Raw genomic sequence first — 144,179 nt, 5'->3', positions numbered from 1 at the left:
TAATTTAGATGGAATACATCTTTGAACTCTTTTGAGTAGATTAAAATTTGAATTTTGAATTTTAAACTTGAAGTTTCTTTTAATTTCTTCCATAGGATGAGCCTACATTCCTCTTATGAGCACAATACTGAAATGTACCTACTTACATCCAAAGTTATTACAAACAAAATCTAACACGAGTCAGTCCTGTGTGCATCATACAAGTTACAGCAAACATGCATGCATTTGTGTGGGGGGTCTGTGTTTTGGTTTCACCCCAGTCATCAACCAAGCCCCACGCAGCTGCTTGCCCACTCCCCCACCAGCAGGACTGGGGAGAGAATTGGAAGGGTGAAAGATAGAAGACTTGTGGGTCGAGATAAAGACAGTTTAATAGGGAAAGCTAAAGCCACTCATGCAAACTGAGCAAAACAAGGAATTAATTCAGTGCTTCCCATGGGCAGGCAGGTGTTCAGTCATCTCCAGGAGAGCAGAGACCCATCACACATAATGGCGATTTGGGAAGACAAACACCATCACTTCAAATGTCACCCTCTGTCTTCCTTCTTCCCCCAGATTTATAGACTGTGCATTATTTTATATGGTATGGGAATATTCCTTAGTTCACCTGCCCTGTCTGAGCTGCCTCCCAGCTTCCATGCATCCCCCATCTCCTCGCCAGCATTGCAATATGAAAAGCAGAAAAGACCTTGGCTCTGTGCAAGCATTGCTCAGTAGTAACAAAAACACTTCTATTATCAACCCTGTGTTCAGCACAAACACAAGTCACAACCTCATAACAGCCACTGTGAAGAAAATTAACTTTAGCCCAGAAAAAACCAGCACAGTCTGTAAAATCTTGTATTTCTATTTTGCACTGGGATTCTGTTGTGAATCAATGCATATTAAAGATTTTTCTTTTGATTGATGTATTTAACAAGTGTTGAATTCAACTCATCTAATAGACCAAAGTTCAAGATATCGTTCTGTACACAAAGAAGGAAATCCACCATGTATTCCTCTTTATTATGTAGTAGGGATGTGCAAACTTCTTGGACCTAAAACATGTATAGAATAATTTTAACAGATTTAAGTATCACCGTTACTTGTATAACCTAAAGTACATTTTAGGGAAAGTACAAACTAAAGTACATTTCAGGGAAAGTACACTATAACCAAAAAAATGGAAAGAAAGTAAGCCCCTCCCATATTATTCGTCATGAGCAAGTGATCATCTGGGTGAGTTGTTGCTCATCTTCCCTACTGCTCCAATAAAGCTTCATTTTATAAAGTGTTGTCAGATTCCATCACTGTTTGGACGACACACCAGTGAAAACAGTGATTGAAAATATACTTACATATTAAGGCCTTTCTTTTTTAAGGCTGTACTTACATTTTAAATGGAATCAAATGCTGGTAGAGTGCAATTTTCAAACCTAAACTCCCACATTCTCTTTGTAAAGAATGTTACTTTACCTTGCTATGGTAAAACATGCATTTATGGGTAATCAGCTGGCAGTGTATATCTAGCTTCATATCTTTGCATTCATGTTTAGACCACTGATACAGTTACAGCTCTAAGATGATTATAATGGAAGGATAGTTTAGACATATCTGTGATAGTTTTTGTGGCTGAACCCTAGTCAGCAACTAAGTGCCATGCATCTGCTTGCTCACTCCCCCCACTCCCTGGTGGGATGGAGAGAAGAATCAGAAAAAAATAACACCCATGGGTTGGGATAAGAATGGCTGAATACTCGAAATAAATCAAAATAAACTAGAAATATTAAATACTAATGTTAATAATACTAATTGCAGTGAACAGGAGAGAGAGAAATGGAAATTCAAGACGGACAAGTTATGCCCAATACAATTGCTCACCACGCACTGACCAATGCCCAGCCCATCCTGTAGCATCTATTGGCCCTTTCTGTCTCAATCTCCCCAGTTTATATACTGAGCATGAAGTTCCATCGTATGGAATACCCCTTTGGCCAGTTCAAATGCTTCCTCTCATCTTCTTCTGCAGATCTGCACTGGGAGAGCATGAGACACTGAAAAGTCCTTGACTTAGGATAGGTATTGTGCAGAAACAACTAAAACATCAGTGTGTTATCAACATTATTCTCATACTAAATCTAAAACACCGCACTTTACCAGCTACTCAGAAGAAAATTAACTCTATTTCAGCCAAAACCAGGGCAATAACTTTGCACTAAAAGCTCACTAAACACTCAAGTAACAAATGTGTGGTCACTTTGAAATCACTGAAACTAGAATAGATAGTTTAACATTAGCTTGAGTGCATCGACACAATGCTTCAGACACGGTGATGTAGGAATGTGCTTTACACATAGTTTATGGTCATGACGACTCCTATTGATCTGATGAACATGAGGTGAAAGCCTTGGGAAGAAGAATCTAAATGTTTCCAAATGAAATTTTACCCCATTAAAAAGATATGGATCAAAAGTGTTACTTTTAAAGGGCCTTTGCATATTTCTTTCTGGAGAAAGTGCATACAGAAACAGTACAAAAAATCAGAGAAATTAGTAATGTGACCTAGGTTATTAAAAAGGTGCTATCAAGAGTCATAGAATATAAAAATATTCTGCCCATCTTACCAATACACTGAAATAACCTATAAAAAATGACTATAGCTATTCTTGTTCCTCTCCTCTTTTGATAACAAATACAGATTGATGCATTCTATTTCTTGTGATAAAAGTAACAATATTGGCTGTAATGGTCAATCGTTAGAGGTACCATTCATCAGGTTTGAATTCTAAAGGCAAGCTGCCTTTGCATCTGACAGAGCAATTCTGCAGCGTTGTGAGAGAAGTGAGGCTGCGGTCAGCAGGAGGAGCCACAGCATCAGAGGGGAGATGGTACCCATGGAAATAAAACACACTTGCAGGCTGTCTAGAAAGAGCAGTTGCTGTTATACTGGAGGCAGGTGAGAGGGAGAAATAAGCTGTAGTGGCTACAAAAAGCCTGAGCTGTGGAGGCTCTGGCATTCAAGTTCATTCTTTTTCAAGAGAAAGAGAGAAAAAGGGGCTAAAAGTGACATGAAATTTAAAGTGTCTCTCTTCCAGGAAATTTGGACTTCATAATATTAGTTTTCCTCACATTTGAGTATTACCGGAGGTAAAGAAAATTACAGAAGAAAAAGTACAGAGAACCGAGAATTACTGGCGTCACCCTTTCCTTTATGGTGGACGTGTATCAATGAAGAAATGTAGTTCTTTCTGTGGAGCAGAGAAATTTCACTGTGATTATAGACCAGGAAAAATGTAGTTAATAACTATGCCAGATGGAGCTTCATCTGCTGGGGATTTACTTCAGAAATGGAGAAATTAGTGGTAAATATGGGCTCTGTCTTTTTAAATTTAAGACCTTGGGAAATACTGACATCCAGTTCTGATGTTTAGCCCGAAGAAACAGTTATCTTGAGGGATAAGGTGATAGGAATGTTAATTTGAGCAGAGACATCAAAAGCTATTTGCATGCTAATCAAGTCAGCATTAGCAAAGCCTCCAAATTCAGTGTACATCAGCTGAAGTTCTCACATAAACAGGTTTCTGCCTCATGAATGCTTGAATACGAAGCCGTACAAAACTGAATAATTTGAGACATAATCTTGCACTTTGGCTTTGAAGAACAAGAGGGAGATGAGTTATTGAGTAAAAGATACATCCTATCCTTAGATATGATAGTGTTTCTGGGAGCAGGAATATTTTCAAAAAAACATCAGTGCAAAGTAAACTATGGATAAATTACTGAAATCAGCTTTTCTTGACAATACAGTTTAGCATTAGATATTTGTGTGTTGACAGATAAAGGCACCTGAAGAAGGGAAAAAAACACAAAATCGTTAAATGCCGATAGGGTTGGATTGTTTTCTAGTATCAGACTCAGTCCCAAGAGTCATAAATCTACAACTGGCTTTCATTCAAAAGGCCCAGGAGGAGCAAGGGAGGTTAGATTGAGTATTAGGAAAAATTTCTTCACCGAGAGGGTTGTAGAGCATTGGAACAGGTTGCCTAGGACAATAGCTGAGTCACCATCCCTGAAGCTATTTAAATGACATGTAGATGTGACACCTGGGACATGGTTAGTGCTGAACTTGGCAGTGCTGGGTAATGGTTGGACTCAATGATTTTTAAGGTCTTTTCCAGTCTAAAGGATCCTAACTGTATTGGTGTAATAGAACTGGTGAGTACTGCAGATACTGTCATAAGAGTAGGCCTACAGCATTAGACCGGCTGGAACCCTTGTATCCTTGCTGTTGTCAACACTGCACGATCGTCCCTCTGTTCCCAGGCTCTGGAAACACAACTCAGTGCAGCTCTGGAGATGGCGCCTTCCCATGGTGCCACAGGCAATTGCTGCGACCACCTCGTGCATTGACATATGACCTGAAATTTGCTTGACATGACAGGTACATTGGGTAGGTAGTGAGTACTGTTCTAAAACCCACAAATGTACGCCCAAATCAGAGTCCAGACACACCAGTTCAAACTGCAACAAGGTGGACCCAGGGCACTCCTGCAACTTACAGACATGTCATATCTGCAGACAGCTTGGCCATTACATGCAGTGTCTGGTTCTCGGGCAGTAGCTTTTACAAAGCACTCAAAATTACATTTGGTATCTGTTAAACCCTGAGCTCACTTGGCACATGTTTTAAAGATGCTTAGGTACTTCAGTTCCCTTGGCAGTGAATGGGAGAAAACAACAAACTTCTCAGGATGTTGAAATTTTACTTGCAAACTTTAGCGAATAAGGTACTTGGCAAATTTTAAAGCATCATCCAGTCACAGTAAGGCACTTTACAAAGCACTGACTTCGCAAACTCTAACAGATCCAACTTTAAGTTACCCAGATTTCAAGAAGAGGAAGTTAGGAGAAGAGAGAGAAAGGAGAGAGAAAGATCAACAGTCACAGCCCTGGATCCAGTATGGTCTCAGCTGCTATGAGGTCTGAGGCAATGGGGTACGTCATACCAATGTCATAACCTTTATCTGCTCTGGTATCTCCCCTGCTGGGATTGTCTTTGTGCCACTGGCTTGGTAGCAACTTTGGATATGGACCAGAGGCTCCAGTGGGTGGGATGTGAAGCAGTGGTCTGCCCCACCTATGCAGAACTTGTCCTGGCCTCACCCCCACATATTAGCTGTTTTGAGCCAACAATCATTTCTCCTGGCTTCTACAGTATCCTTACTGGAGGGGTTATTATTTCAACTCTTCACTGTTTTCTTTATTAATTTTTCAGAACAAGTCACATGTATTCATTAATCACAAAGCCTCAAGTCAGTCAGCTTTACTATGGTTTTCATTATCTTCTGTCAAAAATGCTCCAAATTAGAAAGTATTATTTTTGCTATTCCGTTTATTCTAGATTAGTCTGAGCAGCCTGAGATGCACAGATGTGGTCAGGTAGCACTTGGCTGGGTGCTGCCCAAAGGCAGGCTATGGCCACTGACAAATGACCACTAAGACTAATTAGCAGCAAGTACTGCTTTCCCATCTAGTCACCTCTCTGTCTCTCAGCAGGCCTCCAAATAGCCACAGGCATCTTCATCCTACATCCCAGAGCATGCAAAGTAGACTCTGATTTTGTGTCATATGCAATGTGTTAGTAGTGGTCTTCAGCTAAGCTTCACATTACTTCAGAACAGTGTCAGTAAAGTGCGTGCAAAAGCAGTAATTTTGTCATAAAGTCACTGGGGTTATCACATGGGGTAATGATGCAGTGTGGATACACTAACATGAAACACAAATCCATTTCTACTTCTAGACCTAGACTCTCTCCATGTGGTAGATAAGGGATGTAGCCATGATTTGCCACTTGAAAACATCAACATCAAATAAAAAAAGTTATTTTTCCATGCAGAATAATCCCACTAATTTTCTATCATTTGCTTTATCAGATTGCCATTTTCTTTTTATTGAACTCCGCAAAAAGGGAGATCACTTGGTGGTGCCTAAACTTTGAAATACTTAGCAATTTAGCAGTTTAGCTAAAAACTGAAATTCCTGTAGGTGTAGTTCTAGATGTAAACATGAAGAGATAGTCTTTCTTCATGGTCATAATGAAATAGCTGTTTTTGTTGCAAATGAAAGCTGAAAGGACAGATTAATGTAGAGAAAATAAAGTAAAATAGGAGAACAGCTAGTGAACAGACAAAAAACATTAAAAAAATGAGGAAAGTACTATATACCTAGGTAATGTTTAAGGAGAGCTGCTGTTTGTAGTGCAAGAGCAAATTGTTCATCCATGATTTGTTTTTTTTCTGATGTACGTATTGGAACTTGGAATCTTTGAGAAAAGGAAGAATAAAATTTTCTTGGTGTGACAGGGGTAGTCAGTGGATAGAAATTCATTTTCTATAAAACACTATCTGTAAGTGATGTCCTGAGCAGACATTGTATTTTCTGATTTGAAATGAGTCATATTATTAGAATTTTTTAATCATCATTTTACTCCATATTTATTCAATTGCTCCTCTTTCCACATGAATATGTATCCGTATCTATATCTATAGCTGTACATAAAAAGAAATATCTGGAAGGAGAGTGTTTTCAAGATAAAAACAATAACTAAAACCAGGCCTGTAATGTCATTTTTTATACATTTTTAAAATACTGTTATTTTCCTATGAATGATCTTGGGAATTACAGTTGAAAGATACTGTAGTACAAGACTTCTACATGGCTTCACTGGCTGCAAAAACTGAGGAAGATATTAACACTCTTCCTTTTACTAAGACAAGTAACTAATTTTTTCATAAATAGAAAAAAAAAAGCAAGAGAAATGAGAATTTTTGCAAGTTGGTTTGTTAGTTATTAACTAATTAAGGCTTCAATACTTTGCACAGTCAATATACAGAGCGTAATAAGATTTTTTTGCATAGTTCAAGGGAGTTTTGATTAGTTACTGATGTATATTGGTGGGAGTCTAAAAGGAATATAGAATGCATCAAACCATGCCTACTCTGTCTCACTATTATAAAGTTTAGTCCTTTAGAGAATATATGAATATAATTTGACTAAAGCGTATTCAAGTACAACTGTTCCCATATGTGAAGAAGAGATAATGATAACTATAAGTCAGTATTCAGAAAACAAAATTCTTTTTGAGACAAATACATGTAATAGTAAATAAAAATCAGATCTTATTGACTATATAAATGATTAATGTTCCTATACCTTTCTTCATTTCTTTTTAATAGTTTCTGTATCTTTTTTAAATACCCCAAGCTTGTTGAAGAGGGAGCCAAGAGAATTGGTGATGCATATATCTGCAGGGAAGCATAATAAGGGTCTATTCTGGGGTACTGAGAGAAGTAGAAAAAGATGCCTTAGGGAAAAATGTATCAAGTAGTTACAAATCTGAATGCTGCTAGTTTGCAGATTTAGGATCTTTTTTAGTAAAAAACCCTATAAACTAATTTTCCCTTAAAGAAAAAAGGATTCTAGATACCACTGAGGTTTTGGTCAGAGTGGGACATAAACTGAGGTGCCAAGTATATTACCAAGTCTAAGCCATATGCCAAATTTAACTTTTTTTACTTATTGACAAAAAAGTAGAAAGTGCAATTCTTAGGCATTTCTTAATTCTCAATGCTCCATCTAAAATGGCTTGTCAATATCTCCCACTGTCTCCCACAGTGTACCTTGGGTCATAGGTATGAGTCACTGAGATCTCTGGGTTTTGTATGTTCCCAGCCTCTCTCCAGTGCTGTCAAAAGGGACATCTGCATATAAAACAGAAATGTCTTCAATTCATTGTCTTCTTTCATTGCCCACTCACAATACATATTTTAATTTTTTGTTTTATGTCTCTTGAAATAACACAGAATATAAACAAGAAGCTTGAAAGGCTAAGTGGGAAACTAGGAACGATGAAATGCATGTGAGGCACTTTTTTGTGAACAGATGGATTAGTGCATAGTGACATAGATGGCAGCTGATGTAAGGCTGTGGTGTGATGTTTTGCATCCTCACCCCAGGTATTTCCCAACTGACCACAGAAACATACCACTTAATTCACTACCTGTCTTATCAGAGTTAGACAAACGGTACTAAAAGCAACTTTCTCGGCTTTTTGAGGGTTTGCGGGGGGTAAGACCCCTCCATTGTGTATTTTATGAGCGGTGAATTCACCAAAGTGCATTAAGCTATTACATTTCAAGAAGCATGTGTATCATATGTGTCCACTCCCTCACATCACAGAAAGAAAATGTAAAGAAAGGGCTTATATGCAATGATACAGAAAATAAAAAAGTGCTTATTCACACCTTTAAAATTTCTACCTGTAATAAGATACAAAGATAAGGTCTATAAAAGCGTTATACATATTTTATGTGAATTAGGCTAGAACAAAGATATATTGGAAGAGATAAAAGGTTCATGGGTGTGAGATGATTTTCTCCTTTTCTCATTCTAATTTCTAATTTCTGATCCTAATTTTTTAACTCTTTTTTTTATGGGCTGGCTTTTATATCTGCATGTCATGAAAACTTCTAAGAGCTAATTTACATTTTCAGCATGTGAAAAGCCTTGAAAAAGGGAAAATATTTTAGCTGGTATTTCTGAGCATATAGTACTGCTGATCCCTTCTTCAGATCAGGCACTCACATAAACAAGTCTTGTATCTTTTTCCCAAAGTAATATGTACTGTGTTCTTAAAATATAATGCCTAATTGCTGATCTCATAGCAGTAGCATTCCGTTCATTGGTTAAAAGGAATGGAAGTATTTGACGGAGAAAACAGTAGAAAAAATAAATGAGAAACTACATTTTATGAATAATGACTTTTATAAAACACCAAATTTTCTCCTTTTTTCTGCATTCCCAGACTCTGGAATTTGGTACTTATAAATAACCTTGGAATCTTTGTTTAAAAATGGAGAGATAATCCCAAACTACTTGGGCATTCAACCTTGTTAATATGTGTTAACCTTACATGTGCAATAGTGCAAGTCTGGAGCCTAACTGTATTGCAGAAATTCGGTATTTCCCAAAAATATAGGTACACCGAAGAAGGCACCAAAGTAAAAATCTGATAAATGGCAAGTTATTTTCCTGGTGTATATAAACCTTTTCAGAACATGCAAAGAAATTCTGAGTGAAATCTCATATGCATGGATATAATGACAGAAAAGAAATTGTGAAACCTTTACAAACTAAAGTGGAAAATTGGGGTGCACTCTGTTTATTTTTTATTGTACTATGCTATTTTGTGGTGGTTTATTGAGAATAAAATAAAAAGATATATACTTCAAGCCAAGCCTAAATAGTCCATTGCATTCTGTAGAGTCAGATTGATTGTTGGTGAACCCTTTAGGTGGGTAAGTCATCACAGCCAGCCTTCAGGAGTCAGGGAGGGAGGACCTAGGTTTCTCTTCTTTTTAGTATGACCATTTTTGGATGAAAAAGAGACCAATGGCTGATAATTTTATCTGTTTGTGTGTTTCACATGTCGGTGTTAGCCATGCCTTCTGAATGTGAATTGCCATAGGCAAGAAAACATCTTTCGAGTCTGCACTGAGAGCAGCAGTGTGCCACTGCACTCGGGAGCCTGCTGCCCCAGCACAGGCTCCCCTGCTGGAGAGCCAGATGCTGGCAGTAAGACACAGCCCATCTAGCTCAGCCTTTCACCACTTCATAAGTCCTTTTGAACCTTATGAGCATTAAAGTAGGTCTCATACTGATAACAAAGGTTAAGGCAATAATCTCTTTCCCTTTGCAGATAAGGAGTTGCAAACTGCCTTTGCAGTCTCTCTCTTCTGTGCTGCACAGGGACATTTCTGCAGCCTTCGATTTCTCTTGGTTTAAGCAGTATTTATCAAATGGAAACATATGTATGTAGTAGGGAAGTAAATATTTGCCACACTTTGAAGAGGAGCTTGCTTCCCTTTTGTTTTGTTGCTGTTTTTCCTGAGCAGAAGTATTCTTGAAGTATACATATAAACAGAAACATAAAGGAGCTTAATCATTTCAACTCCCCTTGAACCATAAAACAAATGAATTCTTAATCATATTGCTGTGTGCTTACTTGTAGTCCCTACTGAGAGAAGGATGGAATATCCTGAATTTAGACTATGCTGTATTGTTCCTAACTGCTGTTTTATATATACCGAGATTGTAAAACATCTTTGGGAATAACTTTAAAAAAATTATGGAAGTCTGGCAAATTTCCAAGCAGAGTGAACTAGATCCCCAACTAACCCGGGAGTATTTAACTTACACTTTGCAAATAGCCTGTGCTTGTAAAAACTTTTTGGGGTGGTTCTTTGTGTGTGTTTTTTTGGTTTTTGGTTGGTTGGTTGGTTTGGTTTGGCTTGTTTTTTGCTTGTTTTGTTGGTTTGATTTGTTAGGGTGATTTTTTAATGTGTGTATAACTATTCAAGAGCTTTTCCCACAATTTGTGGTAACACTTGTGAGGCTATGCTTTTATTCTTCTCTGACTTCCCCTCCAACATACTGGTCTTTTTTATTTCCACTCTTGAACCATGGGTTATTTTCAGAACTTCATCACAATTACCAAGCGCTAAGTAAAATATAAGGAGTACAACATTCAAATGTCAAACATAAATAATTTCACCTATATTAACCATAAATATGAAGGACAAGATCCTCAGATCCCAGTTTTTTCAACAGAATAAGTTCCACTGAAATGAACTATAGTGGATCAAAAGAATATCATATGTATGACTTAACAAGTGCAATCACTGTTCCATTATTCACCTCAAATAATGGTCCAATGCTACTTTTTAAATCTTGCAAATTTATCAGCAGCTATTGCTTTTTTGACACTTCATCTCTAATCCATCCTACTCAAAATTTTATTCTTCTCTGAAAGCTTTGGGAAATCCTACCCTGTTCAGTTAGATAGAAAATCAAGAGTAATTTGAAGGTACAGGCAAAGAGTCAGACTAATTTATTTAAGATGATGTAGGTTTTTTCCCAGCATACCCATTTTAGTACATATCTATGTACTAAAATCAAAGAAGCCTTAACTAATATTCTGCTTAAGATGGACTGCAGGAAATTAGTATTCCTTTTGTGGAATTTATTTATGCATTGTGTTAAGGTGGAAAGAAGCATGTAACTTTCTCTGGTACATATTATAAAGCAGGTAATAGTCACATCTACTTAGTACCATTTTTGAGCTTGTCAGTCAGTTTTAATTTAGTCAAAGGTATAATTGGGTTAGCATTTACTTAAGACTCCAGGTAGGGGTATGTACCTGAATACAGGGAAGTTGCACAAAGTTTTACAGCTTTCTCCACATGTGTCAAACTATATAGCTAGTGACAAGTCTCCTCTTACATTACTCTGATTCTGAATTATGATAAAAACAGAGACTGAACCTGAATAAAACCTATACAGTGAATGGAATTCTCTTCTATAAATCTAACCACACTCAGAAAAAAAAAGGAAAAAAACAAAGAGAAGACAATTTAACAATTTTTGAATTTTAATTGGGATTCAGAAAATTGATTTAAACTGTATCAGTGAAATAACTCTTTCCCATTATATTCTCAGACTCCATGATAAAGAGGTGCTATTGCTATACTGATAAAGGTTCTTAAATGGAGAAAAGCTTATGTGAAAACCAATGAAGTACCTTGACATTTTCATTACTTTATATGCACATGCGTGCAAAATTTGCAAATCATTCTTAATTTGTTTGCCAAGATGATTTTGGTAACAGCAGAATGAGTCAGGCAGGAAATAAACTTTAGGAATGTATTTTTTAAAGGAAAGTCTAAGAGACAAAGGCATATTGTTCTAGGTATATATTGTCATATTTCTGAAACAGACATTGGAATAAAAGCACAAATTATTTCAGAATCTCACCATGTACATTTGAGACGTAACTTTCTGTTTCAGATTTCATTTCTATTCCAAGGTCTTTTTGACTGTTTCTGTTTCTTGATTTTTTGTCTGTAGTTTCCACTGAGTTGTCTTTAGTCAGAGGATTCTTCAAGCCAGTATTCTGTACTGCCTGAAAAATTAAGACAAATGTTATTTAGGTTCTGAAATAGCCATTCATTCCTTCCTGATTCTACCAGCCTTTTCAATGGCAATGCTTTCCAATTTTGCCATAGAGCTCCTTCTACTTTTCCATTGTTTTTTCAGGAATTCCATGTCACAGTTCTTGCAATAAACAAAAAAAACACCTGAACTCCAGCTCTAGCCAAAATAATGGGAATGTTAAATGATTCAAGAAAGTCTTAAAAGATGAGCTTGTAATTGGTGCAAGTGTAGCTTTCCGTCAGCAAACAAGTGGCAGAAACATAGAATATATTTTAACTTAAAGGCATGAGACCCTACCCATGGACTGAGAAAATTAAACAAAAATTTCTCGTGGTAAGTTAACTAAACTTTTATGCCTCCCAATTATTATTTGAAAGGTTACTTACCAAAGAATATTTTCAATAAAGCAGCAGAAGAACACTCTAGGTAGGTATAAGTCTAGGTGATCTCTGACTCTCAGAGTATAACCTCATCTATAACAATGTACAGTGTCTTCCACTGGAATGAAATGTTGAAGCTGACTAGCTGTTTCCCCCCCTCCCACAGAGACCTCCGTTCACTATTGCCAAAGTGTTTGTTATTAAGCAGGGAGGCATGCTATCTACTGAACTGGCCTGCTGTCCTGACTTGTTGGCAGATTCCCAGATTCTCATTTCCTTAACTTACCTCAGGGCACCAGCAGTTATGTCTCGCTCTGCTCCTTAGGTTGTTAACCCATCCTATTCCCATCCCTTGGATTGTGTCATCTTACAGTACATTTTTACTTTAGTTTATGAAAAGTAGCATAGAGAACTAATGTGAACCCTTCAGTCACAGGAAACTTAACTGAATTCCTTTCTCACTCAAATTATGTAAGACAGAATGATTAAGGTGCCTGTCCTGATGTGTGTACAGTTTTCCCCTTAAGTAAGCAGAAATTTGATGTTAATTTGGATTCCCCTGAAAGATTTCAAAGCTAACCTTCTTTTCCTCCTGCTCATTATACCATCAGTGCCATCTGGTTTTAAGATAAACCTGCAGCCTAGAAACCCCAAAGGAACAGCAATACCCACAGTTCTGTGCAAACCAGAAATTAATAGGTCTATTGGATATATACATCAATAGTCCCAGCTAATAACAAACTGGATTCTCATAGGTAGAGTGGGCAAGTCTTACATATTTAGAGGAGTGACAAATAAATGAGTGCCACAAAGCAATTCAGTGCTGGAGTCTGCCCCTAGTTTATCTTGTGGTAGTTTCATGCAGATGTTACCACTCCGAGATTTAAGACTCAGAGACTGACACTGCCCTTCAAAATGGCACTTTTGTCCCCAGCGTGCTTCTTGCTGAGAATGCTTAAAATTGAACCCAACAGTCCTGCTGTACACACTTCCAGCACTATCCAGGTTTTTGCATTCTCAGCCTCAATAGGAGTCTCAATATGTCCTGTACAATGCCCGTCAACGTCTCCTCCACCCCAATTTTTAGCAAACTGCCTATATTTCCTAATATTCCTGACACATGAGTTTACTGTGTATTTTAATTTGATAAGCAATAGTTTTTATTTGCTTCTTTCCCATTTGTTCAGCATTGATTTACATTTCTACATGGAAGCACAAGAAGGATGGAAATAGAGAATTAGGGCATTACCCCATTTGAGAAAAAAACCTGCAATGAAAAGTGCTAAAAATGGTTCAAATTCTTGCTTCTGGCTTGTCTTCACAAAATTAAAAAAAAAAAAACCGCAATTCCTGAAGCGGAGATCCTATAGGAAGAATTGACCGTGTAAAAGAAGGCACCTTATCAGTGGAGACTAGACTTGTATGTATGCTCCAGAAAGAAATAAAGAATACAGAACGACACATTTGTAAAGTTTTAGATACATAACAGTGGAAAATAATTACGGAAAATAATGGAAAAGATTTGAAGGTAAGATAGTTTAACAACTCTAACACTGTCAGGATTATAAAAGTCTCACAAACCCAATGTATTTTGAGTTACGAAATCCATCTACTTGCTGGTATTAAAATAAACCAAAAAACAACAAAACAACAAAAAACTAAACAAAATAAAACAAAACCAACAGAATAAAATAAAACCAACCAAACAAAAAAGGAGCAGAGAGCTGCATACAATTTCTACTAGCTAAGTGTCTGTGCTCATACTTTTTTCTTGGGCATATAATTTATTGTTTTGCTGTCCGGGACAGTGAATAAGCTTGTAAATGCACTCTTTTCAGACAGATATACTGTTGTATCCACTTCTGTTCTCTGAACATTACTTCTACTTCAGTGAAGTGAGTTATTGAAAGCAGTATGCTATGACTGTTTGATAAGGAAAGCTGAATAAACAGAGAATAGGAGTAAAGTGTCCATTTTAAATAGCTTCTCAGCGTCATGGGTGATGTAAGAGTAATCCAATGATTCTGTCTTCACACAGCATACCACAGATAAAATGTCCTAATGTGGGAGCTTCCTAGGGCAAAAGACTACTATTATTATCATCATCATTATCATTACTACTTACTGTGTTAATTTTTTAACTTCTCTCTGGTTTTAACATATGTTTGGAAAATCTTATTCCCTAACCATGGTATTAAATTAGTCTTTATAGTATGAAATTGCATAAACTTTCTTAAAAATACAAAAGTTTATTAACTTTCTTAAGATACATATAATTTACATTGTGGACATCATAGACATAATTAAGCAAATATGCCTAAAGGACCCCAGCTCATTGCAAGGAGGGAGAAGGATATCCCCTATCCTTAAGATAAGGACTCTTGTTTCTTAATATCTTAAAGCCAACCATGAAAACTAAAGGGTGCTCCTAGGCTACTGAGATATATCAGCATCCTAATCTCTCCAACATATCTATGAAACCCTCTGTGGACATCTTATTCGACAACATGGACAGTGGGATTGAATGCACGTTTTGCAAATTTGTCAGCGACATCAAGCTGTCTGGAGGCAGCAACATGCTGGAGGAAAGGATGTCATCCAGAAGGGTTTACCCAAAAAAAGCCCCATTTTGTATGGTTACTTTAAAACCCAGATTGAATCAAGATAAAACCAAACAACTAACAGCACAAAACAAACCAAACAAACAAATAAGAAAAAAAAGAGAAAACCGTGCAGGCTTCAAATGCTATTTCAAAGCATTAACACCTTGCTGAATGAAATTTCCATGCATAAGCAGCATGTTCATTTTTCATATCTCTATTTAATTACACTGTGATAATAGTGCAGACAATGGGAGATGATAGTACTTTCTGCAAGACAAAGACACCATTTTTCATTAAAAACAAAGTGCCCGTTCTGCACAGGAAAATGCTTTTTGTTTAACATACAGATTTAATTGAAACACCACTAGTAATTTTTAACACTGATCATAAATGGTCTAAAGTTGGTTTATGGAATCACTCATCAAAGTGAGCAAGGTGCACCATGCACCTGCAAATCTCTTAATTTAAGTTTTTTGACATATCTCCCTTTTCCTGTTGCTTTAATTTTTAGCAGAACTGATCATGACATTTTATTGGAGTTGCAAGTGGCACTCAGAGTAGGAGTGGAATCCAAACATCCTCATCTTCCTATTTCTGCATCAAATGCACGTCTTTACCTTACATAAGATCTTCAATAACAATATTATTACATCTATTTTATGTTCAGTTCTTGCCAGCTAACCTTTTCTTCAGTTGAAAGGTTTTTTTTAATTTTGCATCTTTAATTTTCTATCCCATCATTTTCATGTCTGCAAATATTTTTTTCTTTAGCATTTTTCACTGATCAGTACTATGGTGTTTTGTGTTTTACTTCTTTTTATCATTTGAATTGCATGCTTTGGAACCTCTGAACTTATCTCTATGGTAATGGCAACCTACTGTGTTTGCAGCCTTGGCTATGTAAAATACACTGACTGTTGCCTGGTATTTATCTCAAGAATTTCCCTATTTTGGAGCAGATTGTAAGATCAACTTTACAGCAACAATAAAATCTTTTTATTTTTCTTTTAATTACAATATATTTTCTTCTCTCTGAACAGAATTGTTGAATATAATTAAAGGGCAAACTCAAATCCACCTGAAAGTTCTTTTCTACTTTAGTGCTATTGGCTGTTTCTTTGAAGGAAGTGGCAGAAGAAAAAAAGAAGCAGGGCAGTTAGAAGAGGGAGTGAGAGGAATAACTGACTAAGATATAAAAAACAATGAAGGCATGTTATTAAAGACAAATCACCCACTTATCACCCTACTTGGTCTATTTCTCCAGTACTTTCTACTTAAAAAGAAAAAAAAACAAAACAAACCAACCAACCAACCAGAAAACCACAACAGACTGATTCTATCAGACCTGGGTACAAAAATAACAAAAGCTGCTTGCATTAGACAATTTGTATTAAAATATAAGCCATAAAATGTTTAAATCAGAGGTCTTATGTTTTTGACAAGATCAGAAGACATTTGCAGTGTTGACCTCAGAAAATGAGAAGGCTGTGGACTGGCAGCTCCTCCCAGGGAAGAACTGAAAAGGCTGCAGGGACAAGATTTCTCTTAAGGCATGTAGTAATTTGTGGTTGAGCAAATGGATTTCTCCAGCCAGGTTGAATGAACTGTCAACTGTTCAAAACACTCTGCTCAGGTAACCTTTCTTTATGCAACTTACCTTTTCTGGCAATTGACAGAAACAGCTACTTTAGTGAAGCTCTTCATTCAGCATAAGGAGACTAGGACTGCTTGATGACCCTTATCAGTACATAATTGAAATCTGAAATTTTTAGATAACATTGGGGGGAAAAGCAACTATATTACTTCGTTAACTTGGCAGGGATTTGTCCCTGGACTGCAAAGAATACAGCTTTTTTGCCAAACCTCTGAAGGAGTTTGAAGAAGGGTATATGGTAAGGCACTTTTTCATCAACTGTGACAAGTGTTTGTAAAAGTGCAGTTTATTTTCTGTTTAAAACACAATGGTTCACAGGCCTCTGGGACATCTTTAATGACATATACATTTGCTATAAGGGATTACTGCAATCAAAGAATAAAATTTATTTAAAAACATATTGCTCCCCTCATTTTAAGGCTTTCACCATAATACAAAATGTTAGACTTCCATAATTAATCCAACTTAAACTAGGACTTCTCTTTTATATTTTAAAAAATAAAATATATTCATCCTCCATTTGAAGGGAGAAAAACCATTGAGTAAAACTGCCATAATATTTTGTATTTAATTCCAGTGGTTACTTACTGTGATCATAAAAATTTGCTAATAAATTTTAAATGTAGTCAAACTTTGTCTGACAGTAAACCCTAGTACATTACATTATATGTTTAACTATTAAAATAAATAACCTCCATTGTCCATATTTTATTTTCTGCACAAGTACGTCTGGATAAGGATCAGGTTACCCCTTGTCTTTCTCCTGGGTAATGTTACCTGTATATATTGGTGTTTCTGCCTGATATTAATAGGAAAGTAAAAGTTTAAACTGTAGAGAAATTGTAAAGCCCCAAGAAAAGAGGACTCAACTTTATGGAGAAAAAGTCCTTTAAATGTAGGATTGGATAAGAAACCTTAGCAAATTTCAGGTCTTGAATGTGATTGACACCAGACACCATCCTGAGTGGGCAGAATAACTTGTTACTTCTCGCATGCATTGTTTTATAAAGAACTTACTTATATGAAATAAAAATAGATAAATTCAACCAGAATTATTGAAGAAAAGCTACTTAATGAGAAAGAGCTCACGAAGACTTACTAGGGAAATTAGAGTAAGAAATATAATACCCAGAATTCATTCAGCAGCTCATACCCTGCATTCATTGGGCAATTCAGCCCCACCCAGTTGCTTGCTCACTTCCTCTCCCCATGGGGGAGAGAATAAAAAGGGTAAAAATTATAAAACTCTTGGATTGGGATAAAGACAGTTTGATAAGTGAAGCAAAAACCATGCACATAAGCAAAGCAAAACCAAGGAATTAATTCACCACTTCTCATTGTCAGGCAGTTGTTCAGACATCTCCAGTAAATTTGGGCTTCATAACATGTAACAGAAGGTTGGGAGGCCAAATGGCATCACTCTGAACCTGCCCCACTTCTTCCTTCTTCCCCCAGCTCTTCATGCTGATCCTGTTGCTGTATGGTGTGGAATATCCTTCTGGTCAGTTTGGGTCAGCCATCCCAGCTGTATCCCCTCCCAACTCCTTGTGCAACCACAGCCCTCTTACTTGTTAAAAATCTCACAAGGGGCAAGGAGACAGGCAGAAAATTCCTTGCAGCTGTGCAAGTGTTGCGTAGCAGTAATTCTAGTCTCAGTCACCATGGGGCTCCCATTGAGCTTGTTTGCCTGTGTGTATCCTTACTGTGTTGGGGTGCCCAAAGCTGTAGGCAGTATCTAGACTTGCTGAGTGAGGAATGCTGCATTTCATTTGATGCATCCTGGGATATTTTTGGTCACCTTCCCTGACAAAGCTCACAGATGGCTCATGTTCAGCCTGACATATGCTAGGAACCCCATACACTTTTCAGCAAATCTGTGTCCCAGCTTGTCCATAATGCATATATATCATATATAGTTATAATTTATGAGTCTATAAATTGGTTATTGTGAGATAAAAGGATGTTAAAGAATAACTTTTTTTGATTGCTTCCCAAGGTGACATTGCATCTTGCTAGCTTTTTTCTGCTTTGCAATGTAGCTATTTTGAACGTGGAACTTGTCCTTGTGAGAACTAATCTGCAGTGCTTTTAATAGAGATCTATAATTCATCATTTGTTCAGTTATATTCAAAAGAAGTCTGCATAATAGACTTTTTTTAATCAAAAAAAATCAAAATTAAATGCAAACCGAATTCCACTAAACATAGAAAATAATGAGTTAGACAGAAGTGTGTTTTGATCTAAGCCAAAATCCTTACAACATTGTCTTTCCCAGAAAATATTTTCCTTCTGACTTACTGGTTTCTTTAAGTGAATTTGAGAATTTAGAATTGTGAGTAGGAATGTTTTAATATACATTTGTTATATTTACTGAGATGTTTTTTTTAGTTACTTAGCAGTTGAATTCCATGACCAAATGCATTTGCTTTTGGATTATGAGTTTTAGCCAGTTTCCTCTTGTACTGTGTTTCCACTATTAATGATCTGCTTCTCTTGTTTTGCTGCTTTCTGAGATTTGAGTTCTTTTCTTATGCTAAATAATGAAATAAGATTTTACCCTCACATCATTTCTGAGATAGTCTTCTACATCTGCAGTAAAACACAGTTGTGGTTTTGGCAGGGGTTTTCCTCATATTACTGAATATAAATTTCCCTATTCTCTCCTCTAACTTCCTCTATTGTGTCTTCCCAGAATATACAATTCATTTGTTAGTGTTTTTTATTTTTGAAGACTTCGCAGTGAAAGCATTTGTCCCTTTGTTGATTGCCATATCACTGCCAAGAACTGCAACAACCCAGGCTTTAAGCCACTGAAATAAAGGGAAATGTATTTGCCATGTACTGGAAACACAGCAGTACAACACAAAGCCTTTGGAAAGTGCAGACGTTGCAAATGAATGCATGTTAATTGACTGCATTTCTTTGAATCACAAACTGCATCACAAATTATTGCAAACTCATAGTGACCAGAAACAGTTGGCTGAACTATGGGAGAAGGACTGCATATTTTAAGCTTACCTCCAAAGCTATTGCATTTTCATCAAATGAAGATGTTGATTTTTTTTTAACATGATTTGTCTAACCTATGTGAAAGTTAAAAAATGTTATGCCACTCTGCAGAGGACAGCAGGGTGCCTGAGGTTACCTCACTGAAACAAGCCCTCCTCTCATTCCAAAAATTTACCAATGCCAAAAGTTCACCCACAGGGAAGTAATCTGATTTGCCATCTCCAATACAGCATGTTGAAACTGAGATAAGTTGTTACGTGGGATGCTTCTTTCCCACAGTTACTCACCCAGTGTTTGCAATAGACCAAGCTCAATAGTGAGAGGCATTGCATTCTGCTGCAGATGCCGATATTTTAGAGATACTTGGCACATTTCAACCTACTTTAGCATTCACAACCAATCACTGCTATAATGTGATCTTTACATGATGCTTGTAGCACTCATATAGCTTGTTAAGGTGCTATTTACAATCTAGGCACTCTTGTCAGATGACACCAGCATTTCCTAGATGATCGACAAAGACCCATCACATCTGTAGGCTTAACATCCTTCCTTTTTCTCATTCCTTTAATCTTAAAAGACATTTCCTCATCATAGAATAATTTGTCTGATTGCAGTACTTAGAGGATGAGTCCTATTCATCAGCTTCACTCCTCTTTAACAGAATTGTTAAGCCTCCAGTTGCATTTATAACTGGTATCCAGATTTAAGATGTTCAAACTAAAGTGCAGACTCTATGAAGAAAAATTATCTGATAGCTATACAAGTGGTACTTGTTAAAAACCTTGTCCCAGTTTTCATGTTGTTGTTGATACTGATGCTTTGATTGATTTGCTTCATTTGACAGTTCATCAGCATTTGCTGAGCTCTTACCCTGCTGTTTTACACTAAGGCCTTTAAAAGATATTGAAAAGATACTGAAAAAAAAAAGTAACACCCAAGTATCAGCCATTGATAATATATGTGGAATTTCAAGTAAGGTTTTTTCTGGGCCCCCTGGAAATTCTGGGTATATTAGCTCGTTTGTTAACAACTCTACTCACAAAAAGGAAAAGGAAGAACTACTCCTGAGTGTCTTGATGAAGTACTTAACTTCCTTTTCCACACTGAAGAGTCATTGGCATAATAAAATTTATGGTTCTCTTCCCCTTAAGAATCAGAAATTAAGAGCCCTTGCTGCAGAAGTACTATCAACATGAGAAAGGAAGTTTACTACTCTCTTAGCTCTTTGATCCCAACAGTTGCTCAAATAATCTGAGCCCGACCACAAGTATTACTGCAGAGAATAAGGGAGATCTAGAGAATAATTGTGCACAGTGATGCCATCAATGAAATAAGCTTTGCAATGTTCCACAGAAGCTTACATTCCCAAAGCACTAGTGGTCTCCTAGAGAACTGTACCAATCTAGCACACCTACATATCTGCAAGGGCAGTGTTGAATTTTCTCTCTCACAGTCACTTTGAATTTATGTCCCTGCTACTGAGATTCTACAGCAGCTCCAAAACCACACCATATAAAATTCTGAACAGAAGAAATGTCGCTGGCTTCAGGTACTTAGCATGTGTCCAGGGTTCATGCAGGCTTCAGGAGAGGAGTATGAAAGGCAGAGACATGAGTGTGAGTTGTGCTGGGGCAAACAGTGAAATGACAGAAAGAAGCAAGTGGTGTCACGGTGCTGCTGTGTACAAAAGACCAGTGGTGTTTGTAAGAAACGGGGGCACCCTGTGTCATTGTGGGTGTTCAGGGTAAGAAAGCAAGAAAGGGAGATATCAAGACAATTTGAAGAGCCAGAAGTGCAACAGAGCAGCATAGAAAAAGAGGATGAAAGGGGCTGTTGGGGTGTGAGATGGGGCCTGTCAGCCCATATGTCAGCAGTGTCTGCAGCAGACAACACTGCATCTCCTGCTGCATCATTAAGCTTAATTTTCAATGTTTTTCCTACACAAGGGTTCCCTGAGGAGTGGGAGGGCTGAGCGCTTGCCCAGTCATGGGGCTAGGGCTGTGGGGCAAGGGGCAGCACCAGAGAGACCCAGAGTGTGCAGGGTGTGGGTGCCTGTGTGGGGGTGTACTTTTGTGAGTGCATGTAGAGGTGGGCTGTTCCAGCAGATGGATCGGGACTGCGGCTAAAGGAGTTTGAAGATATAGGTACAATGGATTACCAGGGCTGGCTACAGTGTAGATGGTCTTAAGTACAGTTCCTTGAGAGACCTATATTGTGTATGTTTATACATGCATTTATTTTCTACTAACCTTCATCCTGATCAGTCAGGGGAACAGGAAGACAGCTTTGGTGTGTTCATGTCTGCATGAGCATCCCTGCACACGCTTCTCTGTGTGGTTTGCCAGCAGTGAGACCCTGGCTGCTGGCAATACACTTGCAGCCCCACTGAAGTAGGACCCATGACCAGGGAGCTGTGCAGCCTCTGTCCTGCTACTTGATCTGGCTACTTGTAACAAACATTGTTTAAGAATCTTTTTTAGGCACTAATTTCACACTTAAACTAAAAGGAAAAACAGGCAGTTCACAATGATTACTGAAAATTGAACTAAGTCCCATCCATGTGTGTTCCAGCCATGGTTAAGATGCTTAATCTAAATATGGGGGTTTACCCTATAGTTAAGTGATTTTCACTCCTTCATGCAAGGAATGATATATTTTCTTTATTCAACTGGATGAAAGTGCTAGCACAAGTATACCTCTGCATTCCTGGATACTGAGTACATATTTTAGTTGTTTGCCCAGGGAATTTCTGAATATTTCTTTTATTTCCATTGTCAGATGAATCAAACGCAAATGAAATTGCCAAAATGCACAAGCCTTAGCCACAGAAGTAAAGGAGGACAAGCTAGAGAGAATGAAAAATTTGCAAGGGTCACCACAATAAATAGGATTCAAGTATAATTCAGCAAAAATGCAGCTAATAGTGAAGGGTTTTTTCCGGTATGCCACTCGGTAAATGTTGGGCAGTAAAGCTGGTGAAGGGTCTAGAGAGTAAGTCCTGTGAGGAGCAGCTGAGGGGGCAATGGTTGTTGAGCCTGGAGAAAAGGAGGCTCGGGAGAAAACTTATCACTCTCTACAGTTATCTGGAAGGAGGCTGTGGCTGGGTGGGGGTCAGCCAGTGACAGGACAAGAGAACACAGCCTCAACCTGTGCCAGAGTAGGTTCAGGTTGGACATTAGGAGGAATTTCTTCACTGAAAGGGTGGTCAGGCATTAGAGTGATCTGTCCAAGGAAGTGGTTGAAGTCACCATCCCTGAAGGTATTCAAGAAATGATTGGACATGCTACTTACTGCTATGGTTTAGTTCACGTGATGGTGTTTGGTCAAAGGTAGGACTCAATGATCTTGAAGATCTTTGCCAACCTCAAATGATTCTATGATTCTATGGCTCTAAATGTGGCCAGAACATCAAACCTGTAAAATAGAAGTGTACAGGTGGTCAAATATAAAAAATAATGTAATTGTGGTAGAATAAGAGTTGTGTCACTATGAAAGCATGGTGGAACAACTCTCGTTCAAACACCAGTACTTTATTTTTGGATGTTAAATGGTGCTATTGAGAATTAAATCCCAATGTCATTGTCTCAGTAGAACCTCTGCACTGGTTACCAGAAAAGCAGTTTAAATGGCATGGGAAGGAGAGCCACACAAATACTCTAAATTACTGGTTTAGCCCACTTAAGGAACCCCTGACAAAGGTATTGGCAAAAGCAGGTTTAATACAAAAATGAAAGTATGACAAAATTTGTTGGCAATGTTCATTTTACTACTTACTAGATGGTTAAAGCACACAGACAAAAAAACCCTAAAATCATAATCAATCTAAAGCTAAAATCAACACAAAAATTATCTACATGGAGGCTGGGGTGAGTGGTGACCAGGAAAAGGGTAAGGATAGGAAAGGGTAAGGATATAAAGAAATAAGGGAGACCTTCCCATTGATGCATAAGGTTCACTGTTAGGCCTAAGATTTTAACAGTACTTAATCAATAACTTACATTAAAAAATGTAACAAAAAATTCTTAAAGCATTTACTATATGATAACAGTAGCTCACTGATAGGTTTAACTTACTTACAGATTTAACATACATAAGAATCTAAGAGCATAGTTTGTACTACGTTTGCTATAGCTTATCCACACTCACATGCACACAGACCTAAATGAGTATGGAAAAATTATACCTGTGAAAAATTTCCCCCAAATTCAGTGAAGTACTCCTGTTGGATATCTTTGCATCTTCTCAATGGGTGAAGGGTTGAACCTCTAGGAGTGGGGGTACCAGCACAGCCTCTCTGTTAGCATTCAGCATTGGTCCTCCAAGTATAGCAAACTTGAGAGTTTGCTGGCTCTGAGAAACATCCCACTCAGAGGGAGATTGCTGGTTGCATCCTGCTGCATTCCAGGAGAGCTCAAAGGACCTCACTTAGGATCACATTTATAGAGTCATTAAATAGGTCACTAAAGTTGACTTTAGTCATAATAATTTTTGATCCTGGATGCAATTCTGGTCAGTAATTTTCTTTTAAAGTTCAATAGCAAATTATTCCACTTGGGTTGTTATTCAGGCAAGAAAAATAAGTTTCCAAGGCTGTTCATTAAAAAATAGGAGCTCATTAGACAGCATAAGTTCCTAGGAGCATACAGGGTTTCTGATAAGCTCAAGAGGAGCTTAGTCTGGGTGTCATTGATCAAGGCTGAGGCCTAATGAGCATTTCTGAGATCAAAGAGCATCCCAAGGAGAAAAGGAGGGAATGTACCACCACCAGGAGGAACACTTTCTAATGATCCTCAAATATTTTGCATTTCTGACTGGTCCAAACCACACTATGTAGCATAACACCCACCGAGACATGCAGTTTTTGATATGAAATAAAAAATGGAGAAGAGTGAACTGGTACTTTCAGTCGTTACATTCACAATCAGATGGGCCTGAAAACTAATGTTTTATAGTGATTCCAGTTATTGCATTCAAGAAAAGGTATACTGGATTTGACAACTACAAAATTTCACCCAAACATCTGGAAGCACTTGAAGCATGTGATATTCAGCTGTCCCATGCTCAGCTCACTGTAGAATTGCTTTCCATCACCTGCACTTGAATATTTTCATTGCAATTGAATGCTTACTTTGTTTTCAGATTGTACTCAGAAATGCAGTTCACTTATACAATTCTTATCAACACAGGATGGTCATGAACATATTGCTTGTGAGTCAAGTCTATACATTTATTCTTTTGTTGCAGTGTATTTGTGGCATTACTAAATGGAAGAAACATGTCATGGTGAAAAATTTTAAATCTTCTGGGACTGTACTCAAATCCTAGATCAGCTGGTAAAACAAGGAATTGTGTAAACTTTAAACAGAAATTAAAAATCCATAGAGGTAGGTACATTGCTAGAAACTCTCATGAAAGAACCACATGAAAATGAAGCACTTAATTTAAAGACTGGGAAAAAGACAAAATAATTTAAACATTTCCTCATATCTTTGAAGGTAATAGCTGAGGAATGTAAAAAAACCTGATAAAAATGCTCCTTAGGTAAAATAAAAATAATATTTGGGTGTATTGGTTTTGCTCGGCCTGGTTTTTGGTAGCACGGGGGCCACAGAGGTGGCTCCTGTGAGAACCTTCTGGAAGTTTCCACCATATCCACCAGAGCCAGTCTCTGATGGCTCTGAAGGATAGGCATGCTGCTGGCCAAAACGGGGCCAATGAGAGAGGTTGGTAATGCCTCTGTGATGACATATTTAAGAAGAAAATCAAAACAAAGTCACAAGGTTTTGGGATTCTATTCAGAGAAGAGGAGGAATTGAGAACGTGTGAGGGAAAACAACATGGCAACACCAAGATGACTGAAGAAGGAGGGGGAGGAGGTGCTCCAGGCGCCAGAGCCAAGATTCCTCTGCAGGCCGTGGTGCAGGCCACGGTGAAGCAGGTTGTCCCCCTGCAGCCCATGAGGATCCACATGGGATGCAGAGATCCACCCGCAGCCTGTGGGGGAGGTGCCCATGCCAGAGTGGGTGGATGCCTGGAGGAGGCTGTGATCCAGTGGAAGACCCGGTGGAGAGAGAGGGCCTCTGCTTCCAGGCTGGAGCAGCCTGTCCTTGGGGGACTGCACCCCGTGGAAAGAGAGAGCCATGGTGCAGCAGTTTTGGGGGGACTGTGTGCCCATGGGAGGGACTCATGTTGCAGCAGGTGCAGTGTGGCTGCTGCTCGTGAGAGCAGACTCATGTTGGAGAGGTTTGCAGAGAACTGTCTCCCGTGGGAGGGAGCCCACAGCCTCACACAGGAAGGCTCCTCTCCTGGAGCAGCGGAAGGAAATCATGGTGATGGACTGACCATGCCCTGTCTCCCTGCACTATTGGTGGGAAGGAGGGAGGGGCTGGGGGGGAAAGGTGTTCTAAGGGCTTATTTTATTTCTCATTATCCTCCTCTGATTCTGTTAGCAATACATTCACTTTGTAACTTTCAGCTGAGCCTGTTTTGCCCTTGAAGTGTTTTCTCCTAGTCCTCATATCAACTAATGAAGCTTTGTTAATTTTTTTCCCCTCTCTCCTCTGCCCAGCTGTGGCAGGGATGGTGAGCAAGCGACTGTCATGAGTGCCTGGCATCAGGAAAGGAAGTAAGGTTCATATATAGATAACATCATCTGAGTTTAGAAAGGAAATGTGATATTATGCTGATGCTATAGATCTTCAGTGGAGGGAATCTAGGAAAAAACTTTCCAAAAACTTGCTGTCTTGGGCTTCTGGCTTGAAAAGTAAATGTTCAAAGGTATACCTGAATTGTTCTCCAAGTAAACTATCAAATTTAAAGAAAAATTCCTCTTGGGCTCTCAGAGATAGGAAGAATGACAGAATGCTGTCAAAATTATTTTGTGGATCCACTGATGGAAATCCCTAAAGGAATAATTTCTGCTTGTAAGTGTAGGTTCCCTCCCTCAGTATTCTGAAGTAAGGTGATAACATTTCTTTTGCAGTGGACTGTTGAGCAAGCTACAACTGCAGACACGGTGGAAAAGGCTTTTTTCTCTCTAGATAGTCCCAGTGAAGATTGAATCTGACAGCTGTTCTGAGGATATTCAAAGATGTGAAGAGTTAAACAGCAACAAAAAAAAATACATTTCTTATGAACTCAGCCACCTGGAATAGTAGAACAAATGCAACAGATGATTAAACCAACGCTAGAACAACACTGATAAAATAACCAGATGAAAAAGGAAAATTGGGATTTGATAATTCCCTTAGTTCCAACAGCTCCTCAAACCTCCCTTGCTACTAATAGAAACTCCCTTTGAGAAGTTTGAGGCTGAAGTATACTCAAGATGGAGCATCTGATGTGGTACAAGTGCTCTCAGATACAAGGGTGAAATCATTATGTAAACATTTTGTTAATTTCGGAATCAGGTACATTTGTAAGTAGCTACTAAATTACAGAAATCCAGGACTAGAGCAAAAGCTTGTTTTTACAAATTTCAGAGAGAGAATACCTGGGAGGGTAGAGATCTGGGGATGCAATTAGCCTATGCAAATCGTGAACATAGGCTGTGTCACAAATGCAATGGGCTGTAACCACGCTACAGGCAAGGTCAACCCTTTTGCAAATTAAAGTTGCTGGAGAGAAGAAAGCAATAGATAAATTTTGCCATTCAAGTCAGCTGAAATCGTGCAAGCAAGGAAATTTTTCATGACTGTGGAGACCCATCTCTGGTGTATTCATGCAAAGATGGGATTTGGAAGAAAGGTTAATTTTTACTTCTTTCTTTCTGAGTGGTTTTCAGAGAGCTGATTTTTGTGTCCATAGCAGTTCTTGTAAAAATGGAGAGTAAAACTTAGAATTACTGAAATGATCACCATAAGAATAAAATCAGAAGTTTTTAAGCCATTATGATACTATTTTAGGAGTGTATTCTTTAATTAAATTTATAGTTGTAGTGGTTTGGTTCGAAATATCCATTACTTGTTTTCCTTCTGTGAGATAAGAATTAGGAGAAAGCAAAGCTGGCACAAAACTTGAAAGAATACAAAGAAGTTTATTAACAGACCTAAAATGAAGAAAAAAAGTCAGACTAAACCTTTAGAACACTTCTCTTCCCCCCACCTTTCTCCCCTCTCCCACTGACAGTGTAAAAAGACAACCCTTGAGATTTTTTCAGTCAGTTTACCACCTCTATAATAATCTTTTTCAGTTCACTTAGGGAGAGGAGTCTCTCTTGCTCATGCTGTGGAGACATCTCCACAAGAACCAGCTCTCTCATGGCTTCAATGTCACAGCGAGACAGCTGCCCAGGTTGTTTCTCTGCTCACATGCGAAAGTCCCTTTGCTTGTCTTGCAGCTTTCTCCACAACTGTTTTTGAGGGTTCATTCTTGAGCTAATGGGGTACCATTTTAAGGATGATCTGTTCAGAAACAAAGGTTCTCTTCACCTATCTCTGGGAGCATCTTCGTCTCTAGGAATAGAGGTCTTCTTCTTCCCTGGGAGCAAGGGTCTTCATCACTTTCATCTCTCTCAAGCTTCGCATCAAATCACAGCTACTTCAACATTTGCTTATTTCAGCACAGGTATTTTTGCTCACAATTGCAGTTTGAACGCTCCACCCCCCATGCTTTCATGAAATTACAATGGGTACTCTGATGTATCACAGTCCATCACCATAGCTTTACAGCAGATTTTCAGCTTCTAGGTTTGAAGCATCTTCTCTTTTTCCTTTCTCAGGGTTTCAGCTCTTCCTTCTTCACTGACTTTGGTGTCTTTATGGTGTTTTCTTCACGTGCCTTCACTTTTCCTCTTCCTCTGACTCGGGAGAGGATTGATGTCATCTGTTCTGGAGAATCTTACAGCACTAAGAGAGTTAATCTCACCCGGGCCTTGCAGCTGGAATTCGCCTTTTGCTGTTGGTCACCGATTTCTGCCGGGTGGCAGCCGGAGCTCGTTTCGGTGTAGCATTTTATTTCAGCGTTTATTTCGGTGTAGCATTTTATTTCAGCGTTTATTTCGGTGTAGCATTTTATTTCAGCGGCTGCACTGGGAGGGGCTGGCCGAGCCGCAGGGAGCAGGGCTGCGGATGGAGCAGGGCTGCAGATGGAGCAGGGCTGCACGGCTCCGGGGTGGCTGTGTCCCGGCCCGCACTGAGGGGCTGTGCCGGGTGTCCAGCGAGCAGAAGTGGCTGAGATCTCAGCTGGGCCGCGCTGAGCAGGGCCTGGCCTGGCCCCCAGTTACCTGTCCAAAAGCCGGCAGCAAGAGAGCTTTCTTGGGCGTTTGTTCGGTCTTAAATGTGGATCACAGCGGCGTGTCAAGCTTCTTAAGTGGCTTTAAAAAGTTGCCAATATTTAAACTAGCCAGTTGATTGGTTCTGTCGGGTCTAGAGGAAGCTGGAAGCACCTCTTTGCAAAGAATCACTTCTGTGGCTGATGATGCCCCTTCTTAACTAAAAATCCAAACTATGCTAAACCATGACAATAGTTTTAAAAGCCTAATTCCCGTTAGAAAAGTGGTTTAAAGTAAGAAACCGATGTTGACCCCAAGATATGAGCTGAGAACAAAACAAGGCCAAATCCTTGATTCAATGAAATCAAAGTATTAGCAGAGAATTGATTTTAAAATTGCTCTACTGAAAATGGTAGTAATAGAATTCTAGGAATTGTTCAGAGTGATGTAACTGAAAAAATTATAGAAGTAGTATAGCCTTGTAAGCATAATAGAAACAAGAGCCTGAAGAATTATACTCTCTTAAGTTTTCAGATGCTAAGAAATATTTATAAGTGGCTGACCTCTTAGGTCCTCAAGGTTCAGCTCTGTGCCAGAACATTTTTCCAGGGAAATAGCTCATCTCTTACTCTGTAATTGTTAGCAAAACCTTTAATTAATAGCCGTACTTAAGTTATCACATGTTTTTGGACAGCCCAGGCTTAACCCTTATACTAAGTTTAAGTTTTTGTGGTTACCTAAGACACTCTGATATTCTGTGGTCAGTTCTCACTATAATTTTTTCTCCTGTTTTCTTGCCTACAACCTGACCCGTGGGTGATCACAATTTTCCTAAAAGTCTTGAAATGAGATAAGGGCTTAGACTTTCTATTCACGGGACAATAGCACAAAGTCAGCAATAAGTAACCTTAATTTATCCTCAGTAGTGTCTCTTCTGTTTACATGAGCGGGGTTATCCATCTCAGACCCCAAAGCCCTGTTCACAGACACTGCTTCCCTGATGATTGTCTCCAAGTTCTAAGCACATTTGAGTCTTTGGCTGAAGATATAGCACTTCTTTTTCCTATATTAGATCAAATAGTATTTGCTTGTAACCAACTTACCAAGGGAGCCGTGTCCTTCCTTGAGAGTAGTTTGACCTGCTACACTCATTTGAAACCTTCTTTCTGCAAAATGAGTTGCATTTAATCATGATGCCAACAAGTGATAAGAAACTGATAACACGCTTCTTTTCCTAGGCTCTTTTGCATCTGGATATAAATTCAATGCAAATCAACAAGCCTTGGATAAACAGGATGAGAAAGTCTTCATTTAAAGGAACCCTGCTTCATATTTACTTGTCTTTTGGTCTTTGTGAACTCCTGAGCCTGAAGAATAATTCTGTAAGCCTGTGTGCACTTAGTGCTTTTACCACTTGAGAACTATAGGCATGTTCTTCACGTACTTCCCTTAACTTTCCCACAATTACAAAAATGATTGTCAGTCAGCTCCTGATTAAAGCTGTTTGAAGAAGGAAAAAAACTGCCTAAGAGTTAAAATGTTTAATTTCAAAGATAAATGAACATTTTTTTTCAGAGAAGAGAGAAGCCTTTGACTGCAATCTAATTTGTTTATTCAGTTAATCCAGCATTGTTATGTGAGCACATTTGATGAAATATAATTACAGCAGTTCCCTGTCTCAAGTCTGTATATTTTAGCAGTCCATGCACCTCTCCTTCTTCCTGACAGACTTGCAGTGTCTGCCTAGATGAAGTGGGTGCTCATTGTTCCTTGTTCCTCTCTTTTTGGCAGAGAGCTCCTTCTTGAAGCCTCTATGTTCTTGTGAGTCCTGGAAACATTTTGTCAATTCACAATAAAACTAAATAAATGGGTTTCTTCTTCTAATGTGGTAAGAAAGGACTAACCCAAGTTCGATATATTGGAGTGATGTCTTTGCTCTTGGATAGCATAGGAGCACAGTCTATTTCTTTGTCACAGAAGCAACCAGCTAGATAAGGTGAATTTCACACAATACTGTTCCCCATTCCATCTTGGCCTGAGAAAATTCCTGCTATTCCTCTTATTGTAGTGGTCAAAGGGAGCCTTATGTATATGTAACATAAAATAATCCAGTAGGAAATCAAACCCCATTATCTTTAACAAAAGCAAAAAAAGGAAGCTCAAAAATATGAGATACCAGAAAACAGCTTGTCTGTGCAGTGACCACTCATCTCTATTTCATGTCTCTTTTATTAGCATGGTCACATTTACATGGGATCTGCCCCATGTGGTGCCTGGAAAGGGTAGGTCTCACTACTCAGCAGCTGTTCAAATTTCATTTTCTTTCTGGCTGTTCCACGTGTTTTCTCAATTCTTACTGATTGCCATTGGGAAAAAAAAAATAGCCCTTGGCCCTTTGCTTAAGGCCTCTTTCTTGCAGTGCCCAGAACTAGTATCTTACATTGTTTCACAGAATCAGTTTTTATTCTATAAAATGATAAAACGATATGTAATGTGTTCTGTATTCAAATCATTAATTGTTTTAATTACCTTTATTTGAACGCTCACTTTTTGCCTTAGTAAAGCTAGGTATTCAAGCTGAGATAGGGCACGTGTCAAAGACTTGTGATAGGTTCCATTTAACACATTCCAGAGTACTTTTGCCTGGTCTTCAGCTGCTCTTTCAGAGTCAGAGCAAGCCTCAAATAGGTCCTATGTCCTGTCTGTTGGACCATGTGTATTTCTTGTATACCTAATGGCACCTCAGATGCCATAGACACCAATATTTAAGCAAGTTATGTCAATCACCTTATCAATGTATTCACTTCAGTCTCAAAACTATTCAGTGTACCACATCTTGACACTGGCACAAATATCTTCCTCTCAGAAAAAAACCATAATTTTATACCTGTATATTACACAAGAGAATCTCTATCAATTACTTAAATTCAGTGCTGGACTCAACCAGACGTTATGTCATCAAGTGATACAGTGGATGGAAAAATCCATATACCTTTTAGCCCCATAGGTGATTTCTTCTATTCCTTCCAGTCTATGTAGGTTCAACTTCAGCATCTCCTCTTTTAAAGCTTGTTACCTCATTATCATGATACAATTAGTTTTGTGTTCCTTTTCTTGCAATCTTTTTTACCTCACTTGTTGGCTCTTTGCCCCTCCTGTGCTAGTGTTCTATAACTGACCAATCTCTGGTGTCATTCCCATTTTCTAAGTTCTTATCCCATTCAAATCCATTATTTCCCTCCTGGTATCCACCTGACCTTACCTCCAAATTTTTTTTTTTTTCACTACCTTCTATTCTTAGTCTAATATTTAGATTCGTCTTTAATCTCTTCATCTTTCCTTAGATTTTCAAGTCCTTTTATTTTTTTTAAATCCTCTCCTCAGTTATTGCCAGTTGTGCTGTCATCTTTTCTTTTTATGCATCATCATCATCTCTAACTCTATTTGCTTTTATCTTCCCCAATTCTCAATGTTTTCAGTGTTTCTGAATTTATTCCCAGTATCTATCTTCTTTCCTCAAGAAACTTATTATCAACTTGCCTCCATTCAGCTTTATGTTCTTTGTCCAGCTGTTCTCAGCATTTAAGAATCATATTTTATATTTTCATGCCGAGTACCCTGTCCACTTTTGTATTTGGTTGCTTTCTGACCTGCATCTTTTCATGTTATTATTCAAGTCAATAGCCTCTTCTTCCTCCTATTCTGATGAAAGAATGATGGCTGCTCTCAAAACATGGTAGGAACATTGGTTTTAGTTAGTTTGTCTGCCATTGGATTCCAGATCTTGAAGACCAGATCACAAAATGTTGTGCTTAGACAAACAGTGAAACCCACAAATGTGAATGACCTTTTTCAAATGTATGAATGAGTTTAACCAAACATTCATTAAGCAAAGGAAATTTTGATTTTCAAGACTTTGTAAATTTGCTAGGTTTGTGTAAATTTCCACAGATTTTCAGTATCATAAATTGTCTGCCAAAAGTCAAGCTCTTTTTCTAAAGACAAGGAATATGAGGACAGCAGTTTTCTGCAAAATATGATTTCTATGTAGCATAATTTGAGAAATTAAAGGACTCCAGATTCATGTAAAAGAAATTTTATCAGAAAAGCTCAGACAGTTGTGTACAAACCTGAAAATTTTCTACACCTGAGATTTTGCACAATACAGTAAGTCTGATTCAGGATGCAGATAACTAATACCATTCAGAATACAGAAGAATCTTTCAGACTATCATTAAACACTATGGCCCAACACCATTTCTATTGCAACCTATTTTCTATGCTACAGGCACAATGGAAAATTTAAATGTGGTCACAGTTCAGATGGTAGAACATCAAGGAGACTCAATTGGAAGAGTTGTAGTGACTAGACTGATCAAAATTTTATTTGTGTTCTCTTATCCAAAGTTCACTGACTTTTCAAGAGTCTATTGACTTCTGTGCCCTTTAAAAAGGGTTTAAGTGCCTCTTTCTGAGAGATTACTGCAGGATATATTTCTCCTCCATGGTAAACTGTTTGATTTTTCATTGAACAGACTATTGGAACTGGAAGTAAAAATCTCAAGCACCTAAAATATAGCAGCATTATTTTAAAGCAAAAGCATTATTCAGAATAACTCATTAATGCAAAAGCTAAATTTTAAATTGTGCATGGGCATTTGGAAAGAACTCAGTCAATATCTGTCAATTTCAGGTAAAGAAATAATTTCTGAATTTCAGATTTTCACCTGGGAGCTTTTTAATGATTTTATGATTACACATGAGAGATCATTTCAAGATGAACCGGTTAAATTTCTATTCATCTATTATATTCAAGACTGTATAGACATGGCTCAGCTAGTTGAAATAAATTTGTATGCATAAGGCTATATAAAAATTCTAGATAAACATTCTGCGTAAATGGATTTGTATATTGGCAAGCAGAAGATAAATACGGTTGAGCTAATGTGATCACTTGCCACAGCTGTCATTGGCCTGTGGACATTAAGATACAGGTGAGTTCAGGGGCCATGGCTACTACCACTCCTCTTCATCTATAGCCCTTACATCAGCCAAATAAATACATACAGTAAAAGTGCTGCTGAACCCCTGACTGGATATGAGGTATTCTCTTTGTGGTTCTGTGTGATAGATTAAAACCTCATTCATCATGAAAAAAGGGTTTAAACACACACACAGAAGGCCACAATCTATAAATATAGTTTTTTAATAACCATATAAAAACATTTTTGTAAATAAAATTTAAACCACCTATTTCCTGTGACTTTATCTTTGTACTTTTGCTAGGCAAGTCAGTGAAGAGCTAATCCTAATGACAGGGTAACGTGCACTAAAATAAACAATTTTTCAGGATGATCAGATACCTGAGAGATAATACTAAGATATTGAATAATAAAAAGTCTCATTTTTCTTATTTAATGATTAAAAATTATTATAGGAGGATATAGGATAGATTGATAACATTTTAAAGTACAGTGGTTCCCAAAAATTATTTTAAAATAAAACCACCTAAATTCTTCACCCTTGTTTAAAAATCATCCTTCAGCCCAGAAATAGAAAAATCTTGGACGTAAATATACACACCTCAATGCTTTCTTTATGTTGTGTAAGAAATAGACAAAACCGGTATTTACATAATTGTGATCTTATTTTGGCATGAATGGATGGAGTACTGGACATTGCACTGTCTGGAAGATTTTTCTGAGGTGATGTTGTCATCCTCGTGATGTTGAAAGACTGAAATTTTTATAGCCTTTCAAAGAGAACGTGTCAGGGGACATGTGGGAGGCACATGAATAGAAGGCAATATGTGAGTTCGAGAGGCTGAAGTTGGAGAGGCACAACGTTCAGCAGTATCTAGGAAAATTAGCTTACAATTCCAAGCTAATCAGTCTTAAATGTGAACTTTCTGCATGTGGACACTGAATTAAGTTTTCAGTGTTAACCTTGCATGGATTTTCTGTTTTAATATAGATAAAAGGCTGCTTTGTGACATTGTTGTATAGCCTTGATAACATTTTTAACTTTTTCTCCAGAGTCTTAATATATTCCAGCTATCTCAACCCTATAATACTAGAATTTGAAAAGCAGCATGTTAGTAAATAAGTAGTACAGAAATTAAAAATTGCTACTTAGAGAGTGCTCATCTACCTAAGCAAAAGTGCAAAAAACTAGGAGCCTGAAAATTTATGTATGTATTCAGAAATGTCCCCGTCTAAAGCAGAAATGAAAATATTTTGCTAGCTCATTTTTAAACTCATTTTTCACATCTAGCATCAGCTTTCCTTCTATGCCCATATGGAAGAATACGAGCACTGAGCCTGGTTGTGTTAGACCACATAAGCACTTCTGATACCTGTCTTGTAACTGACAAGCCTGTGAAGGCTTCTAAGTACACACACAGACACACATTATAACCATAACATTACAGTCTTGGGATTTGGTCCATCTGGCAGTAACTTGGCAATTTGCATGTATTTTGATGTAGCTCGAAGTTGTTCACTGAGCAGTAATTCATTTTCTCATCTACAACATGTGCAAAGCCTAGGTTTGTAAGTTTCAGTTACTAATGTCTTTGTTCCCATGTTTAAGAACAGTGATCTGACACAGGTAAAGGCTTACAAGATGAAAAGGAAAAGCTAAAGACAAACCCCCACGTAATATAGAAATATACAAATAAAATCAGCTTCTGTGAAATATTTTTTTCAGCTGGGATGTCATTTGACATGCAGGAGTTTTATCTTCTGACTAGAAATGAGAAGATCTTCTGTCAGAAACAGCTCTTTTGTCATTATGTTGTGGGTTTGTTCTGTGACCATGGTCCCTTCTTCTGGCCTTACTGACACAATTTTCTCATCAATACAGTTTGAATAATGTAGCTATCTAGCAGAAATATCCTAAAGCATTCACTAATTTATTTCACAATGCATAGAGATAAGAAATGACAGCCAGATGTTTAATATTACCCATATCACATTTAATCTCCATTTGATTGCAACAATGTACAACTAAGTGCTATAATTGGAGGTACACTACTTTTTCCTTCCTTTCCTTCCATGAGTCAAATGGTACAGTGAGGGTAAAAGTTCAGTCTCAAAGTTGCGCATTAGTTTTTAACACAGGGAAAGCAAGAAGTCTGAACTCCTCAAAATAAGATCTTATTGTGTAAGAAAGCTAATGTCAGATGCACTCTGGAAAAGTAGTTGAGTAGTTGCATAAAATTAACTGTTTGCAACCGAATTAGGGAGGGTTGCAATAACTGAAACAAAGCTCAACCTAGTTGCATCACACCAAGATATGTGTGTTCTCACATTACCCATGTGAAGCATGATGTACCATGAGAATATTCGAACAATATAATGTTCTACATAGTGCCTGAGAGGTGTGATTGGTATGATGTGCTTACTATAGGGCATTAGTAAAGACACTAGGCACAGTGTGTGCCTAGTACCTGGGCAAGATAATGAAACACTTGAAAAGGTATTCTAAAAACAAGGCAAAAGCTGGTAACCTGTATGAGAAGAGAGTGCGTGCAGACTTTTAAACCAAGTGCTGTTTACGGAATCAAAATAATAATGAAAAATATAGGCAGGGACACAAATAAAATTTATTAATGAGCATATATTATATAGAAACACAGCAAGACATAACAAAATAAACAGACTGACAGACAACAAGATGATTAGTATACTTACTCTCTTGGAAGTCACCATTCAGGTGCTCTCCTCTTCAGCAGCAGGGGAGAAATTGGGTACTTGCTCTTGATCCTCTCATTCTTTTAATGTGTGTCTCTGGGTAGCAGCCATCTTATTTACTTGTCAGCTCTCCTTAGCATCCACATGGCCAGTGCATGGCAGGCAAGATAATAAAATCATCTTAATTTTAGGCTACCCTGTACTGGTTTTGAATCAAAGCTTTTCCTATCAACTTCAAATTAATACAAATAATAAATAATACAAATGCATTAATACAAATAGTACATTCAAATAATCAACTTTTCATATCTGCTTCAAATTAATATGAATAATATAAGAAATTAAAGTACCAAAATTCAGTCTGATATTTTAGAGCAGGGGAAGCTGATATTTATTTGCAAAATTTTTAAGGGAATTAATTTCAGCTAATCACACTCACTCTCCCATAGATTTTGTTCATTCACATACATATTTTCACACCTACATATTCAAGATCTTCAAGATATGCATGTCCACATTGTCTGTCCAGGAGCACTTACGCGTATTAAAGACCATTGTCTTGGATTCTTCTTGACTGACAACAATCAACCTTTTTTTTTTTTTTGGACAGAATTTGAAATACTATGCAAAAGTCAACAGGTGTTATTAGGCAGTCCTCTGTTTCAGTATGTTACTTCCTCCAGCCTCCATAAACCTTAGGCAAGGTTGATGTTCAGAGGGTTTGTTTTTTGCTTTTTATTTTTCTCTGTGAGTTTGGAATCTGCACATATATCTGGCTATAGTTTGTTTTCCTGGTATGGTAACATTATGTACTATAACCTTGCTTTCATCTTTCTGCTGTTTAGGGTGCATGACTTTCTGTGGATGAGTTGTTTGTTATGTGGTCTAGTCAAAGAGCAGGCCTTTTGATCTTGATGAAAAAACCTTCTGTTTTGCTTAGTTTTATTGCTTCTGATGGCATTACTTAGAACAGCACTGCATTAGAGTGGCTTGTGCCTGTGGAAGTTTGTATACATCTACGACAAAGACTTGACTGTGTTACAGCTGGTTCTGGCAATGTATTTAAATTGTATATCAAGGGGAATTAATTATATTAATTTTTTTCAGCTGATTCAATTAGATTCTTATATTAGTGATTATGATTTATAATAACACCTGGATTTTCTTGCTAATAGCAGCTTAATAAATTGAAGATTATCTAAGAAATATTAGTTGTGACCCATATCTTCCCCATCTAGATCCCCGAGGAAAATGGCACTTGCAACAGCAGCCATTTGTAGACAGTTGAAAATGTCTGTTTCTTGAAATGCCCTAAATTATCAGAATATCTAATTGGTCTTAGCATTACAGTAGTCCTGAAACCTTTTTGCAGTTTGTGCTACAGACCAGCTAGTGTTAATAGGAGAAGAAAGCTCTGGAAAGAGCTGTCAGCAGCTCATTCCTCTGCTAACTTTCTTTTGCAAAAATTGACCTTTTGCTGTTCTTTCACCAAATCTCTTTATTTAGCAGCCTTTGAGTGTAAAACCACAACTTATTTACAAATTCACACCAGCAAGTTAGACCAGTTTCATTCAAAAGCACTGGGAATTTTCTGGAAAGTTCTTGGAATAATTTCTGGACAATATTGGAGACAAATAGATACAAAATTTAAACCATAATGAATTGAATAGTGAGAATATAATTATTGGTAGTCAGCATGATTTACTGGAATATAAATCTTGCAAAGTAAATCTGATTTCACTGTCAGGCTTCATGAGATTATAGGTTTGGTAAATAGAGTTGAAATTACACAAAGTGTTTAACTTAATACCATATAATGTTCTAATGAAAGGAATCACACAAGTAGATCATCAGTTGCTTAACAGACAGGAGTTTTTACTCTGGTTTGTTTTCTATCATGTTTCACAAAGATCTGTACTGGACATAGTTCTGTTCAGCATTTTCATCAATGACTTGGTAATAAATATAAATCACTACTGAACAAAATGCACTGGAAGGAAGACACACAAGCCATAGAGTGGAATGATGGAAAAAGCACAGCTGACTGAACTTAAAACAATGTCTTGGAGCATAGTAGCAAATATGTACTGTTTGCAGTGGTAATTGTGTAAATAGCAGCAGTAGAATAGTAAATACAGCTGTGCTATACCAGTTTAGATTTGTGTGATTAGTATCGCCATTTCTTAAGATAATGCTATAAAAGTTTTAAAAGGGGGAAAGGTGATACATTTGACAAAAAAAACAACCTAACATTGATGATTGTGAAACATAGTATTTAGTTTGGCTGTCTTTAAAATTCATAGAATCCTAGAATCATTTAAATTGGAAAATATTTCTAAGATCTTCACTCCTAACCATTACCCAGCACTACCAAGTCCTCCAATAAGCTGTGTCTCTAAGTACCACATCTTTTGAATACTTCCAGGAATGATAAGTCAACCACTTCCCTTGGAAGCCTGTTCCAACACTTGATGACCCTTTTGGACCCCAGCTCCCTCGGCTGCTCCTCATAAGATTTGTACCCTGGACCCATTACTAGCTTTGTTTCCCTTGGACAATGCAAAAATAATGGTATTGAACAACTAGGCGAGGAAAAATTCAGAGACATTGAGTCCACATTAATGTTTAGCTTGCTTTATGGGTGGCAGTTTTAAAGTAAATTTATTGATTCTGCCCCATCACTGTGCTTTGGATTACACCACAGGGGCATCTCAGGCTGTGTGTGGATGGATGCAGGGATGTAGATTTGTGCTGGGAGTGCAGTAAGTGTGCCAGATGTTAATGAGCACACATCCAGCCTAGAGCTTGCTCAGTGTAAAAGTCCCCCAAACACTTGTACAACAGATTACCTTTAAGCAGCTGTTTACCTACAAATCTAATCCTATGTTCTGCCCTAATGTGAATACAGCCATAGTTAGAAATTACTCAAGCATTTCTTTCTGTTTTATCAGACCCGGTTTTCCTTCCACAAAACTAAAACACACTTAAAAACCTCCCCAAAAACTGGTCTATTCCCCTAAATTTACAGATTTTTATTTTCATACCAAGAAAAAAGAAAAAAGAAAAAGAAAAAAAATGCATTTAGTTGCTGGCCTGAAATGCTGAGTGGAATATGTTAAAATTTCTACCTGCAGAAATGCAGAAATGACAACTTTTTTTAAGATACACTTTACAGCTCCACTTTAAACATTTATAAAATCTTTGACTCAATATTGGAAAAACTGGTAAATTGACAAATGTATGACATCAAAGTTTCTGGATAAATGGGTCATTTTCTTGTAAAAAAAAAGTGGTTTGTAGTGGTTTGGTCCAAAATACTCATTACTTTTTAACTTCTGTGAGATAAGAACTAGGAGAAAAGCAAAGCAGGCACCAAACTTGAAAGAATATAAAGAATTTTATTAACAGACCTAGAAGAGGGAAAAAGAAAAAATAAAATCATACCACACCTTCAGAACTCTTCTCCTCCCCCCACCTTTCTCCCTTCTTCCCCTGACAGTGTAAAAAGACAGCTCTTGAGATGTTTAGTCTGTTTACCACTTCCATAATAGCCTTGTTCAGTTCATTTAGGAAGAGGAGTCTCTCTTGCCCATGCTATGGAGACATTATCACAACGAGGCAGCCACCCGGGTTGGTTCTCTGCTCACATGTGAGAGTCCCTTCCCACGACTTGCAGCTTTTTCCACAGCTGCTTTCGAGGGTCCAATCTTGAGCTACTGGGGTACAATTTTAAGGTTGAGCTGTTCACAAACAAAAGTTCTCTTCACCCATCTCTGGGAGCATCTTCATCTCTAAGAATAGAGGCCCTCCTCCTTCCCTGGGAGCAAAGGGTCCTCCTCATCTTCATCTCTAGGACCATCTCTGGGAGCATCTCTAGGAACTGAGGTCTTCTCCTTTTCCATTTGGAGCAAAAGTCCTCATCTCTTCCATCTCTCCCTGTTCAAACCTCTCATGAAATTACAGCTGCTTCAGCATCTGCCTATCTCAGCGCAGGTGCTTTTGCTCACGACTACAAGTTGAACGCTCCCCCCCCCCCCCCATGCCTTCATGAAATTACAAGGGGTACTCTGATACATCATAGCTTTACAACAGAATTTCAGCTTTAAGCATCTCCTCTTTCTCCTCCCTCAGGTTTTCAGCTCTTCACAGCACTAAAAGTGTTAATCTCACCCAGACCTTGCAGCTGGAATGTGGCTTATCACTGTTGGTCACATGATCTGTGCCGGACAGCAGGGCAGCTTCAGCTGAATCTTGGCTGCACTGGAGAGGGGGAGCCAAGCCGCTCCGGCTGCACATAGCGGGGCTGTGGGGGGGTTCCGTGGGTGGAACAGGGCCCATCGGCTCCAGGATGGCCGTGGCCCGGCCCGGCCTGGCCCGAGCAGGGCCTGGGCCAGGCCCGCTGGCCCCCACATGGGGCCCGCAGCCACCTGTCCCAGCACCGGAAACGAGAGAGAGCTCTGCCCGGGGTTTGTCTATTCTTAAGTGTGGATCACAGAGGCGGTCACAATTTAAGTGGCTTAAAAAATTGTCCATATTCAAGCTGGCCAGCTGATAGGTTCTGTCAGGTCATAGAGGAGCTGTAAGCACCCCTTTGCAAGAACGTCGCTTCCAGGACTATGCTTTGCTAACCCATAGCAGAGTGTTACTGTTGGAGTTGTTTTTGTCGTGATTAACCAGTATTTAAGGCTAAGGAGCTTCAAGGTTAGACCTTTTGCTCCATATTATTACCCTGCAATATGACCTTTTAACCACCAATTTTTTTTTTTTTAAATTACACATATATTTACTAAAGCCTGTTTGAAAATATATACTTAACTGAAAAATAAAGCCCGTTTGTCCTTTTTAATCTCTTCACATTACGAGTACTATAAAAATGTATTTTTCAAAAGACACTGAAGAGGTTTGTTTCAGTTTTCCTTTGGATAAGATTTCTCATAGCACTTGAATATAAACTAACAGGATGAGAAACAGGTGGAAGGATATCCACCTTTTCTAAAGCTATTTAATGTTCTGGACAGCAAGTGGTGCTGCTGTATGTAGAATACATAATGGTTAAAAACCAAAGGGAAATGAAATCCATATCAAGAAAATACTGTCCTCTGTCTCAGGCAGAATGCATGTCTAAAGCATACTTACAGTAATACATCTCTGGAACACTACTAGAATAGTAGTATGTACACTCCTCCTATATCAAACACTTAGAAATATTAAAGAAACTCTGACAGGAAAAACAAATTTTTTTTTTTTTTTGTCTGATTTACTTAAAAATTTTAAGTTATTTACAGTTGATTTGAAAATTATTGTTTCTCATGTTAATCCATGATATATGAAAATTCTTAAGCAGCAACAGAGAGATTTTAATTAAAATCATCAGCTTACAGTTTCATTAGGCAGAAAACCTTCTTCAATGGTGAAAATTGTAGTATTATTGTATTATTATTATTACAGTAATTTAAAATTAGCAATATTTTAGTTTTAATAGTTAAAAATATTACTCATACTTGGCTAATTTAATATTGTAGTTTTTTCTGGTACTTGTATAAATGATTGTTCAAGATCTGAAACAGCTCTGCCTTCTCTTTTATTGTGTTCTTACTTATACTTACTTACTTATACTTACTATACTTACTTATAGAAAATTAGATTAAGAATTACGTGTGTGTGTGTGTATACGTGTATATATATACATATATGCACTGAGTTTTTCAGAGAAACAGTTTCAGTGGCATCGAAGCAATTCTCATACAAAAAATGTGTCCTATTAATCATCCATGATATTTTGGTGTCTTGGTATTCCATAAATTTACATAGTAAGATATCGAGTTCCTACCTGAAAAAGTTGTTATAAGTCTGATATTTGTACAGCTAGAAGGGAAGAAGATTTTTTATTTTTGTTTCTGCCTCGCAAAACAATGAAGTGCATGATGTTATTCTCAGCTGTCTAAAAGTGTTATTTCTTCACACACGTGTATTTTGATCTATGTTATTTCTACACAGTAAGTTTTGACATTTTTTTAATCTTTTTTTTTTTTAATCTACCAAAAATTACAAATTATCTGGACAATAGAACATGAAGCACAGAAAAAAGCTGTGCCCCTTATATATTAGTACTCTTTTCAGATCCATATTGTCTGCTCTCTAAAGCCATCATAATGAATTTTTTACCTCTGAAAGTTTGTACAGATGGAGTCCTTTCAAAAACAATGGGGAAAGAAATGTGAATAGGATTTCAATTTTTTATGGCAACTTGATTCAGAGCCATCAGGCACTGACGGTTCAAATGGAAAACAAAACAACAGTGAAATTCCAGGGAACATTGCATCCCAATGAGGGGGAAGTCTTCCTGTTTTATTTTCCATTGGACTGGGCACTGGTTACCAGAGCAGCAGGTAGGAGAAGCTGTATGGTACCAGCTTCCAAGCCAGAGATCATAATTGTTATGTAACTCTGAAACTTAGAAATAGAAATTGAAAAGTATTATTGTTTTTGAACTGTGCACAGAGATGCAGAGGAAAATGTAATAGCCTGAGCAGAGAAGATTAGGACTCATTTCTGTAATGCCTGTAAATTAATCTCTAGATCTGCTCCTCTGCAGTATTTCTTTGCATGCCAAAATAGTTTCTTAACTGGAAGTTTTGCATTTTTCTTGTGTGGTGTAGAACAGGTATAGAAGAAACTGTTCCTGGAGAATACTCCCTAAACTTCAGATTATGAGACCTTGTCCTGAGGATGTACTCACATATTTAGTCTGCCTGTCCACATTCTAGGACTTTCCTGTGTTATGATTCTACTGAATTCTGAAAAAAAGATGTATCCTCAACTCCTTTCATTCCACTCTCTGTGATTTTCCCCTTTAAGATTGCTTTCATGAATGGATGCCAGGCTAGAAGGGCAAGAGGCCAAAGTGAATTCTTCAGTTAAAGTCCTTTATCTTTTAGTTATCCATCTGATAATAGCACACAACCCTGTCTTTTCTTGGATATATCATCTTGGGTTACAATAAGAGGAAGTGGTTAAAAGAGATGAATACATAAAAGAAAAAAACATAACTAATCAGGCCTGTGAGAAAAAATACAAAGCTGTACAGAATTTCTGCAATGTAGATAGATTGAGTTTAATGATAATAATCTTTCATTTCCAGATCATTTCTTATATTATATTTAGAGAAAAAGGATGAAATATCCCACTTTGTCAAGATGCAAGGTTTTGAACAGAGAATATCTCCCAGGCATGTTTAGGAATGTTGGTTGAATGAGCAGATAATCAAATGGAAGAAACATCTCACAAGAAGAATATAAACAGAGGTGACCAAAGTTGACTGCTGAGTCTTTTCATGAATAAATTACAGTCAAAGTGATTTTTTTACTGAGGAGGAAATCCCTAATCAGTTTTCAGTATACTAGCTTGTACCTCATTTTATTTGCTGAATTCTGCTTGTCTTCCTTTTGAATTGGGACTATGAATCCTCCCACTAAAAAGTAAATAATGATATTGGGGTAATGAATAGTGGAAATAACTCATGTTCAGTATTTATTCTTATTGAATTGTTGTTGCAATATGACTATTTTTCCAAGTCCTTTTTTAGGAGTAAGAAAGTCAATTATCTTAGGTAAATATTGATAGTGGACATCTCTCTCTTTCTAAGATATTGCTAACATGTTGCAATATAGGATTGCTCACAAAACTCTGTTCTGAGGCAGAAAGTGCTTAATTCAAAGTTATTTTGACCTTTGATGACTATGGTAGACATTACCTATGGCTTACTGCAGAAAACTCCAAGGACTAACAGTAGCTCAGGATAGTTTTGGCCAACATTTCTGTGTTGGAAGCTTATGCTTTTGCTCCAACCCATTGTCAAAATGCTGAAGGAAGAAATTCCTCTGGAATGAAATAGCAGGAAACTTGATCATGGCTCCTTCACTTGTTTCCTCCAGATAAATTAATAATTTCTCTGTTGTTAAGGGAGAAATAGAACTCAATAGTCAGCATAAAAACAGAAAACGGTTCCAGTCTCAGGGGGAAACTCCCTCTTACTCAAAGATATAAGGAAGCCCATGTGTTTTGGCTCTTCCCGCCATGAGCCTAAGGACCAGCCTGGGTCGATTTTTGTAATCTTTCTTAAATGATTCTTGGAAGAGATGGACTATTGAATAAAGGCGTAATTGTTATTGCAAGATCAACAAACAGTCATAGCGATAGATTACAGCAGTTTACATGACAAGGAGAGAGTTAAATTGCAATTTAAACAAATTCTTTAAACTCACTCCTTAAAGGAAAAAGAAAAAAAGTGAGAGAAAACATATTACCCTAAATTGAAAGTAAAACTTGTTAATTAAAGGAAAAAGGAAATTGAGTTAAAATGGAAGAGACTAACATAAACTGAGCCAGACTTCCACATGAATAGGGTAAAATAATATACTTAATTGTTGGTTTACCTTGTTAGAAGACTGCTATTCAGAACCACTCTGTGTCTCTTGTAAAGATAGCTGTCGTAATGGCTTACAGGATTAAGACTTCTCAAGTTTCTCCATTCTTATCCTTGTGAGTGGTGTGAATTTTAACAGAATGAAGATGTCTCCTCAGAAAGCACTGAGGTGTGAGTGGCTAAAATCCTCTGATCTAACGTAGCCACAGGTCTCATCTCTTAGTGTAGTTCGTTTTCATAATCACATATATCTTGAACACAGATACACTATTCACTATAGATAAATTCAAAAAAATCTGAAGATAAAGAGGGCACTTGATTGCCTAAAATGAGCACCTGCACTATACAGACTACAGAATTTCACTAAAAAGTTTAAGAGTCAGAATAATTTTTTCTGGTGTAACTAATTGGACTATATGATTTGCTCTGGAGATATGAAGGACTGGACAAGTGAGTAAACCTTTTGATAAAGCATTCTGTAGTAATGGTACCTCCACTGTTTCCCATTTTCAGATTGATTTGAAAACTTAAATAGAGTCACTGATTGATTACACATGTAAATCATGCTATTTACTGGTTTTACTGCTTTTTTTTTGTTTGCTTGCTTGTTGGTTTGCTTTTTAGTCTCTGGCTCCCAAACAGGTCTGTGAGATGTTGAGGACTCTCAGGGCCAGTCTGACAGCTGAAGGACAGGCCTCTTTAAAAAATGGTGAAGAAATGTTATAGATCAATTCTAAGCACAATTATTTCTGTCTGACCTTATTTTGAGTTGTGCCTCATCTTTCTTTTGAGCCTTTACATTTCACATGGGTTTGCATAATTACACTTATTTCTCATACCACATTTTTATGTTCTAGTAGGACCTTGATGTTTCAGCAAGCACATAACCCAGAAGGGTAGGTGCTATATGATAGGTATAGTGGTATAAACACCTGCGTCAAAGTTCCCTGAGGGATTTGTTTTGACAGAAAAAAAATTTTTTCAGAAATAGAGCTCTCATGAATTATTTTAAACTGGTTTTTATAATCAAGTCACTTCAGCACTGCTTTCTAGACTAACAATGGATTGCAATGAAAGTTCATATAAGGGCACCTGTTATATGAAGTCAATCCTAAAAACCAACGTCTTTGAAAAATGTTGTAGGTGCACAATCCTGTGTAACAAATTCTAGTTCTATCTTGTTTTATATACCTGTCTAAACCAATTACTTGGTGTAAAAGGTCATCAGCAAAAGAAGCCTTTACTGCTGATTTTTGTCATGTTTGCTTTAGGTTTATATATAAACATGAGAGTTGAGAGGGAAAACCTTATACTTAACCTTTCTAACTTTCAGGTTCAATATGATTTATAAAACTTAATGTGGATTTATTTTTGCCTTGCAACTGCAATTTAACTTGAACAACAATCATATAAATACAGAATATGCTCAAGGTCTTAATTCCAGACACCACGTATCTAGAATGATACAGAGATGCTTCTGAGATGCAGGGATTCTTGTGTAGTAGGTTGACACGGGCTGGATACCAGGTGCTCACCAAGCCATTCTATTACTTCCCTTTCTCAGCAGGACACAGTAGGGGAGCAAATAAGATGGAAAAAACTTCTTAGTTTAGGATAAAGGCAGTGTAATAAAGCAAAAGCAAGGGTTCTGTGCATGGAAACAAGGAAAAACAAATATTTTATTCTTTACTTCCCATCAGCAAGTGATGTCTGGGTACTTCCCTGGAAGCAAGGCTTCAGCACCCCTAGGATTTACTCCTGAAGATAAACATCGGAATTTCTGGAGATCCTGAGCATCTCATTTTGCTTTATAACAGTCCTGTGTGCAAGGACAGTGATGGAGTCTTAGTGCTGTTTATTCTACACCACACACATCCCCGTGGAGAGTGGGGAGCAGTTTTCAGCCGGGAATGCTGAGGCATCAGAAGCAGAACATTTTTCTTCCCCAGTCATGGAAGAGAGTGGTTTTGTCCCTTTACCAGCCGTGGAGGGGTCCTTTTTCTTTTGCTGGGCTCACTCGTGTTGCAGTGGGGATGGGAGTCTCCCCAAAAGTCCCCATATCCCCACTGCTGGGGAGCTGTTCCGCAGTCCCCAGCCACCACCTGAGATCGCCACCAACAGGGAGAGCCCCAGCTGGGTGGCGTGGAGCAAGCAGCTTGGCAGCAAAACTCCTTTCAGACAAAATAGCTTTCCAGGTTTTGCTTTGCCCCTGTTTTTCACGGTTTTCTGACTGGGGAAGGGTGTTAAACGATGGGAACTCATTTGCAACATTGTTTCCTTGTTCATTTTTTCCTTCCATTGTTCTCTGGAGCCGCAAGGTGTAGTGAGAGACCCCCCCTGCCATTTTGTCTTTATTCCCAGGGCAACCTGTGGCACAGCTGTAGTGAATACCCTTTTCTATGGGTAAACCATCCTCTCCGTTGTCCAATCTTTTATTAATATTGTTGTGTTTATTTAAGATTTATTCAGTAAATTGTGACTCCAGCTTAATCTCTCCCAGTATTTTTCCTCTACTATCAAAATGGGGTGATTTGAGTGAATTTAATTTTCCTGATGAGTTTTAAAAGGGGCACAATATTTTGATTAAGTTTTATGTAAATTGTTTTTAATGTGTAATTTACTTGCTTTATACTTGCCCAGAACTTCATACAGCTTTCTGGGGGAAAAAAAAACAACAACATGCACATGATAAAATAGCTATGCCTTGCTTACATATAATGCAGAAATAAAATCAACACCTCCATTAACACTAGAAATAAAGATTGCACTTTTCAAAATTCCCCTTACATACACTCACTCTAACTGATTTTTTACCTCATTTCCAAGGAGACAAAGGAGGTGTCAGACCTCTCTGTAAACCTCATCTCTTGTTGACCTATCTGCCATGGTCAACTGCATGATTTGGGCCTGTGGTGCACTACCATAACTTCTTTTCAAGCTTCTGAAAAAAAAAAAAAAAAGTGGTGTGCAGAGTTTAATAAGTATGCCTGCCTTTTCAGCTCCAGTCCTTTTTTGTCTTCCTACCCTTGTCACATAAGTCCCTGTCAGACAAGTGGCCTGACATAAGACTATTGGGGAGGGCACAAAGCAGGGAGAAGATGAACACTACCTCAGGCACATCAAGGTTGTCCTTGAATAGGATGCAAGGCTGTCCTTGAACAGGATGCAGAGAAGTTTGGTCGATGCTCACAATGTTCATAAATATCAGCTCAAGAGATGTGAACATCATGGTGTACAGGAAAGCTAATTTATGTTTTTTTCTTCCTTGGAGGCCTGTGGCTGTGGATAAATTTTGTGTGAAGCAGACTAGTTTTACAGATGACTGTATTCAGAGCAAAACTCTCTGAAGCATTTCTATAATGGCTTTACTTTGTAAAATGTGGAATTTTTCAACAGAATATGCAGTTCTGCAGTATAAAGATTTTATTGCTGTGGGTTTGGTATGAACTGTATAACTCACAGCTTCACTATTCATGATGAATTTACTGACTTCTTTATGTACACAGCCTAGGAAATGTTTGGGGTTGAAAGATTTCTTAAAACCAAATGCTATGAACTTTACTTTATCATATAAATCACAAAGGTAGCCAGTGAAGCAAAAGTTACTGAAGATTTACCTTTTGCAGGGGTCTGACCACTGCAGAACTGCTTCATGACAAACAGTAAAGGGTTCAGTTTCATAGAAGAAACAACAAAAAGATCAAGGGGAGGTTGCTCAGTGGAGATGAAAGAGAAGACTGTCTTTATGATATATCCCATGTATCTGGGAACTGGATATAAATCTCTCTATATATGTACTTCTTAGACAAGTAGGGTAAATATTTGTCTCCTGCTTGCAGTCATATTGGTTTATACTTATTTTTTTTATATGTATGTACAGGTGTAGGAGTCATGGAGTGTTCAGACAACAGCACATTAGTTACAGGGGATCTGTGCCCTCCAGGGCAGCAGCTGGGGACTGGGAAGGTAGAGCAGGGCACTGGAAATAGTATGAAATACAGATGAGGCAACTGGAGTTGAAACATGTATCCCCACTGACAAGAATTTGAGGTGAGGCAGGTAGTTCACATACACATTGTTTTGTGCATTCACATTAAAGCACAGTTAGAACTCTTAGTGTAGATTTGGGATTCTACTAAAACTGCAGATGGAATCTGGTATTGGTGGTGTCAGTTTATTTCGATTTATGCTAAGTTCCCTATACTGTTAAAATTATCCAAGATTAATCAGGATATTTCAGCAACATCACAGCTTGGACCCAGGGGTTGCATTACATCATGAAATTAGTAGAATCTTTGTAGTGGGAATTCTCAGTGCTCAAACACTCAAAATTATGATTAAACACTGTATGACCACAAAACTCTCAACAGCTACATTTTATCTGGGACATTAGACAGAATAGCCTTTTTTTTTTTTATGTACTCTTGAATGATATCCAGACACAAACACTGAAGACACATAGAACTGCTTCTTGTACTTACACATGCCAGTAACAAGAATCATGCAGCATTTAAAATGTTGACTCATTGGTCTCTGGCATAAAACTGATTAACAGCCTGGGCTTTATTTTACACAGGAAATTTAGTCAAAGCTTATGCAAAGTATTGCATTGTAAAACTGTGTTTTAAAGGCTAATTGTGAACTTAGCAAGCTTGGATTGACAATGACAAAACCAGAAATACTCACTAAGGCTGCAGACTTTCTAGAAAATTTATTTTCTGTAATATTTCTCAGTTGCAAGTGGAATACATGCAGTGTTGTCTTTTTTCCATAGGTTTGGAATAAACAACAGTGAAGCAGAATACAAGACTTTTTCACATTCTTCTTCTCTGCTCCTCAGTTACTCACCTTAAACATGGAAAAGTCTTGACAGTACAACTTGGCCATTGTCAATATGATGATGGGATGAAGCATAACTCCACAAAAATGAATCAAAACTCTTATCTTGGACTGTAAAATTAGACTCACACCAGTTGTCATTGAAGATTCTTATAGATTGAAACATGAAATGGTATCCAAAGTGTATTCCAGGAAGTTTAATTTCAGATTTTATTTTTATTAAAGCTTCCACCTTATTCCTGTAGGAATATATCTCAAAGGAGTTATTCCAAACCACTTTGCTTTTTTCTCACTCCATGTATGGTCCTTGTCCTATTTTATTTCATACTGTTCAGATATTAATTATAAATTTAATAATTATCTCATGGAATTTTCTACCATGATGTCACTATGGAATTTCACAGCTTCATGGCCATTTACTAAAGTCTCTTTCACAATGAATATGGGGATAGAAATAATGAATAATAAAGACTTAAAAATATTAGCACTAAAGCTGTTCAGTGAGCTCAAATGTCTATGTTCTGATTTTTAGATGATTCTTTTGGCACTTTCCCTTCCCAAAGTATTCCCTGCTAAATGGCAGTTGTTGCTACTAAGCATTCAGCATGCCTGCTAATTTGATTCTCAGTTCTCAGTGGTATTCAGAACATGGAAAATATACAGTTAGTGTGCATCTGAGAAAATGTTCATTTACATGACTTGCCTGTCATCACAGAGACAGACCTGAACTGAAAGCACCAGACTGCTGATTATCTGCATTATCTGGGCAAAGATCCTTTTTCCTTCTGCCATTCCTGGCTCATTCACTGCAAAAAAAGTTGAGACAAAGATCCTAGTTTATTTCACAGTTCAATTTTGGTATCCTGTCGAATACTTCGTTCACTTACAGAGACACAATCTGTGTGAAAATACCAAGTGACAAGGTAATTAAAGACTTAATCTGAGTGCTTATACAAAACATCTTAAATTAGATTAATCATCCCTTGTTACCAGTATGAATGGGTTTAAACTACAGTCTATGCTTTCCTATTCATTGATTGGATGCCATCAAATGTCATGAAACAGAAAATTACAGCCTGTAGTGCTAAAGTTTGGCCAAATTACAGTAAAATATGATGTATTATGCTAAATTAAAGACCAAAATCACCACTTAGAATACTAGGGATTTTCCAAGAACACAAAATAAAATAATCTTTTCCCACATTTTTTTCCCCCCCTCAAATCAAATCTGATTCTACACATCTACTGTTCTCAGATTGACATTTGGGAAGTTGTTTCACCTCTCTACCTGTGGAAACCACTATTCACTTTTCATTTGGATGTTGTCCTCTCTGGTTTCTGGTTTTGCCTAGCAATCTTTTTTTTTTTTATATTGATTCTTTGAGACTTTTCATTGACTACATAGTGCAGGGATCTGAATTGCAAGGTTCCTGTGGTGGTATGTATCTCATGGAAAGAACACATTTGGGATCAGTGAATTGATGTCATTTTATGACTCAGAAGTTGCAGAAATATTTAACTCGAAAATAAGGTGTTGTACTTATCTTCTAAAGTGCTTACAGATATTCTAAAAAAATACCGTGGCAAATTGTTTTTAAAATATAACTAAGTTGCTAAACCTTGCTTGTGGTATTATTCAAATGTACATGCTAAAGAAAAGAATAATCTTTTTTTAAGGTCCATCATCTCAAATTAAACAAGGTGAAAGATTAAATAGCTGTGTCTGGAGATATACGTGCATGCATGTATATATTTAATTGAAATACAATTCCATTGATGGAGATACATATATAAGAACATTAAGGAATACATTTGACTTCAAAGCCATTCAGATAGGTTAAAGCATAGATATCATACAATTTATAGCCAAATGTCTATAATTATACTGTTGGTAAATCTGCATATGATTAATCCATGATTAACAATTAATGATTTCATTGTTCTATTTCTTGCCCAGCTAGGTCTACCCAGTTCTTTTTGTTTGTTTTCATTTATTCTATATTGTTTCTTTTTCCTCTTCCTTTAATTGAGAACCTATAAGTAAATTCTGTTAACTTAATAAAAAAAACCCACTTCTTCTATAATTGCTTATGAATTACAATTAATTAATTGAAATAAAGTTTCTAATACCAACAAAAGCAAAATTAAATTACCATCATTGTAGATACCACTTCCTAAGGAATATTCAGCCATGAATCTCATCTAGTTTCATTGGGATGAGTTAATAGAGGAAACATTTCTAGGTCTTTTTGTCTGACAGTTTCCTTAATAGTTAGAATTCTTGAGGATGAAATACATAAATTTAAAATACTCAGAGTATTATTTTATGTAAAAAAACCTCAGATGCCTATTCACCACTGCTCACTGGCTTTTTGCTACAGTTGTCTCCCTTTTTTAAACTGGTTCCTTCCAACTTCACTGATTTATATTCCATATGAGGTCTGTCTCACAATTCCTTTCTATTGTTAGCTGTAGGAAAGCAGCGTTTGACGTTTGCATTTTACTGGAATTTACACGGTATATTAAACTAGTCTTCTCCTCAAAACAAGAAACTTCTCTTTGTTACAATTTAAAAGTATGGAGGTCTCTCATTTCACAAGACTTCTGTGTTTCTGTCGAGCTGTTCTCGCTTTTAGGTCCATGGATGTCTTCTTTGATTTGTACTCTCTGAGTTGCTTAGAAGGCATAGAGATAGTAAAATTTGGGTCAATTCTTCTTTATCCAAATGAACAATGAGGTGTTTTTGCAGAGCGTACATGATGCTTGAGGGGAAGCTTCCATTTTTATCTGTTGTTTTCTAGGAAAAAAGTTATAGTCATGGGAAAAAAACCCCAAAGAAAAAACAACTTATTAATGTCTCCCACTGCAGTTCTGACCTGAAGGTATCTGCTGAAGACCAACACAATTTGTCTATTGCTCTACTAACTCTACAGGAAGATCTGCTGTGGCAGTAAGGCAAGAATTAGTCTTTAGAAAGAAAGAAATAAAAGCTTTAGTTTAGTGAGACACTGACAGTGTACACTGCATTTCTCTGCTCTCTTGTATTAATAACAAATGTCCAAACATATTGGCAGTTTGTTGGTACCCTGGTCATAGGACACAGAGTTATTGTTTGTAGGAAACACAGTTATTACTTAGGTCAATATATCAACTTGGAAAAATGAAACAGGAAGAAAAGCGGACGGCCCAGCATTTATCCAGTGCATGGAGTATCATTATGCATCCTTAGATATTTAATATGCTTTGATGGAAATACAAGAGAGTTCTGTGAAAAGACAGGTTTATTTTTTGCTGGTAGTTTATGGTTTCAAGTCTGAATCTCATTGACCTTTTCCACTTGCTTTTTTTTTTTTTGTATTTTATCTAAATTCTATGATATTTTTAATCACTCCTGGGGTGGTTAGAAATACAGAATAATTTTGTAGTGGTTTTATATTTTTAAATTTTGTTCAACAGTGTTTTTTCCACTGCACTCCAAAAGACAATATATTCTATAATTGTCACTGTATGCTGTCAAACAGATAAGTTTTTAAGAGTGGGGAGTGGTTTCCTGAGGTATAACAATAAAAAACTGTGAGTAGAAGTGATCTGAATATAATGGACAACTCTTAATTCATCAGTCATTGCTAAATGCTATTTCACTGTTTTTCCTTTAAGGGGAGTTATGTTTTTCTTGACAAAAATAGTAGAAAAATACTAGATCCTTCTCTTTGTGTTATTGGGACTTTGTGTGTCTCTACCTCTCTCTGTTTCCATGTCTCTCCTTCCTGTCCCCTCCCGCCCCATCCCAACAGAGATATATATCTTTAATGAGGTTTTTTTCAGATTCTACACCTGCTGTAGGAAGAAGTCCAAAATAGCTACAGAAAGTAACTTAGAAGGAAAATCAATTTTATGTAAAAGAGAGGCTTTTGGTTTATTTGAGTACATATAAAGACAGCAGGGGGGAAAAGGAAAAAAAGAAGAAGGAATCGCATTACAGTAGTGCATACAGAACAGTGCATTTCCCAATAGTTTGCTAACCCAGTCACTTCTAGCTACTATCTAACTAGATATTCCTATACTACCTGATGGAACATGATGAACAGAAAGGTATGCTGTCTGTGAGCAAGTTTACTCAAGAACCCTGAGTAACAGCTCTTCATCAGCACAAAAACTTAATCAAGTCTCCCTAGAAAAGTGGTTATTTGCCCAAACGGCTTCTTCACCTGCTTTTAAAAGTGTTGCATTATATTGCCAGATTTCATCAACAACCTGCACACATTTTCAGTTCTGCTGGCAAGATCTCAGGTTTACATGATTAGTACCTGCAAAACTTGCCTGAACACTAATTATATTGCTTCTATTAGAATAGAATTATTATAATAGAATTATATTGTTTCTACTGTGCATTGCGAAACCTTTTCATAAATTGAGCTGGATGGAGATTTTCCCTTTAGTTAGGATAATGAGAGTCTCAGAAATGTTTTCTGTTTTTCTCTTCTTTTAAATAAAGAAGGAGGAGAGCTGAACAGAGAAGCCTGCACTCAGAAATGCTAAGTGGAATATGTACTTCCTTCTGTCTAATAGTCTCTCACATTCCTAAGATGATTTTTAATGCAATAAGTATTTAAAAATCAAGAAGCAACTTCACAGTTTTAAGAAATACAGTGCATTAAGGGATTTTTTTCTAAGGCCAGTGGACTAAATATAACATCAATGCATTCAAGTTTTATTGGCAAAGAGTCATATCCAGTTGAATGAAAGATGCACAATTAAATGAAGCTGTTAACTTCTGAGATTAATTAATTGTAAAGATGTGCTCAGAATTTCTTTGGAGAAAGAAGATACTAGAAAGCATAGAAAGAAACTAGAAACTTGGTAGATTTTTGAGCAACAATTTTACTTAAACAAAAGGCTGCTACTCTTCTTAAGAGATGATAAAATGGGAGAAAACTTTGAAAGCAGTGAGAAGACTGACCAAAAAAAAAAAAAAAAAAAAAAGACTAGCCGCAAGATCAGCAGTGTGGTTATTACCCTTTAAGAGTAGCCAAAAATTATATGGACTTCAATAGCATTTTAAGGCCCAAAAAAACCTAGTTGATGAGGCTTTTAAAAGGGCTTACAGTTGTTCATGTACTCTGGGTTAGATGCACAGTAGAAATACCAACAAGATTCTCAAGAGGTCAAAACAACAAAAAAGACTTTACTGGCAAATCAAAGAAATTTGGCAGAAGGTTTAGAGCAGCAGTCAATCAACATAAAAAGCTTCTCAACACATTAACTTATTGTGTTCAATTTAGCAAACTCTAAGCTTGTTTTAAGATAGTCAATAATTCCAAGAAGAGGGAATTAGAAGAGAAAGAAAAAGAAGAGAGAAAGACAGAAAGAATATAGAAAAAGACATATATAGCTACCAGCTGGATTCCAGTGATATTCAACTGATAGAAATTCCAAGAGGAGGTACAGTCAAGCTGTGTGGTAGCCTTAAACACCCCTTGGCATTCCTGGGCCCTTTCCCCAGTTGTGACTTGTGGTAATTTGGCCACTCAGGAGCTGGGTTAGGGGTTCAAGGCAGGTGTGGAGAATTGCCTCCTGTGTGCCAGTAATTGGCAGGCTGGGATATAGGCTTTAGGGGCTGGAGGATGTGGGGCAGTTCACTGCCTTGCCACACACAGGCACCCCAAAATGTCTTGAGACATCAATCCTTCCAGTCTCTCACAAGTGTGGCTGATGATATCCTCATGATATATCCTCATACATCAGATATAAGAGTAGTGTTTTGTTGCAGCATTTTGTAATTTCATTCTTAAAACCATAACCCAGTATTCACCTAATATCACCATCTTGTACAGTAAGAAGATTGAGATTTTTCCACCTCTAAAAGCATACACTGAAAAATTAAACACTTTCTTTCTTATTACCTGAAGAAAAGGAATTGACTGTTTCATCCATGAAAGCTGACGACATATCTTTCATTACGTAAAAATAAAATCGTCATACCTCTTCAATCGTTCACATTTCAGAAGGAAACATACTATAGCAGTCAACTTTCACAGGTGAGGTTACCCCACCCAGCATGTCTGACACCAGAGTTTAAAGTCTGTGTAGTAGACAGTTTTCATAAATATCCTGATTCACCAAGACAAAGCAATTTTATTCACAAGTTAATAGCTCTCTGCTACTTCCTAGGCATCTTTCTTAGGAGGGGTGGGACACTCAGATTCAGTAATCTGAGCTATCCTCAGTTTGCAAGCAATATAAACTCTTGAGATGGAAATAAAAAATTATGCAAGCTTTGAGTCTAGATTTCGACTGGCTGTGTGCAGCACTCTGCTTGTAGACAAAAAATTCTGTGCTCAAGGATGGAAGTGGAGGTCCAGATCAAATCCTCACTGGGATAAAAATCTCCTGTATTTTACAATTGTTAAGGGCTCTACTTCCTTACTGTTAGTAGTTTTACAACAACTATTGGTTGCTCGTTATTTTCCTTTTGATAACAGTATTAACATATTTCTCTGGTCATTGTGATCATGCATATAGGATCATTGCATATCATAGCATCATATGCATTTCAATTTACTTGAATTATACATGATACTTCTTTGTATTTTCTGATTAAGTCGTTCATGTTTTCTCCACACATGAGGATCCAACCTCTTCTCAGATATACTGAATAATAATAACAATAACAATGACTAATAATAATAATAATAACAACAATAATAGTAATTTTGAATGGTACTCACTGTTTTGAACAGCTTAGCAACTTTTGTTCCTCTGCAGAGCAACTTCTGTGAATCTAAACTGGTAACTACTTTAATTCTTATCCTGCTTTATTTTTCTTCCCTTTGTATTAATTTTTCAGATTAAAACCAAACCAAAAAGGTAAATTAAGGAACAAAACCGGGTTGTTTTTAAAATTACTTTTTAAAAAACTTTTTCCTTCTGACCAGACTGTAAGAATTCTTTATTTTTAATATCATTCTATGCACAATTAAAAAAATTGTCCTGCTGTCTTACAGTAAATAACAAGGAGAGAAGATACATGAGATACTATATATTTATATGGAGGGTATATATTTATAGAGAGAGCTTTGTGAACGGATCTAGTATCAAGATCAGATATATAAATGTAGATTCATCACAACTAGCTCAGGTATGGCTTTATTCAAGTCAGACTCCTGAAGTCCAGAGTGAACTTAGCTTGATAGCAGATGGAATCAGCATTTGTGTTTTCTTAGGTTGTAGTCAGAACAGCCTTTTTTCATCCTACAAAATGTGCTAGATGTGTTTTCATCCATTCACTGTATGAGGACATGTTTTCAGTGCTCAAAGGAGTATTGAAAATTTGCTAAGGCAAATTTTTCTGTCATATATCATGTATCATCTGTGGGGTGTTGTAAACAAGTGAAACAAATAATTTTATTAAGTAATTTATATTACTAGTGTATGATAGTGTATTGAGTCTGGAAAAATTTTCTTCTTCTCCTTCTGCATTTGCAATGGTTTCAGCAGCTCCAATATCAAGAGTAAATTAAGGACCCAGCAGCAGAAAATGAGCACGTGTTTGCCTCTATGCTATGCATCTGGCTGACTCAGATGAAGTTAAAAATAGAGATTATTTCAGCTAAAATAGCAGCAAATGGAAAATTGATCACTGGATTCTGAAATTCAATAAATCATAGTCACTGTAGTTATTTAGTCTCTGTGGCTATAAAATCCTACAGAAATGCATTACTAGCACCTGAATATGCTAGTATGTGAGCAGCTTTCTGGCTCTAAACACTAGCTAAATTTTTGCTTCACTCTTTGGAAAGAAGTTGGTGACATTTTCCCTTGCTTTTTTTCCCTGAAATTGAGAGACTTGGCAAGTTTGGAATGCATAATTTCTGGATTATACACCTGAAGAGGGAGGCATATTGGGTTACTGAGACACTTGTAAAGCATCTTGAGGTGGCTCTAGATGGTGTGAAAAGTCCTTATTTAAATACAACTTTTAAAAAAGAGATTGAGAAACAGAAGAGCATTTCTATCTTAATTATTCCTCAAATCTATAGAAAAATGGTAAAAGTGTAGTATAGAACTTCTAACTTTAAAAGAGATTGCATATTGTCCTCCTTATCTGGTTCAAAATAACTGTTGATGTCTGAGATTTTACTTACAAAACGATCTGTGAAACTCTACCTTTTCATAGCTGAACAGCTGAAAGTATGTCTTAATGTACACTCAGATGCTTTCATTATCTTTGACTCCCCCTCTTCATGCCCTCCTGCCCCCCTCCTGTTTTCAAAGCTTTCTCTTGGTTCATGGGGATCTATTTGCAAGAGTGTGTTTCACTTAAATGAATTGAGTATCGTTTTAACTAAAGTTTAAAAAGACTATACAGCAGAACATTAGGTGGAAAAAATAAAATGGAAGTATGGTGAGTTAAATGCAAAGCATGGAGCTCTTTTGAACCAAAAGGGTCAAGTCATAAGAAAGAAAACACGTGAAATATCTTGCAGTCCTCTTACAAAAAGCAAATTCGCAAACCACTCTAATATATCTGATGGAATTCATTATTTTATTCTGGTGAAATCCAAGTGTTCAGGTAAAATCAATGTAGGCAGCACTTTATTCATAGAATCACAAAATGGCAGAATTATTTATGTAATTCATATATATTGTTATATAACATATAATATGTATATAAAATTATTAATATATTCATATTAATGTCCCAATACTGTCCTAATATTAATTGGATAAATATTGATTTCTAATATTTTTCCTTTTTAGAAAATAATTTGGAAAAGGACATGAATTAAGTAGGCAGGCTTGATGGTAATTTCAGTGTAACTTCTATCATCATTATATCATAGAACCTTCAGATTTGGTATTTAGACCCAGAATATGAAACAGGGGAATTACCACAACCTCTTGATTTAATCTGAGAGAGAAGTTACTCCCAGAGAGTGTGCATTCCTTTTGCACTGCAGGTGTATGAATACTTCTTACACCTTAAAATGTCTTCAATAAAGAGAGCATTTTCTATGTTCACAGTCTAAATGCACCACATAAATCTATTCTATATTAGATTGGTGTGTGCATATTCTTTTTCGCCTTTACTTTTTATAAATCTGGGCATATTTATTGTATTTCAAATTTTAAGCTGGTCCTATTTCTTTAACTTATTATGACCTTTGAAGCAGAATACAGGTAACAAATTCCTGCAGCAACTATTTTAAGGGGGAATGTGCCAGAGGATTGCCTGCTCCCACTTTGGAAGCTATAAAATTGTCTTGAATCAAGAGAAATCTGTTCATTTCATCAAAACATTCTAGTTTTTAAGAAGAACATTTGTTTAAAAAATAGTGTTTGGCTATTAAAATGCCATAAAATTTTGTATTAAGAACATGGAAGAAATACACGAGTCGACTGGTAAGAACTGATATGATTTGGAATGTATCAAAGGAAGATTTTTATATTAAATGAACGATTTTAAAAAGATCAGCTCTTTCAGAATTATAGATTTCTGTCTACAATATGCATATATAGTATATTAAATTTTTTTTTTTTTTAATTTGAATTTACTACACAAAGAAAAAGTATTGTGTCTGGTTTGAAAGATACTATCACTGAATGGTGAAAGTATTTAAAGATATGGTTATGGCTCAATTGCCTACTAGGCTGGTCAACCAACATTATTCATAGAATCATAGAATTGTTAAGGTCACCAAGTCCAACCATCACCTAGCACCACCACCATGTTCACCATTAAACCATGTCCTCAAGTGTCATATCAACAAGTTTTTTGAATGCTTCCATGGACGATGACTCCATCACTTACCCGGGTGGTCTGCTCAAATGATTTAAAACCCTTTTTGTGTTGGTTTTTTTTTCCTAGTATCTCATCTAAACCTCTCTTGGTGCAACTTGAGGTCATTGTTTTACTCTGTATAGAGGATGGCTGAAACAAATGTGTTTACCATTTGGTCTTTAAATTTTGGTCTTTTTGTTAATGCAACTGCATTGAATCATCTTGGTAGTCAGAGAAGGGGCCCAGAGCTCCAGTTTTATTTTCTGATAACCAAACCTATTTCAGAGTGTTTGTGCTATACTGCACTGAAAGTATTTTGGTCTTTCTCATGTGATTTATAAATTTTGCTTTCTATAACAAGCAAGATTTGCATAATCCTTTCAAACTCAAATATTCTGGACTCCAGTTTAAGAGAACACTTATGAAAAAAAACCTTTAGTTTCAGGCAATATTTTGTATTTTCTGCTTACCCTCTAACCAAAGTCAACCCAGGAGGATGTGGAGTTTGTCTTCTAAAACAAAGATACTTGATTTCTGAGTGTAGTTTTTTTCTCTTCTAGCTGAATTTATTGATCTGTGGTAGCTAACATGATGGAAGCAAATATTAAGTCAGGGTTTCATGTCTTTACAGGGAATATGGCACATACAGCTTACATAGAAAGATTTATTTTATTTCTCCAATCCATTCCTATCCTGTTAGTAGGAAGAGCAAAATATATGCCAACAACATTTTAAAGTCATGGGGAAAAAATCAGAGTACAGCCATTAAGAAGTTCTGTTTATTTGTATTTACATTGACCACTTTTTCTTTAATATCTCTATTTATAGTAGCTGTGAAGACTTGTCTATTTCCTTTTTGTTTCTTTCTTTATTGTGAATCTTTTTTTGACTAGACAGGTTTCAATTGTTGCTGTTCCCTACCTTTTGTTCTCACCTTCTATTTTAGGATGAAAGAAAAAATGATTAAAGAAAAAATTTCATGTGTGAAATGTACACAGAAAATGCACAACCTTCTTGTGAGCTATTTTTCATATTCATAGGTTTGGAGAATCTACAAGCAAGAGAAATATAAGGAATTAATTTTTGACAAATGAAAAGATAAAGAAGACTTATAAAAGCACTAGTCTACTTTTATCATTTACTGTTACCCAGAATTTTAACTCTTCTTGCCTGTGAAACCCTTTAAAACAGAGTAGACCTTAGTCTTTAAAATAGGCTTTAAAATAGTTATTGCAAATAACTGCTTCAGATTTTGCCTTCTTCACTGTAATTCTTTAGAAATACTCCAGCTGCCTTTTTTTTTTTTTTCCCTAAAGTGAAGCAACATACTTTTCTGCTGTATTCATTTTCTGGGCCCCATTTTTGGCTGCAGATTTGAGATGTTGTATCACCTAATTCTCAGGCTGAAAAGTATAGCATCCCTACCAGTATTCAAGAACGATTAACCCACAGTTCTTTCCACTGTGGAGAGTGCCCTACCCAAAGATGCACAGCATATTCTAGGACTGAACAAAACATTTCCTGGTCTGCAGTCAGCCACCTTGCTTTGCAGAGTATGAGGGTTTAAGAGTGTGGAAGGATGCCATTCAGTGTCAGCTGATCTAAGTGCCAGAGAACATTTAACTTACTAATGTAGACATATTGTATGACTCTCACTTTCTAGCTGAGGAAGATTTCTCATTATGATACTGTCAGATTCTCTTCTGTATTCAGAAATATTACATTCTTGAATATAAAGCAGCCTGAATTAATACAAGGATTGCCTTGGAAGTAAGAGGCATTTGAACAATGCATTTAGTAACATGCTTTACCATTTGGTCAGCCCTGAATTGGTCAGACAGTTGGACTAGAAGATTGTTGTAGGTCCCTTCCACCTGGAACTATTCTATTCTATTCTATTCTATTCTATTCTATTCTATTCTGTTTAGATTGTCTTCACGCTTCTCTTCTTGGTGTTTCTTGTCAATTACTTACTACTACTTAATGATTTACCAATCTACCTCCTAAGAGTCTTGTATGTTAAAAGAAAAGACACTTGTGATGTTGAAAATGTCAAATACAGTGTTTAGACACCTAATTTCTTATGAGTAAATTTCCAAACGTGCAGGATCTTTTTTAATTTTCTATCAGAGTCCTTTGAAACAAATGACTCAAAGCTTTATAAAAGAGTTTGTCCACAGCAAGGGACCATGCTGATTTCATTGAAGAGTATTTATGACCCATATGAATAGACATGTTTTTATTTGATTTTTCACTCTGTACGATCTCCATTTTTTTAAAATAAAATTAAATATGAGCTACAATATTAATGGAAATGTTACCTTGCCAGGATCTACATTCAGTGTAAGACATCATGATAATATATCAGAAACTATGGATATTCACTGAATGTACCAGTGAATTTGAACAGTTTAAAGCCTTGCAAAAATCCAATATAATGTTCCATTTTCTTGTCTGAGTTCTTCACTGTTTCCATTTTTCTAAATTTTATTTTTTAAAAAATTTCTTTCTGTCTGAGAGTTTGTATAGAATAGCACTCATTTTAGTTCTCTTGACATATATAGGCTTTTATAAGTCTCTTAAATGTCAGCATGTTCATGCTATTGTAAAGGATAAAATACAGGAAAATTGAGTATGAATGTCATAGCAGAAGAAGAAGAGTATTTCATCATAAAATCAGATTAATACTAGTACCCATGAAGGGAAGAAAACATACCCAAAGCCTTTAACATAAAACAAAATTTATATTTGTACAGTAATTCCAGTTTCTCTGTTGTCATCCTTGTATTTAAACAATCAAAGTATGGTATTCTCTGTGGAAGTAAAGTCAAGGATTTTGTCCTACAGATAGAGTTGTTGTAGTTAATCTGTTTTACAGATAACAGAGATAATATAGCTTTACTGCTAGCCAGAAAAGATTGACTCCTCATGTTCATATTTATCTTCAGAGGGGCATCATACAAGAAATAGAGTTAGATCAGGGCAAAAAGCATATTCTATGAATTGACCTGCTTTCCAGGAATGGGTGGCCATACAATTGGAGTTCTAGATGTTCTAGTCCCTCTATATCATAATTTTAACAATGTGAAATTGCTGATTGCTTTAATATTTTAGCAGGATTTTAAGGAACAAATGCATTTCAGACAATATTTGGCTGGCAAATTATGCCTAAAACTTTTTTTCCCTAGAAAAAATTTTTATCACCTAGAAGGTGACAGCAGGTAGTTGACTTCATTGTTTTCAGAAAGACTTCTTAAGTAGAATATGAAGTGGTTCAGGATCCATGGAATTGAAACAAAGTGCTACATCCAAATTTGTCAGTTGACTTCACCATCATTACTTCTTTTCTAAGTGTTAACTCAGATATGGATGCATAGGACAGCTATGTGTGTTACAAGCATAGTCTTTAAATTGTGATTGGCCTTCAGTTTTAAGGTCTGGTTCATGAGTCTGTGAGAACCAAGCCTAAACTAAACAATTGACTTTTCACACTAATTTACATGAATTTTTTTTTCCAAATAGTTATCCAAAGTTAGGAAACAGAGGAGAGGATGGATTGACTTGTCCACCCTTTTTTTTTTTTTTGTTTCCATATTTAAAACTTTGTTATTATTGTTTTGCTGGTGGACAACCACAGACTGAGGAATAGTTTTGCAGTTCTCTAAAATTTTCTTGAAGAAATGAGAAAAGAAAAAAAGTGAATGTTATCAGCAAAAGTGGAAAAGAGTTTCATAGATGAAAATTTTTCTCCATTGTCATACTTATCTCTGCCAAGTATTAGAGAATAGATACAGGTAATAGTATTTCTTAGGCCAGTGTTTTTTACAATGAAATAACTGAAAAAATCTAAATATACAAGACAATTAACTGTAAGTGTAACATTAATAGATTGCCTGACCTTATCTCAGCTAGTTGTATGACACACTTTGGTCAAAGAGGACAGTTCTCAGAAGGTACTTAGCGGCAGAATAGGCCCACTGTGAATTGACTCATACAGAGATTGACTGAAAATCCATGCCACTGGAATTAGAGCATGTAACAGGGATTGATTCATAGAATGATAGAATATCCTTAGTTGGAAGGGACTCACAAGGATCATTGAACTCCAACTGGGATTTCCCCAGTATTGTAGAGAACCTTAAAAGATATCACTCTGTTTTCTAATTCTGACCTCTGCAGCAGCGTACAGCTCTATGCATTAGATTTACATTTTGTTTAAGGGGTGAAGTGCATAGGCTCTGGAGTAAATACGAATATAACCATTTTGATGCCAGATAAAACCTGTTATCAATAGTAAGGTCTTTATTTTGCTATGGTTGTCTGTCAAAGTACGTGAGGAGGTCTGAGTTAAACCTTTTATTGTACATAAGTAACCATTTAGTATGTCTTTGGATTTCCCACTGCTAGTAATGATAATGTGCATTGACAGTTGCAAATTTTCATCTTATCTTTAAAATAGGACAAAGTAGAGTTATTGATTTTTCTCAAGACATACTGTACTTTTAAAGCTTGCTTTCTAATTGATCAGCAGTTCATGACATCAAAGTAAAAGCTTAATGTCAAATTTCTGAACAGTAATCTGACATGAACTACTAAGACTACTGCATAAGCACTGCAGTTTGTCTACGCCATTTCTCTTATGTTGATGTGACTTTTAAAATCCATTAACAGTGTAAGGGACAGCTTTAACCACAACAGGCATCTCTTCAGAATTCTTGAAAGAATCAAAATTAGAGTGCATTTACCTATCTTGCTAATATAATGCCCTCAATACTGACATGTACAGTAGAGATTTTTTTCTTTGATCAAATAAACTAAATAAAGATAAATATTTTGTTAATTTCTTTCACCTAATATGTCAGTATTTTAAATAGTATTCTCACTTTTGCATTGAGAAGTCAAAGTTTAAAAAATTCTTCAAGTTTCTTGCTTCTTTAGAGCATATATTCACCACTGACTTCTGTTTTCTAGAGGTAGATTGTTGGCTAGATCAAATCTGTCTTCCAGGCCCCAAAGCTGCCTAAACAACAAACTCAAGCCAATTGGCACAACAGTTATCAAAAGGGAATGGCCAAACCTAAATAAACTTAGTTCAAATAATGTGTTTGTGCTTTATTAAAGCTCTTTAAAGAAGTTACCTAGCTGTCTGATCAGGGCTAATTTACAACCCCATCCAAATTTTTGCTTTGACATGAAAGCTTTGCAATATTTTATAGACCAGTTCAACTAATACTGTAGATATCAATGCAGAACATTTGATTAGTTCTTTGTAAACTGGATAACTATAATTAAGTTTCTTGTTACTTTTGTTTTCTGAAATACAGGGAAAAAACCCAAAACCCAACAAAGAATATAAACACTGACAACTTTGCAAAAGCCATTTTGTATGTTTGGCATCTTGTATGTTGGCTTTCATCTTGGGAACTTTAGCAAGCATTCACATTTGTCTTGCACTTCATCATATTAAAAAGAAAATAGTCAAATTGTCTTTCAAATATATTGTATCTCTCCACAGTTTTGACGAAAGGAAAAGTTTTGTACATGTGCATTTTAATTAATAACTTATTTTTAAAAGTATTTGTAAATTAATCTTAAAAAATTCCATGTCACTTAGCAGTTTCAGCCAAGGAACCATTGCCCATCAAAGCAATATGGTTTTGATCCTTAATATACTATATTCTTAAGATATGGAATTTCTTTTTTTTTTCTTTTCTCCCCCCCCCCCCGCCCACCTGCCCCCACCCCTGCCAGGAGTAACAGGAAACTGCAGAGAAAAAAAAATGGAGAAGAAATACAAAAACATTAGAAAAAAAGAGGAGTAGTATAATGATTATTTTATAAATAAGTTTGAGGAACAATTTATGCAGTCACCAATAAAAGATGAAGTAAAACAAAACCATCAAATGAATGTAAATGTTAAAAGTCCTTCTTGATTAGATTCTGGTAGGCACTGCTGCACTAGTCAGTCTTGAGAAAGAATTCAGTTAGACATTGCTTTTATGAATTCGTGCAGTGGTGAAGGTCCTCTATGTGTGTCAGCATAGCAGAAAGATTAAATAGCACGGAGTTATGGGGTGTTAGAGAAAATAAAAATAAAGACTGAATTAAAAGGAAGTGGAGTAGCTGAAAGCTGTGTTTCCAGCTTTAAACTTCAAAAATAGGTTGAGGTCATACAAATTGAAGTTTAACTCTGTACAAAGGATTTGACTGTTTTTGTATACACCTGTTTTCCTTTCCATTTTATATTTCCATCCTCAAGCACCTATACAAACTTAAAGAAAGTAATTTCCATGACCAAAGGTAAACAGTGAGGTTTTATAATGAAGATTGCTTTTAGATCCATGTGTCTGTGTGGGACTTTCCCACTTGCAAAAGAATAATAAAAAAATAATCTTTTATATTAAGCAGGTTTGTTTATTAACAAGGAAATAATAAACCCCAATACTAGACAGCATAAAAATTGAGAAATTTCAGACTTATTAATTGTCTGGTGATTGTTTCAGCAGCATTTTGCTCAGTACAGCCACTGTTTTACTGGAGTAGTTGAGATTAATCTGATTAATAAAGTGATTTCTTGCAGCAGGGTTTTGCTGTTTTCTTTTTTTTCCCCTAGATTGAATTTAGAGAAAGCTAATGTAGATTTCATTGGACTACCGATTACATTTTCTTTCCAAATGAAATTGTGAAGGAAATGATTTGATTTACTGGCTTCAAAGATGAGATGTCATGTACAATTTGTATGTTCCAAGATAACAGCTTTATGGGTACACATAATTGAAATTATAAATGTTCTAATATTGATGTGTAAAGAGTATACAATGGAAGGACATCAGTGACATACTTCTCATTCAGTAAGGTCTATGAAAACTAGTTGAAGAAATACACAATTATAAACACTAAAATTAGAAAATAAAGCAAAATAGTCACCATTAGAAAGTGGGAGGAAGACAAAATAAATTATATATTCTTAAGTTTTTGCTTTGAGTTCTGAAGGAGGAAATTGCCAAAGAAACAAGACATGACTTCTAATGAGAATTTTAAGTACCAGCAGCTGTGAATGCTTTTTGGTGACAAAGGGTTCATCAAACACACACCTTTGTCATTCCATAGCATTGGCTTTGCTTCACACATTCCTTTTATTTCTGTTTGCCTCACTTCCAAACTCCTTTTTATTCTTCAGAAGTCCTTCCAACCATCATTGGCTACCTCTGCAGAGGCTCATCTGATGACTTTGGCTTGTGGGATTTTCTGCACTTTCTCTGTACTGGGGATTTTATGTGTTTAAATGACAGAATTTAAACATTGCCTGCTGTAGAAATTTTCTTATAAAAGGCACAAAATTCTGGGCAAAAACAAAGTACTGAAAATAGAGTGCAAGTAGAATAAAAGCATTGCTTCAGCTGTCATTCAGTTTCTGCAAAATTGACAGTTGATATGATAATGTAATGATATATCACCCATGAGAAGAAACTTTCATAGTTGAAATCTTCAACTGTGCTTTTACCCACAGTCGTTAATAATAATTTTTTCTTCAACACCATTTTTATCCAGGAAGTAGAGAATTCACCCTCTCACAGACTGTGCTAGTCCCTTTGTAGAGGCCTGTGAAATGAGTCTGACTTCATGAAGGCCAACAAAGCTGGAGACTGTCATGAAGTCATAGCTGTCAGCTGGAGAAATTCCACTGGAGTCATTTTTATGCCAAACTTTGCCTGAAGTAGCATGTCAAATTAGCCAGGGATGAGGGCACAAAACTTGCTGATTCCACATTTTCAGATTTAATGCTATTTAAGCACAGCTGTGCTGAGCCAGAGGTGTGGTATAACTAGGTGACGTGGATGGTCAGTCAGCTGCTGCTATGCAGTGAGCACAGAAAAAGACAAGTGAATGCTCTAGCTAAAGAGAGAAGCAGATTTTATATTACCTAACAATATATATGTCCAACAGGCTGTCCTAGTTTCAGCTGGGATAGGGTTAATTTTCTTCCTAGTAGCTAGTACAGTGCTATGATATAGATTTAGAATGAGCATAATGTTGATTACACACTGAAGTTTCATTTGTTGCTGAGGAGGTCTTACCCTCAGTCAGGGACTTTTTAGCTTCCCATGCTCTGCCAGTGAGGAGCTGCAAAACAGCTGTGAGGGAGCATGGCCAGGACATCTGAACTGAACTGGCCAAAGGGGGATTCCATACCATAGAACATCACGCCCAGTATATCAGCTGGGGAAAACTCTATGGGGACTGATCATCACTGTTCAAGGACTGGCTGGGTATCCTTCTGTGGGTAGTGAGAAATTGTATTGTGCATTACTTGTTTGTCTTGGGGTTTATTCCCCTCTCCCTTTCTTCCTCTTATTTTCATTACAATTTTTATCGGTATTGTTATTATTAAATTATTAAACTCATCTCAACCACAAAGTGTACCTTTTATTTCTGATTCTCTTCCCTACCAGCTACTAAAAAGAAAATTATTTGAGTTGAAACCAAGACACAGGCTTAAGGCATGCATGCCAGCACTGACACTCTCAACCATGAAGAAGTCAGTATGATGGTGATACTATATTTGGAGCCCATGCTTTGGACAAAAATTCAGTATTTGTTGCTTACCAATTCTCCTATCTAAAAGTATTTTGCCAAGTAACACTGTCCACAGAATATGAACTTAAAAGGTTTGGTGTGTACATGGAAGAAACACTGGATTTAAAAGAAGGCAAAACCAAACCAGAGACGTCCAAAAGAAAGTGCCTAGAAACTCAAGGTGAGCCTTCCTAATTAATATAGAACATGTATTCCAAAACTCTTGTCCAGTACTGAGGAGTGAAGGTAATGGGGCAATAGTATATAAGAAAACAACCCCATAAAAATGCCTTAGGTATGCATTGCTCATGAACTGATTTCATCCCACATTTTGTGTGGAAACCTCTTCAATAAAAAAAAAAGTTTGCTTAAACATATTAGGAGCTCTTATGGTCTTTGTGATTTTTACTTTTTCTGTAGGCCAGGCCGAGAGGTGAAGCAATGAAATTTAGTTGAAGGCCAGTCACCAGTGGTACCTCCAAAGGGTCAGTATTGCGCCCAATTCTGTTTAACATCTCCATTAATGATCTGGATGTTGGATTAGATTATACCCTCAGCAACTGTGCAAAGGATGCAAACCCAGGAAGACTGTCTGATACACCAGAGGGCTGTGCAACCATCCGGAGGGACCTTGACAGACTGGAGTAAAGGGGAACAGGAACCTCACGAAGTTCAAGAAGCGCAGAGCCCTGCATCATGCAACTATTTCTGGATGGCCCTGCCTGAGAAGGGAGGCTGGACCTCCAAAGGTCCCTTCCAACTGCAAACTTTCTGTCCTGTTATTACTTCCACCTCTATTTAATTTTTTTTTTAGTTTCTTTTCATTACTTGCTATTGGCATTTAATGCCTGATCAAGATGTCTTGAATCAATGGTATTTAAATAAAAATATATTACTGGGGCTTTCCCCAGTACCAGCTCCTTTTGCTCTTCCCTCCAGAAGATGAGACATCTCCAAAGAAAGAGAGAACATTAAGTGCTATACCTGGGCTGCTCACAAGAAATGTTATGGTTCTTCTGCAACAATCTCTATCAGGTTTATCATCTCACTGACAAAAGATGAAAAAACAGCAAAATACTTGTGATAAAAATAGATTATAAAAAAGAAGAAGAAAAAAAGGCAAAGAAAAAAAAAAAGGGAAAAAAAAAACGCAAAACCCCCTCACAAAATCCAAAATACCAAGCAAATTATATTTTGTATGAAATTGCCAAGAGAATGTGAATGGATAGAATTTTTGGGACTAAGAAATGAACTATGCTTCTAAACATATGTGGACTCTTTCAAGAGACTAATTGACAAGAAGAAACTCTCATTTTTTTTCCCAATTATTTTCCACACCTAAATTGACATAAAACTGAATAAGAAGATAGAAGATTGAGAGAAATTACTGCACTGCCATAAAGACCAGTACTGAGTTGCTTAAGTGTACAGTACAAGAGAAAGAAATGGGGGGTTCCCCCTCCCCCTTTTTTTTCTTTTTTAAAGCAGTGCAAAACAGTAATAACTTTATGCTTCTAGTCTTTTGTGTGTCTATTCATTAACTTTAGGATGATATTCAAGATGGTCCTGGAAGTAATTCTTGCTCAGGAAAGCAGAATTTAATGCCATGTTTATGTTACAAAACATTAAAAAAAGATAAATACTATGAATTTACAACAGAAATGTTAAAATTTCACATATCATGCCAAAACTAGCTACAGACGTAACAAATATTGAAGAATTACATACAGACTAGTAAGTGCATCTGCAAAAAAGAAACTAAAGAAATAGAACCCATAGAATTAATAAAAAAACTGATAATGATTCTAGGCATCAATCGAAGCCTTGTTGATGAGCTTTAAAACACAAAGAACAGTGACTTTTGTTTCCCCATTATAGAGGATCCATTTTTTTTTAAATCTCGAAGCGTTTTAGGAAGGCTTTTAGTCCAGCAGTCAGTTACCAAAAAGACAATATGCTAGAACACTAAGCCCTTAGAATCTTTTTTGTAGAAAATGGAGGTTGTATAATGGATTTTTCAAAGGTGAAAACAGTAAATGTAGTTATATGTCTATAGAAAAGTAAAATACATGCATTTTTCATGAGTTTTACCTTTTACTGTATTTTCAGCATCAGACTGAAGAAAGCTGGGGCATATGGATGGGAAATTCATATCCACATTAGGAAGCACCATGAGAGATATTTAATTCTCATGAGAACATGCATTGTGGACCTACTTTTATGCAAAGAAAAGAGGAAAAAAAAAAAAAAGTCATTCCAGTTCACAGAATAATCCATGGTTTTCCCCTGAGCCCCTTCTCAGAGTGCTTCATCCATGCGAGTTTGAATTAATTTTGCATTTCAGGTTTAAAGAAAGTTATTTTTTCATTCTTATACACAGACATTGAAATTATTTGTTCTCACACTGTTATGTGTCATTGTATTTCTCAGCCCTAGGGCAATTCAGCTACCTTTCCTAGACCAATCTAAGGTTTACTGCCATGTGTCTTTGGAAGAAAAGCTGCCAAGGGCTGTTCCTTTAGTCCAGAATCTTTACAACTGGAAAGAGAAGCTGTCTTTTTTTCTCCTTTCCCATTCTTGCCTTATTTATTCCCTCTGTGGGAAGGAGATGAGGTTAGGCGGATTGAGGAAAGGGGCTTCACAGGAATGAAATTCTTGTACTTGTGGTTACCTCTTTGATTTTGGAAGACATTTATGAAACACAGTAGCTTGAAGAATGCTATAGGAGATGGTTCAAACCTATTCTGCTGTCACCAGTTAAACCACAAGGGCTGCAGTAAGAGTTACAGCCTGCAAAGAGACAATGGTGGTGGGACATGGGTCTTTGGAGTTAGCAATTGATGTGAACAGCCAGAAAGGTGACTTGGTTAGAAGGGGAAAATTACTGAGCAGAAGTTGTCTGCACAAATACTGACAGAGAAAATACCTCCCAGTCTGGGAACTATCTGTCTAGCCCTGTGAACTAGAAGCATCCTTAAGAAGTGCAGCTGGCACCTTTGAACAAGAGATAAGTATTTGGAGATCACTAACATCCGGAGATATCGATTACTGCAAATACGACTGTAATGGAAATGTAACAAAAAAAAAAAGAAAGCCGAAAAATAGTCTGGAAAGAGGGGGAAGCATCCTAAAAGAATGAGAATTGGAAGCTGTCATGGGCTGTTCTAACTGCTCGAACAGGAAAACAGTCTGGAAAAGCAAAAGTTGGTCTGAAAAGAGAAAGCAACTTCATCTATATGTTGCCCCAGGTAAACTTAACAGCACCTGTTGGCTGCTTGAAGTGTTGGTGTCCTATGCACTCTTATGATAAAAAAATGACTTATTTTTTGTCCAGAATGGATCCTCTCTCTTGGAAAACTTCCCATGTGGCTTGTTCTTTCACAAACAGCTGAACTCTCTTCATAAACTCTCTGTGATATCTTGGACCCTTGCTGGGAATTCATGGTTGACTCCAAAGTCTGTGATGTGGGTCATCTCTGAAGTGAGACTTACCCTACTGGTAGCTCGTCCTCATACTTCTGGGATTAGTTCAGTTTGTTCTCCCATTTCTGGGATGGTTGTGTCCTGCCCTCTGGGAATGAGTTATCCTGCTCCTTGAGATGATTCAGTCCTTTTTGAAATCTGTCAATTTTCTTGACACTGATACTGTATATCTCTCATAAGTATATCCACAGCTGTATTGTTGATAAGCTTGCTTCACTAGAGACAAGTTTGTAGTAACCTGTTACACTGCGTAGATACTTGGATGCTGCTTTTATGTTGATTGTTGGTATAAAATGGATTGTTTCTATTATTGATTGCTCATAGTAACTTATAATAGCTTCATAAATATACATTCACTTCATTAACCATAGCTAAACTTGCAAGTGGTGATTTCAGAGAAGGTATATTTGCTGCTGGTGATTTGTATGGCACTTTTTGTAATCTGAAATAAGGTAGAGAAATTTAGGGGACTAAAGCCTCTGTATTCTTGTATATTACATAGTCCAATGAATGCACGGTCGCAATCTTGAAACACCCATAGGCTGGGTAACCCTCTAGGTCATGACATTGATATGATACAAAGAATAGAGCAGTTAGCTGTCTGAGAACCACAATTTTCACCTGTATCAGTGCTGCTTAGTGTCTTCAAGTTTTTATTCACAGTTTTGAAGACTACAATCATTTTTTTCTCACCACTAAAATCTGAGATGATGTATCTTAGACCTGATGGCCAAGGCTTATGAGGTATTCAACCCCCGGTCTGTCAATCCCTTATGCTGGTACAAATCTTATGAAGAATAGATTTTATAACAGTTTTATTTTAGATAACCCCTTTTGCAAAAGCTTTTTATTCCCCATACTAACTTGCAGTATAGGAAGATGAGGATGAAAGAAAAGAAAGCAAAAAATTGATTTAAACACACCTTTTGATAAAATCTACCCAGCCTCCATGTATCTTAAAATAACACAGGCGATGTGTTACATGAGTTAAAATAACACAAAATAACACTTAAACCTAAATCATCATCCAGAATAATGGGACAGCAGTTCCCTGTATATTCTTAACCATAACTGTGGGGTGTGCCCAGCCACTGCCCTGGAGGGATGTCTGCTGAGATGAGAAGATTGAGCAATCTCCCAGCAGGAACCCACCACCTCACCCAGCACCCCCCCCCCCCGGGAAGGCAGCTACTCTTCAGTTACGGCGAGAAGAAGACAGACCCAGAATCCTCTGGGAGACCCTACGCAGATCCTTTGTAACCAATTGGCCTCTACCCTCTGACATCCACCCCCTGTATCCCTATAAAGCTAGCCCTCTGCCCCTGTGTTACGATCTGGTTTAGACCCAGAAAAGCAAAGCAAGCTAAGTGTCTGGGCATAAACTGGAAAGAACCTGGAAGGTTCAAAATATCCCCAGAAATGAGATTAAAACCAAACGAGGTTAGATGTTGTTGCCAAAAAATGGATGTATTTTATTAAAGAGAAGGGAAGAAGAGAAAAGAAAGAGAGAAAGAAAAGAAGTGTGCGTGGGGGGTGGGGGAACAGGGAGAGGTGACAGGGGTTAGATGGAAGCATATCACCCATCCGAGGGTCCCAATGCCGTCTCGTTGCTCCCCTCCATCTGGTCTGCTGGTGGTGAGGGTCCCCTGTTGCCACTGTGGCCACGCTGCCACATGCCGCCACACGCCACCACACGCCACCACACGCTGAAGAGTGCAGAATTCCATGGACTAATATACACTTTGGGCCAGGTGGGAATGCCCACATGTCTTTCTTACAGGGGCCAGCTTGACACACTGTCCCTTGCAACACTGAGGGTCTGTTGCATCATCTCTGGTGCTCTGGGGCAGGGTCTGGGGGCCCCTTGGGGGGCCCCTGTGATGGGCCATGTCACCCCCTCCTGTTGTGGATAAGCTTCTCCCCCCAGTGAGGACCCCTCAGCTTGGCTCCTTTGCACAGTTGGAGGATGGGCAGTCACGGCACCTCTGACCAGGGGCTTTTCCAAGATACCCAGAGCCTCTCCTCCCTCCACCCCTTGGTGCGAGGTCTGTTCAAGCCTGGCAGCTGATAGCCCTGGGGCTGTGGTGCTCATCTTGGAGGTGTTAAGCCTGTGCTCAGTGAATGTCCCCAGCCCTGAGTTGTTACTTTATCTTATCTTCATCATGGAGCAGTGTCAGGCCTCAGTCAGGGCCCCATTCAGGGTGTGAGAGTCTTCAGCTTTTGTAATACAGTTTTAAAAGTCCTTTAAGAAAATGTTTAAGTCATAAAATATAATATTTCAGCCTCTGACACCCTGTGAGGGCAGAGAGAGATGGTTGTCCCTGGCTCCACTTTGCTGGAGTGCGGACCAATAAAGTTACTTCGTGCAGAACAGCTACACAGGCCTCTCGTCTCTCTCTCCCTGGTCTGGCTTGGAGGCTGCCCTGCAGAGCTGAGCTGAAATCAGGAGCTGATATTCACTAAAGAGCTGACAGTCTCTGCAAGGGCCCTCCTAGCCAGCAGCTGAGGGAAGACACTGGGCCCCGGGAAGGCGATTCCTTTCGGGACCATCTCTCCTGACTGGTCACAGCTTCCTTGGTCAGAGTTACTGACCCCTAACCAGCTGTCATAATAACCTCAGTGTGTTCGACAGATATCTGACATAGCCCAGTGCACTCTGCCATCAAAGAAACTCCCATACAAAGTGAGAGTAAAGTAATGAGAACTGTTTCTGTAGAGTTCAGAAAATATTTTGCTATCATGTGCTTCCAAAAACACCTGAAAAGTTTGTAAGGTCTGTATTTCCACTGTTACTGATAAAAGGAATATCTCAACAGAGCACACACATGCATGAACAACAGGCATTAGATGTCCATTTCAAACAAAAAGTACTCAGGTTTCAAACTGAAAGCTTGTGAGGCATACATAGATTCAGAATAATATGGAATGAAAATTCAGAGTATCATGGTTCTGCTAAGTAAACAACAAATCTCACCTAAATTTGCACACAGAGAAATATCAGATAAGTTTAAAACATTTACTGGCATTGGTAATTAAAGTAAAACCTCTCACTGACCACAGAAATTAAGATTCTTTTTCATCATATTGAACATCAACCGAGATGCAATGAAAACCTAAATAGCAGTTCTTAATAATGGATCTGGTAAACCAAGAAAAGAAAACAGTTTCAGAGTTGTAGACACTTGTTGGTTTAGTCTTTTAAGTTCTCAAACAACTTAACTTCAAATATTTATGTTTTTTTCATCACACACTTGAAGGAAAAATCATGATCAATTTATTAAAATGAACAGTTGCCTACACAAGCACTGCCTTTCAAAGTATTCTTCTTAAGACAGCAATAAATTCACCCTTATTAATTGCCTTGCAACTCATTTTTCAAAGCCTTTGAGCAAGGTGTTTGGTTACTGTGATTATCCTGGCATTAATATTCAGTATAATGCAACAGTTGTCATGTTTATATTATTTATTTCAGCACATTAAAGTACCGATTTAATCCACATCCAATTTAAAAGGAAAACTAAAGTCACTATTACAAATGCTGTCCTTAAGTAATATTTAATATTCTGGACATGTACAGATGACAACAGTTCCAAAGATTTCATGAATGTGAGGTTGAATTATAATTAAGTCTCTGAATGAAATGAATAGTTGTTATTCCTCTGTACTTCCATATTATCACATAGAACTTTCAAAATTATAGCTGTAATAGAGAAAGTTAAGTGTGAGTTTTTATCCTGAAAGAAGAAAAACTAACAAGACAAAGTAAATACAGACATAGATAATCTTTTTGCTACAAAGTACAATCATATACATCATTATAAAATATAATAATGATGTACTACAGTGGCTGAGGTGCCTTGGTACCCTAGTCGTACTGATGCTAAGGGCATGCTCTTTGCAGCTCTGAAACCTTTCAGCCGTGCTGCTGTAGCAGTGTGTTGCAGCGGGGATTTCTGCAACATGTATAGACAACGAGGCCCGTGGAAAAGAAATAGGGACCGATTCTTGGTAGAAGTTTCAGAGATCTTTATACCCTAGCCGCATGGCTGGACGACTGCTGAAAAACTGTAGCAATCATGGGACCAGTAGGGTCCTTCCTGGGCAGGGGAACACAAAAAAACCAATGGGGAACAGGATTAGGGTACATGTGACCAGGGAGCAGGGAAACCCCGTGCCTCTACCCCAGGGTCCCCTCTCCCAGGACCCCATGCCAGGGGGGAGGAACCCAAACAGCAGTGCTTTACTGAAGCCTCTATTTTTTATTTTGTTTCCATACTGTGTTGGTACGGTGGGTTATCGTGGGAAGTGGCTATGACTGCTATAGCAATAACACCTCTTTCAATGTTTATTCTTTCCTGTTGTTTTGCAGGTTTTAGATATTTAATGTTTTTTTTAATCTAGTTTTCTCCAATATAGAGAAAAACAAAGAGCACACAGTAAAATAGGCAACAGTCTCTTAAATACTTGACTGTCATTATCCAATAATACTTGTGCACAGAAGCTTTGACAATCAACATTCAATGATCGCACATATTGGTATATGTCAACCTATGCTAATATCATCATAAACAGGAACAAATTATAGCTAATAAGAGAGGGTCATGGCACAGTTATATAGTTCTAGGGACCAAAGGCAAGGCAAAGAAATCATTGTCACTGCTGTCATGTTCTTCCTCATCACTTCTTTCACTGAAGATAACCTCCTCCAGAGGATGTGTCGTGGGGTGGTGTTATGAAGCCGCTTTATTCCTTAACTGTCTGCTCAATGCCCAAGGACGCTGTGCCTTTAAGATGGACCTGGGGGCGGGGCCATGGGACCCGAGGGGGCAGTGGAATGGGGGTCCAAAGGCTCGGGGGCTTCAGGGTCTCGACAGGGCTCAGGAGGGAGTGCATCTTCTGCAGTCGGGCTCCTGAAGGTAGAAGAGCAGCGAGTGCCAATTGCCACCTTGACAGTGCACTGCCGGCAGTACCAAACAAATCGAGATGCTGTGATTCCCATCCACATGATGATTCGTAAGCTAGAGAGCCAAGGGGTGGTCAGCAAGGCCCACTCACACTTCAACAGCCCCATTTAGCCTGTAGGCAAGTCAGAAGGGAAATGGAGATTGACTGTGGACTATCGTGCCTTGAATGAAGTGACTCCACCATTGAGCACTGCCGTGCCGGACATGCTGGAACTCCAGTACGAGCGGGAGTCCAAAGCAGCGAAGTGGTACGCCACTATTGACATTGCCAATGCATTTTTCTCCATTCCTCTGGCAGCAGAGTGCAGGCCCCAGTTTGCTTTCACCTGGAGGGGTGTGCAGTATACCTGGAACCGACTGCCCCAGGGGTGGAAGCACAGTCCCACCATCTGCCATGGACTGATCCAGACTGCACTGGAAAAGGGTGAGGCTCCAGAACATCTGCAGTACATTGATGACATCATTGTGTAGGGGAACACAGCATCAGAGGTATTTGGGAAAGGAGAGAAGACCATCCACATTCTCCTGGAAGCTGGTTTTGCCATCAAAAAGAAAAAAGTCAAGGGACCTGCCCAAGAGATCCAATTCCTAGCTGTATATATATGTATAAACGTGTATGTTTAAAGTTGAAATGTATTGATTCGGGCATTGAGCAGACGGTATGGAATAAGGGGTGCAATGTCCTGGGGTGATGTTATGAAGCCGCTTTATTCCTTAACCATCCGCGCAATGCCCAAGGACTCTGTGCCTTTACGATGGACCCGGGGGCGGGGCCACGGGCCTGAGTGCGGGGCAGTTTAACTGCTCAGCCCAACGGCTCAGGGGGCTTCAGGGTCTCGGCAGGGCTCGGGAGGGAGTGCACTGGGAGCACTGTGCTGCTTTTTGGTTTCCTTTGTGTTCCAGCTAGCTGGGAAAAGGTTCTGTTGGTTTTTTTTCTTGTTCTTTTTTCCCTTCCTTCCCCTTGCCTCACTGCCTCCCTTCCTTCCTCGCCGGTCTGGGGAGCCTGCGGGGGCGGCCCTAGCTGGTCCGAGCCCACGTGTCTGTTCCCTCTCCAGGAATTTGTTGTATTTTGAGGGGTTTTTTTTAATCCTGTTCTACCCTGTTTTGTTTGTGTGTTAATAAACAGTTTGGCTTCTTTTTCCCACTTTCACTCCTTGTGACCCATTTGTCTCATTGACGGAGGAAAAGGGGAGGAACACTCATTCCAGAGTGTTTCCTCCAGAAGTTTTGTCTCAAAAACTGGGACAGGATGCTCATCTGGGACCCTGCCAGTGCTCTTCCAGGCCAGCCAGTGGTGAGTCTTCGTCTTCCCTTGCCCTTGCTTTTGCCGAGTTTTCCTCCTTTTCCTCTCTATCTTCCCCTTTTTTTTTTCTTTCCCCAAAGAGCCTTTCCCTATTCAAGTTGTTGTATGCTGTCAGCTGTTGCACCCACTAATAATTAACTTGACCATGTCACTGTGGATATTAAAATCTTAGCCTGTTCTTATGACATACTGATTTTTAAATCAATGGGCTGCTGAAGGAGAGAAAATAACACTACCAGATCTCCCTCCAAATGACTTTTATTTTAATTTTTCATTATCATACTGACTTTGTTAAAACCTCTTGGTGACAATTTCTTTGAACATTAATAAATTAGTGTTGAATTAAAGATGACAGAGTATTTTTCCCATAAGACACACCAGAATTATAGGTTTCCCTTTGATATTACTTAAAAGAATCTAACCCAATGGAATATTAATTTCACCTAAAAATTGTTGATAAAGCAAATATTACTATTTGTATATTTTGAGTAAAATATTTTATGTTTCATTCATTTTTTAGGGTTATTAATAGGCCTAGTCAAAACCCAGGGTTATTTTCCTAGATTAAAAAGGGTGAAAAAGAAAAAGGTGCTGCTCAGTTTTGGTTGCAAACACAATAACTCAAAGATAATGTGAGGATAACCTTCATATGACCATGTGTAGGAATGTTTGGAGAAAGGTTTTAACCCTTGTTCAGGGCTGGAATGTTTGATCAGGTGCTGCTTCTCACTGTTCATTTCCCTCTGTCTACTGCAGTGCTGTGGTATAATGTAGGAGGTCCTGGCCCAGTGTTTCCAACAGCATTATGATGTGCCCTCAGTGATCAAAATAACTAAGAATAAAATCAGTACTATCATGTTAAATTTTAAAATTGGTGTACTTTGGCCCAATAAATAACTAATAGACACATGTAAATAAGTACTAAGGCAGAATAAATAAATAACAGGAACATGAAAGATGAGAAAGTGATAAGAAGTAAAAAGCATGAATTCACCAAAGGGGAGTCATGCTTGACAAGGTTATTTGCTTTCTATGAAAAAATTATTGGCTTGGTAGATGAGGGGAGAACAACAGATACTGTCTACCCGGAATTCAGTAAGGCTTTTGACAGCATTTCCCATATGATTCTCATAGAGGAGTTGATGATGTAAAGATTGAAAATTAGCTACATGGCTGGGCCCAGAGGTCTATGATCAATTGGTACATTTAGTTGGAGGCTAATGACTAGCAGTGTACCCCAGGAGTCAATACCGGGTCCAGCCCTGTTTAACATTAGCATTAATGATCTGGATGATGGGACAGAATGTACACCAAACTGTGAGGAGTGGCTGACATGCCAGAGGGTCATGTTACCATTCAGTGTGACTTTAACAGATTGGAGAAAGAGGCTGACAAGGAACCAGCCTCTGGCACTGGTACTGGACTTGCACATTCAGCAAATGCTTAATGTAATACACTGATGCAAGTGCTTGGTATGCATTCCAGTAAGAAAGGCACTCAGGCTCTGTCAGATATTGATTAAAATGTCATTTACTGGACATAACAGGAGAAGGAAAAAGGAGATAACACAGATAATCTTGCATTCCTTAAAATGGTGAGAACCCCAAGTTTCATAGGATTGAACAGTATCCTAGTAGTCAGGGCATGGCATTCTGCACAGATCTTTTCTCTGCTGTTTGCCAGCACTGTCATATTTAGAGGTTTTATAGTATTTCTTCATTAGCAAACAGCTCTCTTCATCATTTCTACTGTCAAGTGGAGGAACATTCTATGCAAACGTGCTGCTTGCCTTCAAGCTAAGAAGATCCATGAGGTAGTATAAAGGCCAGGGGCCAAGAGGGAGCTGCATATGGACTTTCATGTTACAATTAATCAGTGAAGTTCATCTGGCAGACCACACAGCACAGACCTGCACCTATTCAGGTCAGCCATTCTGGGAATCACTGGCTCCTTGATGCACAGTAGCGTTCGGGTTAGGACTACTGTACCTCAGCTTAGCTATTACATTCTTCTGTACTATTGTGACCACTGTGGTCAAAAAGTAGACAAACATTGTCAAAGGCAAGCAATAACTTCATGCCACAAATTAGTGTCACAGAGCAACAATATGACTACAGTGGGGTACATCAAGAAGATGAATAAAGGGAGGATTAGGGTCAAAGGCTGCTGTAGCTCTGAGCAATGGATGCTGCATTTGTAAGAGTTCTGGTTCTTTAAAATAAAGTTTATTTCCAGATGACTTATCTTGACTTTGTCCCTGAGCAAACAGTCTGTAAGGGTTTGAGGAACTATTGTCATTCTGGACTAGACACATAAAGTGTTCTCATGTTCATTATCTCAGGCATAATCCTAAAATTTTGTGCATCCTGAAATGATATCTAATTAAAGATTATTCATGAGATGGAAAAAGGGGAACATTGCATGACCAAATCCTATCAAATTTGCAGGCAGACTTCTTACTTCCTACATTTTAATGTAACAAGGGAGTATGTATTATTAAGAATTTAAATACAGAAGTGTTCAACAGTGGCACAGCATTGATCTGCACACGGTATGAACTACTACAGAGAGCACCTGTTGTGTAAGTGGAACAATTAAACAAAGGAATGAGTGTAAATTATCCTCCCACATCAAGAAAAGAGTGCTGGGGTTAATAAGATGGAAAAAATGTATGAAATCTATCCAAATTAAAGGCATTCTATAATTAGAGTCTTTCCTGCTGCATTATTCATTATAAAAGAATTAATGGGGAAGAAATGCATATTTTTCTAGATGAAAAAATCATTTTCATTCATTTCTATATCCATATAAATTATCTGACTTATGAATTAGATAATAATGTGTTACTTATCATAGCAGTCATGATATTACTCCACTGCCAGGGTTCTGAGGTCATCACCAGTAGTGACTATTCCTGCCTAGCTGGGCTTTCAGGCTGCCTAAAGGCTGCCTAAAGGCTGCCTACAGCCTAGGATCCAATTTCAGCTTCCTGGAACTTCCCTCATCTGCAGTGTCTGAACATGAAACAACTAGTTACCTAGTTGGGTAGTACCCCAAATTCAGTTGCTCTGAGTTGTGTCCCTTCTTTCTGTCTCACATGAAGGATTTCAGTGTTCCTACTGTTGCATGTAAAAGAGAACTCTTTAGCACATCTATTTAGCTAAATGAAATCTCTGACTACTTTTCTATATATTTTTTTTCTGAATTCCACTCTCATCAGCCATATTATAGCATTACTGTGCAGCTGGCACAAACACTGTAATGATGTTCTGCAATGAGTTTAACATTTGTGCTTCTTTCTCAGCATGGCAAATTCTGCATTTCCTTCCCCCCGTATTTGTTATGGACAGTCATACACGCAAGATCTGCACAAGAAGGGAAGGGAAAGGGCATGTGGAGCACTGGTGGCAAAATTCTGAGTCTAAATTGTGTTCATAGTTTCTTGGGGATTTCTGAAGCTATACTCAGGAAACAGAAAGAGAGCTTCTGCATTTTCCCCCTAAGGTTTCATGAAGTTCAGAGAAACAGCATGAATCAACAAACTGCTTAGTCATTATTGCCTGCCTAACAGCTTAGAGTCCAGTTTAGCTTGCTTACAGAAATTGTCATAGTGATTTGTGGGTAGGGATTCTCTTATCTGGATCTTGCAATCTGGTACCACTGCAGAGGTAAAATATGAAGAAGCACTTCTGACCTTGATTAACATCTGATGAGACTATATGATCTGGAAACCTTTGTGAATGCAGGAGATTGCTTTTCCTACATCTGCTGGGCCACCTGTGTCAGTCTTTATTTCCTCCTTGTCTGATTGAAGCAAGGCTGAGAATGTTAGTAATAGACAATTTACTCTGCTTACTCTGTATGCAATATATACACATATATACATGGCTGGCCACACAGAGAGCACAGGTACATCTATAGAGCACTCAGGAACACAGGCAGTACCAGCCTCTCTGGTCAAGCAGGAGGAAGGGCCAGCATTGAGTGTCACTGTGTAATTCACTTCCACCCTGCTCAGCTGGAATATATGTATGTATACATATGAAAAAATAGTCCATATATATATGTTTGAGCATGTTTGTTTATACATACAGTATAGAACCCTCCAGCAGCTAGACTTAGCTTTCTGGTATGCAACCCAGTCTCCCCAGTGGATGGCATATAGTGGACATAAAAACTCCACTCTCTTTGCTGATAAGGACTGTCTTACCCTGTCACATCCGCAAACACACAAAAAACACATGCACCCGCAGCCATCACTGGCTGGGACTCCCCTGATCCCCGACAGCAACCTCCAACCCCATGATCTCACCCTCAGAGAATTCTTGAAACCCAGGCCACCTCACCTACTCACCAGCTCACCTGGCTTGTTCTTCACCAGAGCCCTCACACTTGTACTCCTGCATTCACTCCACGTGTCTCAGCACAGGCACACACGTGGCTTTGACCCCTGGAACCGCCCTGGTGCCTGTCACTAGGTTTCATCCACTTAAGTCTCTACAGTTGCTGTCACCATGGACACCCAGGTCTTCTGGACCCATGGTTTGACTCCACTTGCTGGCACTCAGATCCCTCATAAACATATACACACATTGGCTTAAGAGCCTATTACTGGAAAAATAACTGAAATAGAGCCTAATAAGAACACAGGACAGACTGCAGCGATCAGGTGCAGGATGTCTCTAGATTGTACAAAAAAGACCCTAGTTACATGTGACTGGACCTTTTTATTTCCTTATCTCTTCATTTGCCCACCATAGTTCCTTTCTCAAACCACGTACATCCCTCACTTATGTCACCTTTGGTTCCTCCCACATACATCCCATAACAACTTGTGTAATCCCCAAATTCTCTTGTTCTACAAAGTATATCATGTCCAATACCTACGGGCAATAACTGTCCCTTAGTCCAAAAAGGCGTTTCAGAGGGCTGCTCCCATCATCTTGGTGGGTTTCACACCTGAACAATGGATCTGCTGGTGCTGGAAAAGTCCTGTGAGGAGCCTGGACAAAATGTCCCATCTCAGGACTCTGTAGTTTGGGTTCTTTCACCTTTCATCCTGCCTGTGTGCTCCCCTGTACTTGTGGAGACGGGCCTTTGATAATCCAGTGGTCCTCCTGTGATAAGCCTGAGAAGAGCCAGAACAGGTTAGTTCATTTATCCTACTGACACTGTTCCTTGTCTACTCAATTTGTGTGTGCAGAAGAGCTGCTTATCACTTCACCTAACAACGTCCTTCACTAGGAGTCTTAACATTTGAATGCAAAATTTTGTTTATTACACCTGGTTTAATGACATATACTGTTTATGCTGTAGGCTTATTTTAGAAGTACAAGTCCCTATGTTGTCTTTGTGGAGTGCATCTGTAAAGAAATGGCTCATCTATCATGTTTTCAAATCACTTTGTGTCACCTAAGATTCATAGAGGCATTTTACATTAATACAAGGCAGAACAGTTTTAATTGAGGGATTAATCAGCAATGGATCATTAATTAAATCTTTATTTCTTTAAAACTATTTGAAAGTATTAAGAACTACACTTGGGGAAAATATGTTCTGGAGAATAAATCCTGTCTTCATGTTATTTTATCTTTAGAGTTTTATATATTGCAGAATAAAACTCAAAGACTACAGACACTTTTTCCCAACACAAAGCTTTGCTTTTAGAGAGGTTTCATTCTGAGCGCAGAATTACTGAATCATAGTAGAATAATGCATTTTTCTATGCTGCCAATAGAGAAAGACTGATAACTTGCCTAAGTTTTCTGAATTGCTCCCTGGAGGTACCTAGTTTCTCTTACTGAGCGTAAGGCATCATTACTGCCTGCTATGAGAACTACAAGTTGGCCAAGTAGGACAGACTCTGCTGCCTAGGAATTGCAATACACCAGTTAGGCACCCATAATACAGCATCTGACTCCAATTCAAAATAAACAGCACTTACCCTGAGCTTCCTGAGCCAGGAAAAATAAAAAATCCATTACATCACTTAGTATTTTACAGTTGAAGCTCTGCCATCTTCAAATTCCAGGAATGTTCCAGTGTTTTCTGATGAAGAAACTGCTTCTTCAGAATTACATAAATATTAAGTGTAGTCTTCAATGCATTAAAGAAGAAGTTAAATTCTTTCACTGAAGATTTCTATTGATTTGGATAGGATTTGTGGGGAAAGAAAGTTAAAAAAATCAGAATTTATTGAAAGTTCCTTAAAAAAAAAAAAAAACAACACCCCCAAAAAATTTCTACAGTCTTTTGCCTGTAGTGAGAGAAATATTCCTCAGGTTAATGACATTTTTTCAAATATTACTGTTGCATCCCTCTCCTAAGAGGAATGAAGCATCCAAGATTCGTAAACACCCATGGTAGAAGAGGAACAACAAATGTCAGAGGCCCAAAAATTACTTGCAAATTTTATTAGTAGATTATATACCTGGCATGTTAATTGGTACAAGTTAGTCTCTTATCATCCAGTAGTAAGAGAAATACAAGCAAAAAAGATAAGAGACACATATTAAAAAGAGCAAGAGAGAGAAAGAGGAAAGGAGATCACCAGTCCTGGGTCCAGTGTTCATCCGGCCAACAGGGTGTCCAGGGTCCTGGGGGTCACCACCCAGACTTTGTGGGGTGCCTTTTTATAGATAAGTTTTCCCTGTCCTGGGGCTAAAGTTCTCACTTTCTATGCAAGAGTTAGCATGCAGAGTCCATTCTTCTAGACCTTTCTGGAAATTGATAGAAGGGCTTTGGGGGTCCTTGGTGGTCTTGTTTCTTCCTTTACTGCTCTTGCCCACTACTTGACTCTTTTCTGAGCTCACAGTGTACTTTGTTGTGCTTATCTCCAGGAGCCAGAACAAGCCACTTGTGACAGGAAAGTGCTGCCCCACCCCCGTATGACCCCCTTCTCCAGCCACATCCTGTTCTTCCCTGCCTGTTTCCATAGCATGTTCTTATACAACAGTCCTTGGTTGGCTTCACAACTATTGGTGTTTGAGACACACACATTAGCCTCCTATCTTCTAGGCTTCTACAATTATGCAAGTGGAAGTTAATAAGGGAACATTATTTTATGTCACAAATTTCCAAACTAGATATCCATCATTGTGACCACAAATGCTGAGTAAGTGATATACACTTCTGAAAACTTTCCACAAGTGTCTTAGTATCCCTTGGGACAAGTATCAAGTCAAACCTGAATGTATGTAACGTATTATTATATATATATATATATATATATATATATATATATACTTCTCCGCTGTACCAAAGCCATAATAGATGTTTTGGAGTCTACTCCAGAGAAACTTTCATTTAATCATCCACATTAGCTAGAGTAATTACAATATTCAGTACCTGACACTCCCAGACCTCCAAATAGAATTACCTTGAAGTGTTATTTGTACTGAGATCTTAGTATTCAGAAGATGCTGTGCAATTTCTGCCAAACTCCTGAGATTTGATAGCTGTAATGTCTTTTATCTGACTTCCATTTTCTTTCAATAAAGAAAGTGAGTGATTGTTTTCTTTGAGATGTATAAACCTATCAAAAAGGATAACATCTAAGCAACAGAGCACTAACATTAATAAAAATCAGAGGTTATGTGATCAAAATCTGTCAGACATCAATCTGTCATGTACATTACTTGTTGCAGAAAGATATCCCAGGTTAATAATTATTTCTGATTGTTAACCTGGGATATTAAATTGAACATTGAAGAACATTGAAATATTAAATTGCACATTGAAGAACATTGGAATGTTGTTTAAACTATTGACTATAATTCTGAGATAACACAGATGCTTACAATATCAATGTTTATAGGAGACAGATAGGTATCTATGTTTGAAATGCAGTCACCAAACATTACTTTAATCATGGTCTTTTTCATTAGTGAAACCCTTACTGTTCAGTTGTTTCTACACTGTAACATTACGAGTCTTTTGTGCTGTGCTTATTTCCAGACAGAGTACTGTAATGAAAGCTTTCAGGGTTGCTGTGTCTTAGAGGAATACCTGGAGAGTTGGTTCACTCACTACACTAAAACGCCTAATATGGGACTGCAGGTAGGATAACAGTCACAGTCTTACCTGCTCAAAATCTCTGCTGTTTTAGCTGAGATAAATCACATTGTTTGTTTTGCAATTCCCATTATTAACTTTCTCTTTCCCCTATGCCTTCACTCTATTTTGTAGCTCACTCCACATTTTATGAGGGAAATAAACATCCTTCCACAACTTTCTTGGAGACATCTAAGGGTTAGTCATAACGTATCATTTGATGGTTGTTCACAGGATGACAACTTACTTATGTAGGTGCTATAAATTCTTTTTTTCAGATGTTCAGAAGAGCCTTAGATGACATAATTTTTTTTGTGGTTAACTTCCAAACTATTCTGCACTTCCATTATATGTTACACTGGGATTGCAATAGGGAGCGACAGGCTAGGAAGGAAATCTGATCCTCTGTCAAGAAGAAATGCAGATTTTCAAACCAGAGATTAGGCTTGGATTTAGGCCATCCTTCTCAGGCAATGGAGTGAGTCAGGAGCACTGATGAGAATGACATTGGGAATTTGCCAGTACCAGTCTGATATATGTTTATATAAATTTGTATGTGCTTTAAATGAGAGCTGTATGAGCAACTGCTTTCAATTTTGCAATGTTTTCAGACTTTTCTTTTCATTGTCCAGCTTACCTGGGGAAGATGTGTCAGGGGTGAGTAGAAAACAAACATAAATTATGGAAATGCCATGCGACTCTTTAGACACTGAAGTGTTATTTACTTAGTTGTCTTGCTAGCTTTATAGATGTCTGACATCACTCGTTCTGAATATTCAGGAGGTTATGTTTTTATTGCTCAACATTTCTGAAAATCAACATCAAAGCACAATGAAAAAAGAGAAGCCCTTAATATAAATCTGGACAGCTGTCATTAAAATTAATATTAATATACATTCAATACGTTTTTTAAGTGTATTTTTTTTGAGAGGTCCAAAATCTTATGAGAAGTGAAATTTATATCCTAGAGGAAAACATTTGAAAACTAGCATTTTTTTCCTCTCTGGTTCCATTTCTGTAAGGCCTTTACTTTGGACTGCACAAAAACTGAATACCTGAAGTAGATTTCAGATGCTTCTGAAATTATGAGGTTTAAGATTCCAGTTTGAACTTCATTCACACTTGAATTAATGATATATTACATTTGAATGTTTATGTTCATTTTCAGTATAGTACAATATCCATGTGCAACTTCTAGGCATAAATTTTAATCTTCTCATCATTACAACCTTTCTCTTTTAAGGTTCATGATTACAACCTTCCAGTACTTGAAGAGAGCCTACAAGAAATTTGGAAAAACACTTTTTTACAAGGGCATGAGGTAATAGGACAAAGAGGAATAGCTTCAAACTGAAAGATATCTATAGATTAGATATCAGGAAGAAATTCTTTGCTGTGAGGGTAGTGAGACATGGGATGTGTGTGGCCCATTCCTGGAAGTGTTCAAGGCCAGGTTGGATGGCGCTTGGAGCAACCTGGTCTAGTGGGAGGTGTCCCTGAGCCAGCACAGGGGTTGAAACTAAAATGATCTTTAAGGTCCCTTCCAAACCAAAGCATTCTATGATTCTATTACTTCTTCAAGTGACTTCACTGGCTAAAACTTAAGATTTTGTAGGGACATTGTACCATAAGTACCAAAAGTAGTGTCATTGCCCACTATTTTGAGCATCAATGTTCTTTGAGAAAGTTAAAAAATGTGGGAGGATAAAAACAGGCTTATTTGAAATAGGAAAGGAAAATGCCCATAGTTATGTTCTTACTCTCCAATACAGTATAATCAAACATACTTGGTTCATCGGCATTGCACTCTATCTTTGAATTGCCTACTTTTGGTTGCCTCCCATGCAAATAATTTCTGACAATTAGATATTCTCATTGGTGAAAGTTTTTATTGTTTGCATGGTAGTTTCAATAGATGTCATAACTTGCATTTTGACAAAGAGTGACCTTCTAGAACTTGTTGAATACCCTGAATGATCAATAGAAAGAATTTCCCATTTTCCATCTCCACAGCTGTGGACCACCATTGTGGTTCCTTCAATAGGGACTATCTCATGAACTCTTTGTGTATAGTTATCACAGTTATGACTTTATATGACAAGAACAAAGCTTCTTACACTGTAGGAATTTAACGATCTCCAGTTTATATTAAACTCCAAGTCCTTTTCTGTAATTTCGTTTTATTTATTAGAGAAAAAAAAAAAAAAGAAGAAAGTAAAGAAAAAAAAAGCGAATGTTTCTAACAAAACACTTAAACACACTGGCCGTTTTTTTTTTTTTTGTTCAGAAAGGAAACAATAATTTCTATTTGAGAAAATTTAACACTCATTGCACTTAAATGGAATAAATATATTTAGAAATAGTCAGATCATATTTAAAATAAATTACATATACATAATATGAATTAGTCCTATTTTTTTAAATTATGTTCAATGGCTTTGATAGAAGCCATAGGAAATACATCACAACTTTGTCTATATCTGATTTTATCTTAAAACTTACACATGAATGAAGGCTAAATATGCAGTGGAAAAGATAAACATCTAATCATGCTAAAGAAAAAATAAGTCTAGCTTAGTTAAAATAAATGACAGCATTTTTTAAAAACAAATTACCCTCAGAATGAGCGATCACTCAGATTTCACCAAGATTACATATATTCAATTGAGCATAAATAAAGACTCTGCAATCTTTAATTTGAAATTTTCTTTAACAGCTGCCATGCTTGTTTTGAGAGAGAAACATAATTTAGCTTAATCTAGTTTTGGCACAATTTTAATTTAATACTGACTAATAATATCAAGTGTTCATTCTGCTTTTTTGCTCTAGCCTTTCACAGAGAAAAAAGGTCAGACTATGAAATTCCAAAAGCAGAGTTTTTATTAGTACTCCACTATTAACTAAAGCCCTTTTTTCCCCTTTAGTCTGTTTTCAATTACCTTAACTAGATAAGGGAACATTCTCCATAAAAATTTCTTTTTATTTCTGTAATACCAAGCTTTCCTTTGATTTAAAAGGTTAAACAGCTCAAGTAATTTGAAAGTCATTTGATAAAGATTTATATTCACCTAGAAAAATCCAAGAAATTGTCTCCAGTTTTTAATCTGATATTGATTTAATTCAACGGAATTAGTTGATTTCAGTGGGTTATTCAGAATTCATTCTGACAATTCAAATTCATGTTTGAATTTTTAGCATTATTTCCTATCATAAGATTTTTAATTCAATTTTTATGGCTTGTCTACATGCAAGTACTGGATTTTGATAAATTTCCTGGCATTGAGAAAGACTTCAGGCCACAAATTATCTTCTGCTGTTAATGGCATCATTTAAACTGGAAATAATACATAAACTTAATGAAATCATCATCCAGACTAATGCCTTCTATTAAAAGTGAAACCTGAAGACATTTGAAGTCTTTAATTGTTTTAGGCTTATCCCATCATCAGAATTAAAGCAAGGGATTTTTAAAATATAAGATCAGTTATTTTAGGTTTTCATTGTGACCATGCTGTGACCTTTCAGTATTTGAAGGGAGTTTATGAGAGAGATGAGGACAGATGTTTTGGTAGGGGGCAGTGGTTTTAAAATAAAGGAGGCTTGGTTTAGACTAGGTATAAGGAAGAATTTTCTTACAGAGGATGGTGAAACCCTGCAACAGGTTGCCCAGAGAGATGGATGCTCCAACCCTAGAAACATTCAGGGCCAAGTTGAATGTGGCTTTGAGCAACCTGATTGAAATGAAGCATGTTCCTTGCAGGAAAGTTAAACTAGATGTGTCTTCCAACCCAACTTTTCTACAAGTCTGTGAATCTACGAACTTTCAGAGGTGACATTATCTAAGAAATTTCTGGGGATCTGACTGTTTTATATACATTTGTGGAGGGAACAAGCCAACAAAACACAAATATCCAAACACAAACTAACAGAAAAATTGAAAGCCAAAACAGGATTGCAAATTTAGAATTTTGAAAGAATTACTGTGTTTTCTGATATCTGTAGTTGAATGGAAGGGTACAGTATGCCCTCATGTGTCACATGTTCCAACATTTTATATTGGTCTGTAAGTATGAGAAAACAGAAAATAAGTAAACAGTGGTGTCGCGGGTTCGGTTTGCAACCGGGCAGAAACACCAATTTAGTGTAGTGGTTTGGTCCAAAATACTCATTACTGTTTATCTGCTGTGAGATAAGAATTAGGAGAAATGCAAAGCAGGCACCAAACTTGAAAGAATATAAAGAAGTTTATTAACAGACCTAAAAGAGGGAAAAAAAATTATACCACCTTCAGAACTCTCCTCCTCCCCCCACCTTCCTCCCTTCTCCCACTGACAATGTAAAAAGACAACCCTTAAGATGTTCAGTCTGTTTACCACTTCCATAATAACCTTGTTCAGTCCATTTAGAAAGAGAAGTCTCTTCTTGCTCGTGCTATGAAAACATTATCACAACGAGACAGCCGCCCACTTCCAAATATTGTTCAGTCCATTTAGGAAGAGGAGTCTCTCTGCCTGCGTGTGAGTCCTTTCCCCCAACTTGCAGCTTTTCCCACAACTGCTTTCGAGGGTCCACTCTTGAGGTTTTTTGGGGTACAATTTTAAGGTTGAGCCATTCAGAAACAAAAACAGAGGCCCTTCTCCTTCCCTGGGAGAAGAGCAAAGGGAGCAAAGGGTCTTCATCATCTTCATCGTTAGGACTATCTCTGGGAGCATCTCTAGGAACCGAGGTTTTCTCCTTTCCCGTTTGGAGCAAAAGTCCTCATCGCTTCCATCTCTCCATGTTCAAACTTCTCATGAAATTACAGCTGCGTCAGCATCTGCCTATCTCAGCGCAGGTGCTTTTGCTCACGAGTTGAACACTCCACCCCCCAGATCTTCATGAAATTACAACAGGATACTCTGATATATCATAGCTTCACAACAGAATTTCAGCTTTAAGCATCTCCTCTCTCTCTTCCCTCAGGTTTTCAGCTCTTCACAGCACTAAAAGGGTTAATTTCACCTAGGCCTTGCAGCTTTGCAGCTGGAATGTTGAATTTTTCTTATTGCAGTGGAGAGGGGGGAGAGCTGAGCTGCTCCGGCTGCCCACGGCAAGGCAGTGGGGGGGGTTCCACGGCTGGAACAGGTCCATTGGCTCCAGGATGGCCGTGGCCTGGCCCGGTCTGGCCCAAGCAGGGCCTGGGCTGGGCCCGCTGGCCCCCACTCGGGGCCCGCAGCCACCTGTGCCAGCACCAGAAATGAGAGAGAGAGCTTGGAGGGGGAGTTTGCCTATTATTAAGTGTGGATAACAGAGGCGGTCGCAACTTTAAGTGGCTTAGAGAATTGTCCATATTCAAACTGGCCAGCTGATAGGTTCTATCAGTTCCCAGAGGAAACTGTAAGCACCCCTTAGCAAGGACATCCCTTCCGGGACTATGCTTGCTAACCTATGACAAGTGGTCAACAATAAATCCAAATTAAGGTAATTCCTAATTCAGTGTAAGAAACGTGTTTTTGGAAGCCACCTGTCTTTGCAAATAGACTGTGTTCTATAAGGTGTTAACGATAATGTGTTCAGAGTTAGCAAAGAACAAATTTGCAGGTCATGTCAAACTACATTAAATTGTTTGTTATGGGCTAAATGAATGACAATAAAAGCTTTAGAATGTTTAATGCTTGAGCAGCTTTTCATCTAATTTCTTTCTTACTTTTCCATCTGGCAGAATGAAAGTGTAACTCATTAGCCTCTTTTTCGTCACCTTTGACTAGTGAAGTCAAAGCTAGAGCTATTTAATAAAGGTCAAAAAAACTAGGACCTATGGATATTAGGACAAAATGTAGATTTATTTGACAAACTCACAAAATTATTCTACAGGGAGCTTTTCCTTGGGAAAAGTGAGAAGAAAAAGGACAAAAAGAAATGTTTACTTAGCAACACTTAAAAGCCCCATAATTTATTACTTTCTTCAACAAGTGGCATGGGAGTAGTTGGTTTTAGGAGAGAATATACTACTAGTAATTTATTTAAATTAATAGAAAGTGGGCTGGGCAAACTGAACCTCACCTAATGATATGTTAATTAGATTTTCACAGTCCATTCTGAAGTAGAGTCCTTGTACCAGCACTATGCAGAGGATACTGTAACTCACCTGATGAAGTAGAGTACTTCAGCCTTTTCTATACAGAAGAACACTTCTAACTGTTATAGCAGGAACAGAATGTTACTCACTGTCCTATTACCCTACTGGATTTACTGCAACTGATAAAAGACCAGACGGACAAGACTTTCCTGTTTTTTATTTAGACAGCTAAAAAATAATATCTTAGGCACCTAAATTCAAACTGGCAATTTCAACTTAATTTTTGCCATTGTTCTTCCACAAGTTTTGGAAAACAAAAGCATCTTTTCCCTCATGATAAAATTTCACTGGCCACAGTAAGATAAAGAAAGAGGCATTCAGTGTGTACACAGCGAGAATTGTGAAAGATTTCATAAATGTCAACTGTTGCATCATTCATCCTATAATTTTCTACCTGACATCTTCCAGCATGTCCTCTACCAGGAGGACAAAAGCATAGGACTGTTTTCAGATTTCAATAGAAAATGCATGAGAGCAAATATTATAATAAAATTGTTTTAATAACAGGATATAGAAAACAAAGAAATAGAAATAATGAATATATCTTCCATCCCTTCAGATGGTTTCATGTAGCGCCAGATGGACCTCAGGAAGACAGCCACAGCATGCTGTGCAGAGCCCATCCATGGGAATTTTCAATTTCACTATGCAATGGCTTCTCTAGTGTAACAAACAAAACCATACAGCTTGTTTTGACAGATAGAAATGTTATCTCTTAATGTCCCCTACAGCAATCTTAGCTGTGCATATCTAGGACTTATATTTAATAATAGTGAGTATCCAGGGTATTTCAGCACAATCTCTTATGCTCTCATATATATATAGGGTTATAGTGTGGTGACTCATGATAACGTATGGGTTTCTCAAGCTCTAAATACAAAATCTAGTATGGGTAATGTGTCTTGCTGTACATCTCTACCTCCTTAACTCTAAGATCTCCTTCAAGACTGCTAATACATAGCATCAGTAGACACAGGCTTTTTCCCAAGCATGAAGTGCATGTTTTTATTTGAAAGCAAGTTTGGGTTGGTGATTCACACAAAGTCTTTAGAACTTTTGTGAAAAGCCCAGAATTGCACACTACAGAGATGCAGTGACTTCTTTAGAAATATTTCCATTATTATTCATGCTTATACCACTGACCTTACTCCAGGAATTGAAAAAATACCTCAGGTTATTTAGGAAGATACTTCCATTATAAGGAAGGAAGTGAGGTTACTAATGGTAAGCCATACTTCTCAGTTCTGCTTATCCTTATGCCATGAATACAAGCACCACAAGGCAGAGGATGCAAAATAATTTTGGTATTAGGGCTCAGAACAAAAGATATCTGCTCATAACTTGTGGAGAAGTTATTTATAGAAGTTTATTTTGTTTGCTTCTTTGTCTGGATGTTGTAATGTTTCTTAGCTTATCCTGATGAATATGTTACAGGGAGGTTAAGAGTTGAAATTCATGGAATTAGATGTTGTCATTGCTAAATGATGATTACCATTTAAAACAAAAAACAAAACAACCTGTATATGTTTCCCATCTTCATAAAAATCTGCAAAGTCATAGAAGAGATTTTCTTGGTTCTCACTGACTGTGACCTTTCCCATTAATTGAGCATACAGATACAGCTGGACTTTTGTTGACAGATAAAAGCCTAAAAAATGTTATGACTTGACAGAAGAGCTATTAGATCATCTGCTCCTTCTCTGTCTACACATTAAATCCTTGCCTATGGCAGATCCTTTTCCAGAATTTTTACTTCAAATACCTTTGTAGTATCGTCCATTTCTCTCCTGAAGTAAAACATTGCAAGAAGCTTTAAAAATGTCCACAGATTGTTGCAATGGGGATGTTGCAACATGCGTATCAATCAACGAGGCTCGTGGAAAAGAAATATAACGACCGATTCTTGATAGATGTTTCAGAGAGATGTTTATTTCTCCAGCCGCATGGCCGGAGCTCTGCCGAGGAACTGAGGCAATCACGGGACCCGAGGGTCCTTGCCCGTGCAGGGGAACACAAACCAACCAATGGGGAACGAGGCTGACCAGGGCCAGGGAAACCCCGTGTCTCCCCTCAGGGCCCCTCTCCCAGGACTACATGGCAGGGGGAAGGGACCCCAACAACAGACGACAGAGGATATCAGAAAGCTAGAGAGACTAGTGATAAAAGAAAATTGAACCAACCAGGAAACAGGGACTGCACACATCATTTGTAATACAGGATCAGCTGGCTTCCAGGGTTATATAGGCTGTTTTCAGGGATATAACCTTGCAACTCAAGGAATTACTCATGATATATGTTGAGACATCTTCAAGGATATTAAGCTTCAAAATAATGAGATCAATCACTCTCAAACTGCAGAATACGCTTTTTTGAGAAATGAGGAGATTGCATCCCAGCCAAGTAGTTCAAAGAATTTTTTAAGTAGCTGGTATAGAGCAGACATTGAGAACAGACAAAATATTATGGGAATTATTAGAAGATTGTTTTGGAATACATATTTTAAATAATACATCTGTTTTAAACATTGTTTATGGATGATGAATGGTATCTAGAAAATAATAATAGTGACATAAGGAATATGACCTTAATCACACAGAGAATTTGAGAATTTTACAGTGATTTTTTTCTTATGAAATATGATGCATAAAGTCCTGTGTAAATGTAGGGAATCACATAATGGAACTAAGTAATAAACAGCTTACTTGTGGAATAGACTAGAATGTTTCAGTTGGAAAGGAGCAGTAACAATCATTCAGTCCGATGGCCTGACCAATTCAGGGCTGACCAACCATTTAAAAGTGCTGTTAAGGACAAATACTTCTTTGACAGGTTTGGAACACTGACCATCTCTCTAGGAAGCCTGTTTCAGGGTTTATCCACTCTCTGGGTAGAAAAATGGTTCCTGGTACCCAGTCTAAACCCTCTCTGACACAGGTTTGAACCATTCCCATGAACTGAATTCAGGGCTAGGTGGCTTGAGTTCTACTGGTATTATTAAAGACTAAGGGGAAAAAAAACCCCAAACCTGCATTGAATGCCTCTACTTTTTCTCCTTTCCTATTTGTTATATGACCATCTTCAACAAGTATTGGTCCAATGTTTTCTGTAGACCCCCCTCTTGATATTAACAAACTCAAAAAAGCCCTTCTGTTATCCCACCCAACACTGGCCATGGCTCTGTAACTTCTTGTGAAGCCTGACCTGATTTCCAGAGATGATTGCAGAAGGATTGACATTAAATCTGGAGTTTTTTAATAAGTATGTGAATATGTGGAAGCAAAGGCAGTTAGTAGAATGCAACCAATACTACACTGCAATAAAGGGAAAAGATCAATCTTGTTTGAGAAAGATACTCTGGAGAGGTAAAACAAATGAGTATGTTCATATCAAGGTTCATGTGGTAAAAGAGATATGATTTTTCTTCTGAGAAAATAATTAAAAATTCATCAATGCAATTACTTCTGTGTGGGAGTAATTACAAATGTTTCCTAATGGATATACTGACACAGTGTTAAAATGCACATATAACAGTTAAAATTATCCTTTCCAATGATGATACGTATATGCAAAAGCACAAAGTCATAGGAAGATAATAGAAAGATAATTATGATTCATATGAACATGGAATATCACTGTAATTGCATATTGCATGATGCTGAAAGATAATTAATCCAGCGAGAAATTGTAACATGGATTAAATGCACTGAAAGAAGTACTTTGCTTCAAAAGTAGAGAATGAAGACTGGATGCTCTTTGCCCAAATCCCATTAATCTTTTGAAGATCAGTGGATATGCACCTCTATCTTTCAAAAGCTCCTCTAAGAGACTCAACCTAAATATGTCTTGGGGGTTTAAGCAAAGACAAAAGAGAAACAGTTATAATCTGAGAACCAGAACAGAGAATAAATTATTAACATACACAAGTATAAAGAAATATTAGAGGATAAAGTTAAGGAAAAAAATATTTAATCTGAAAAACAAATGCTATTTCTGGATAGTGCTTGCTGATATGTGAGAGATAAGGAAGACTTTTAATCCTCCACTCTATTAAAAATACAATTCTAGTAGGAAAAAAATTCCTTCTGTAGCAAAATAAATGTCTTAAATACTGTAATAGGTCTTTCCTACCTCTAACTTTTCTTACAATTTTGTGACTAACTACTATTTTAGGGATACTATTTTAGTTGTATTCATATGGCAGTTACTCTGAAAACTCAATTAAATGATTCATTCCCCCCCCCCATGGCAGACAGGTTGGAACTAGATGATCTTTAAGGTCCCTTCCAACTCAAATCATTCTATAATTCTACGATTCTATTATTTTTATGATTTCTGACTGTATAAATAGACTAGTATCAGACTGCATCTGTAGCAGGGCACTCTGCCTAAGCAGCCCAACTGTCTTATTTACAAGTTATCAATGATGGCTTGAGCAAGGAGCGTCTGCTGACCAGTGATAAGATAGAGCAAAAATGATCCCCTGTTTTAGTGTTGAAGAATGGTGCGACCAGTTTGACCAAACTGTCAGACCCACCTACAGGATGTGCAAGACAGATCTCCCTGAGTGAGGCTGGAAACAGAAGGGATGTGCAGGCCCTGATATGAAGTGAGAGTCAGAGATATTGAGCAGAAGAAGGCATAGCTGATAACACCTTTTTCAACAGCAAAGAATGTTTTACTGAATAAGCCTGACAACATATAATCCTGAAATATATATGACTGACATTCAAACACTATACTATAAAACGCCACTGCTGCATGGTGAGGACTTCTAGCATACCTCTCTAAGGTGTGTGAAAATCCTTCCCTCGAGTCGGGACAGCCCTCGAGGTTACTTCTCAAGGCCAAGCAAAAGAGTTTTACCCACAGCTGTTCACATAGGTGAGTAACATTAGTCTCTACTTATTAATGGTTTTGCTTTAATATAATTGCTTCAGTATAATTTCTTTAATATATTTCCTTCAATATTGCTTCAGAAATAGTGCACTATACTAGTATTTACAAATGTCCATACTGTGTAGTAAATAATTCTTATTAAGGTCTATTGTCTAAACATTATCATGATTGTAATCAATTTAAATAAGTAAGTAACTGTATTTATATAAATATATTTGATTTTTCATCCTTAATCCTCTGAGACAAAGTTGTTTAAAGGTTCAATTGCACCAGTATAATCTTTCAAACATAAATCAGTGACTAAGTCTGGGGCTAAGACTGGATCCAGTCACACCTAGACTCCTCTCTGAGGAGCAGTTTAGAAAGTAAGGGAGTCTTTTCTGCAACTTTTGACACAACCGGAGTGTTTCCCTAATAAATTTGTCTGATGCTCCCATTCTGTCCATGAGAGCACCTACAGTGTTGGGGTCCCTCCCCCGCCGTGTAGCCCTGGGAGAGGGGCCCTGAGGGCACAGACACGGGGTTTCCCTGTCCCTGCTCAGCCTCGTTCCCATTGGTTGGTTTGTGTTCCCTGCGCGGGCAGAAGGACCCTTGGTCCCGTGACTGGAACAGTTCCTCGGCAGAGCTGCGGCCATGCGGCTGGAGAAATAAACATCTCTGAAACAGCTATCAAGAATCTGTCTGTCCATATATATTTCCTTTCCACGGGACTCCTGGTTTGATATATGTGTGTTGCAGTATCCCCACTGCAACACTACAGTTACAATATTATTAACTGAAAGGCATCCCTGTTCCAATATTGTTTTATACAAAAGGTAAAGAATATATTTTGTTACTTTTATTCTTATGGTCAGGATTTCTGCTATTTTTGAAGTTATGATTTTCATCATATATTCTGCTTATTTACATGGTTAAAGCCGTGGTATAAACTTTCTGTCCCTGCTTCTAAGCATTGCTGCATTTTTATGCACAACAATTTGATGAACATCCACGAACTGCAGCTAGTTAGGAATATATAAAGGACAGACTATTTTAAGTGCCACAGAAGTCAAGTTTGAAGTCTTGGAGTAGGGAAATTCAGACCTTTTAGCTCAATTCATAGCTTCACTCTTCTCCTTTTGAAGAACTGTGAGTCTTAATGAGTGCAGGAGAGCTGTCTTTGTACTCTTCTCTGTCTGAAGTGTGTGTCAGTATGGGTATTCTTTCCTTTTCTGTAGGAATAGATCAATGGACTGAAAAATGTGATTGCTATAAGAACATGTGCCACCATTGCTGGTGGTAAATGCAGTAACTTGGACAGTAGCACTTGTTGCAACTTGAACAGTAATTTGTTAACACAAATATGAAGTCTTTGGCTATGCTTATATCCTGAATAAGTAAGCCTTTAGTTTATCAATGGAATCATGACAAAAAGGATTATTTGGATAGAGATTTTCCACATCCTTCTTTCCTGTGCTAAAAAAACCTCTCAGGAAGTTTTTTAATTGACATGGCATTGCATTGAACTGTTATATTGTGTATTAAAAATATGTTGATATCACTCACTTTGTAGAACCCTTAAAATGAAAGCTTTATTTTTTCATTTATGTTTTCCTTTGTAATAAATCTCATTTACTGACTGCATTAGATGCAGGCCTCTCTATGAGACAAAGGAATTACAAATAAACTTAGCCCAGCAACTAATTTTCATCTGGTCTCTATCATTATCAGAGGTTATAAGGCATTACTGGTAGGTCACATCATTTTTTGCCCAACTCTGCCACTGCAAAGAACAACATAGAAACTCAATAAGCAATTTTCAGCCAAGCTGAATGACATGTAGCCAAGTTTGGGAAAGGTATATATTGTATGTTCCATGACTCAAACAGCCAGTTTTGCAAGGATGACAAGCAGAAGATTCTGTGTCTCAGAAATGTAAGCAATTCCTCACAGAGTGCATTGATTCAGAGAGTCAAAGGGCAAAATGGAACTCCAGTTTCCATTAAATCTGGTCATCTGTATCCTATATAGGCTGCTATGCATGTCACAGGTCTTCCTAGAAATAGAGCAGTGCTTAAAAATGTGCAAAATCCAAATACTTAAAAAAGATAAAACAACACAGTTATATATTTTTTTAGCTTTGAATAAATAAGAATCCATCAATCAGAAGTAATTTCTTTTACTCTGTAATTTTTCCATATAAACTAAACATTGTGAACATTTATGCCTATGATTGTTCAGCACAAAAAAACAAAGGATTAAATACCTTATCAGTTTGAAAAACACTGTGTGTTAAAGGCATTCCTATGCAAAAGCTCAGTTTTGTTTTGGTTTATGTTTTTTCCTGATGAAATGTCTCCATGATCTAGAAAGAAGAATTTTGTAACACAGGAGAGAAAGCTTTAGTGCTACTGTCTACTCTGATGAAGGAGAATAAGGGATTTCACCTTCAAAGCCAAGAGAGAAATGAATAGGTAGTGATAGCAAGGATAAATGAGAAGCCAATGCAGTCATACAAACACTCATCCTAAGAGGCCTGACAGGAGCTGTTAGGATTCTCCCCACAGTTCTCATTTTCACATTAGCAGGGTGAGTGAGCAACAAAGGCTATCGATGCAGCCTCTGGGTATGGGCTTCACCAGCAGCACATCGTGTGTTATGAATCACCATTGTGATGGCTTTGATGTGAATTCCAATAAAATATATTGCAAAAAATAACTCAGGGGGTGTGTGCGTGTGTATGTGCATCTGCTGCCTTTATTATTCCCATATATTCCCAATCTGCTGTCAAGGATATACCACAACAATAAATAATTGCCGAATTAGATCATTTGATATTGCCTCTCCTCTATTTTAAGTAACAATCCTCCATCAATACTGCAAGGAAATGCATGAGGATATGCATTTTGGAGGCCAGCTTTCAGCATTCAGACATGCTAAATCAGCAGAAAACTTGATCCTTTGCTCTTAATAAATATTCTAGTTGGGTATCTTGGCCTTCTCATGGGATGAGGTCTTAAGTAGCAATTGTCTTACTTGGAAAGATAGGAATCCAGAAGGATGAGGCAAAACTCCAAAGAATTAAGTTATAATAGGGACAAGATCTCAACCCCAATGCCAATCTGAGTGTTGGGGGGGGTGGTTTGAGAGATGAAATGCAACTCATACTCTAGTGAGAGATTCTCTTGAAGTGCCTTAACCCTTGGCCTTAAATTGCACCAGAGTAGGTGCAGATTAGATATTAGGAAAAAAAAAAAATCACAGAGAGAGTGGTTAGGCTTTGGAATAAATTGTCCAGGGAGGTGGTGGAGTCACCTTCTCTGGAAGTGTTCAAGAGTTGTCTGGATGTGGCTCTTGGGGACATGTAGACAGTATCAGAAGACTAACTGACCTTAATTTCTGCTGTAAGAATAGTTTGCTTTCACTGAGCTTTTAGCTTCATTGTTGCCCTCAATTCTTTAGTTGTCAGCAGCCCTGTTTAATTAGATGTCTAAGTGCACTTCCACCCCATTTTTCGAACAATGTCAGATATTTCCCCCTGAGGGAAGAGTAGGAAAGAAAAGGTAAACCACATGAGTTAAGAACAATTTAACAGTTGAAACTAAATCTACTACTAATAAATATACTACTAATAATATTATACTGCTGTTATTATTGCAAATTATTATTATTACTATTATTATTTTAATTAATTAAAAGGAGAGAGGAATAAAACCCAACAGAAAGAAGTGAGAGACAATACAATTGCTCACCACCTGTTGACAGAAGTCCAGCCTGGATCTGAACAGTGAATGGCCCCTTCTGGCAAACTTTCCCCAGTTTATAAACTGGACATCATGTTCTTCCTCTGCTTTCAGAAGACCCCAGCTTGTTCAAAAAACCCCAATCCTGCACCTTAGAGCCCTAAGTGCACCCATAGGCTCTGCCTGTCTCCCCTGAGGGGTCTGGCTACACATACTCAGGACAGCTCTGTGACAACCTGAGTGTCATGGGAACATACAGCTTGCAAAGAGCTGGGGCAGAAAGAGCTGAGAGACAGCTCATCAGGGTTTTGATGTGTTCTACCCATAACATCCTTGTTGTGAAGCTACAGAGATGTGTACTGGTTAGTGAAAAACTGGATCATCAGACTGAAAAGGTAGAGGTCCACAGCAAAACTCCAGACAGATACTTGATACAAAAAGTTCCTCAAATGACACTATAGGGATGATGCCATTTAGAGGCATCATTAGTGATCGGGGCGATGGACCAAAATGCACTCTCTGCAAGCTGAAGTAAAGCAACAGGAGACACTTCGACCTACAATTGGACCTACAAAATTCTCGTGAGGGCTACGAAAAGGAAATTCAATGTTTTGCAACTGAGATAAGATCAGGAACTGTGCTTCACTATAAACAAGGAACTTCATGGATGAAAAAACAGCCATGTAGATAAGGACCTGGAGTTCCCTTGGGACAGTGTGTAAGAGCTGAGCCAAGAGTGATAGGAGCTAACTGCATACCAGTGCTGGGCTGCAAGGATGAAGCTAGAATTCAGAGGAAAATTATTAACCCCCCTCTCAGCATTCAGCACCCACATTTTTCATTGATCATATGATCAAGGTCAAATTATTTTAATAATTATTTCAATAGGGAAACTAGTATTCCTGAAAACTAGTATTTGTATTGCCATCTAGTTCTCTTCAAGTAAGAGATCTGTGTTTGCAAGAGTGCTTTAAATGTCTGATAACTTCAGTCTAACACTGTAAAAGGGAATTAAGTTTTTGAATTTAATTTTGTAGCTATACAGCTCAGTAGCAGCAGTTAATTGGTTTGATTGACCAGGAAGTCTAATGTTTGTCTGAGCATTAATGAGTAACACAAAAGAATCCTGTAAGCACTTTCTGTACTGGAAAAACATGCTTGATTGCTTGCATGCAGACAAGCAGCTATTTTGAAAAATTTATGAGCAACAGACAAGTTGTAGATGCAATTTAGAAGTGTACAAAATAAGATTTTACAGTTAAAACTTCCACAGGTAACTCCTTCAATTAAGAGACAGATCCCAAATCTTTGTATGTAAAGGACAGTGAGCATTTTTTTTAATTTGACTATTAATGATTATATGTAATTTACAGTAATATCCAAGCAATTCAGCAGAGCTGGTGCCAAAACTGAGTACTTGAGAAGAATCACCAAGAAATACTATTTTTTTTTATTTCTGGTTGTTCTTGTTGTTGTTGGTTATTTTAACTTATTTAACTTCTTATTCTTATTTAACTTCTTATTTTAACTTAACTACAGCAATATGTAAATAGCAGCAAGGAAAAAAAAGTGCTAACAGATATAGTTAGCAGTTAAATGACATTTCTTTCAATCTATTCATCATCATGCACTTAGAACAGCCAAGTTGTGATTGGTGGTCCCAGAACTGGTTCCCACCCTTGTAGGCAGTAAATGCGTGGTGAATGAGCTTTAAAACCATGAAATAAACAGCTGCCTAAATCAAAATAAACAGGAGAAAAGACCTAAATCCAACAAGGAAATAGCAAAACTAGGTATTGCATATCATCATCCTACATCTATAATTAATTTGATAGATGAGAAATGTTTCAAAATTATTCCAGTGGGAGCTTTAAAGGATAATTTAGAACTAAGAATAACTTTATGACTACAAACTGCAGAAATAATGAGATGATCACTCAGGAAGGAACATGGCAAGAAATCAAACAATAAGTTGCATGGTTTTATGACCCTTTAAGTATGGAAAACTAATTTACATTTCTTAACATTGTAATGGCAACAGTATGAAGTAGCAAACACCCTTAATCAAAAAGTACAGCATTTCATATTTAATACACATAAAGGCATTATCTGTCATATTTTTTTCAAAACTTTTAGTTAATTATTTAAATACATTCATTTGCTTCATGTCTTGTCACCACTCAAAAATGCACATGGCATTTACTGTTTCCAAAGGAAATCAGTAGGAAATGCATTTACTTCACTCTGTGATTTTCCAGTGACAAGAATAGCTTTTAATAACATAACTGCAAATTTGACGATGCAAAATATCTTATGTACAGGATAAATAGCTAATAGGCATAAGAGACAGTGCTGTAAATGTTTGCAGACTTAAAATCTCAAATTGAAGCTGCTCAATTTAATGTTTTTGTAGGAATGATTAATTCCTTCTGTTTAAGAAGGATTGAACAAAGGAAGAACCCAAAAAGAAACAGAGAAAACTGCACAATATGCACACTTAATGATAATTACAATATTGAATTCAATTAATCTTAAAAAGTTATCAATAGACTACTAAGTACAGCTGTATCTAGACTTTCTTGTTATGAAGTGTTTGAGATGCTGGTCATTTGCTTTTCAGTCCTGAGGTCTTGAAGATTCACTTATGTCCTGGTAGCAGCAATGTCAATTGCTGGGCTACAGAGGTAAAAACTTCAATGAGACATGTTGCTTTAACCACCCTCCTGTTCCCTTCTATAGGCTGCATGACCCCCTTACCCTGAACATTTTTATTTCTATTCAAACTATTCCTTTTATTCTTTCTATGCCTGGTTCCCAGGAAGAATTAAGCCATTTAGCTGACAATATTTTTGCTGCATACATATTTCTTGGAACATGTCCATTCTGCTTTCAAGTCAACAGGTCAGGATGGGAAGAAGGTATTGCTACTGACTTATGAAGCAATTTTCCCACAAGAAATTCCTCTGACTGCCTCAAATTCCTCAAGACCAATTTTTTCTTGCTTTTTTTCTGTAGTAGGGTGAGGTTTATTTTCTTTGTTTCTCTTTTAGTAGTTTGGCACCTTGCCTCCTGGTACCCTGCCCCCTGACCGATATCAGCAGCATAGGCAGACTGCTGACACCCTGCTTTTGACCAGCACTGGCTGCATAAACACTTGGCCCCCTTACCAGTGCAGTCAGTGTAGGCAGGTTGCTGTCCATATTATTCGTGCAAGATAGGATCCTCTCAAATCACACCCTCGTTGCTGGAGCCAAAGGGTGCCATAACTCTTACCCACACTCAAAAGTTTTTTGTCTGAGTGGCTGTTGCTGACAGATGCCCTGGACACTAAGTGTCCCTGGCTGTACACTGCAGCATAGCTCTCTTAACATGTCACATTTGCTGTTGGTGATTGGTGAGTCGCTGTATGGGCTTTTTGTTGCTCATCTTTCCTACTTCCTCAATAAAGCTTTGTTCTAGAACATGTGTCAGACTCTACTACTCTTCAGACTGCACAGTTGCATCTGAATTAATAATGATTCTTTGATTACACCGTTAGGATTTCAGTGACACTAATAATAATATCTATAATATGTGTTTCCTTTTTGACCATAAGAACATGTTGCACATAACAGACTGTGTCTCCTTTAAGGTCTGAATGGGTCTTATACCGAAATTGTTACTTAAAATATGATAATGGCATCACCATGTGAGTTATCACATACTAATCACAAAATCACAGAATGGGTCAGAGTTGAAGGGACCACAGTGGGTCACCTGATCCAATCTCCCTGCTCAAGCAGAGTCAAACCAGAGCAAATGGCATTGGATTGTGTCCAGCTGGTTCTTCAGTATCTTCAATGAGGAAGACTCCACAACCTCTCTGAGAATCTGTCCCAGCATGTACAGTACATGCACAGTAAAGAAGTTCTTCTTCATATTCAGGTGGAACTTCTTGTGAATCTGGTCCATTGCCTCATCCTATTGGTCAGCAATAGGAGCACAGCCTGGCTCCATCTTCTTGACATCCTCCCTTCAGATACTGATAGACATCAGGTACCCTCTCAATCAACTCTTCTCCACACTAAACACACCCAGTTTGCTCAGCCTTTCCTCATAAGAGAGATGTTGCAGTCCCTTAATCAACTTTGTTGCCCTCTGCTGGACCTACTTCAGGAACTCAATGTCTCTCTTGTACTGAGGATCCCAGAACTGGGCACAGCACTCTAGATGTGGCCTCACCACGGCTGAGTAGGGTGGTAGGATCACCTCCCTTGTCCTGCTGGCAGTGCTCTTCCTGATGCAACCCAGAATCCCACTGGCCTTCTTGTCCACAAGGACACACTGCTGGCTCATGGGTGCTTGTTGTCCACCAGGACCCCCAGGTCCTTCTATGCAGAGCTGCTTTCCAGTAGATCAGCCCCCAGCCTCTACTGGTTGTGGGCAGGAGGTTAGCCCTCCCCAGGTGTAGGAACCTGCATTTGCTTTTGCTGAATTTCAGGCAGTTCTTCTCTGTCCATCTCTCCACACTGTCAAGGTCCTTCTGAAGGGCTGCACAGCACTCTGGGGTATTGTCCACTCCTCCCAGCTTTGTGCTGTCACTGAACTTGCTGAGGAGGTATCTGCTCCTTTATACAGGTCATTGATCAACAAGTTAGACAATGCTGGGCCCAGTATTGAACCTTGAGAGACACCACTAGTGAAAGGCCTCCAACTAGACCCTGTGTCAATGATTATGACACTCTGGGATCTGCCATTCAGCCGGTTCTCAATTCAACTCACTCTCCACTCATCTAACCCACGCTTACTGGGTCATACAAGGATGCTGTGAGAGACAGCGTCAAAAGTAATATACTAATAATTGTTCTGTGCTGAAATTTAAGGATGCATTTGAATTGGTATGTTCTGCTTTGTTACATGTCTCAGAACGTGGGACAGAACATGAAGGACTTAGGACAGATCCTTCCCTGGCTTTTTTTTTTCTTCACTACTTGTGTCAAGGGAGTGCTTTCTTGCCAGCCAAATTATTCCTAGTTTTTCAAGATTATTTTCCTAGCCAGTAGAAAAATGTACAAAAATGAATACTGAGTGGCAGTTTTGAGTGCAAACAGAACATTACTTGCCTAATGTGATCTGAAAGTCTTTTCAAAACAGCAACTTTCTATCATATCTTATTAATCTTGCACTATGTTGCGATGGCTGGTACTCTTTAATATGATTTGATAGTCAGTAATGGGATGAGACTTTTCTTTTACCATAACAAACATCAGTGCATCACAATGCTAATATGTCATGATGTAAAATTCTTGATAATAAATTTAACAGCCCTTTTACTTAACTGAAGGCATTTTTGGTACAACTAAACCTTTATTTTTCCAAGATCATATTTATATGTTCCTCAAATGCAAAAAGAAAAAAATATTTGCAGGGACACAGAACTGGTTTTCCCCTTCTGATTACTTTCGAAACCTATTTGATGACATCAGTGGGGCTTTTTTTAGAGGAAAGGTGTAAGAAAAAATATAGATCAAACTGACAATCGTGCAAAGGATTGTGTATTCTTGGCAATGCAAGTACTATTTAGACATATGAACAAAAAGGAAGATCTTAAAGATAATTTCTCCTGCATGGAGTATATTTATTACTGGTATTATTCAACCTCAAATGGAGCCTGAATTTTTCACTGAACAATTCTATAATATTTGATTTTGTTTGGCTATTAAATTCTAGAAGAAAAAACATTAGAAAAAAGCAAACAAAAAAGCAAGCACCTGACCACAAAGAAATAATTCTTTACAGCAGAATTTTTGATCTAATTGTATAATTTCTTACCATTGTATTTTTGTTATTATTACCCTACTCCCAAAATTTAAGAGTTATGGAATGGAATTCTCTAATGCATTCCAATTATTACACCTACATTATTAAAAAAGAGAGAATGTTGCACAGCAGTCTTGATTAAGCTTTTCCTTGCCTTTGAGCATTTGCTTTTGCAGCCTTATGAGAATTTCTCAAAATAAGGCTATTTTTTGTGTGTGTATGTATAATTAATGACAAATTTTCTCTCAGGGTAAGAACCTTTTATTGGGTGTATATATATCTCAGTAATACTGCAGAAATAAGTGAATACTTTACATTTTATTTTCATTGCTTTTGATTCCAGAAATAATAATTTTATTATTTAGTACTTGTAATAGCATTTTGTATAGATTTTTCTTAGAGAATTGTCAGCCAATTTTTACTGGTTAATCTGAACCTTATCCACAGGATTCAAGACTGCATTTTCACTTTCAGAACCTGTCATAAATTTTCTTAAATTAAAATTAATTTAATTATCGTGATCACATATTTGGTTCACAAGTACCATTAGCTGATCAGAGAATTCACAATGGCATTACTAACTTGACTATCACCTAAATTAAGTCATTATCAAACATCATCCACTTTCAAGCAGCCAGACAAGGACAAAAAGAAGATATTTTAATTTCACCTAAGTAGGGAAAAAGGAAATTTGTATATAACAGGAAAAAAGTTGATAGAAATATTACAGTGAAACAGGTTAAATGAACCACAAGATAACTTCTTGCACCTTGATGTTGTTTGAATATTTGCATTATTTTTACTCTTTATTTTACCCCTGTGATTATGCACAGCAGTATTTTCCTGAGGCAAACATATGTGGAAAATATAACTAGAAAGTTGAATGAACTAAGCAAATTCCAAACCATTTGAGGAATCCTACTGATGCTTGACTCCAAATACTTAGTATCTGAAACCTCAGGTTTAAGAATGAGATTGTTCTGAACCACCCAGTATTGGATCTAGCTCAGACTTATGCAGGGTAAGCAACTTGCATGGGGTTAACGCCACAGCTATAGCCCTCATGATTATTTGACCCATGGAAGAGGACTGGGAAGAAAATTTATTGAACTATTGAAATTTATTGAGGAGCAATTGGTTGGGCTATTCTCTCTGAAGTAATGGTTAGAGTAGGAAACAGAGAGAGGAGCAATGAGACTACTACTGGAAGGGAAGGCAATATGAGAAAAGGCAAACCAAAGCAAAAGAGGAGAAAAAAGATCAGAGAAAGAGAAGTCATATCCACTTTAAAAAACTTGAATAAACAGTATGCTTTCATATTGCTTTTGGAGAACAGTACCTAAAGTAACAGCTAGACATCTAGTCTCTCAGACACAAGGTCCTGATGTAATCCTAACCCATAAATTGTTTCCAAAATCCCACTAGGCACTTATCTTCATCTTTAGCTGCCTACAAATCTTTAACACAGCAGTTTCAGCCTCTTTTAATTGCTCCACTGAGTTTCCTACCTCACAACCATGGAGACTGAATAAAGGTATGGAGGTTTTGAAGCAGTCTGATACCTTGGTAATGAGGTAAGAAGGAGCACAGCAATATCACAAATGGACAGACTAAAGGTAGCTTTATTAACTGCTCAAATGAAGGTTCCTGCTTTACACAACCAGCATCTTTAATCTCTCCATGCTGTCAGAAATGCCAATACCCCTTTTGATCTTCTAGTGTATTCTTAGGTGTAGTTATTGCCTAATTGATACTGATGAAGAAAAGTTTAATTTGGAACAGAGGGTTTTGTGTGAAGGATATAGCCCAAAGGAATTAGTTCTTTGGGATTTATTTAATAAAAGATATATCTTATTTAGCTTCTAAATGTTTCCTGAAGGGTTTAATTGTACTCTACTCCTATATAAAATATACTAAAATATATTTTCCCTCCAAAAATACAGTTTTGACATGAATTATACTGAAGAAAAAAAAAAGTAAAAAAAGCAAAATGGCTTTCAAAAGTCTCTGACCAATTTTAATAATACTGAAAAATGTTGTAGAACTGGAACACAAAGCCAGCAGGTTACAAAAACCTTAAAAAGTATGATTTAGCTAAAGTAAAATTTGAAACATCTTAAAAGCCAGCCACAGCAACAGGAAATGTAGAAGGTGAAATAGGAAATCTGAGAGAAATGAAACCATCCACTCTTCCTAGACATGAGCTCCCACACTTGATCTCCACCATAATCTTGAACTCGTGGCAAATAATGATTGTTGGGAGGAAAGAGTTAAAAGCAGAAGAATAGCAAGGAGGATGGTAGATTCACTCAAGTGACCTTGCAGCTGGGATTGCCAAGGTCTGGAGAATAATAGTGTGGGAAACTCATATATTATGCCTACTTCCGTTTATCCTCTCTCTGTTTTGAGAAGTAGAATTTCTGTGTAGAGATAATGTAAGTGTTTTGAGAGACTTGGAGGCACTCTCATGGACAAGCTTGAGCTCCCTGTGTTGGGAGAGAGAAGATCAAAGCTCAGAGATCATAAAAAGCATAGAGATCACAGCACTGTAGTAAATGCCATGTGCACAGGCCCCTGATAAATTGGTGCAAACATCAGGCCTGCTGCCTGCTAGCATGGACTAAGCTGGATGTTGCTTTGGGATGCTCCACTTAGCAAGGCAATGAAGCTAATTTACTCTTTGCATTTCAGCTGTGGCTTTGTGGTTTTTTCCAGCTGCCTGCCTGTGTCTGTTCACACCCCAAGGCATCCTAGGTTGTGGGCACAGTGTGTGTCTTTAGTTGAACCTGAAAACCAAAACTGGTGCAGATTCCTCCCTCAGTTTTTCCCAAAGTAAACCAGAGTAGAGAGAGGGTTTCCAGAGAACTGTTTTCATAGACTCTGAAACCTCTTTCTATGAAGAAAGGCGTAGTACTGAGTTGGTGGGAAGCCTGCTGCCCTTCTGAGAATAAAACAAGTTTCTTTACTGGAGTAGTGGAAGATATGGAAGATAGGAGGCCTTAAGCCTCACTGACCCTGGAAAGATCCAAACACCTCCCTCCTATCTTCTGAGAGTCTTTCCAAGACACCCATCTACAGAATAGTCTTGGTGTGGGTCTAAGAGGATGATGGGTACCTTGTGTCCTTCAGACTGACCTAGGGTCAGTCAGCAGCCAAGAATCTGAGACTAATATGTCCAGATGTAAAAGAAGCAGAGAAGATCACACATCCTCAACCTTTATTTTTTTTTTCCAAATCACCTCCATGCATGAAGAGTCCAAGGAGCAGAGAATGGCACCCAGAGCTCCTGCTGTTAGCTTTGTGTTCTAGCCTCTGGAATACAAAAGCACAGTTTCTCCTTGTTGATCCAGAAATATATCTTACAAAGTTAAATAGATTTTGTTCAGTATTTCATCCCAGTCTTAATAACAAATAATCTCCTTTCCCTTTTGTCTTTCATATATCCCTTTTTTTCCTTTTTGGTTTTTCAGTATTGCCTCACAGGAACTGCTTATATTTTTATATTTTGTTGATGCCACTGTCACTATTTCCATTCTTTTTTTGTCTCTCTCTCTTCTATATCCCTTTCCTTCACTCTGATTTTTAAAAGCCAATGTCTGCCAAAAGATTGAGCATAAAGATCTGCTCTTAAAGCCATGAAGAATATCTGGAAAGCCTGTGGACTTAGACTTGGACATAATCTGAAATATCTTTTTAATAAAATACAGCAAAATGGAAAATTGTTATAATTATTCATGATCAAGGTTTTTGGAAAATTCATTACAGATGAAGCACAGCTAATTATTTTAATGAAAATCTTTACCAAATTGAAATGACTCAACTAAAACTAAACAAAACTACATCTACTGCTTCAAACTAGTAAGCAAAACATGGCCTCTGCATACATGTAAATATGTATAAATATATAAATCAATATATCAGTGTGTATTTATACATAAAGTCCACATTAGCACTTACGTGATATTAGCACTTTGCTGATATAAGAAGTACATTTATAATTCATTTTCCAGACCACAGGAAATAATGTAAACATACAAATATTATAAAAATAATACCTCTACATCCTGAACAGCGGTCAGCTATATCTAGTAAAGCTGATATTTAGTAAGTTGCAAAAGGAAAAAGAAAACAGAATTGGAAAACAATACACTATACAATCTGTCATGGGGATCAAACAGATGGTCCAACTGCAGCTGTTCCAAAGGTTTGGAACTTTTCTATAATTTTTAGTCAAAAAGTGAGGAGTTCTTAAACATGAACATTTCTTTGAAAGTGCATTACCGTTAAAGTAATGTGCGTCTGTTCAAGCTGTGTACCTCCAAGAAGTCAAATATGTGATGATTCTGAAAAGGTATTTCTACCCTATCTTATAGGGCCCCTGCATTGTTGCAACTTTTAAATTTTTTTTCTATGGCTTCTTTTTCTTTAAAGAATCTTTAGATGTTCTTCGTTTTTTCCTGATATGATATGACTTTTTTTTTTTAAATCTCAGAATGTTTCACTTGCTGGAACACTCAACAATCAAATCCAGATACACTTACTCTTTTTTATTCCTAAGACTTTGAAATATATTGTTCGCAGACTGCTAGAGCCTTCCAGTATGAGTGAAACACATTCAGCACCTACAGAAATCAAATACAACATCCACTTCTCGTTTCTTGTGTTTATCATTCCCATGTCTCAGACTAGAACAATATTTTCTGGCATACAGAATATTTGAGATGATCAAAACATTCTCAGAAAATTCTGTGAGGAGTTAAAAGGAAACTGTCCTTTAATTCACCATTGCAATTTTGACTGTAAAAGAGCAGTGCTAAAACAACTTCAGAAGAATGGTGCCATGATCTGAAATAAAAACCTGTGGCTGTGTAATTACACAGTCATGGAGAAAACAATTTGCAAATACCAAAGATAAGATCAGGTTTGAGGTTGCTGATAAATATTTTGTTCCAGCCTGCAGGAATGATAATGTTCTATTGTCCTTTAATAAGGTTAGACCAATGTATTTTTATTCCCAAATGTGCTCCATTGAGGTGAGTTTAAACACAGTCATTTTGAAGAGTTATGCTTTGCTGTGTGACAGTGATGGAAAAGTTACATGAAGACAGTTGGAAAACAAGACATTAACTCTGGGAAAATGAAATCTGAAAACTGTCTAATTAAGGTTAGAATTTATTTATTACTTCTCTCCATGTTCACTTATTTTGTGGATCCTTGAAACAAAAACATAAAAAAAACCCCTACGTTTTTAATACACACTGTACTATAAATTTAGAACTGTCACTTTTAGAAAGGAGAAAAATAGAAAATTATTTTAAAAGCTTTTTTATTTCTCTTTTCAGAGTTTTCATTCATGTAGAGAATATCATGGAACCCTCAGAAGTCCCTTAGCACATACTTGAGACATTAGTTTTTTAGAATACATGTGACAATATCCATAGCACTTATTCTGTTATTTATGGTAGTCTTTTCAGCTAGTATTTATGTGCCCTTGAAAGAAAGGGCACATTGAATTCTTATCACTCTTAAAGTAGAGGTCCCTTAACTTTTGTTAAGATTATTTAAACTTCAAGGATTACTGAGTTGCAGAGGAATGCAAAATGAAGTTACAAAAGCTTTCCCTGAACAGATGCTTTCCCACTTATGCAAACACAGTGCAGGAGTTGGAGAAGGTGGTTCCTAAACCTTTATGTTTCCAAATAGGCAGGTTGAATGCAAAGGGTTTAAATACTCATTGCTCAAGAAAAGCATGGTCTTTCCCATACATGTACTGTTTACCTTCCTTTTGATGCTGTTTACTTTACTTTCCTTTTCCTCTGCAGTATTCTTAATCTTCTGAAAAAGAAGAAACACAACCCAGATTACTGTCCTGTTCAAAATACAAGAAATTGCAAGGAAATCGAAGATGTGTGTGTGTGCGTGTGTGTGCTCAAAGAACCCTCTAGTTGAGAGACAGAAAAGTAAACTTTTTTTCAGTTAATGACTTGGCACAATAGACACTGAGGGAGCTTCTTTGAAGTGGAATTGCTAGTGGGTTAGGTGTGCCAGTGCATATTTAATTTTGATCCTTCTTTGGGACTAATTCACACATATATGGTACAAGTACTTGGCATCCGTTGGTTTGGGTGAAGTTACCTGACAGGAAAGAATGATAGGCATATACTGTAATTGGTACCGGCTCTTCACCAAAGATTCTGCAAAAGCAGAACTGAGACACAGGAGAGAGTCAGCCATATGTGTTTTAAGGCAGGTTATTAATGTTAAACATAAGCTTTTTTTTTCCAGAGGGTGAGACCAGGACAGCTTCTGAAAATACATAATCTCTATTTTTAGATTCTAAATGTACAATAGCAGGGTGGATTATTGAAAGAATGCTGATTAAACGTATAAACAGCTTCCTCCTATATTCCTGTGCAAATGTCAATCTGTATTACAGACCGTAAGAGAGGATGAGTCTTTCTGGCAGCTATAAGATATTGTCAATGTATTTTAAATACTCTGTTTCAGGGATTATTTTTTAAAGCAATTGAGAATTTTTCTAAAATTATCTGACTACCAAGGACAAAAGAAACAAAATCATTTGCATTCATATAGGGATGCCTTTCTTATGTTGGCTCCATTTATTTCTTGCAGTGAAGCATTACAAACTGACTACTGTGATTTTTTTCCCAGAAACTTAAATCCAAAATTGTAGATAGAGCTCTGCTGGGGATTATCAGTGGGATGGATGTGTCTGGCATGAATGTTATTCTTGGTTTGGCTTCATTAAATGAGCCATTACCAGGAAAGACAAGTTGTTGTACACTTTTATTGCTTTCTACCTCTTTCTCTATCAAATCAATAATACTGTTTTGTAACTTTGGCTATAGCACTGGTTCTAAATCTATTTCATGCCTGTTGGAGAGAGTTCATTAGCTTTTAAAATGGCAAGGAGGAAAAGTGGTCTTGAGCTGTAGAAGTGGACTTCTATTGTTTTAGAAATGTCAGTATCCTCTATTCTATGTGTGGATACATAAGTAAAAGTAAATAAAGAAAACAGTAGTTCTATATTATAACATTTTTAAAAGTCCTCATATTTTAAAACAAAATAAAAGAAACGAAGCAAACAAAAAAAGCAAACCAGCAAACTATGGGTAGGTTCTAGACAGTGACAAGATTACTGTCTACAAAGGGGTTTATTTTCAGAAATCTCTCATTGTCCTAGTAATTTCTTATCATATTCATGATTTTTATGCCACAAGTTACCATCAAGTAATTCAGATCCATGGGAAGAGGTCTTTAATATCTATTATATACCACAAAAATGCCTCCAGTTAAATGGTTTCCTATTTTGCTTTGCACTTAAGCTGGTGATTTTCAGAGATATTCTCAGTGAGTGGTTAAAGAGAAACCATGTTTTTACTCTTCTGATCACTAGCACCATCCTGAAGAACTTACTCTCCCACCATGTGACAGAGGAGAAAACATGCTGTCTCTTACCTCATGCCACAACAGACATCTCTAATACACTGACTGACAATATCAGCAGTATTAGTAGGATCTAGTTAATGAATAATCTAAAATAATATTCAGTATTTTTTCTCCAAAACTTATCTTGAAATTTGACTATGATAAAAGAACAGTTTTTGCCGTAACTCATCTTACTGCACCTTCAAAGAATTGGAAAAAAAAGTATTTCACTACAACACTAGAAAATGCCACTGTTTAAATAAAACACCTTTTTACTCCCCAATTGTTTGACAAAATATTCATACTATTTCCCAAGTATAAAATATCTCATTTAGACCTGATATGCAGAACAATACAATAAAATACAATTTTAACACTATAGAAATGTCATAGAAACATTCATTCCAGTCATATTTAGACAAAATGTTTGAAATATTTTCTGTAATATCAGTGTGACAGTGAGTTCTACCTTAATACTGCATAAAAAGTAAAACATCTCAATAAAAGGTGAATGGATTTTCTCACACTTCTTCATGTTGAAGATTAAGTTTTGATGGTACTTTAAACTGTCAGACAATAGATGGTTAGTTTGTCATATTCTTTGGATCTGATATTCTTTGCCATTATTTTAAAGATGCTTTTGTCATATCTGACAGTAGGGTGCCTGAGAAACTGGTATTCCTCGTGTTTCACAGGATTCCTTACTCATAAATTTAGCGCTGTAGAAGCAAATGCTTTCTGTTTTGATTGGTTTTGGTTTTGTGTTTTTTTCCTTATGTCAATCTTTCTCTTTCCATGATACATTTAAATTATGTATGAAAGCTTCGCAATTGTTGCAAAAAGAGAAGCACCTCCCTCTATCACCAGGAAGTTGATAGCATATTAAGGAAATGGTATCATTTGTATTAAAGCAGTATTTAATTAGACCCAGTAGGAAATCCCAACTTTTACACACAGACCTATACACATGTAATTATATCTTGCGTTGGACCACACAGAGCATACACATACACATCCCCCATACACGACGTTCAAAATTACATCAAAAGGCTTCTAAAAACTGGTATTAGATGCCTTATGGTATTTCTTGACTTATCTAGATTGTTCTAAAAGTTTGGATTCAAGTGGGAAGTTCCCCTGAAGAAGAAACTCCTCTCAGCTAAACATTCTTAACATATATCCTTGAACATGAGAGATCACGATGTCAAGTGATCCCTAAGATTCATTATTTTCTGTTTATTTCAATGAATTTTTCAATTCAAATCAAATTGTGTCCTTTACACTACTATAGAGTGAAGATGAGATCTGTACCCTTATGAATAATTAGGATCATCAGAAAAAACTTGGAAATAGTTTTGAATATAAAAAAGCCATGACAGAAATATTCTAGCTGAATGCAATACTGATGAATTTTTGGTGAGGAAAGTAGGAGCATTTCTTCTAGTATTTGGAATTTATGCCAAGGTTTTACTACTTAACAAGAGCTTTGAAATTGCAGTAATTGTGTATCTTTTCCAAGTGAAGACGTGAATTCTGTTATTTACATTCCTTGTTTACATTTGCCAGCATTATATTATGCCATTTGGTAAAGATTCTGAATTTAATGTCATTCAGAGGGAATTTCCTTGGTCTTTGACAAATAGTACCCAGTGAAATCTATTTGAGAAAGATGGAAATGAGGAATTGTAGGGTGTGGAGATCTTGACTAAGGCAGAAATTCAGTGAAGGGAAAATTCAGTGCCTGCACTAGACCTCATGGAGCATAACAATTTCGTTACGATATTCAGATTTTCCATCTGTTAGCACATGTGTTTCACTGAAACTTGTACGTATCCATCATTTTACCAGGGATCATACATTCTAATATCAAAAGTCATGCAAGCACAAAAACTTCCATTTTGATGGTAGTCAATGGAATATGTTATTTGTTAAGATATTCAGCCATCCCAGGCAAAGTTTTATGAGATATCCATTGGAGTACAGAATGCCAGAAGAAGCAGCAGAAGACTCAGGTATGTCTGACTTGAACAATAAGGGAGAGAATGTACAGATTTTCCCAAAATGATAAGGACACATCTGGTGTAGTACCAAAAAAGTTGGTAGCTGCGTCAGCTCAACACTTGTTCAGAAGCTCGGCTTTGTAGCTTGGTTTCAGCCCTGTCTTACTGCAGCTCACATTGTTTCCTGAGCACCAGATAGTTTTTATTCTGTCTAGCCGCATGTCTCTTATACATCATACAGGTTCAACGCTGATTAGAATTAGCTCAAGGATCTCTGTGCTGCATTGCTTTAAATAGACAGGGCTACATGCACAACATTTTCAAAACATCCACTGAAATTTGCCATGCTAAATTGCCTAGCACGCACACGGCAATGTCTGCCTGGAAGTGTTCATGGCCTAAAAGGCAGAGATTTCTTCCTCAGTGCTACGGCACAGTGCAGAAGTGCTCCACTGTGTCTCCACAGACTGTACTAGTAGTATCTTGTGTGACTCCTCTCTTCATCCTTGTGTCCACACTACATCTTAACAGAGCTGGTTGATAGAGGATTTGAAGGTATGCTTAAATCTCTAATGCAGTGTGAACAAATGACAGGCAATTTTTTTTCAATCTTACTAAACATGACTTTAGGAAAGCAACAGATTTTGCTGATGAGACATTGATTTGAGAGTTGGGCAATAATGATTACTGCCACCATTTAAGATATTGTTATATGAGAATTTTCACTGATAATAATAATTAGAACATCACAAAGTGCATCTCTTACTAAGGACCTGCAACCTAGCTTGTGAGTTAGTTAAACCTTCATCTTATGTAATGATATTTCAACCCGCAGAAAGAAATAGTAACTCAGAAAAAAACACCAACCAACCAAAAAAATAAAAATCCCAACCCAACCAACCAACCAACCAACCAACAAACCAGCCAAAAACACTCTACAAAGCTCTCCCTCCATGTGTTGTCCAAATTCAATTCCATAAACAGTTTTCAAATGTAATGTAGGTTTTACTAGAGCAATGTATAATGTGAACTTAAAACTCAGTCACAGCTGAAAGACACATTGGAGTTGTTTAAAAATGGATTGAACAATGATCTCTCACCTGATTAATTTATCTTTTGTGAAAACAAAACTTTTTTATAATTTTTTTTCCAAGTAGAAAGAAGCAAACCAAAGAGGTCAGCTGAAAGCTAAGTGTTTTCAGTCCGTGAGAAATGGGGCCCTATAACAATAAAAGTCCCGGGTTTTCGGTGAATTTGATTGCGTGGCATTGCAGTATATGATCAGTCAGTTTCGTAGCCATTTACTTTTGTGAGACTTGAGGAGCCAATTCACTAGTCTCCTCAAGAAGGCAGAAAAAAGGTCAGAAGAGAATTTCTAGTAGATGCCAATCAAAGATTACTCCTATTTTAGCAGAAGGACTGATTAGATCATAAATATTTATAAGTAGCAGATCTTTTATGTTAAGTTTTTGGTAACATTTGGTATTTGAAGTTGTGTTCCCTCTTTTTGTGTAATTAAGAAAAGTCATAATGAGTGTAGGTAATGAAATGGAGTAAAGCAACATATTTTTCCTAGCATATACAGCAATATAATAATATTAAGCAACAGAGATTTGATTTAAATATTATTATTAGCATTATTATATTTTAATTATTCTTGTTATTGCAATCTCTATTTGCAGGAATGCTAAAATGTTCAACTTATGAGACTGACTGTGGTACTATCCGAATGAAACTAGAAATGGTGGTAAGTGCTGCAGGGAGCTTTAAACCTAGGCATAAAACTAGAAGAATTGAAAGAGATGAAAAGCAATGCATAAAATGTAGCAGCTTCATGGATGATATTTTCTGTAGGGTATCAATTTAATTGTTTTCAATATACTTATGATGGAGCATATGAGTGCAGGAATAAAGATGTGGGATGAGAAATCTGCTGAGGAGGTGAAAGGAGACTGGAGTCTAGGCTGACTGAGGGGAAAGATAATCTCTTGGTGATGAATGAAAGATGGTAGAGTAAGAGTAGGCCATGAAACTGAAAGCAGGTAAGAGAGACAGTTGACACATTTAAACTCATAAGCCAAGAGAAAGATCTGCAAAGCAATATTGTGAAAGAAAATGAAAGGAACAAGGCTGCACTTTTTAGAAGAGTAAATTTGAGTAAGACATGGCAAGATGGCTCAAGTTCTAGTGAAGTTTCTGAAGTTTTGATCCCTTATTCAAGCCTTAAATTATCAGATTTGAATGGTGTTTTAAGCCAAGGGAGTACTCAAACAATCTAACTATAGTAATTTTTAAGATTTTTTTTAGGGATTTTCAAAATTTTTATTTGAGGAACAATTTGGATATGTGAGCAGGTGTTCATGTGTTTCTTACACAGTTTTTATCTGTGTCCACAGGTTATTAATGATTTTATAGTAAGCCTAGTTGCTTTCAAGGGCTGTAATGGTTCCCTGGAAACAGGCTACTCTCTGTTTAGGGAGCCAAAATCTCTGGCTTGAGGAAGATAGGTGATGACAGACACCTGTCTTTCAAACCAAGACAGGTGAAAACAGCTGGGTCTGTTGGATTTCCCTGCATGTTATCACAGACGTGGGTTAAAACATGAGACCCAAGAAAATAATTTCATAAGATAAAAACCAAAGAATAATTTTTTTTAGGTCAATACAAATACCTTCTAACTACCTCAACTCAGAAAAATTAACTCAGTAGCTGAAAATTGTGCCTTCTGACTTCTCAGAACTGAGCAGTAGTGCTTGAAAGACTCATAGACCTGTGGAAGAGCTTAGGTATGCTCTATTTTAGCATAAATAATTCAGAATGTCAGTGTGGGAAAAGTTAAGCTTGGAACGCTTGAGGTTTTTTGGGAAATTTAATTATTTGGAACCATCTGTGTCCATATGTGTCTTCATGTTACTGTGGAAATTCTACTTGAACAAAAAGCCCTAAATTGGTTTGTTTATTTTTGGTTTGGTTTCTTGTAGTTTGGCAAGAAAATGGTGCTCCTGTGTAAATGTAGAGGTTTTCCTGCCAGAGTGCACAGAGTTTTGGCATTGGTGCATCAGTCACACAAATTGCTGAGCTAGTGATGGACTCAAAAAGCAATTTTCTATTAATACTGAGAAATTGTCATCTGTTCATTAACAGTAAATTTCTAATAGCAGGTAGAAACCAAAAAGTTTTCAGGAGACTATAGAAAGTTCTGTCATTACATTGCTTCTCCCTAACATATTATTATTGGAATAAAGCAATAAAATATAATAAAAGTATAGGTAGTTATTGTCATTTCCATAAGACTGCATAATTTAAATCCAGTACATGATGAATAGGATGGTTGAATCTTTAATGCTAAAGAAAAGCAAAGTAAAAACATAAAACAAACTAAATAAAATTCATGAGGCAACCATTTTGAAAAAATCTTCAAGGGGAAATGTAAGCTTGCTTGAAGGAAAAATCATGCATTTTATGTCCAGAAAAACAGTTTTCTGTAGGAAATTACTTCTATCCTAGCTAAGAGATTAAAAAATGACATTAAAAAATGGAAGGGGTTTGTTCAGCCTTAGCTGTGATGTTTGCATATGGTATGAGTTTTATTGATGTTTTAGCATTCATTATCATAGTCAGGTTCACATACATGAGGCTTCAAGTTTCAGAACTTCGATTTATTTCAAACTATAAGGTTGCATTCATTCAAAAATATTGCTAAGTTCGAGAGGGAATAGCAATTAATTTGTTTGCTAACTTAAGCTGCATAATGCTAATATTTCTGGTCAGGAAGCATGGATACACACAAAAAAATATAAACACATTAAAAAAACCCCAACAACAACAAAACAACAAACAAACCAAAAACCAAACAAACCATAAAACCCAACCCACAGTGCTCATGGAACTGTCCTTGAAGTATTTGCTATTCCTTCCTTTTTATAGTCCTGCTGGCAGTGTGGCTACATCTTAAGTAATTATTTCTTCTTTATCTTCTTGTCAATGCATATAAACATTTGGATTAGCAGACTGGAAGTAGCTTAAAGGTATGAAGAAAGTGGCTCACAGTAATTAGATTAGTTCTTTTCAGAGGAAAGGAAGCTCCACATAAAATGAAATTCAGTCCTTTCTGTCTAATTCCTGGTATTCTAAAATGAAAAATGTTCTGAAGGAGCTGTGAGCTCTAGAAGACTTCACCACATAGTTACTGTGGGCAAAACTGTCACCCAGTGTTATGCCAACTCTAGAATTTACACCATCAATAAAGAAAGCCTATAGCTTCCATCATTAACTTTTTTTGTGAGATATAAACTATTTATTTTGTTTATTATTGGAAAACATGACTAAACTGCTGGGCAGAGTAGAAAACAAGGGAGAGAGAATGAGTATGTAGGCAGGTTGTGTGGGCCATGAATATAGCTTAGTATCAAGATTCCATGGTCTTAAATTTCAAAGATTTACCTCAGTTCGTCAGAATGAAAAAGGAAATCCCTCCTCCTCTTCCCACCCAGTTCTTTGGCAATATCTTTCCAATGTTGTCTTATGAGGGAAGTCTAGCTTCATGTAAAGATTCAAAGAAAGATTTGATTTCAGTTGCCTTTGGCTAAGTGGTTCTTTTTCCTATTCATGGAAAGCCTTCATCTTCCATATAACTTCTTTCTTTTGCCATGCCAAACTGGTTTTGTTTCAGAATAATTATTATGATTAGCTCTAAATATTTCATTTTCCAACAGACCTAATGCAGCTTAGGAGAGTCTGTAATAAGTTGTTCCAGAAACATTTGCACAGAAATGTTCTGGAAAACATGAAAAAATTATGTTTCGAAGGCCACATCTATACTGATGCCTTTTGTCATCTTTTGGGATGAATTGTGCCACAAGCATATTATTTCACAAGAGCACTATGAAGGAAATGAAAGCCAACCCATTCCTACTTAAAGGGAATTTCTTTTACAAGAATTTTGTCCATGTTTTAAAGTTTTCAGAAGTTAAATTTCTTATATCTGTTGTATTGTGGTGGTAGTATTGGAGAAAAAGAGTTGCTTGTTCAATATTTACCAGTTTCTTGTTATTGTTCTCCATGGAAATGCAGGAATAGTGTGTGTCAAATAACTCCTGTTCACTGTTCAGTTCAGAAAAAAATTGTTGTGTGTAAATTGCAGATTCTCTTAAATATTTGATCTGTCACAAGCAAGATTCATTAGACAAGCTCCAGCGCCTATGATTTAATGTAAAGCATTTACTCTGTCACTCTTTTACTCACCAATCCAGATCTTCAACTGATATAATCTGGGAAGAGCTCCATTGAAGTCAGTGGAGCTCTGCCAATTCATGTTGCTGAAATAAGTCCTATTAAGTGCTACTCTCTGCCTTGATATGTCCTCATTGATTTCAAAACTCTGCACACTGAATTATTGCAGCGACCTATGATCATGGGGACCAGATGGTCCAATGGTTCAGTCCCCCCATGGCCCAGGACCCCTGAAGTTGGAGGGAGACCCCGGAGGCTGTGCTGATTGGTCTCTGTTACACGTCCCCGCCTACCCCTGTTTCCCATTTGCTGTAACCTCTCTCTGTGCCCTGGTAACACCCCCTAACTGATGTACCATTGGTTACTGTGTGTTTTCCACGCCCGTTCGGTTGGGGTACAAAACCGAGGTCCCTGGCTGCATCAGCTCTCTCTGACCCTCTCCTTGTGGGCTCTCACCCTGGAATAAACCTTTTTTCCTCCCACATGGAGTTCCTCTGCTTTTTCCTGCCTCCTTGCGTGCATCAGCCATTGAGGTGCGAGGCGAACCTGAGCTAGGGATTCGCCCGTTCCCCCCGCACGCCTGTGATCGGACTCTATCCGCCTCTCTCACTAGGGGCAGGCAGCAGTCTTGCACAGTCCCCAGGACACTGTGCTAGCTGGCACAGGACCCTGCACTGAATATGGGTCATGCTGTGGGTATTTTATTCCTATGTCAAGTTGGTTTTTTTTTCACAGATAATCTCATATTGATATGAGAGAAGTCTCTTCTATACTTGGCTCCCCAGAGTAAGCTGGAAGACCACAAGTATGGACCATGCTAATACTTAAATAGATAATAACTAAAGCAGAACACATATGTTGGTAATTTTTTCATTTACGGTGAGTGAGATCAGTATCTGGCTAAGACTATTAAATATTGAATACCTGATGTGTAAATTAAGATCCAACAACAGTAAAAAAGTATATCATAATCTTTCTTTATGAACATTATAGCAAGATATTTAAATAAATAAAACCCACTAGAATGTTAATCAATATAAATAGAGTTTAGGTAGGTAAAAAATATAAAGAATAGGAATGAAAATGAAAGATTAATGTATAAATTAAAAATAAATACTACCTCTAAAAGTCCTTGCAAAGGAAAAATACAGTACCTGATAAAGTTTGCAGAAAGTGTATTTAAACAATTTCAGGTTTGCTAAAGTTAATAAATGAGCTACCAAATAGGCTAATGATTTACAAATCGTTGACAGAAAATTGGCCTAAATTGCAGACTTGTCAAGAATGTTTTATGGGTGTGAGTTTGTGGTAGTATAATGGATAGTCTTGTTTATGCCTATGTTTCTGCATTAGGGCTCTGATTTAGTTGAATTTTAATTAAATTTGTTTCTAATAAGATATATTTATCATTATCTATCACAGCTTGTAAGAAAGACTTTAGTGCCCATATCAAAGTTCAGACAGTGAAAAACATCGAACACAAGGTGATTTGTGAATCTTTTAATATCTTTCAAACAAGCATGCAGACATAGATTCTTTGTAGGGAAGGGAGATAAGATTTGGCTTGTACTATGTACTAGTTGTGTAAATTTTTAATGCACTACAACAGACGGAATGCATTGTCTAGTATGAATAATTTATAAAGAATAGTTTGGGTCATCCACAAATTGGCTTCAGATAACAACACAGAAATGGTCTCTCATAAGTCTTTGTGGATAAGTATTTCTAATTCTATCTTCTCAGGAGATCTCTGTAGTTAGTAGACTTTTTACTGGATGTTACATCTGACTTTCCTTTGATTTATAGGTGATTACTGTGTTTGGAGTTAAACCAGCACAGACCAACAAGTCTGGGTTCCGACAAAGCAGAAGGCAATCTGCCACAGCATGAAGAGGCATGAGATGTGCCCCTAGAGACAGAGGGGCTATTTCAGTGTACTTGAACTAGATGGCAAGCTTCAGTCTTGTGGAAGTAGAATGTTTCAAACATTGCAACCATCAAATTCAGTCTTTCCATGGAAACTGTCAGTTAAGGTGTATGACTAAGCAAAGAGTAGCTCCTCTTCCTTGCACAACTCTCAGTCTCGGACTTGGAAGTCCTTGGTCTTCCCTGTGCATAGAATCATAAAAACATTTAAATTGGAAAAGCTCTCCAAAATCCTTGAGTCCAACCTTTGACAGATCACTACTTTGTCAACTAGACCACAGCACTAAGTGTCATGTCCAGTTGATTCTTGAGTACCTCCAAGGGATGATGACTCCACCACTTCCATGTGAACCCTATACCAGAAAACCACACTGATTTTGCTATTTGAGACATCTTTGTCATTCAACCATATTGGTGAATGGGGTAATACTGTTCTGATGGCACACTCATGACCCCAGATCTTGGGATATCTTGTGGGAGTTTCAGTGGTCCTCCAGGCACAGTAAGTTAGAAAAGTCTTTAGTGCACTGATGTCAGGGCTTTGGCTAACACTGAAAACCGGAAAATAGACTGACTCTTCCTGTAGTTTCCTTGTCTTACATTTAATCATGGTTGTTTTCACATTTTCTCTGTTAGACTTGTTGAGATTTTCTTCTGCTGTCAGCAATAGTTTTCAAAGAACAAGCGAGCCAAGGAAGAGCTTCCATTATGTCTAATTTTGCTTTATGCATGTTGAACTTTCTGTACCATGTAGTAATTATCTGCTTGCCCTGTCCAGAGGTATGTTTACTCATTCTAAGGACAGTGTTACATTATGAAGTAAAAAAGTCATGGAAAAAGTCAAAGTGGCCTGGCATGAACCTTCAGATATGACAGAAGGTTGGGAAAGTAGCAAACATAGATTTGGAACAGGAAAACTATGGGATGCTGATCCAAGGCATGGTTTTCAATTTACAGGACTCAGCTACTGTAATGAAGAGGTCCACACAAAGTGACATGAATATGAAGGACTTTATTACCAGCTAATGAACACCAAATCCATAAAGTGACTCCCCCGTATATTTATTTTGGACATACAAAACTGAAGCAAGGTTTAAAACAACAGATTCAGGCTTGACATCTGTGAAGGTGATCTTAACACTGAAAAATGATAATATCTCAGAGATTATTAATTTTGTGTTTTGCATGGTAGTCTTGAAAGTCAGCAGCCCCACAAATTCACTGTTTTAGATTTTATAACTTTTTAGTTCTTCACTGAACTGTAAGAGAAACAGAGGAAAATTAACAGCACAGTAGGAATCTGTACAGTGTTGATTGTGACAACAGCACTGAGCTGAAATGCTTGGTATCAACTTTCCTCAAATAACTTTGTGAGGATGACTTTACAGATTAATTCTAGCATTGATTCCTTGGATAAATTTCACTGCTTATAGCAGCTCTTCAGGGTTACTTAGTGAGTTACTACTACAGAGACACTAGAGATACTAATTATCTTTTTTTTTTTTTTTAGAAAAAACACTCAAACACCTTATTGGTCTACTGTAGAGCAGCTATAGTATACCACTTTTTAATAAACAGACATTGTGCAGCCTTTTATTTGGTAAAAGTACTTCTGCAGTTATATAAAGAACTTCTTGGCTTTGAAATGTTCTAAAATATATGGACACTAAAGCTTTAGATTTACAGTATATTTGTACATGCAGCATTAAGCATAAATGAAGACATGCAATTAGAGCTTTACCATTGTCAAAATGAATCCTTACAGAACACTGAAATAGTTTCTTGAAATAAAAATTAATTGCTGTTCTTAGTTCATGGCAATTAAATTCTAATATGTTGATCATAATGAAGAAACCAATAAAATACCATCATATTTATATTTATTCACCTTGTAGGTACTAAACATTCATCTCTATTCCTATTCTAGACTTTTGACTGCAGAGCTACTGCTATAAATTTGATATATAATCATTAATTTAGGATGTGTCCTTACTACTCGTAGGACTTCGTTCACTGTTTAATTGTTTTGCCTTCCTTATGAGGACAAGGTGAAATATTTCAAGGGATTTTTTTACTTGGAAAAGCTTCAGTTTTCCACTTACAGAGCTGTGTTCTGCAAGTTCTCTTTTTTACTGTTTCTGCAATGTCACATGGGGTCCTCATGTTACTAAACAGCAAAATATCCAAGATGGTGAGGTAACATCAACAGAGAGATGATTCAAAGATAGTAAACAGGAATTACTTAGGAAAACTTAGCCATCTTCCCTAGTCTACACTAGCTGATTAATGGGAGAATGTTTCTCATCCTTCTTAATTTTTTTTAAAGAAAAAACAAGAGTATTTTAAAAATACGTCTTAGAATGTCCCTTTCTTTTTCCTACTGTCCTTGAAACTGTGTATTGGCTATTTGCTGTCTGAAAGAAAATAAACTGCACCTAGATTAATTCTGAGTTATCATGTCTGGGTATCTCCTATTATCCCATGTAATTTAGTCAAGTTTTGTCCTAGTGTTATGGTAGAAAAGGTCAGTCAGCTTCTGAAATGACCTCGTTTTGTGAAATGAAGCCTGAAATGATAATTAATGAACAACAGAAATGCTTTTGCGTGTGGTAAACATGGAGCTTGAATATTATATGTATTATATTATGTTACAGAATAGTATAGTATATGTTTATAATATTAAAATGTCTGGTTATTTTTTTTTATATATTACACACAAAACAGCACAGACTTCAAGGCTCACCTTGTTAGAATTTTTGTATTTAGCTTTTTCCTTTGGTAATGCTGTTGTGTTTTCTTCAGCTTAAAAAAGCACAACAGTGCTTTAACAACTCATCCAAGAATACAGAACCCAATTTTTATCCTGTGCTATGCATTACCATTATTAGTGATTCTGTTCATTCTTTGCTAGCATATTCTCATTACTGGAATGGATAACTTTTGTTAACAATATTTCAAAATCCTTCAAAAAGTTGTTAGCCCAAATACACATAATTGTTTTTGGTTTTGTTTTGTGGTTTTGGGTTTTGTTTTTTTTTTTTTTAATTATTAATATTTTTTTAAAAACTGAGAAACGTCAATAATTTCAAGGCTGTTTGGTCAAGATGGACTTGGGATGAAGGAATATAACTCAAGGGCATTCAGTACATTTTAAGTTCCTCTAGGAACAGATGAGAATAAAGGGAAGAATATGAACACTAACTGAAGATTAATTTAAATGAGAAATGCCTTGACAAGCTCTTTTGTGGAAGAAAAGAAATGCTAGTATGAAGAAAAGGAAGGCTGCCTGAGGTAGAAGGTTGCATTACAAAACTTCAACTGATAACAACTTTTAATACTTAACATCTTTTGCAGCATCATCCCCACTTCCACAAAAATGAGCAGATGCTTCTCTGCAGAAAAGTAGTTATCCTCAAACTCATGCTATGTTTGTGGTGAGCCGACTGGTGAATTCACATGAGCCCAAGGTTTTGTATTTTGCACAACTTTATTTAATCACATTCTGTGTTTCCACTCAGTGTTAAATTAAGGCTGCAGAAAAGGCCTTTCTGTGCTCTCTGAGAGTCTGATCATATTTGCTACCACCACAGAGAAATTATTATAAGTGTAGTTCTGAAGAAATTTTTGTCTTTTTAATCCACTCTATCTCTTATACTTTTTTTGCCATGTTATCCAAAGAATATCATCAGACAAAACAAAACGCCAAAAAACAAACCAAAACCAGAAAAAACAAACCACAAAACCAAAATATTCTTCAACAATATAAATAATAAAGAGAAAAAGGTTTGAATGGAATGCAGATAAAAACTAAAGGCGCTTCCTTTTTCTAATAAAGGTGATCATACCGAATGTGGGAGAAAGGCAGGAAGGCTCACGAGAACAGGGGCAAGGAAACAGAAATAACAAAAGAGGAGGCAATGAAGCTTACATTGCTTAGTACACTGAGGGCAGGGAGCCTCAATAAACTCTGCACCAGAGCTGACAAAAGCTGCCAAAGGTAGCTCAGGTCTGATAGTGGTTATTTTTAATAAACCTATCAACTGCAGGATGATACTTCACAACTGGAAACAGAGAGTGCAGCATTTCTTCTGAATAAAAAGGGAGCTGAAGGATAGGGAAGGGAAAGACAGAAAAAAACCCACAGTAGAATGACCTTAAGGCTATATAAATATGAAATGAGAGTCTGCAATGAGAGTAAAGAATAGCAAAAGATATTTTTCTATATGTAAAAGAAGCTTAAATGCAACATGGACTCACACAGATTACACTGAAATAAATTTACCTCTTCTTTTGATAAAGTGAATTATTTTCTAGAAGAGAAATTTTAATTTTAATTAAAATCTACTTGGAGGTCACCGAAATATTTCAGGTGTTTAATATGGTACTATTAGAGAAACTGACTTAGGATGTACAAAATAGGAATTATCACAGAACCAGTAAAATGATGTAGGAATTGATCAAAGATCAAGAGTAGAAAGTAAAATTGAAAGGAGAAATATCTATGAAGGTGTATGTTACCCAATGATCATTCTGTTTTCATAATTTCTATTATATTTTCAAAAATGACCATGACTTGAAGAGTGAATGGTAATAAAATGTATTGATGAGAAGATCAAGACGATTATTAACTACAGAAAATCAGAAATAACTGAGTGACCTTAATGACTAGAATTCTAAAATTGAGAATAAATAAAGCCATTAAAAGTACAAGATGGCACACCTCTAAAACTTTTTTTCTTATATCCTGGGAATTCATCTGCTGGAAGTGACTGAGGAAGAGTAAGGCTGAACTGGACAAATCTGTCACAAAAAAACCCCAAAAACCCCAAACACGTAAGACATCAGTGTAATGTAGCTACAAAAGATAATTTTTGATCCTAGAGCAAAAGGTTTCTGGAGGAGATTGATAAGTACTAGCCATTGTTCAACATACTGATTTTTTCACATCTGAACATTCCATAATTAAGAAAAAAAAGCACTCTAACTAAAGCAAGTGAAGAAAAGCTTAAATAAGATGACTAAGGAATAGTATGTTTACGTAGTTGCACACTAAGTCTGCATACAGCTAGAGCTGAGAGATATTCACCAGTTCAGTGAGAAAATATATAGCTGTATTTATTTTTGCCTCTGTGCCTGAGAGATAGCCTGGGACTGGGTTATACCACCTGTCACAGTGCTGATAAAGCTAGCATGCAATTGCAAAGATCTGTTTTGAAGATGTGCTTTAAAAGTTTTTTGCATCAAAAGAGGAAATCCTTTTGCCTTCTAGCCTCCTTCCAACATGGAAATAACAAAATAGAGCTGAGGGAAGAAAAACTTTCAAGAGTAGATAGGGAGAAGTGACAGAAGAAGAGTGGTCATATGACCACTGTAAGGAGAGAGAGAAGCAAGAGATTTTGAAGAAGGATCTTTTGGTCCATTCTTTTATCCACCCACCCCTACAACATGGTGGAATAAAAGTAAACACTCTCGAGTGCTCCAAAGAAACACTTGGAGAAATCAGATTAAACTAATTTAGATATGTACTGTCATTCCGTGAGTGTAGAAAATCTCATGCTATCTTAAGCAGAACGTTCCAAAAAAGGTCAGGAATGGAAATAAAATTCCTGCATGCAGCTTGGAAAAAAAAAGACTTTAGTGACAGTCCATTTCTGGGGAACCACCAAACTATTTGCATGGTTTTGTCATATTGTAAGTGGCAATACTCTTCCAAGTCATATTTGCTGGTGTTATCTGAAGGCATTTTAATTCAAACTTGACATTTTTTCCCTTGCAGACTTACGAAATATTTATGGGGTAATACCTGTATGTTTCAGCTGTGATACAGGGATTTAAGAACAGGTTGGCAGATGTATGCTGTACATTGTCCAGTGAAAGGTCAGTGCCAAGTGAAATGAATCTCTTTTAAGCCAGCTGTTTCCCTACAACCAAAAATAAAAAAAAATTACATTTTCACCTGTTAAAGAACTTGAAATGCTGCTAAAGCACTGTTTGCCAGTGTAATTTCCTCTGAAAATTACATTGATCAAGGAATATATATTTTTTATTTAAATCTGGTTTCTTACCATCGCTATGGAGTTTTCCACAGAGTAAGATTTAGCAGAAGAAGACGAAAGAAGAAAATGAAAAATCATTTACTTTTATCTGTTGTCATGCAACAATTCTGAAATCTTTCCAAGACTTAACCTTCACTTTTCCTGTGTAGCTCAATCCTGTGCAATTCAGTTACTTTAACTACTACATTTTAATCTTGACATTTGCAAATACGGAGACATGACTGCATAGATGAGTTCCCTTGGTCGGTGGAAAGGAATCTTAAAACAACAATAGCGTGAAACTTTCACAGTCATGTTGTTCTTATTAGCTATTTTATGGCTGATCTTTTCTGTCAAATACTAACAATTTACAAAACCTCAAACCAAAACAATAAACAACAACCAGTTCTCGGGCCATCTTGGATATTTACAGCTCTAGAGAAAAGTAGGGACTTATTTCTAAGCCCTAAGTGGACTTCATAATTGTTTGGGTTTTTTCTGCGGCTGTTGAGACTCTATTCTCCTTATGGGAAGAGTGAACTACTACTGTTTTATTCATCCGTGACAGAAATAGGAAAAAAAAAAAATCATGCTACAAAGCAAATCTATTTCCAGTAAAAGATAAACTTAGATTGTGGAAGGAGAAAGCATTTATTTCTTTAAAGACATGTTGTGACCTGTCGACTTTCTTCTAACTGTGTTTGAGAAATAAGCAAAAAACACCTTTTTTTTTTCTCCTTTCCACTCATCAGCCAGTAGAGGGAAAGCATAAAGATACTCTTATTGCAAAACTTTCTGATTCAGTTTCTGGGACAATGAGAGACATATCCAAGAGGAAAGAATATTCTTTGGATTCTGTAAGGGTCAAAAAATAATTTAGATATTACTCTCTGGACATGCAGAATATCATGATGAGTAGTACAGTAGGGATCCTGCCAAAATGGTTTACAAAGAGTGTAAATTTTATTACTTCTGTCCACCAGACTAATACCAGCCCTTGCATAATCTTGCTAAGCTTGAGAAGCTACAACCTAGTGAGGAGGCAAGATATAATATTTTTCTGGTTTTGTCTGGAGTAGAGTTAACTTTCTTCACAGAAGCTAGCATGGCACTGTGTTTTGAATTTGTGCTAGAAACAGCATTGATAACACAGGGATGTTTTATTCATTTCTGAGCAGTGCCTGCAGAGAGCAACCTTCTCCCCATCCCACCCCACCAGTGAGCAGGCTGGGGGTGCACAAGGCATTGGAAGAGAATACAGCTGAGAGAGACAATCCCAAGTGACCAAAGGGATATCCCACACCATATGGCATCACGTTCAGCATATAAAGCTGGGGGAAGGAGGATGAAGGGGGCACGTTTGGACTGATGGCTTCCCGAGTCCCTGTTACATGTGATACAGCCTGGCTTTCCTGGAGATCACAGAATCACAGAATAACAGAATATGCTGAGTTCGAAGGCACTCAGAAGGATCCTTGAGTCCAACTCCCGGCCCTGTGCATCCCCAAGAGTCACACCATGTGCCTGAGAGCATTTTCCAAATGCTTCCTGAACTCTGTCAGGCTTGGTGCTCTGACCACTTCCCTGGGGAGCCTGTTCCAGTGCCCAAACAACCTCTGGATGAAGAACCTCTACTAATATCCAACCTAAACTTCCCCTGACACAACTTCAGGCCGTTCCCTCAGGTACTGTCACTGATCACTACAGAGAAGAGATCAGTTCTGCCCCTCCTCTTCCCCTCATGAGGAAGCTGAGATGAGATGGTTGAAGCCCTGCCTACCCATGGAAAGTGGTCAATGAATTCCTTGTTTTGCCCTGTTTGTGTATGTGGTTGTTACTTTATCCATTGCACTGTCTTTTTCTCAATCCTTGAGTTTTCTCACTTTTACTCTTCTAATTTGTTCACCCATCCCACCAGGGGTGATGAGTGAGAGGCTGGGCGGTGCTTGGTTGCCAGCTGGGGTTAAACCATAACACATAAATACTGTACACCACTGGAATTTCTTAAATGCTCTTACTGGCTTCCATCCTCATTTAACTACTCAGTGTGTGCTCTCAGTTGGACAGCAACTTTACAACTTTAAAGTAAGTCAAGTGGAGCTCACACTAGGCAAAAAATGCTGTGGTTTCAAAAACAAACCAAGAATCTGTGGAAATACAGTCACAGTTGTTAAAAATCATGACACTGATTATCATGTTTCAATTTTAATTCTCATTTCAGCTTGGTTGAAAAGTCTATGTATTCTTTCAACATAAGCTGTTCTAGGGCATAAGCTTGTTGTTACCTTCCTAGCAGGGCAACAACTTGTCAGGAAACAGTTATGCAGTGCACTACTTTGAAAGAGTTAAGCCAGAAATGAAAGGGTTTGAATTCTTCCACTGGAGACATTGTTATTTATTTTTGATGTTTAAATCACATCAGTTCCATTGGAATTATAAGAAAGATTATCTAAAGATGACTACTTGAGACATACAAATAAATCTGGCCATATGCCTATTAATCTATCTTCAGTCTGAAACTATATTCTGAAAGCATTTGGTATACTGTACACAAGGCAGATTTTTGTTGTGCTGGCATATGGGAGTTCTGAGGGACTCTATGCTTTTTACCAGGAAAAGGAAATTCTTACATTCATTATATCAGTGCAGCTCTTTTCTTGTCTACTGCAAGAAGCATTCACTCTGGCTGGAAAAAGAAAATCAGCAGTGTTCACTTTCCGTCTTTGTAAACAGAGAGTTTTAGGACATTTATGAAACAGAAGTGCTCCAACACTTTTAAAACACTGTTTGATGTCACTTGACTAGCATTCATTAACACAGAGCTCATGAGATCAAACCATGTTGGAGCTAAATCTCTGCTGCTTTCTACTTCCAACATGGTCATTTTGTATAAAGTAGATGGAAATTAAAGGAATGTCAAAATGTTGCCTATCACAGAGGATAAAGAAAGGAAGTCAGAAGTAGAAATAAAATAACAAGAAAGAGGAATGAGTAATAAAAAAAAAGAGGGAAAATATCGGCTACAAAATTCCAAGGAACTTGCTTATTTTTGGTAGGGTTTTCTTCTGGAAAAAAATGCCTAATTTTGCTTTAAGCACAGACTTTGTACTCCAGTGAACAGGGTGTAAGAAGCAGGGGGAAAAAAAAGTGGGAAGCCAACATATATTTCCAAAAGCTCTTCTCCAGATCTTCCCTCAAATGTATAGAACAAAACTTAGTTAACAATGTGCTCAAAATGATGGCCATGAGGGTGATTTTCTATCAAGCTGAGATTCTCTGACCATTTCTGTCTTAACCCTGAAGCTTAAACTTGTAATGTACTAGCTGTTGTGCTCTCTCCAGATAACATTATGAGATTCCCCAGCAAATGTTCTGGGCACACTGGGAACTGGGAATATACTAATATACTGGTCTAATGGGAGGTGTCCCTGCCCATGGCAGGGCAGGCTGGGACTAGATAATCCTTAAGGTCCATTCCAACCTCTTAACATTCTATGATACTCAACTGTTATTCCCTAACAGAGTTTTTTGGCATTTGATACCTCTGTTTTATTCTGTATTGGCATCTAGACTGTAACACTTCAGTTTGGTCCTCCACTTTTTTCGTGCTTGATGAGACCTGTAACATCATCAAGTAGATAAATAACATGGAAAAAGCAATCTTGGAATCTTTCTTTTTTTGTTGTTGTTGTTTGTATAGTTATAATGATGATAAGAAGTATGGACAAAAATGGTCCCTTGATGCCCTGCAGTTAGGACCTGCTGCTTGGAAAGTGTGACTTTTAGGTTCTAATTCTTTGCATTAGTGAAGGATGAGGAACATATTTTAATCTACACAAAGACCGGGCCTCTTTCGGTGTTTCCATCCTGCCTGTAAATGATAGCTTGTTAAACGCTTCACACTTCAGGCTGGGGAAAATCTGTATCTTTTGAGGTAGAATTGAGACACCTAGGAAGCTTTTCAGAGTGCCTAGGCCTAGACTTCAGATGTTCAGATAATCAAATGGTAAGTAAGGTGAAGTAGGGTCTTAGATTTTACCTTGCATTGATCTAGGCAGGCTTACTAAAATTTTAAATATTGTAGTAGCTTGCTGTGACAACCAACCTGACAAAAAGAATATAAAATACTATTTCTATATAATAAAAGAAATTATTTTCAGGGAAAAAATCAGACATTGGGAAATAATTTTAGGCACTTAATAAATATTTCAGGGAAAAAAAAAGGAAGAGTTAGGAGACAGTAAATATGATTTTTTTTTCCAGGTTTAAACTTCAGCTATTCAAAATGCCATGTTCTGATCTTTTAGATATTGTGAAATCTAAAACCCAGTTGATTTCAGTAAGGATGTTCAGCATCTCCCAGAAACTGCCTTAAACCAAGCAGGATGGGGCATAAAAGTAATTTTAACTCATACTCTTTAAATTCCTCCATCCTCTGACAGAAAGCCTAGAATTAGAAATAAACCATCAATCAATTAATTGGCTGTTTCAGTGTCTGAATTAGGATCAGGATACTGGGAAACAGGAAATTTGAGAAAGGCAAATATATGTCCCTTATTTGTTTAACAACACAGAAAAACATGATTATTTCATTTGCACTGTATAGAATCTGGAAAACAAGAACTATTGTGCATCTTTTGGAGTCATGTTCATAAGCACATGCGTTTTCTTCATCTGTTGTCCCTTCTGCTTAATGTCCTTGGCCATGACAGCAAATTTACATACGGTTTCAATTTTAAATCATATTACAGGAAATAGACATCTTTGCTTATCAGTACTAGCTTAGAACAAATTAACTTTTCCTTACTTTTCAAACATCAAACATGCTGGCGTTTGAAACATAGTTTAGCCCTTCTTTCACCTAATCTTTTATACTTTCCTTCTAGAAGCTCATTTCAATTAGAGAAGATCAACTGTTTTCTCTGGAGAATATTATCTATATCCAACAATAGGAGTTCTATACTGGTGACCAAAATGTCCCTGAAATTAGACTGCCAGGACTAGCTACAATTTTTCACAGTTATAATTAATGAATCAAATTAAGTACTTTGTTTCTGAGATATTAATTATATGCATCCAGCTCACACACTCTGAAGGTTATCTTGTGTTTCCTAATAGAACTTCAATACGTATTCATGGATTGTAGGTGCTTCTAACTATACTGGTTCAAAAATAAAATTTTAAAATCACATATATTTTTAGGTAATACTAGTCAAAAATAAGGAAATATAACCTTAAACTTAAAATGGTTCAAAGAGAGAATAAGGGGACAAAATTTTTATTTTTTTTTCCCACAGGCATTATGTCCAAAATCTGATTACCTGTAAATTGATTATTCTTCCACAACAAAAACACTTGCAGTTGTCCAAGGACCATAAAGAAAGAACAGAACATTACCCCATCTGGTCACTGCGTATAGATACACATTTATAAAGGAATAGGTAACAAAGAGTCACAGAAAACAGCCCTTGTAAGAAACGTAGTCCTCGAGCTCCAGTGGGTTCACAGTGTGTTCTTCTCCCTCATTAATCTGTGTATCTTTTATACCATCATGATTGCTCTGATTTCAATGGTTTCTTTTTGTTGTTGTATTTTGTTTGGTTGGTTGCTTAGTTGGATTTTTTTGCGGTTTGTTAGATTTATTTGTTTTGTTGGTTTTTAGCTTTTTTCTGTGTGTATGCATGTTTAATGAGCAAATGTAAACACAGATGAGCTTTCACTCCATTTATTGCCTGCTACCACCTGTTACTAAAGACAAGGTAATGAAAAATGCCATGCAGGGCTCTAGTCAGAGCAGTCTTGAAGCAGCAAAGTGTTCATTTTATCACTTCATTAATATGTAGAAATCTATGAAATTAGAAAACTTATACAACTCCAAGCTCCATCATTCACAGAAATGTCTGCAGGCTTAAGAAGGCCCATTTCATAGTAGCTCACAAGCAGAACAGAAATTGTCCAAATGCCATTGAAGAGCAGGAAACCTGAAATGACTCACACATTTATGATGGAGGAACATGACAGCACATAAAGCAAATGTGCTCTTCTTGTTTACCTAGTGATGACTTAGTTTTAGCCTCAGTGTCTTGGTAGTGCAAAACTATTGTGGCTGGAATCAGGTTGACCCAATACAAGCAAAGGACTGTATCTAAAAGCACACTTTAGGTTTCATTCTGGAGTCAGTCAGAGTTACTGTAATTCATAAACCATGGCTTGGATTCTTGTCTGAATATGCATGATACCTCTGCTCATTTTTTAATTGTACGGAAGATAAGCATTGTGATAAAGAACAGTAAAATCAAATGTTACTCCTTCGGAATTAAGGAATCAAAGTGTGAAGGACATGAGTAAACCTTCAAGAACAACACTCAGCTATACAGAGCAGGTTTAGAAAGAGTAAACGTGGTAAATGACTAAAAAGTAGATCACAGGGGAAGGCAGGCATAATCAAGCCTTGAGCTAAGCCCCACAAAAAATCTTATTTCACAACCAACTCATTTCATAATCAGATCTGTTGATCTAAAGTGTACTTAGGGGAGCTGAAAGCAGTGAGTATAAAAATTAAAAGATGATGGGTTTCCTACTAAAACAAGTAAGTCAAAAGAACTGATTATTTTATCCTAGAGCTTATTTTTTTACTTAAAGCAAATAAGTAGTCCCCTCTACTTTTCATGAATTTTTATGACTAAATTGCACTTTTAGGAAGAAATTAAGTGAATAAAGAGACGTTAATGGGTACATGGGCTAGAGGAAGTTATTACAAACTTAAAGAAAGCATTAAGTAAAAGAAAAAAATCAAGGAAAGAAATGAATGCTGAGCTTACTTTCTCTTATGGAACAGAAGTGCCTGTGGTGGTTACTCAGAGAAGATTTTAGCCAGTTGTGTTTTGACACAAGGTCTTGATGACAAGGACAAATTTTTACTCTGGCATTTTTCAAAGACTGAGTGATCAAAGCAAATCAAGGATATTGAAAATGTTCTCAGAATTTGTTTTATCATTATGATTTTCAATGAAAAAAAGTGAAATTATAATGGGCTGAGGAAATAGTTTTTTCTTCAGTTTTAAATAAATTGAACCTCAAATAATCAGACTAGGATGTGAGGATACTTTCTTTGGAGCTGTTGAGTCTGAAGAAGAGAAGAAGAACAAAAGAAGAACTTTCTTGTCTAAACAGTTTTACTAAAATACACTGAACACTTAAACTCATTAATTTTACCTGGCTTTCATAGGAAAATCAGGTTTTATCATGTTATCTGGTAGTGCCTGTAAATGCCTTCTATTTTTCACTTTTTTATGTTTACATGTTCAAAGAAAATTGATTTAAAAAGTCCTATTTTTCTGAAATGAAATAGCTAACGATGACAGATAATTTTCGTTGTGCAGATTCAGCAGAAAGATGATTTTCCAGATAAGGAGAGACTGCAAAAATTTCTCTTGTTTTCTGAAAATAACATCAATTTGAAGAGGCGAATTTGCTGCTGAAGAATATTTCTCACCAGCCTCTTCAAACATGTAAGTTCAGAACATGAGAAGTACATTGCTGTATATGAATTTTATGAAAAATATAGAAGTTGTAGGCATATAAATTGCTCTGTTTTGTTGGAATTTGTTTCTAATCTTTAAAGTAGATTTTTCTGATCTGTAGTATTCATGGTACATTTCATGAGAGTAGCACACCTGCATGCATGACAATGAATTGGTCTCTTAATGTTTCCAACTATCACCTGCATGGTAAATTAGTTATTTTCACAAGACCAGAGAAGAATTATTTCATCAGGTACTTGAATTAAGAGTATGTAATTTGCTTGGCAATTGTGGCACAGACATTAAGTTGTTGTGCTTCGTTAATTAATATTAAAATAAAGTGCCAGCTACAACAAAACTAGACTGTTATAGTACTGATGTTCAGGGCATCAGGACATTACTCTTTGGTCATTGCAGAATTTCTCTGAAGGTGACTTCAGGATAGCTGTGTACAAGTGGAGTGAATTAACTTTTTTTGTGAAATTCAGTGATGTAGGATGTTTAAAATAAACCCTGAAGAGTTTAGAGACTTGAAGGATATTTTCTTGAAGGATATTAATACATTCCTTTGTTCAAAACCTCATACTAATAATTGACTGCAGTGATATTCAACCTCTCATCAGCTGTCAGGCAGATGGATTAAGTTTTGGGCTGGGCTGGTTAACTGTTCATGCATTAGAAGTTGTGGTTTTAATACATATAGCCATAAATGGTAGGTGTAGGAGGTATTGGTAATGATTTCCAGGTATTGCCTGGTTATTCAAAGCAGTGTTCATCACACAGTGATTTTTGTTTTCTCCTGCAGGTGAAGATTGCTGTCACCACCACACGAGAGTAATTTGATTGCACTAAGAGCAAACAAATCACAGCTTATCAGCCTAATCAATGTAGCCTCCCACTCAAGTTTCTAGGTACGTATCACATTTAGACTCACAACAAGCAATTGCCTCATTCCGAATGCTGGAAACTAAATCCCATAACTGAACAAAAATAGCATACCAATTCTTGCTAAATCAAGTTTAGCCATCAGATTAGGTCATATTTTACCTTCTTATCCCCAGTCATAGAAAAGGTAGAGAAGTACCAGCTGGATACACTCCAGATTTATGTATAATAAGATATCCTTCTTTATTGCATGGGAGGTCATGTTCTATGTCATACAAGAATAATTAACAGTTCTGAGTGAGAAAAGTCAGAGAAAGTTACAAATATTGACTTTAAGAATTATGCATTTAGCCCAGCTGTCTGTGTAGAGCTGTTTTGAGGACACTGTAGACTGAGAGGCCAGTTATTGTGTTCATTACTCTTGAACATTGAAAGCTGGAAGGGCAGTTCCTTACCTTCCAAGACAATCAGTATTATCTGTCAGAACTTCACCAACAGTTTTGATTTATGGGTTAGTAATTCCTCTGTTGTAAAGTAGATGGTTTAGATTATCCTAAGATAACATTAACCTTACTGCAAAGAAAAAATATAATTTCCCTCTAAATTTAAATTATCTTCTTCATATGATAAATTTGCAACTCATTATTGAAGAAATACCTATGGATATTAATGAAAAACATTGTAGACACTGTGGGGAATGTTTCAATTCTCTACGAAGGACCTACAGTTTTTTTGCCTTTCACTAATATTCCTCTAAATGAGAATTCTTATTCTCATAGTCACATTTTTAATTTGAGTAGGAAAGCCAAACAGCTTAATGTGAACAAAATGGTGAAGGTTTAGTTTACTATTATCAACAGAGCATGTACTAAATATTGAAATAATTTCAAAAGGACGTATTGCTGAAATACTGTCAGGAACTTAATTAATTCTGCATTTCCATGTGTTTGTGTTTCAGTTAGAAGAATGTGGTATATGTAATTTTTGTTATTAAATATTATTATTATTATTTATTTTGTTATTTAAGAGAACACATGAAGTTCTAAGTTAACAATCTGTGGGGTTGGGAAAATGTATAAGACAGTGATGGAAACATATTTGTATTATCATAGAGTAATAAATGATCTGTCATCATTAATAGCCACAGGAAAGGGATGGCAACCCAACCAGAATAAATAAGAAAAGAGCATGACAGCCTGTCATTGCCTAATGAAGCTGAGACATTAAAGGTATTCAATCATAGTATTTTACTTGTACACCTGGATTCTCTTTATTAAAAAGGCATTTACCTAACGATGCATAGTAAGGTATTTTCAGTAAATGAAGATGGTTTTCCTGATGGAAAGTGGATTGCAAAGGATCAGGAGAGAAATAATGCTGTATTACAGTGCTGCAAGGCCCAGACAGTGAGTGCTAGTCCTGCATGTTTTTGTGCACACATTCAGCTTTGTGCATATGAGTAGTTCAGTTGTATTTTACATATGACTACTCATGCACATATAATTACTGGTAAATTTAAAATATATGAGATTAAATTTTGGATGAATGGGATCAATCCATATAGGTTTGAAAACCTGGTGAATGTATTACTAAGGCACTCTACCACGGACAGAAATTTTTTTGTCTTCAGTGAAAAATCTTCCACATGGTTCAGAAGGATTCTGTTCTAGACAGAAATAAATTCAAATAAATTAGGAATAGCCGATGGATTTTCCATAAGTAAGAAAGGAGATAAATTAATCCCATGAATGATTCACTGCAAATTACTCACTCAGCTCAACCACACTCAAGGAAATTGATAGTCAAAATAATTGATTATATTTCTATTAATTTTTTCTTGCTTATTCACGGTGAGAAAAATATATACCCTAGAGTAGTGCTGTTCAGAATATCTTTATTTGGATGCAGCAGGAAATTCTGGTGTTATGTTCTCCTGAGGGGAAAATAAAGCAATCTGACAAGTAGCAATAATAGGATTTTTCTGATGCTTGCACATGCATCATGCTGAAAGAGGCAAGGAAATTCATATTAATTTTTAAAAGGAACTTGTAGCTGAAGAAAAATATAATTTTGGAAATCCTGAATAGTAACCATCTTTGGTTTCTTGTTTGTTTGTAATTTAATACATAGATGAAAAATAATGATTTTGTAAGTTTTACAAATTTGCTTAAACTGAATTTCTGTTTTTTGAGTTTTTTACCTGGAAATAGAGTACAAGTGTGTCTAAAATTGATAGTGATTGCAGAATAAAGAAAGATGTAAAAGTAACCTTGTCATTGCATGTTTTCTGCATACATATATAAGAAGGGTCAATGAGATGTTCAGAAGAATTTTTCTAAATTCTATATAAAATTATTTGTTTGCACATTCAAGATCAAAAGATCATGATATAGCATCATCCTTTGTCCTGTTTGGATATGACATCTTAGTTCTGACCTGTTTTAGGTTTTGGAACTCTGCAGCTTCTCATGTCTCTGGGCTTGTCTTGTCATTTTATCAGCAAGAGACAGATAAATCCTTGTCACAAAACTTATTTCCTTCCAGAAAAAGGTTGATGTGGAAAAAAAAAAAAAAAAAAAGTCATTAACACTTTCAGCTTGATTTATATAAATACACTCCCCTTCCCCCGCACCAAAAAAAACCTTGACATAGCAATGAGACAAATAGTATCCTAATATCACCTTAATTTGAAAGTGTGCTTTGCTAATAAAGAGTTTTAAAACAAGTACCAAGCAGTTTGAGTTTAGACAAAAATAAAATACACACAATTTTGTTTTAATCAGACATTGCTGATGGAGAAGATGAGATTATGTATTTTGTACTTTTAGCCTCTACATTAGCATATATCGCATCACTAATAAGGCTGTCATTTTTCTCAAGCCTCTCTTCTTTTTCTTAGGAAAACATTCTTGATGAGTTCTGACAAATTTTATTAATTTCAGCAAATATTGAAGGAAGGTCAAGCTGTTGCTTTCAACCCCAATAAGACCTCAGTAATACTGTAATACTTTAACAAAAAAAAAAAGCTATTGGGAAACTATATACTAGATGTGAGCAATTTTAGAGGATCTATGCATTAACCAGGTGGATTGCTAATAGGAACTCAGGTTACTGGCAACTGGCCTTACCCAGAATCCTTGTGAGATGAGAGAAATGCCTCATTCCATCCTGAACACCCTGCAGAGTTAGCTCCCCTTACCAGGGGTAGCTTATTATGCCTGCTACATCAACTAAGTACAGTTACATGAAACACCACTCTTCTAACCCAAACCTTCTGAAAATGTAAATATCAGAATAATCTAGTGGGCAATACTTACACAAAAATCTTCATACATGCTAAATGTTCACTTCCTGAACACAACAGAGCCTTAGCTGCGAAACAGAAATGTACATTGCTTAGTTTGAAGTACAGTATAATCTTCAGTGATGGAATACATAGGTATTTATTTCTTCAAACTGACTAGTAAAGTCTGGGGAAAAAGTACTTCCAAACTGAAAAAATATTTAGAATTTATTTGAAGAACAAAATGTGTACCATTGCTACCTTTCAGGTTGTTCTCCTGGAAAATTTGCCTTATAACATTTACTAGGCTCTTAATTTGGAGTAATAATTTTACTTCTCAGGTGGGTCTTTTTGCCCCCTTGTGATGCGATGAAGAGTCCTAACTTCATCACATTTAGTATGATATATATTCCCGATAATGACTATATTACATTTGTGACCCGAGAATATCCATATCAATAGAGTTAATGTATTAGCCAAAATTCTTTATTCTATTCAGAAGTAGGTTGATTAAGAAGGTAGCTGTAAGAAAAAGAAAAACCTTATTAAACAAAAAAAAAAATTAAACATAAATTCAATCAATGAATACGGAATACAGGATATATTTGATTTTCTTCTACTTTGCTATTTCTACTTTTACTAATGGGTGATTTTTTGTAAATGAGTTATCAGTTATGAGTTGCTGAGGTTCTTTTTATATTGGTTTAATTCTGTGTATACTGCATGTCTTTCTGGGCAAAATGATTTCATGTCATATTACCTATTATGTGTACAAACAAGTCCTCATTCATCTATGGATTTCATAATTCAAGAAAAGTATCTGACATTTTAAAAGGCCAACAAGATTTCTAGAGTCCCTGATAAGGAGAAGCTTAGAGAGCTGGGACTGTTGAACCCTAAAAAAAACCATAGTGGAGGCAAGACTTTACTTCTGTCTACAATGACCTAAAAAGAAAGTGTAGCAGAGATGGAAGCACATGCTCTTGGAGTGCATGTGAAAGAACAATAGACAGCAGATGTTGAAACTACAGAAATTTTAAATGGACAGTAAAACAGAGGATTATCAAGTAATGGAACCAGTTCGCCAGAGAGGCTGTGGAATCTGCATCAATTACCATATTAAAAACCTGTATAAGACCCTGAGCAGCCTGATATAAAATGACCAGATTTTTAGAAGAGACTCGGACCGGCTGACATTTAGAATCACCTCCAGCCTAGATTATTTTTCTGATTATTTTTCTGTCTATTTTAAAAGTCCATGAAATAAAGAAAAAGCAAGCTTAATACCACTATTCTTATATTTGTCCTTCAGAAAAGGATCTAACAAAAGGAAAGGAAATTACTCATTCAGGCAGGAATGTATACAAATATTTCTTCTGCTGTTTATGTATTCTATTTCTGCATAAAGTTCAAAGAGACAATGAGTGGAGCTGCTTTCTCTGTATTTTGCTCCCATATTTATAATCTTTTATGTGCTTGAGCACTGAATACATCATGTTTGTACTCAAGCAAGTAAAGATCTCAGAAGGAACAAGGACAATCTCTTCATTTACCTACACTGCTCTGTCTCCCAGTTGCCCTTTAGCATGATATTTAAAGTCTGTCATTATTTCCTGCTTCAGCACAATTAATCCTCTTTTTCTATCCAGGCTCTTTTATCTTCCTCCTATCTTTTTTTATATTTCAACCTTTTCCGCTTTTTATCCTAGCTAAGGGCTCTTCCTCTTCTCAGTTTTATCATTCCTTGATACTAAAGTAGTTCTGTAGTGGCATTATTTCATGTTTGTGTCATGGCTTTTTCTTCATTTCCTCCAGTTTAGTTATGTTTTATTATCTTTTATTACTGCTTTTATGATCTCATCCAATTCTAACTACTACAGAGATTTGGTGTATATAGTCTCTTGAGAGTTGCAGAACCTTCACATTTGATATTTCCCCCCCCTCCCCATTTTAAAGAGATATTTTAATTTCATGACAGAGGACAAATATATCTGTTTTATTTTTTTTAATTTACTAATGATTTTTTTCAAGTAGACTGGGAAGATCTATACACTTATGCTTTACCTTAGTGCAGGTTTTTATCTGATGTTCTCTGCAAGTATTTATTGTCTTTATCATACAAAAAACTGATGTATATGCCATATTGTGTCCAACAATAAATAGAAATTTGGTACAATTTTTGCAGTTGAATGTATGCCTGCTACATTTATTGAAGAATACTTGGTGTTCCTCACAGTCCTTGTAAAGCAGAAAGAAATAAGGTAAGAATAAACAGCTTTAACTGCAGACTCACTACCAGAGGCATTTTTATTACAAAAAGAATAAAAGTTAGTCTTATATAATGCAGTAAAAAACAACAACAGAAAAAAGCATCAAGAGAAAAGGCAACTTTATGAAAGATGTAATCAAAAATGTATAATAATAATGAATCGTATCTCAGTAAGATATCCCTATTATGACAATAGATACATCCCACTGTTGTGGCTGCCCGAGACAAGTTCAATTAGATAAGTTATCAGCTGTTTTGGAAATGGTTTTCTCAAGTTGGTAGTAATAAAAACATACCTGTTTTAAGGTTTGTTTGCATACAGTTTTCGGCAGTTCATCAACGGACAAGAGTAGAGCTGTTGAAAAATAGTACTTTGATATTTACATATACGTTTCCATTTGTATTTAGGAACATTTATTGGAATTTTAAAATATAAACTAGATAATCATACAGAACAATAAAACTAATCCTTCTATTTTACCATTTTTTCAGGTTCCCAGTGTGATGTCATCCAGGAAAAAATTTTGAAAGATTCAGTTCAGACTGGAAGTCAGGACAATTATGGAGAGGAGTTGTGAAAGATATGCTACATTTGTTGTAAAACAGAACCATAATTAATATTTGAGGAACAAAAGAATTTGTTACAGGATTAAATGAGCAGTCATACAATACAGATGTAGGAGCATCTGGATCATATATTCTTTCAAATACTCTTTAGAACTGTGCATAGCTGAATTTCTTGCTACTCAGTCATCTGATATGCAGATGTGATTAGAAGTGTATATTAAACTAATCATAACTAAGAATTTAGATTTCCAAGTGTCTCTGTTCTCACAGAAGCAAACTGGTGAGTTATATTGAAGATAGTGTCTATGATGAAATCGCTCCTGGTGAAGACACGAGAATTTTTTTAATGTACCATTAAAAACTCCTCTGTCCCCTTAAACCAAGAGGTTGTTCACCTGAGCTATCAGCTCTATAAAGATGTTTCACCACAAAGACTTACCTTTTCTGGGTATTTGATGAGGAGGGCT

Source organism: Corvus kubaryi, unplaced genomic scaffold, assembly GCF_017639235.1.
Source record: "Corvus kubaryi isolate FWS band 111438036 unplaced genomic scaffold, C.kubaryi_AGA036_p1.0 133, whole genome shotgun sequence".
Classification (NCBI taxonomy): domain Eukaryota; kingdom Metazoa; phylum Chordata; class Aves; order Passeriformes; family Corvidae; genus Corvus; species Corvus kubaryi.
Note: the sequence above shows the minus strand (reverse complement) of the source record.